Source organism: Ovis aries, chromosome 3 (genome assembly GCF_016772045.2).
Source record: "Ovis aries strain OAR_USU_Benz2616 breed Rambouillet chromosome 3, ARS-UI_Ramb_v3.0, whole genome shotgun sequence".
NCBI lineage: Eukaryota > Metazoa > Chordata > Mammalia > Artiodactyla > Bovidae > Ovis > Ovis aries.
The window spans coordinates 225,172,069-225,283,649 of NC_056056.1; the positions used below are offsets into that span (position 1 = coordinate 225,172,069).

The following is a 111,581-nucleotide window of genomic DNA, read 5'->3' on the forward strand; positions in this document are numbered from 1 at the left end:
AGGTGTCTTCATCCGTACACCAAGTCTCTCAAAAAGGACTGAAAGACAGGCCCTAGAAAATGAATCCAAGTATGAGACCTTGATGCCACAAAGAAACTAGCTTAGACTGTTCAGGGAGAATCCAACAACTTGAGAGAAAGTCCTACATTAGATGAACACGGCCTATGGAAAGAGGAGGGAGGAGCAGGAAGGAGGAGCACCCAACAGCTCTTGTATCACAAACGCTGAGTGCTCGCTGGAAGGACTGATGCTGATGCTGAAGCTGAAGCTCCAATACTTCGGCCACCTGATTCAAAGAGGCAACTCATTGGAAAAGACCCTGATGCTGGGAAAGATTGAGGGCAGGAGGAGAAGGGGACGACAGAGGATGAGATGGTTGGATGGCATCACTGACTCCATGGACATGAGTTTAAGCAAACTCCAGGAGACAGTGAAGGACAGGGAAGCCTGGTGTGCTGCAGTCCATGGGACCACAAAGAGTTGGACATGACTTAGCAACTGAGCAACAAGAAGAAAATTTTAGAATCAAAAGAAGAAAAGCCTAAAATTTCCAAAGTTTCCATGAGAAAAATGGAAATAGGACTTGTAGATTTCAAAACAGCCAGGAGAAAACTGAAGTGAAGAAAAATTGTGCCAACAAAAAGCAGAAAAGAGAAAAAAGATAAATACATGATAAATGAACACAAAATTGGACGACAGGAATGAATTCAAACACCTGAGTAATCAGAGACACGATGGAATTAAAATCATCTGTTAAAACACAGAGACTCTCTAATTAGAATGTTGACACACTTAAATACTACTTATGGGAAACACACCCCAAAAACATCACCAAGATTGAAAATAAAAAGGTGGAAAGCATGTATCATGCGACTTTTGTTCCTCAGAAGACCCATAAGGAGAATGAAGAACTGAAAACTAGAAGATATTTGCAACACAAACACCTTGCAACTGATTCGTATCCACAACAAAGAGCTGTCCAAATCCATTAGAGAAAGACAAGCCGAAAGAATGATGGGCACGTCTGCCATCAGTCTTCTTTCAGAGAAGAACGTGGAAGAAGCCAGTAACCTCACTGGCGATTTTGGAAATACAAACTAGAACCACACCGAATGAGCACAAACCCTGCTGGCCAGAGCTCCAGGTGGTACAATTATCTTGTAAACAATGTGGCATTCTTCAAAGAAACCGGGTGTGTGCAGCAGTTAGCCATTGCCGCATAACAAACCACCCCCAAACTGGGCAGCTTCAAACCACAGCGATCACTCCTTTCACTCAAGAATCTGCTACTTGGGAGAGATTCAGCGGCATGGCTGGTCTGCTCCTCACTGCACCCCAGGCGCCTCCTAGAACATCCAGCACCTGTGTGCCTGGCAAGCTGGTTCCTGCTGTGGACTGGCGGCCTGGTGGGGATGCCCTCAAGGGAGGGTGGCCAGGTTCCAAGAGAACCAGGTGGCCCCAGTATCACTTTTCAGACATGTAGCATCACTTGTCCACAAAGTGGAGCCGATTCGGCAGATAGAGGAACAATGACCCCCACTTCCTGTGAAAATCAGTCTCAGAGTCACATTTTAAGAGGAGCACACGGCAGGGAGAAGTGACTGGCATTTGGGAAAATGCAAGCTGCCAGGGTTCAGTCAACAGATACTCCTGGGACGTCCCATGCCTGGCTGCATGCCAGAGAAAGCTGCACTAACCCATCAGGAGACCTGGCAACATTTTCAAAGCAGCACTACTTTTAAGAGCAAAAATACTGCAAAGTGAAAGCATTAGTCGCTCAGTCGTGTCTGACTCCTTGCGACTCCATGGACTATAGCCCATCAGGCTTCTCTGTCCATGAAATCCTCCAGGCAAGAGTACTGGAGCAGGTTGCCATTCCCTTCTCCAGGGGATCTTCCCAACCCAGGGATCAAACCCAGGTCTCCTGCACTGCAGGCAGATTCTTCACAGTCAGAGCCACCAGGGAAGCCCAAAAAAATACCGGGGGGAGGAACGTGGACATGGACGTGTTCACGGACAGTAGGACAAATGGAGTGAGGTGTGCCCACACACGGACTGGCACACAGCGACTGGAAAGAAGGAGCTGCGCCACTCGGGTCCACGCGGCTGGATCTCAATCGTGTGATGCTGAATGGGAGAAATAGAACACAATGTCATCGTGATGATACAAAGTATGCTTCCATTTGCACTCAGCAGAGAGAGTCAGGAGGGTGTGCACGCGCGTGCACACATACGCACACACACACCTGTATCGTGTCTGATACCTATGGACAAATCTTGAGCTCACAATGATCGCTTTAGTTGTAGCACAACAGATCTCGTCTGTCCTTCCCCGTTTCTAGGTTTGTAACCCTCTCAACAGTGAGAAGGTTCTGAGTGTTTACCCTGCCGCTCCGGCGCCATCATCTGTTGGCTATACCAGCCAGAAACTTGGCTCGAGAAGCGCAACTGCCTCCCCCCACGCCCCATTGCTTGCTTGCTTAGTAACTCAGTTGTCCGACTCTTGGCGACCCTTTGGACTGTAGCCCGCCAGGTCCCTCCGTCCATGTGATTTTCCAGGCAAGAATACTGGAGTGGGTTGCCATGCCCTCCTCCAGGGAATCTTCCTGACCGAGGGATCCAAACTGGGTCTCCTGTGTCTCCTGCACTGCAGGCGCAGTCTTTGCTGCTGAGCCACCGTGAAAGCCCAAGCCGTCAGGGAAGCTCCCCATTAGACACGTCAAACTCAGCCCAGCTCTGGGTACATCCCTGACCCTCCTGCTCCAGAGTCCTCCTTCCCCACCCCACCCCATTCCATCTTTGCTGAAAGCTTGGGCCTAACAAAGGCAAGGAGACAGTATCGGTATTTGTAATGTTCTATCGACATTTTTTGGCAGAAGATTAAAATCCTTCTTGATCTGCCTCTAACCTTTCATTTAGTAGACTGTACTTTTGCAAACAAAACACTCTTTAAGTGATATTTTCTTACTTTGGAATTGAGGGAAAATCATTTTTACCCACAATTAAATTCCAAGAGAAATCTAGTTATTCACATAGGTTCAATAGAAATCAGCCCTCTTTTTTTTTTACCAGGATGTAATTAGACGAATGGAGAAGGGAATGGCAACCTACTCCAGTGTTCTTGCCTGGAGAATCCCGTGGATGGAGGAGCCTGGCAGCCTGCAGTCCGTGGGGTCGTGAAGAGCCGGACGTGACTAAGTGACCGACACTAATCAGACAAAAGGACTGTGCCGCCCTGGCCTGAGACAGGTGTCACATTTGAGAACACGTCTCCTGTGACTCAGGATGACCCGTCCACCTGTGGAACCAGGGTTGTAGCCTCAGCGATGAGCCAGGGCCCACAGGCCCACACCAGGGCCTGAACGATGGTGGGCCCAGTTCAGCTTCGGATGCAATTGGGCAGACGGGAACTATGCCCAACCCCTAGGTCCTTGTGAAAAGAGAAACTCACCCCCATGCACAGGTGTCACAGGCAAGAGAAACTGGAACCTCCGGCATGCTAGAGACGCAGCCCCACATTCCTGGTGAGGGCATCTCCAGCCAGAAGTGGATTTTCCGGCCGTGCTTGTTAGGTGGCCCGGTGCAGCGTAGTTGTGCCAGCCCAGCGGGGAGGCGCAGATGTGTTAATTACCACTTCTTTCAGCACCTGTGTAGGTGAGTCAGGTCCAGACACAAAAAGACCGGCTTTCTGTGAAGAACCACCTTTGGAGAATATGTATCCTCATAGCGGGAGACCACTTAAACATTTCCAAAACACGAATGCACTAGAGAATGGCGCTGGGTCCTTTCTGTGGGAGGCTGATTGTGTTCCAGCAGACCCACCAAGGTACTTTTTGATTCTCTAGGGCGTGTGTCTGTCTTACTTGCTGTTTACTACTGATTATGAATTTTAATAACTCAGAAAAGGTAGACTGCACAAAATGGATGGGTAGGTAATGAGATTCTTGTCTGACAGCATTGCAAATGAATTTTCCCAGGAGTGATAGAATTTATTTCCGCAGAAAATGTTGGTTGGAAGAGGTCGCAGTTTTACCGCCCTGCAGAACACTAGCCAGGCTTTAACCTAAATCAGCATGCTCGCTCAAGCCAGCATTTTTCCAGCCACTCTCTACACATCCTTCTCTCCCCCGGGTTCTGAACCAGCCTCGCCATGACACTGGTTTCCTCGTTAATGAGGAAACTAAATCTTGGACACATCCTCGCTTCAGAGCTGGGGAGTCGTATTCTCAACTTTTGAAAATCACGCTTGGGCAGCTCTGTATCTCTTTGCGTCCTCGGCGTCTCCTCTAAGAGACGTAATGGATTCCCCTAACCAAACACGCCTGACTCCTGGCTCCTGGCCTCCGTCCCCAAACTGCTCCACTGGTGTCTCCCCATCTGTTATGGGTTGAATTGTGTCCTCCCCACAGAGATAGGTTGGCACCTTCATGCTCAGTACGCGTGGACGCGACCTTGCTTGGAAATAGGGTCCCTGCCGGCGATCGAGGTCACTGGGGGCGGCCCTGAGCCCATGAGTGGTGTCCCCACAAGCAGAGGGAACCGTGGACGCAGACTCCAGGGAGAAGGCCACGAGATCACAGAGGCGGAGGCTGGAGGGACGTGGCTGCGCTCCCAGGAATGCCAGGAGTGACCCCCAGAGCCGGGAGAGGCAGGAAGCATGCTCCCGACGGGCTTCCGGTGGGGGGCGGCGCCCGACACCAGAGCTCAGACGCCCGGGCTGCAGGGCTCTGGGGTCAAAGCCTCACAGCCGCCGGGTCTGTGGCGCTTTGTCGGGGCGCGCAGCACGCGAGGTGAGTGGCTCTCCTCTCACGTCTGTTGCCCGAGCGGCTCTCCTACTGCTCACGTCTGTTGCTATTGTTCAGTTGCCAAGTTGTATCTGACTCTTTGTGACCCCGTGGACTGCAGCACGCCAGGCTTCTCTGAGCCGTCAGCGAATCCTGTGAGCTCCCCTCGGAGGCATCTGGAACCAGCCCGGTGTCTCTGCCCCTGCTACGACCCCAGTGCCAGGCTTTCGTCTCTCACCTGTGTCATCCAGGTGTCCTGACCAGTCTCTCCGCCACCCCTGGCATCGCTGTAGCTCTTCTCTGGACAGCAGCCCATGTGATACCATCACCCCTGTGCTCAGAACCTCCTGATGGCTCCACAGTCTCTCTCAGAATCAAAGCCAAAGTCCTCAACTCGACAACCAAAAAATAGCCAGATAAAAGAATCGACAAATGAACTGAATAAACACTTGCCCGGAGAAGGCCTGCAAATGGCCAACAAGCGCATGAGAAGATGCACACACCCCGGGCCGCCATGGAAGCGCAGCCCAGAGCCACGGGGAGGAGCGCAGCCCAGAGCCACGGGGAGGAGCGCCTCTGGGCGTGCAGTGGATGGGAGCCCGCCCTACAGCGCAGGGGCCGCGGGCTCCCTCCCCAGTCCGGGAAGATTCCACATGCCGCGGCAACTAAGGCCCACACAGCTCCTGAGCCCACGTGCCTCGATCCTGCGCTCACAGGAGCAGCCACCGGAGTGAGAAGCCCGTGCCCCACAGTGAGCAGTAGCCCCAACTCGCTGCAACTAGAGAAAGCCCATGCACAGCAACCAAGACCTAGCACAGCCAAAGCAAGAAATTCATTAATTTGAAAAAAACACAGTGAGATACCACCTCACACCCTCTAGAGTGCCTAGAATCAAAAAATTAGGGGACTCCCCTCACAGCCCAGTGGTCAGGACTCCAACCTTCCTGGGCTGGGGCCGGGGTTCAATCCTGATTCGGGAACTAGGATCCTGCAAGCCGTGTGTCGCAAAAAAAAAAAAAAAAAAAAGATAATAACAAGTATTGGTGAGGATGTGGAGAAGTTGGAACCCTCTTGCATGGCTGGTGGGAATGGAAAATGGTACAGCTGTTTTGGAAAACAGCTGGGCAGTGCCTCAGCAATTCCACCCCTAGGTATGTGCCCAAGAGAAAGGAAGACCCAGGCACACACAGAACGTGTCCCTGAACATTCACAGCAGTGTCGTTTGCAATAGCCAAGAGGTGAAGCAAACCAGATGTCCATCAGCTGATCCATGTCTGAGTGTGGTCTCTCCATGCATGCTGCTGCTGCTGGTCAGCCACTCAGTTGTGTCCGATGCTTCGTGACCCCACAGACGGCAGCACGCCAGGCCTCCCTGTCCTTCATCATCTCCTGGAGCTTGCTTAAACCCCACTGAGTCGGTGATGCCATCCAACCATCTCATCCTCTGTTGTCCCCTTCTCCCACCTTCAGTCTTTCCCAGCATCACGGTCTTTTCCATTGAGTCAGCTCTTCCCTTTAGGTGGCCAAAGTATTGGAGCTTCAGCTCCAGCATCAGTCCTTCCAATGAACATTCAGGACTGATTTTCTTTAGGATGCACTAGTTGGATCTCCTTGCAGTCCAAGGGACTCTCAAGAGTCTTCTCCAACACCACAGTTCAAAAGCATCAATTCTTTGGCACTCAGCCTTCTTTATGGTCCAACTCACATCCATACATGACCACTGGAAAAACCATAGCCTTGACTAGATGGACCTTTGTTGGCAAAGTAATGTCTCTGCTTTTTAATATGCTGTCTAGGTTGGTCATAACTTTCCCTCCAAGGAGTAAGCATCTTTTCATTTCATGGCTGCAGTCACCATCTGCAGTGATTTTGGAGCCCAAGAAAAAACAGTCTCTCACTGTTTCCATTATTTCCCCACCTATTTGCCATGAAATGATGGGACTGGATGCCATGCTCTTAGTTTTTTGAATGTGGAGTTTTAAGTTTTAAGTCAGTTTAATGACTCTCCTCTTTCGCCTTCATCAAGAGGCTCTTTAGTTCTTCTTCGCTTTCTGCCATAAGGAAGGTGTCATCTGCATATCTGAGGTTATTGATATTTCTCCTGGCACCTTGATTCCAGCTTGTGCTTCCTCCAGCCTGGCGTACATGGAGTATTAGCTTATAGTGCTCAGTTACTGAGTTGTGTCCAAGTCTTTGCCACCGCATGGACTGTACCATGCAAGGCTCCTCTGCTCATGGTAGTTTTTCAAGCAGGAAATACTTGAGTGGGTTGCCATTTCCTCCTCGAGGGGATCTTTCCAACCTGGGGATCAAACCCACATCTGCTGCACTGGCAGGCACGACCTGTACCACTGAGCTGACAGGGGAGCCCAGATGGGGCCCTTTTCAGCAGTAAAAAGGGATGAAGTGCTGAAGTGGGCCCCAGCAGGGATGGATCTTGAGTCGTGTTCTGCAGAGTGAAAGGGACAGAGCGTCCCAGATCACATGACCCCATTCACATGACATGTCCAGGCCAGGGGAGCCCGTGGAGACAGAGCAGATTAGCTGCCGCCGGGGCCGTGGTCAGGCCGGTGGGTGTGGGGTTTCTTACGGGAAAGACGTTTCTTCTGAAACTGCCTCTGGCAAGGGTTGCACAACCAGGCGCATAAGCTGAAACCACCGAGCTTGGCTTGGCCTGGCCACACCACGTGGCTTGCAGGACCTCACCTCCCCAGCCAGGGACGGAGCCCGGGCGCAGCAGGGACGGCACCAAGTCCCAGGCGCTGGGCCGCCAGGGAACGCCCTCGAATCGCACATTTCAAAGGAGCGAAGTGTAGGGCACGTGAATTATATTCCTATAAAGCTGTCTTCCCTGATGGCTCAGATGGTTAAGCATCCACTTACAATACGGGAGACCCAGGTTCAATCCCTGGGTCGCGAAGATCCTCTGGAGAAGGCAACGGCACCCTCACGCCAGTACTCATGCCTGGAGAATCCCACGGATGGAGGAGCCTGGTAGGCTACAGTCCACGGGGTCCCAAATAGTCGGACACAACTGAGCGACTCCACTTTCACTTTTTTTGCTTTCTTGCAAAGCCGTCTTAAAATACACTGAGTAATCACATAAATTAAAAAATTAAACATCCTAACACCAGAGAGTAGATGATTTAGACTCACCTCTTCCCGCTCCCCCAACTAAATACAATTTTTAAAATTGGGAAAAGGGCTGCGCTGGTGATTCACTGGTAAAGAACCTGCCTGTCAGTGCAGCAAACAGGTTCAATCCCGGATCCGGGAAGATCCCACATGCCACTGAGCGGCTAAGTCCACGCGCCATGACTCCAGAGCCTGGGAACCAACACTACCGAAGCCCCTGCGCCCAAGCCTGCGCTCTGCAAGCGAAGCCGCCGCAATGAGAAGCATGCACAGCACAGCGAGAGAGCGGCCCTGCTCGCCGCAACCAGAGAAAAGCCCAGCACAGCCAAAGTGAATAGACAGAAAGAGCACGTACTAAAAGAGAAAGAACCCACAGGAGAGGGAAACGATCAACAGATACCAATAGTGAAACGAATCAGGTGCTGAGAGAGACTGCAAAGCAGCTGCCGCAAAAACGCCTCTATAACCAATCACACACTATCCTGAAACAAGTAGAAAAATAGAAAATCTTCTTTCATAGAAACAAACTATTAAAAAGTCAAATGGAATCACAGAACTGAAAAATACACCAAAATTTAAAACTCACTGAATGGGCTCAATAACACAATGAGTTGTGTCATGACAGAAAGTCTATGAACTAGAGAATAGAATAGGAGAAATTACCCAGTCTCAGCAGCCAAAAGAAAACAGGCTGAAGGAAAACAAAAAATACAAGTGAAAACACAACCGAAAACCTCCTGAAAGCAGACAGAACTAATACACTGCCTATAAGGGAAGAGCAACCGGAATAACACTGGCTTTTATCAGAAACCACAGAGGCCAGAAGGAAGCGCCACATTTTTCAAATGCTGGAAGGAAAGGACTGTCAACCAGGAACTGCATATCTAGCGAAAAACGCTTCAGGATGAAGCGGGGCTTCCCTGGTGGCTCAGCGGTGAAGACTCTGCCTGCCAACGCTGGAGACGCTGGTTCAGTCTCCCCTGCCGGAGACCCCACTGGCCGAAGAGCAGCTAGGCCCACGGGCCACAGTCCTTGAGCCTGTGCACTCGAGTCTCATCCACAGCTGCTGAGTCGTGCGACAGCGAGAGCAGCCGCTGCAGTGAGAAGCCCGCACAGCGCGCTAGAGAGCAGCCCCTGCTCACAGCAACCAGAGCAAAGCCCACGGGCAACGGAGACCCAGAGGATAAACAACGTTAGCCAGAGCCTCAGCTGGGGAAGAGGAAGAAAATTTAAACAAAACAAAAAAAAAGAATGAAGGAGAGGGGCTTAGCTGGCTGTCCAGTGGTTAGGGCTTTGCACTTCACTGCCAAGGGCCTAGGTTTGATCCCTGGTCGGGGAGCTGGGACCCCCTTGCCACACAGCACAGCCAAAAAGAGAAGGGAGGGGAAACAGAGACACCCACAGACGAAGAAAACGGAAAGGACTTGTCACTAGCACAACTACCCCGAAAGAGTCGGTAAAGTTCTTCAAACAGAGATGATACCAGAAGGCTTAAACCCTCAGAAAGGTAAGAAAAATCACAGAATGGGAGAAACAGAGGGAAATGCAACATTCTCATCATGACCCTCTTATGTCACGCTGGGGGGCTGAAGCAGCACCTGTCACACTGTCCGATGTGGGGCTAAACGCACGTCTAAGAAAGACCTGGGCACTTCCGGTTTTGAAATGGGGATAGTGAAGGGACTGCAGACAGGCGATGGCCCCCCTCCAGGACTCTCGCCCGGAAGATCCCAGGGACAGAGGGGCCTGGGGGCTGCAGTCCATGGGGTCTCGAAGAGTCGGACACAGCTGAGCGGCTTCACTTTCACTTTTCACTTTCCTGCACTGGAGAAGGAAATGGCAGCCCACTCCAGAGTTCTTGCCTGGAGAACCCCAGGGACGGGGGAGCCTGGTGGGCTGCCGTCTGTGGGGTCGCGCAGAGTCGGACACGACTGAGCGACTGAACTGAACTGAATGCATTATCAAGCTATCGTTTATTATATATTAAAATCACATAAAATAGATTGCAGAGCAAAGAAAACGGCTAGAATCAAAGAGGACTGTCGCACAGTGCTAAAAGAATCAATGCAGTTGGAAGACGTGATGACTGTAAGTATTCACACACCAAACAGCAGAGTTAGAAACGTGCAAAGTGGGGCTCCCCTGCTGGTCTGGTGGTTAAGACTTCACTTCTAACGCAGGGGGTGTCGGTTCAATCCCTGGATGGACAACTAAGATACCATTTGCCGCATGGTGTGGCCAAAAAAAATACACATATATATATGTGTGTGTGTGTGTATTTGTGTGTGTGTGTGTGTAGCAAAATATAATAGAGCTGAAAGAAGAAATAGACAAATCTAAAAGTATAGCTCTTACTTAGGGACTTCCATTGTCCCCCATTGACTCCACTGTCAGCAAATGATGGGATGTCTACACAGAGTCAAGCAAGATTTAGAAGAAGGCAAAACCATCACCAAGCAACAGGACCTAAAGGGCATTTATAGAACTGCCCACCAAACAGCAGCAGAATAAACATCCTTTTCAAGCATCCATGGAACACTGACCAAGATAGACCACATCCTGGGTCATAGAACAAACGTCAAGAAATGTGAAAGGATTGAAATCCTATAGAATACGTTGTCCAATCATTCGTGCGCTCAGTCACTCAGCCGAGTCTGACTCTGCAACCCCATGGACTGTAGCCCACAGGCTCTTCTGTCCGTGAGATTTCCCAGGCAAGAACACTGGAGTGGGTTGCCATTCCCTTCTCCAGGGGATCTTCCCGGCCCAGGGACTGAACCTTTTGCATTGGCAGGGGACTCATTACCCCCGAGCAACCTGGAAAGCCCCTGTCCCGTCAGTAGAAGACCAAAGAGAACAAAGGCTAACCTCCTCCATGCATGAGTAAATTCTCCAGCGGACTGTCTTCTGATTTCATTGGTAGCATCAGCTCTTCCTGATTTCCATGGCAGACTCCCTTTGGACTTGAACTTTGACCCTCCAGCCTCTCTGATCAGATCTTGGACCCACCAAGCCTCTGCAATCTCATGAGCCAATTGCTTAAAATACACACACACGCACACACACACACACACATTATTGGTTGTTTCTCTGGAGAACCCTCATACAAAGCAGAAGGCAGAAAAGAAAGCTAAGTTAATAATATTAGGGGGAAAACAGGGGCCCCACTATGAGCCCCACACGCAGTAAAAGGATAATAAGCAAATATGAGCAACTCTGGACCTCCCCTGGTGGCTCAGTGCTGAAGAGTCCGCCTGCTATTGCAGCTGACCCGGGTTCAGTCCCCGGGTCGGGAAGGTCCCCCAGCGGAGGAGATGGCAGCCCACTCCAGTATTCTTGCCTGGAGAATCCCGTGGACAGAGGAGCCTGGTGGGCTCCCGTCCGTAGCATCGCAAAGAGTCCAAAGTGACTTAGAGGCTAAACAACAACATGAGCAACTCTACAGAGAAAATTTGACAGTTGAGATGAAATGAACTAATCTCTTAAAAAACACCAACTGCCACTATTCACTCAAAACAAAACAGATGACTTAAAGAGTCGTATAACTATTAGTGAAGTTGAATTCATAATTTAAAACTCAAACAACGAGGAAGCTAGAATTGTCTAATACCAAAACCAAAGACAGTATCCAAAAAGGGCACTACAGACCAAAGTCCTTCATGAATATAGACACAAAAACCCTCAACAAAGTATTAGTGAATAGAATTCAGCAATGTGTAAAAAAAAATTATACACCATGACCAAGTGGGATTTATTCCAAGGCTGCAAGGATGGTTCAACATCCAAAAGTAATGTGGTCCAACGTATTAGCAAGCTAGAGTAGAAAAATTACATGATATCAATCAATTCAGAAAAGGCAGTTTGACAAAATTCAACATGCATTGCAACATGATAAAAACTCTCAGAAAAGCAGTGATAGAGGGGAGTGATCTCAACTATAACTAACATATTTCGTGGTGAGAGACTGGATGCCTTCTCCTAAGATTGGGAAGAAGGGAAGCACGCTCCCCTCACCGCCTTAACTCAGTCCCAGGCAGGCTGGGAGCATCACGCGGGGCAGTAACCCGAGGAGGGGCGTCTCCGGTGCTGCCGGGGTTAGAGCCCGCTTGTCGATGCAGGGGACACGGGTCCAACCCCCGGTGCAAGAAGACCCCACACGCCTGGGGGCAACCAGTTCTTTAAAAATAAGATAAGAAAAGGGAAGAAATGCATTTAACTCCAAAATGAAGAAAGAAAACCACCTGCATTTTATTTGCAGATAACATGATTATCTAGTAGAGTATCCCAAGGAATCTATCCATAAAATTCCCAGAAATAATGAGTTCAGGCAGGTCTCAGAATACAATATAAGCAATTTTTTAAAAAATCAATTATATTTCTACATACTAGCAATGAACACAAAGACACTGGAATTAAAAACATAACACTACCTACAATGTTTCAGAATAAAGTTAAAATTCTGAAAATAACATAATGCTGATTTTAAAAATCACAGATCTAAATAAACAGAGAGCCATACCACTTTCATGCTTATAAGACTAAAAATAGTGAAAATGCCAATTCTCTCCAAATGGATATACAAGATAACACAAATCCTATCAAAATTCCAGCAAGGTTTTTTGTAGATACAGACAAGATTATCCTCAGATGTGTACAGAATGGCAAAGCACTATAATAGCCAAAACGATTTTGAAAAGCAGAATAAAGTGGAGGCACTCATCAACGCAACTCTGACACTCGCACGTCCTGTGCCTGTGGACAGCAGCCCCCCGGCTCCTCTGTCCATGGGGATTCTCCAGGCAAGGATACTGGAGGGGGTCGTCAGGCACTCTTCTAAGGGATCTTCCCGACGCAGGGATCGAACAGAGGTCTCCCACACTGCAGGCGGATTCTTTACAGTCTGAGCCACCAGGGAAGCCAAGAATACTGGAGTGGGTAGCCTATCCCTTCTCCAGGGGATCTTCCCAACTCCGGAACCGAACCCAGGTCTCCTTCAATTGCACGCAGACTCTTTCCCAGCTGAGCTACCAGGGAAGCTATGGTAATCAAGACTGTGGTACTGGCGGAGGGACAGACACACAGATCAACAGAACAAAAACCCAGAAACAGAAAACCCAGAAACAGACCCACACAACTGTGTCCAAGTGATTTTTGACGAACGTGTAAAAGCATTTTGATGAAGGAAAGACAGCCGGCGCTTTCAGCCAGTTGTGCTGGAGCGATTGGATGTGCATGGGTTTCCAGGCGGGGCAGTGGTAAAGAGTTCGCCTGGCAGAGCAGGAGCTGCAGGCTGTGGGTCCAGTCCCTGGGTCGGGAAGATCCCCTGGAGGAGGCAGGACAACCCACTCCAGTACTCTTGTGGGCAAATCCCATGGACAGAGGAGCCTGGCAGGCTACAGTCCATGGGGTCGCAAAAGAGAAGGACATGACTGAAGGACTAAACAAAGACAATTAGACACGCATGGGTCGGGGAGGGAAGTGGCGGGGAGGAAGAGGGGAAGGAAAGCCAAGGATTTCACAATTTACACAAAACTCAAAATGGATCATGAGCTGTAACGTAAAGCTAGAAACCATTTCGGAAAAATGCAGTAGTAGATCTTTGGGATCTAGGGCCGGGACAAAACTCTTAACTCGACACCAAAGGCAAAAGACGTAAGAGAAAATACGGGTAAAGCAGATCCCATTGAAATTTACCACTTGCTCTGTAGGAGGAAAAGCAAGCCCTCTGTCTGACAAAGGACTAGTGTACAGAATATACAAAAACCCTAAAAACTCAGCAGTAAAAAAATAAGTCATCCAGCTTTAAAAATCAGCAAGAGATATGAAGAGACATTTTAAGGAAAACATACACAGATGTCAATTAAGTACCAGTAGGGGCTTCCCTGGCGGCCTCCCAGTGGTTAGGAGTCCGAGCGTTCGCTGCAGCGGGCAAGGGTTCGATCCCTGGTCCGGGGACTGAGACCTCGCATCAGCCTCTAAAGCACAGTGAGATATCACCCCATCACAGCGACAGAGTGGAAAGTCATGGCCACAACTGGCGCCGGCAAGGATGTGGAGAGACGAGATCACTGATGCCTGCCAGCGAGAACGTGAAGAGGCAGGACCTGGCAGCTTCCTCAGAATCCAAACATGCAGGCCCACGTGACCCGGAAGGCACCCTCTGGTTATTTACCCCGGAGAACTGAAGACTGCTCTTCACACCAAACACATACACACACAAACATCCCTAGGATCTTTATTTGGAATAGACCCAAACAGGAATCAACACAGATGTCCTTCAACTGGAGATGGCTGAGCCAACCGTGGTCCAGCCACACCACAGGCTGATGCTAGAACAAACAGTGGCCCATCCACACCAGGGAACACTCCCGAGCAGCCTGAGGGATGGGCAGCAACACTCAGGCCAGGCGGATGAGTCTCCAGGGAAACAGCATGCCAACGCCATTTCAGTCCTGTCAGACTCTTTGCGACCCTATGGACTGTGTCCCACCAGGCTCCTCTGTCCGTGGAATTCCCCAGACAAGAATACAGGAGTGGGTTGCCATGCCCTCCTCCAGGGGATCTTCCAGACCCGGGGACTGAACCTGTGTCTCAACATCTCCTGCCTTGGCAGAGGGGTTCTTTATCACTAGAACCACTTCGGAAACCCCTTGCTGAGCAGAATAGCCAGTCCCAAAAGGTTCCCAACCTCTTGATTTCATCTTTCTTGTTGTTCAGTCACTAAGTCGTGTCCAGTTCTTTGCAACCCCATGGCCTGCAGCACGCCAGGCTTCCTTGTCCTTCACCATCTCCCGGCATTTGCTCAGACTCACGTCCATTGAGTCGGTGATGCCATCCAACCATCTCGTCCTCTGTCATCCCCTTCTCCTCCCATTTTCAATCTTTCCCAGCTTCAGGGTCTTTTCCAATCAGTCAGCTCTTCGCATCAGGTGGCCAAAGTATTGGAGCTTCAGCCTCAGCATTAGTCCTTCCAATGAATATTCAGGACTGATTTCCCTTAGGATGGACTGGTTGGAGCTCTTTACAGTCCAAAGGACTCTCAAGAGTCTTCAACACCACAGTTCAAAAGCATTAATTCTTTGGGGCTCAGCCTTCTTTTTGGTCCAACTCTCACATCCATACATGACTACTGGAAAAACCATGGCTTTGACTAGACGGAGCTTTGTTGGCAAAGTAATGTCTCTGTTTTTTAATATGCTGTCTAGGTTGGTCATAGCTTTCCTTCCAAGGAGCAAGCATCTTTTAATTTCATGGCTGCAGTCACCATCTGCAGTGATTTTGGAGCCCCCCAAAATAGAGTGTTTCACTGTTTCCATTGTTTCTCCATCTATTTGCCATGAAGTGATGGGACCAGGTGCCATGATCTTCGTTTTCTGAATGTTGAGTTTTAAGCCGCCTTTTTCACTCTCCTCTTTCACTTTGATCAAGAGGCTTTTAGTTCCTCTTCACTTTCTTCCATAACGGTGGTGTCATCTGCATATCTGAGGTTATTGATATTTCTCCCGGCAATCTTGATTCCAGCTTGTGTTTCTTCCAGCCCAGCGTTTCTCATGATGTATGGCACCGCACTCCAGTACTCTCGCCTGGAAAATCCCATGGACGGAGGAGCCTGGTGGGCTGCAGTCCATGGGGTCGCTACGAGTCAGACACGACTGAGCGACTTCACGTTCACTTTTCACTTTCACGCATTGGAGAAGGAAATGGCAACCCACTCCAGTGTTTGCCTGGAGAATCCCAGGGACAGGGGAGCCTGGTGGGCTGCCGTCTCTGGGGTCGCACAGAGTCGGACACAGCTGAAGCGACTTAGCAGCAGCAGCAGCAGCAGCAGCAGCACTCTGCATAGAAGTTAAATAAGCAGGGTGACAATATACAGCCTTGATGTACTCCTTTTCCAATTTGGAACCAGTCCATTGCTCCATATCTGGTTCTAACTCTTGCTTCTTGACCTGCATACAGGTTTCTCAGGAGGCAGGTAAGGTGGTCTGGTACTCCCATCTCTTGCAGAATTATCCACAGTTTGTGGTGATCCACACAGTGAAAGGCTTTAGTGTAGTCAATGAAGCAAAAGTAGATGTTCTGGAATTCTCTTGCTTTTTCGATGATCCAGCGGATGTTGGCACTTTGATCTAAGGAACACTAAAATGACAAGCTTTTGGAAGGGAGGACAGATCAGCAGTTGCCTTTCCGGGGTTTGGGGACAAGGTGGGGCAGTGTGGTTATAAAAGGACAAAATAACAATCCTTATTGGGACTCTTCAGCATCTTGTTGGAGATTTCTCAAACCAACCTGGCTGATAACACTGTGCAGAATTTACCACAGACACACACACACACAGATGCACACACACAGACACACACACACACACACACACAGACACACAGACACACACAGACACACACACACAGAGACACACACACACACAGACGCACACGTGCAAGTAAAGTAAAACTAGGGAAGCTGGAATGAGATCAGTGGCTGCACCAGCGCCGCTGTCCTGGTTGGGATCTTCTACTTTCTTTTCAGAAAATGTTGCTTACCACTGGGGGATCCTGGCTAAGGTGTCCAAGGGCGCCTCTGTATTATTTGTCAGAATTCCAGTGAACTTCTAGTTATCTCAGTAACATTTTCATTAAAAAAATTTTTAAAAAACCACCACTGCTAGGAATGTTTTCTGAAGAAGTGACCAAAAGGCAAACAGCACGAGAACCCCGTGCTCCTCAGGGAACTCTTGACGAGCGGGGTCAGGATGGCCGGCATCCGCCCACAAGGTGCTCCGCATTAACGTGACCCTGAGCAGCCATCATCCGCGTGGAAGAAGCTATTCTGTTAAGTGAAAACAGTAGATTTGAGAAAAGTACATACAGTAAAAAAATTTTAATTAACAGCCTTGTATGTAACACCGGGCCAGATATATGTCTAATTGTTTTCAAAGTTCTCCTTTAGAGGGGGTGTGGTCATACATAGCTCTCCACTTTTCTTTCCGTGTTGGCTGGACTGTTAATCGGGACGGCCCTCCTGTTAAGATCAGGCTTCTAGATGAAACACAGTTCGCGCAGTTACATTTTAAATCAGGTAAACAACACTTTTTAGATCTGCTAAATCTAGAAATCCTAGTTACCCACATAAACCCTGAGTTACCTCTACCTTGGAAAATAAACAGAGCCAGTCATCAGGGACCGGTGCCTGACGTCTGGGGCCGGCACCTGAGCCCACCTGAACCGTCAGCACAGTCAGGGCCTGCTCCCACCTGGGCATGCCCCCGGGCCCTCCGTCCCACACACTCCCACCAAGGACGCCTGCTGGGATCGCCGCAGCCTCTCCACGGGCCGTTCTGTGTCCGTCTCTCTTCCTTCCTGGCCCGTGTCCGCAGCCCCAGGGCCTTTGCCCCTGAGCACTCCGCGTGCCCGCCCCAGCCTGCCGTTGCTTTCTCCTGACTGCGGCACTTGCTGCTGCTTCCCTGCCCTCTCTCCCCAAAAATGGTGAGTCCAGTTCCGATCCCCTGCACTCCAGTCTCACCGGGGTCACCACCGCCTGCGAGGCACCCCACCTGCAGCTGCTCTCCAAGTGCTTCCTGAGTCCTGCCTCTCTCTCCCCTAAAGCCCTCGGGCGCCTCCTGTAGAGGCCAGGGTCCCCTCCCTGACTCGCCCGCACCCGAGTGGTCTTGCTAACACAGCCACCGCAGCCCTTCAAGCCCCCTCGTCTGCAGCCCAGGAAGTGGCCAAGCCCAGCGGCGAGCCCCAGGAGCCCCTGAGCCTCTGCGGCGCCCCCTCGCCCTCACCTTCTCAGGGGGCTGGGTGGTCCCACCCTTGGGTCCCCACCTGGGCAGGCCCCCACGGTCTTCTAAGCAGGATCGCGGGGTTTGGGGGGCACCTGGCAGATGCAGCTCCCCAACCACCCCCAGCTCGCGGTCCCCCTCTGCCCCATCCAGGGACGCTGGCACGCTGTCACTCCAGCCCCTCGCGATGCCAGCTCAGGGTGGGACGGGCCTCAGGGTCAGTGTTCCTGGCACAACCGCCCTATGCTCGGGCCTCTGGACCGCTGGCTTCTGGCCGCCGCTTCCCAGGCTGGCAGCACCACGACAGCAGCATGGCCTCCTGCGCAGAGTCAAGGGCCACCCGCGGTCCCTGTGAGGTCCCGGGGGCTCAGCGCAGGCCCTGGAAGCTCCTCAGCCCCAAAGGAGGACGGCCTCGCCTGGCCCTGGGCCCCCTCCACCCAGAGGAAAACCACGGGAAGCAGCCGACAGCAGGGCGCGAGTGACGATGAAAAACGCCAGGCGTGGAGAAGTGGAAGCCGCAGAGGCGCTTCCTTTGGGGCCCACTCCCGGCCTCACCCGCCCCGGGAGGCCTGGGGGCCTGCGTCGGGGTGGCACTGGGACTTGCCCCCTCCCCCTGGCCTCCTGGGGCGTGGAGCCTAGAGGAGGGCAGCCGCGGGGCTGTGGGAAGGCGGGCAGGCAGGCTCCGGGCTGTGGGCAGCGGGCTCAGGTCTGCGGCCTTGACGGGCCTCCCTCCCGCCAGCAGCCCAGACCCAAGGGGTCTCACTCTACCCCCACCCCTCTGCCACGCCCCTTTTCGTCCCCCCAAAACCCTGGGGACATCACCCCCAGCGGAACCGGTGGCCACAGCGCGCCGGGGAAACCCCCCACCCCAGGCTGCCCGTCGCCCCTTTGCCCTCCAGCGCCCCCACTCCTCCCAACCTGCAAGCGCGCCAGCTCCTGGGAGGCTGGGGCAGGCCCCCCAGGTGAGGAGCTGGGGTCAGTGTGCAGAGGGACTCCGGGGTCCAGTTCTGAAGAGCCATGTGGGGCCCCCAGGTGACCCGCTGATGCCTGCCGGGAGAGGGTGGTCCTCGGAGGGGTTCCCAAGCCCCTGCCCATCCGGGCCCAGAGCAAAACCTAAGACCTGGACAAACTCCCGAGCCCCTTCCTGTCCGGGCCGCTCTGTCCAGCAGCCCCGACCCACATCTAACATGGGGGGCCACCCGGAACTGCCTCCTGAGACCACCTCGAGGCTCCCAGACCTCGTGTGACCCCGCTCCACCCTGCCGGCTCCGTCCCCTCGGGGACACCGCCTCCAGCTGCGGTCTTCCTCCCCAGAGGAGCAAGGATGCTACCATCTGCCTGGGGTGGGGGTGGCGCTTCCAGGACAACGGGGACAACACGGTGGAGGTCTGGCAGGTGCTTGACACCCAAAGCTGCCTCCTATAGCCGGACGGATGGCTGCCCTTCCCCCTGGGCCCACCTGGGGTCTTCTCACCTGAACTGCTGGCAGTTTTCCCCTCCTGCACACACACACACACACACACACACACACACACACACAGCATTCCTGCTGTCCCAAAGGGAAGGCAAGGACCTGTGCTGAGGACAATGGCGGGGGCCGTTCTCAAGGTCCCAGAGCCACAAAGACCCACACTTCAGCAAGGGGGAGCCGGGGACTCTAGGACTCAGCCGGAGACAGGCGGGTGTCTGCCCCAAACCCCTATGCAGACGGGGCTCCATGGCACAGCCACCCTGTCACTTCAGGCCTGGCCATCAGGACCCTTGATGTGGTCACCACGGCAGGGTGCCCAGCGGCTTCCACACGTGACACCATCAACCTCACGTCCTGAGCTGGGCTTAGAATCTGGCGTGCGGTGAACCCCTTCCAAGGGCCACAGTGCAGCCCATGTGGACAGAGAGCCACGAGGGTGCTGCAGGTCAGTCAGTCCTCTGCCCTGGTAGCCTCAAAGCAGGTGGCTGGTCGCTCTTTACTCCATACATTGCCTAAACGTGGACTGCACACAGCACCCAGCATCAGGCAGGAGACAGAACCCTCCCTCTTTCCTGGGGCTTCAAGTCTATGCTCAGAACTCAGTTAAAACACAGGCGCTCGCGCTTCTGTTGCTTAAATTAAAACGAAAGTCCAGCATCTTGGGCTCACAGAAAGTGCTCATCCAGGGTTTGGTACTGCAGGAACATGAACGGCCTGCAGCTGCTGACAGGGTCACGAGGTGGCCCGACTCACTGAACGGTACGGTTTATGCCGGTGTGTCTCACGAGCGCGGTGCCCCATTTCAGGCCCGCGGTGCCCCGTTTGGGCATTTAAGTTATGTTATCAGTCCCTCAGTCGTGTCTCTCTGTGACCCCGTGGACTGTAGCACGGCAGGTTCTTCCGACCTCCGCTGTCTTGCAGAGTTTTCTCAGATTCATGTCCATGGGGTCAGTGAGATGTGGAACGAAAGCCGTTCAAACCCTTCCTGGAAGAGGTCAGAGCAGGCACACCCAGCCAGTCTGCGGTGTGAGAAGTGCACGCGGACGAAGGAGGGAGGTGGAACTGGTGAGGCCCTTGGGGAACGGTTGTCGCCACCTGCCAGGGGAAGCTTTTCTATCTGTTTCAGATCAGTGCCAGGCCGCAGTGGGGACGCAGTCAGCCCACCCACCAAGACGCAGGGAGCCAGTGCTCTTCTCAGCGCTGGGCACTGTCCATCACCACACAGGGAGAGGAGGCCCTGCTCCCCTGGAGCGCTCCTCCTGCCCCGAGAGGCTGACCACAAACAGGTCAATGTCAGAGAAGACTGAGGCTGGGAGATGGGGCGGGGGGGCTACTGCTCCGTAGGGAAAGGCCAGAAAGAGCCACGCCCCCTCTACAGATGGCATCTGGGCAAAGATCTGCAGAGGTAAAGGGTGAGACAGGCAGACCTGTCCGGAAGAGCATTCCAGTTCAGGAAGAGTCGGTGCTGAGGCCCTGAGGTGGGGCCCAGGAGGCCACTGTGTGGCTGGCGCGAAGTCAGCGAGCATGGACAGGGCAGGGCGGCAGGGGCTGGGCAGTGTGGGCACCACCACCAAGGTTTTAAGAACTCCAGCTTTGACCACGAGACAGGAACCCCCGTGAGACAGTCAGTGGAGGAATGACAACACGTGGGACCAGGTATGAGGCTGCCGTTCATCCAGGGCACAACGCTGGCGACTTTTTCAGCAAAGGGCCAGAGAGCAAATACTCCTAGCCTTGCCTGTCACGGGGTCTGTGCCACAGCTCCTCAACATGGCCTGCGTGGTGAACACAGCTGTAGGTGGCCGGTGAAGCAGAGGGTTCCCCTCTGTTCCAGGAAAACTCCAGTCAGGGCACTGACATTTGAATTTCACAGAATTTTCATGTCATGAAAGATTCTTTTGATTTTTCTTCCCAGCCATTGAAAACTGAAAAAACATTCTTAGCTTGGGGTCAAATAAAAACCGCTGGCGGCAGGATTTAGACCGCAGCCGTCGTTTGCCGTCCCCCCGCCAGCCGCCAGCTCTCCACCACCATTCTGGGCCAGACAGAATCCAGCAGCCGCTGGGGTAGGAGAACAAAAGGAACCCAATCTGCTGCCACGAACTTAAGATTTGGTGAGAAGCAAATTAAAAGAGATCGGGAGGCAGTCCTAAGTTCTCGCCCGCCTGTCTCCCTCCGTCGCAGAGGTCAGGCCCCTGGGGCTGGAGTGCGCTGAGGCCAGACCGGCAGGCAGAACTGGGGGCGGGGGTCACGGACATGCAGGCAGAGCTGGGGGCCGGGGTCGTGGAGGCCGCTGTAGGGAAAGGCACGGAGGGCTCGGGGCAGGCGGAGACACGGCCGACTCACCCCAATGAAGCGGACCAGTCATTGGTGAACGAAAGACACCCTAACCGTCACAGTGAGACTTAGGGAATGAACCCATGTCTCGTCCTCATACAAAGTGAGTTGTAGTCTAGAACAAGGTGACAAAAGCAGTTTGAGAATTTATTTGGTCAGTGAATTACCGTGAGTTAGGAAACTGAGTGTCCGAGACAGACACGGAGAGCGAGCTCGGCCCCGCGGCCCGCGGCCTCCCCGAGAGGAAGGGCCCCCCGGCGCCCACACGTTAAGCTTCGATCCCGGCGCACCCGCGCACGGCTGCACCTTATCGCCCGAGACTCCAGGGCCTAAAAGCGCCCAGCGCGCACGCAGAGCCCCCCGGAGCCCCTCGGCGGGACGGACGCCGTCCGGGTAAGGCCCATGCGCCTCCTCAGGCTCCGCGGCCGAGAGGCGCCGAGCACCTGCGCGCACCTGCAGGCGGAACCGGGCGCCCGTCGGGCCGCAGCCCGCGATGACGCGGCCCGCGTGCGCCCGCCCCGCCGCCGAGTTACCAGCAAGGCCCTGGCGGCCCGCCCCGCCGGCGCCCCCCGCCTCGCCAGCGACCCCCGCCCCGCCAGCGCCGGGTACCTCGCGGCCGCCCCGCTGGCCGCCCGGGGCCGGGGCCGGCGCGCGGAGACTGCGCCTGCGCCGCCGAAGCCCGGAGGTGGCTGCGCCTGCGCGGTCGGCCCGCGCAGGCCCGGGGACGGGACTGCGCCTGCGCGGTCGGCCCACGCCGGCCCTGGGGGCGGGGCGACGCCTTGCAGTCGGCCCAGACCCGCCCCATCAGCGGCGCCTCGGCACCTAGAGCCGCCCGTCCGGCCGGGCCCCGGGGAGAGGCGGGCATGCGGGCACTGCGCCTGCGCGCGCCGGCCCCGCCCCCGGCCCCGCCCCAGCCGCGCGGGGCCCTGGGAGGGGTGCAGCGTCCGGCGGCTGCGGCGGCGGCGCGGGAGGGGCCGGGGGCGGACAAAGCCGAGGTCGATGAATGGGGCGCGTCCGCCTGCGCGGCCGTGGGGTCGCCGCGGTGAGTGCGCGGCTCGCGTTCCGGGCCGGCCGTCCAGGCGCGCCGTCGGGGCCGGGGCCGGGGCCGGGGCCGGGGGCCCGGGGCCGGGACCGGGAGTCGGGGGCTGGAGGGCGAGGCCGGGGTCGGGCCGGGCGGGCGCGGGGTCGCCTGCGCAGGGCGGGGCGGGGGCGGCCTGCCGTCGCGGGGACCCCGCCCGGGCGGCGGACTCGGCCTCGGCGTCCGGACGCCGCTCCAGCTGCGCGCCCCGCGGCCGCCGGCCCGGCTGACAGCGGGGCACCCGGGGCGCCTCTTCCGGCCGCGCGGCCGGCGGAGTGAGCGCGAGGCGGTGGGAGCGGGCGCGGACGCCGGGCCGGCCGCGGGCGAGCACGGGGACAGGCGTGCCGGCCGGCGTGGGCTCTACGGCTGGCCACGCGGCGAGCCCCGAGCCGCAGTCGCCCTGGGGCGGGGGTCACCTGCCAGCAGACAGGTGCCCGGTGAGTGTCCGTCCCGAGGGCCTCTGCCCTCCGCCACCGCCACGGATCGCCTTACATGCTGTGCCTTTCAGGTGTCCCGCAAGCCCGGTACAGTATTTCATTTTCTGTGCGCTTCCAGGAAGGGACAGCCGGGGCCTCGTTTACACGTCTCAGCACACGAGACGCTCTTCATCTCTGCACGCTTCTGATGCTTCTTGGTTACTATGCGTGTTTCTGGGTATGACATTCAAGTGTAAGTAGTGAAAGCCCGAATCAAGCTGCAGAGCAGAATTTCGATCGTTTTTCCAGTTGCGGTTTTGTTTTTTTTTTTTGACCCAAGTAATGACGGAGTCATTTATCTTTTTTTCTGTGACCCACACCATCCTGCTTGCTTAAGAGAATTGCCAGCCCCCTAGACTCTCCTTGCATTTTGAGTGACTGTCCATAGACACACATATATTCACCTCTCTGCAAGCAAACCCCTGCCCAGCTGGGCCATCAGGAGAAGCTTCTGTGGGCATTCTCAAGTTTGTGAAAAAGGGAAGTTATTTGTTTTGAAGTTAACTCTGATCAGATCAAGTCCATAATTTTGAAAAAACGCATCTCAGACTTGCATGAGACCGGTTTGCTAAGGCATTCTTGTGATTTTTTATATTAACTTTTGATGTCTTCTCTACATCACGGTGTTAAAATTAGGAGAGGAGGAAGGATTTAGTTGGAGTTTTTCAAAAGCGCTCTGAACAAGCCAAATTGCAGTTATGACTTAATTTCCATGCAGAGTTATCTTGTGAGAGGAGACTCCTCTCACCAGCTCATACCCGGGGCCTGCCACGGGCTGTCTGTGCAGGGGTGCACGCTTCCTGTAATCCTTAAACAGATGGTATCTGCTTGTGGTGGTTTACATTTTCTCAGGAAAAGATGTGGCACAAGTTAAGAGATTCTGTGAGTCTTCAGGAAGTTAACCTCCTGTATTGGAAGAAAGCACAGACTCTGAGTCCACATCGCCACACACGTACTGTTAATTCCTGATGTTTTAGGGCATGAAAAGTCTGCCCTGCTTTTCCATGTCACCACACACAGAAGGAGGTTCGTGAATGGCTCATGCTGTGCCAGGAGTGCTCCTGAAGCGCTGGGAAGGGTTTGAAGGGAACCGTCAGGGCCGTGGATTGAACCCTGCGTCTGTGCAGAGGAGCCGAGGCAGCTGTGCTCAGGACGTGGTAAAGGGCGTGTGTGTTGTCTTTCAGATCCCTGCCCGGTGTGGAAGCTGGAGAGAGAGCAGACCTGGGCAGCGGCGCTGCGGGAGCACGAGGCGCTGTGACCGCGGTCAGTCTGTCCTTCCCGCCACTCTCATCTGCGTGTCTCTGCCCAGCCTCAGCTCCTTCCTCCCAGCTCTGCTCTGATTCCCTCCTTCACTGTGAGGAGTGCCGGCGAGGGCAGGGGCAGGGGCCCGGGCGCAGGCACACCGGGGGCGCCTGCCAGGGTTGGCTGGGGCCCCTCCGACTGTCCCTCAGCAGCGCGGGTTCCTCCTAAGCTGCTCTGCGCAAAGCATGAGAGGTGACCGTCGTTCTCCGGGTTACGGCTTGATGTCTAATATAAGCTGTAGGAGGCATCATCTCTGTTTACCGTTGGTGTCTTACTGAATTCAGCTGCACGGAGTCCCGCCCTGACCACCCCGCGGCCTCCCGTCAGTGTCCGGGTGGCAGCAGACTTCCTGTCGGGCAGCTTCCAGAGCCTCGTCCCCTTCCACTTCCCTGTCTTTCCCTCCCTTCTCCCTCAGGCTACGGCACTGCCTGATTTTAATCACTCTGGAGTATTTAGATCACTTCTAGCTGTCTGATGTGTGCTTTTGGCAGCTGGTATCCTGGAAGGCACCGTTAGGAGTGAAAGCAAGCCCCTTCTTCTCCTTCCTCCTGTTTCCGAGGTGGAGGGCCCCGGGAGGGCTGGAGGTGCCTGCCTCCGCGCGAGCTTTCTCGCCTCTCTCCTCTTGCCTGGCGCTGTCCTACCTGCTGGGGCAGCGGTGCACGGTTGTGGTGAGGATGGGCAGCGAAGGCGGAGTGAGCTCTCCAAGGAAGAGCACAAGCAGCCGTGGGCAAGGGTGATGGGCAGTGTGACAAGCGTGCTCTCGGAAGACCGCTTGGAGAGGAAAGGACCTTTGCGTCCCGCGCCGAGGGGCCTGGGGGAGGCGGAGCAGAGGCCCTGTGTGAGAAGCGGCAGTGAGCTGTGGAGCCTGGCCCCTGCTTTCGGGCCGTCTCCTGTCGTAAGGCCCGTCCCTGCCTTGCTCAGGTGTTCACCCTGCTTGGGTTCTGCTTTCCTTTGGGTGAAGGCCTTGCGGCAGCCGCCTGCCCCCACAGCGAGGTCTGCGCACCGCAGGAACCGGAGAGGCCGGGCCTGCGGCGGGGCGTCCTCTGCTGACCTGGCACTGCCCGCGGGGGCTCCTCAGTCTGTGCAGCCCTGCCCGACCCGCCCCAAGCCCGCAGGTCTAAACAGAGGGCCCGTCCTCACTCAGGGCCCGGTGACTGAGCCTGCCCCGCGGTTGGCCTGCTGGGAGGGAGCAGCCCAGGGCGCGTGCTGTTTGGAGCAGGAGCTTGGGTGCCACCCGGTCGCACGTGGACACTTGAACCACCTCCAGCGGCAGCTCGCCACGGCAGCCCGTCAGATCTGTGGCTGGTGGGACCGCCTGCTGCCCCAGAGAAGCCGCTGGCACTCGGTGGAGCACCCTCGAAGCCAGGGCAGAGCCAGCCCGGCAGCCCTGGTCCGAGACCCGGACGTCTCGGGGGGGACAGGGCCCACAGCCCTGCACGGAGCCGGGGTGCCCGCCGCGTCTCGAGGAGCTGGCCCCGGGCCTCTCAGTTCGGCCCCCGCAGGGCACTCTGGCCTCCGTCCAGCTCTCGGGCGCTGTGCGGCCAGTCCTGGGTGGTGGCTCTGCACTGGAGGCGGCTGCTCCCCGGGAAGATGTTAGCCGTGGCTCTGCACGCTCAGCAGATGCGGCTCACTCTCAGTGGGGACCAGATCTGCACTGGTAGCCTTGGTGGGAAGGCTGCCACGTCCGAGGACAAGGCCGCCCGGCCACGGGGTGGCGCTGGTGCCCGAGCTGTGCCCGGGAGCCCGGGGCTCGGGCTGCAGGCCGGTGTGCGTGTCCTGGAGGCTGGGTGGTAGGTTGGGAGCACGTCCAGGTGCCGCTGCTCCAGCCCTGAGCTGGAGCGCTGGTGCACGCCCCTTGTCCGTGCTTTCAGGCTCTGAGGGGGCCGAAGGGGGCCGCAGCAGGTCGCCGCTGAGCATCCTCTTCTCAGAAAAGGCAGTCCAGCGATTCGCACTCGGCACGTCAACACGCTGCCTGCGAGGGCCCAGGTTCAGTCCCTGGTCAAGGACCCAAGGTCCTGCGAGCTGCATGCCGCCCCCTCCCCCAGAGGGAGAAAGGAGAGGCAGAGGGCCGTGCTCGCCCCGGCAGCGTGGCCGCGGAGGGAGTGAATGGTAGTCCTCCTGGCGTTCAGCGGCTGAGCCGCAGTCCGGTTTCCTCACTCGGGACGTTGAGTTTTTAAAGAAACAAGGCCGGTTGTCTTGCAGAAATGTCCCTGTGTTCTGGGTCTGTTTGCCATTTGCTGCTTTGCCATTGACAGTTGACCCTCGAACAACACTGGGCAGTTGGGGGCCGCCCTCCGCGTGGTCGGCAGTCCGAAGACTGCCCGTGGGTGCCACCCGCCAGGGACCCGGCGTCTTCAGGTGGCGGTGCTGGGCCTCCTGTGCGCCGCCCTCAGACTGTCCTGTCGGGACGGGCCCCGCTCTGTCGGGCTGTGGCCCCTTCCCCTGCCTTTCACGTGTGTTTCCCTCACCCGTGACACTCAAGGAGGGCAGGACGCTGCGCCTTCTCCCCTCGTCACCCTTTTCCAAGGAGCAGTGGCTGCAGCATTCCCCCCCGTGGCAGGTATTTTCATTTCTCCTCTCGATTCCTGAGCATCAGTGCAGACTGGCAGATTTATCCGTTGCATTATAGTCCACTGAAGTCTTCCGTCTCTGTTGTACGTTCAGACAGTCGTGACCGACCCGTGGGAGCCCCGCAGAGCCAACTCCTGGCGGCACATCCTTCCTGCAGCCTCTCTCGTTCCCAGAGCTGCAGTTGCTCTTTCTGCAGAGCGCCGTGGCCCCCGTTGGTGCAGGAGGGTGTTTAGAAACCAGAACCCAGGGGCCAGCTGTGTGCAGTGTGCTTGGTGTCACTGCCGCTTTAAGCGCTGGTCTAGTGCACAGAGCTAGGAGATAACTGTGTAAAGCATCAAGAGTTCGTGCTGATGTTTTCAAGACAAATGTGAAATTATATAGTTCTACTTAATTTCTTTGCTTGTTTCTAATCATATCATTTCCGTATCCTGAAAATCTTGACTCTCAATGGCGTAGCGCAGTCGCATTGTTTTCTGTGTGCTAAAGTGCGCACGACCCAGGTGAAATGAGAATAGTGCGCTGCTGCTGCTGCTAGAGGAATCACTCGACAGAATTCAGGGTGTTCTTTTGTTTTTAGTACGTATTCTGCTTCAGGCACATAAAATCCTGCGCGTTAAAGTCCCTTGCTGAACATTCTTTGTTTGCAGTATGGTCGCTTATCTGACAGGCCTTTAGATTTCACGCTTGAAATGTTCTGTATTTTAATGTAGAGGTAATGACACCGCTCAGAAGTCAGCGTTATATAAAAGATGCAGTCAGCAAGCTCACTTGCATTCCTGTCTCCTCCACTCTTTACAGGCAACCATCTTTATTTCTGCTTTATCCTGCAAAATAAGCGTGCAAGTTGCTTCAGTCGTGTCCAACTCTCTGTGACCCCATGGACTGTAGCCCGCCAGGCTCCTCTGTCCCTGGGATTTCCCAGTCAAGAACAGTGGAGTGGGTAGCCATACTGTCCTCCAGGGGCTTTTCCCAATCCAGGGATCACACCTGCGTCTCTTACGTCTTATGTCTCCTGCGTTGGTTGGCAGGTTCTTTACACCAGTGCCACCTGAGAAGTGCCAAAATAAGCTCTTCAGACAGACATTAATGTTTGCAACTCACCTTGTTTTCCCTCCTGTCTTTTATCATAAAACGTAACAAGCGCCATTTACCCCACGTGTCTTGCTTTTTTTCCGTTGTTTGTGTATGTATTGGGGTTCCCGGGTGGCTCAGCTGGTAAAGAATCCACCCGCAATGCAGGAGACCTGGGTTTGATCCCTGGTTTGGGAAGATCCCTTGGAGAAGGGCATGGCAACCCATTCCAGTATCCTTGGCTAGAGAATCCCATGGACAGAGGAGCCCGGCTGGCTACAGTCCATAGGGTCGCAAGACTTGGACGAGACTGAAGCGACTGGGATGCACGTATGTATCAGGCCTTACTGGCGGTGTGTGAGTGGTTTTGCAGCCTGGCTGTGGAACTGCAGCGTCTGGCCTGGGACAAGTGTTGCTGTGTGTCTGATGAGGTAGTCTTCAGAGTCTGTCCCTGGACGTGGGGTTACTGGGTCCTTGGGTGAATGTGTCTTGGTCGGGGCTCCAGAGTCCTCACTGGGGTGCTGCCGAGCTTCGGGCCTTTCCTGCCCGGTTGGGTGAGATGGCTTGAAGTTTTTTCCTTTAATCTGCTGCGTCTGCAGCCTGAGGAATGGAGATGCTCGTCGTGTGTTTTTGGTGGTGTGGCAGGCGAGGGCCTGCACGGAAGCTGGTCTCTGTGTTAGGGAGCCGCTGAGGCTGTGGCCACTGCAGGGCGGGGACTAGGGCGTGCACACATGGGACCCTGTCTGACAGGCACTCCTGCATCCCAGCAGCCTGGAAGGCGCTTTCTTTAGTTCTCAAAATGAAGAATAACTGTATGTTCCCCAAGTCAGAACACACACCTGGAATTGAGACTCTCCCATACACGGTATTTGTTCTAGCCCGCGGAAAGATCCTCTGGTCAGCTGCCTCTACCTTCAGGCGCTTTGCTCTTGGAGCTGAAATGCATGCAGTTGGTCTCAGCAGGCCTGGGCGCTGGGTCCGTCCTCTGCACTCCTCCTCCCCACTGTCTGTGCTCAGTTCAGGGGGCTGTGCGCCCTGCTGAGCAGAGCCCCACACTGCTCACCACCAGGTTCAGAGTGACCCTCTGGCTGTCGGGGGGCAGCTGCACGGCCCCACGCAGGGAGGCCTGCCGCGTCTGTCTAGGAGGAGGCTGTTGCACGCGCTGCCCGTGATCACCCTGCTTGACCTCCGTGTTGATGATTTTCCTGTGGGCTAGTTCTTACTTGCTGGACATAGAGGCTGGACCACGGGACAGCTGGTTCTGGATGCCACCCAGGCACCGTGACCAGGGGGCCCTCACCTTTCAAGCCAGAGGAGCATCTCCAGAGCTCTGGGACAAGTGACCAAACCCAGGCTGCTCCTCACACCCTCGTAGAATTACCCCCTGTGCCTCAGGGAGATCGTCCTTCTGCAGTGTGAGAGCTAAACCCCGCGTCCTTTTTTGCCGTTCTGAATATTTGGTGCGAAAATAGTAGAAAAAGTAGTAGGAAGCTGCTCGAGCCAAAGGCAGCATTTTCCCTGAAACAGAAACATCAGGGCTTCCCTGGCGGTCCAGTGGTCGGGCTTTGCTTCCACTGCAGGGCCGTGAGTCCAGTCCCTGGTCAGGGAACCGAGATCCCATGTGGGCAAAAGGAAACAAAGTGGAGCCGTCCCACCTGCGACGTTGAGCTGGCGTGTAGAGAACTGGCCCAGCGGTAGAGGGAGATAAGCCGGAAGGCGGCGGGCTCCCCTGACAGCCCCATCCCGGGCGCGCGCTGGCGTGACCCCTGGCACAGGCCCTCGGGACTAGCCAGGGCAGTGGTGGCGGGCCCCCTCTGGCTAGGGCCGTGCCCGCTGGCGGCACTGCGGTCGCGTGAGTCTTCCCGGCTCTTGGTCTCCTTGGGGTGGGTGGTGGGATGGGGTTGTTCTCTGGGTAGACTGCTTCCGGCAGTTGTGTGGCCTCCTCAGGAGGCACCTCGTGTGTGGCCCCCCTCCTGGCGCATCCCCCAGGGGTGCACCCAGTCTGGGCGTTAATCAGCGCCCGAATGAGGTGGAGCCGTTCAGCTGAGTCCCTGCGTCTCTGCTCGCGAGCTGGATGTGGAGTGGGAGCCTTGCCCTGGCCCTCTGGTGCTGTAGCAGATGTCAGGAGCTGAGGGTGAGCTTCCCTGTCCCTTCTCAAAGTAGCGAATCATTTGCTTTCCTATCATCCTCCAGAGGTGACCGATTGAGGATTTTGTTGGGGATTATGCATTAATAGACTTAAACATTTGATGAGTTTTGATGTATAATGCTGACCCTTATTTATGTTCAGATCATCTCATTTTTGGACAGGGGGAGCCCTTGAGGTTGATGCCTGGATCCTTCCTGCACTGTCCTCGTCCGCTCGCAAAGGTCCTGGCTCCCTGGGTCCCCAGAGCGTCCTCGGCTCATTTTGTGGTCTTCCCGCCCCTGGACCTCGTGATCCTTGGGAACCTCGGCTCCTTTAGTGGGAGATGTGTTTGAGAGCTGTAGTCTGGAGGTCGCAGGGGTCGCTGCTCTCAGGACTTTGCACCGAGCAGAGCTGGGTGGGTGGCACTCCCAGGACTTCGGGACGAGTGTCTGGCCTTCCCGGTCTGCCTCTGCGAGGACGAGGGGGACCGGAGCCCGCCTCCCCATCTCTGCACGTGGCCCTGTCCTTGCTGAAGGCAGCCCGGTGTCTGGCCCAGGGACCCGCGTGTCGTCCAGCCCCCTCCCTCGGCTAACGGCGGACGCTACAGCTGCGCAGTGCCCACCTGCTCTCCCGGGACGCTCGCTCAGTGCGTCCTGCAGGGAGATGCGTGAGCACTCCCCTCTCCACGCGACTTCTCAGGAAGGCCTCAAGGAAAAATATCACCTGAATTCTGGCTTGTTGGTAACAGTTTCTCTGCGTCCTTGTACTTGAATGTCCGGTTGACTGGAGGTAAAAGGCTTGGCTCACGTGTTTGTTTCCTTGAATATGTTAAACATGTTAGTCTGTTGTCTTACAGCGTGAAACTTGCTGTCAGACTCGTGACAGGTCGCTTTCCCTTGCAGATGATGTGGTTTTTGCCTGTGGCCTTCTTACTCCGGTGGCTTTCCTGGGATATGCCTGTGTGCCCGCTGTGACGGGCGGACGGCCCCCGCCCTGCGGCTCGCTCCCCTGTCTCTGCAGTAGCTTCCCTTGTGTGCTGAGCTCCATGCCCGGCTGTGCCGGTCTCTGTTGCTGTGCAGGCCTTTCTCCTGTTGCTCTGAGCAGGCGCTGCTCTAGTGGCGTGCAGGCTTCTCGCCGCAGTGCCTTCTCTCGTCGCGGAGCACGTACTCTGGGGTTCGTGGACTCGGGAGTGGCAGTTCCTGGGCTCTAGACACCAGCTCCGGTGCACGGGCTTAGCTGCCCTGTGGCATGCGGAATCTTCCTGGATCGGGGATGAAGCCGGTGTCCCTGCAATGGCAGGAGAGTTCTTCACCATGTAGCCACCAGGGAAGCCCAGGATGCTCTTTCAGTACACCTTTTTATTTCAGAGTGTTCAGTAATCTCTTCTCTTGCCCTGTCCCCCTTTTTTGTGGAGAAACACCTTGGTTATACACACGTTGGATTTTCTTTACCTAAGTTTTAAATTGGTCAGCTTCTTCTGAGTCTTTTTTTAATCCGTTTCTTTCTTTTTCATTAAAACTTTGTCTTTCCTACATTCTCCTGTTGACCTTCCGCAGTCCTCTGCGGAGCTTATTTGCTCTTTTGTTGCTGGTAACTTAGTCTGTACTCTAAAGTGACATTTTACTTTCATCTGTAGTGGTTTCTTAGGATCTGTGACCTCATCTCAGTGTTTTTCTGTCTTATTTTATTTCGTTCTTTTGTATTATTTTCTTAACTTTGTTAGCTTCTTTTGAAATAAGTTACTCAGTTCCGCTTAATCTGTGCTCATGTTTTTCTAGTGTGCTTCCATTATCTCTAGAGATGTTTTCCGTCTCCATTACCTTTTCTCATATCCTTACGTAGGATTCAATCTTAACCCTTTTCTGTTCATTGTGTCAGTTCTCCCCCACAGACTTGGTGGTTGCAGACAGCATACATGTGGAGGCCAGCAGGCTGAGCTCGGAGCCTGGGCTTCAGCCATGGTGCTGCCAGGTTGCCCTCCTGGCGGCCTGGCAGAGGGTGGCTCCTCGCCCTTCACTACTAGAGGCCCCTGCGTCCCTGCGTGTGGGCCCGCCCTCCATCTTCAAAGCCAGCGACGATGCGCCTCTCGCCTTCCACGGTCATATTTTCCTGTCTCTCCTCTGCCTCTTTCAGTTTTGAAGACCCTTGTGACAGCACTGGGTCTCCCCAGATAGTCCAGGGTTCAGTTCAGTTCAGTCGCTCAGTCGTGTCCGGCTCTCTGCGACCCCATGGACCGCAGCACGCCAGGCCTCCCTGTCCATCACCAACGCCTGGAGCTTACTCAAACTCATGTCCATTGCGTCGGTGATGCCATCCAACCATCTCATCCTCTCCCCTTCTCCTCCTGCCCTCAATCTTTCCCAGCATCAGGGTCTTTTCAAATGAGTCAGCTATTCGTATCAGGTGGCCAAAGTATTGGAGCTTCAGCTTCAGCATCAGTCCTTCCAGTGAATATGCAGGACTGATCTCCTTCAGGATGGACTGGTTGGATCTCCTTGCAGTCCAAGGGACTCCCAAGAGTCTTCTCCGACACCACAGTTCAAAAGCATCAATTCTTCAGCTCTCAACTTTCTTCACAGTCCAACTCTCACATCCATACATGACTACTGGAAAAACCATAGCTTTGACTAGATGGACCTTTGTTGGCAAAGTAATGTCTCTGCTTTTGAATATACTATCTAGGTTGGTCATAACTTTTCTTCCAAGGAGTAAGTGTCTTCCAATTTCATGGCTGCAGTCACCATCTGCAGTGATTTTGGAGCCCCCCAAAATAAAGTCTGACACTGTTTCCATTGTTTCCCCATCTGTTTGGCATGAAGTGATGGGACCAGATGCCATGATGTTCGTTTTCTGAATGTTGAGTTTCAAGCCAGCTTTTCACTCTCTCTTTCACTTTCATCAAGAGGCTCTTTAGGTCTTTGCTTTCTGCCATAAGGGTGGTGTCATCTGCATATCTGAGGTTATTGATATTTCTCCTGGCAGTCTTAATTCCAGCTTGTGTTTCTTCCAGCCCAGCGTTTCTCATGATGTACTCTGCATAGAAGTTAAATAAGCAGGGTGACAATATACAGCCTTGATGTACTCTTTTCCCGATTTGGAACCAGTCTGTTGTTCCATGTCCAGTTCTAACTTGCTTCTTGACCTGCATACAGATTTCTCAACAGGCAGGTCAGGTAGTCTGGTATGCCTATCTCTTTCAGAATTTTCCACAGTTTATTGTGACCCACACAGTCAAAGGCTTTGGCATAGTCAATAAAGCAGAATGGATGTTTTTCTGGAACTCTCTTGCTTTTTTGATGACCCAATGGATACTGGAAATTTGATCTCTGGTTCCTCTGCCTTTTCTAAATCCCACTTGAACATCTGTAAGTTCACAGTTCACATATTGTTGAAGCCTGGCTTGGAGAATTTTGAACATTACTTTGCTAGCGTGTGAGATGAGTGCAGTTGTGCGGTAGTTTGAGCATTCTTTGGCAGTGCCTTTCTGTGGGATTGGAATGAAAACTGACGTTTTCCAGTCCCGTGGCCACTGCTGAGTTTTCCACATTTGCTGACATGTTGAGTGCAGCACTTTCACAGCATCATCTTTCAGGATTTGAAACCGCTCAGCTGGAATTCCATCACCTCCACTAGCTTTGTTCGTAGTGATGCTTCCTAAGTCCCATTGGCATCACATTCCAGGATGTCTGGCTCTGGGTGAGTGATCACACCATCGTGGTTGCCTGGGTCATGAAGCTCTTTTTTGTGCAGTTCTTCTGTGTATTCTTGCCATCTCTTCTGAATATCTTCTGCTTCTGTTAGGTCAATACCATTTCTGTCCTTAAGTGTGTCCATCTTTGCATGAAATGTCCCTTAGACATATTGGTATCTCTAATTTTCTTGAAGAGATCTCTAGTGTTTCCTTTATTTCCTTTATTGTTTTCCTTTATTTCTTTGCATTGATCTCTGAGGAAGTGTTTCTTCTTTTTTTTCTGAGGAAGTGTTTCTTATCTCTCCTTGCTATTTGGAACTCTGCGTTCAGATGGGTATATCTTTCCTTTTCTCCTTTGTGTTTAGCTCCCCTTCTTCTCACAGCTATTTGTAAGGCCTCCTCAGACAGCCATTTTGTCTTTTTTCATTTCTTTTCCATGGGGATGGTCTTCATCACTGCCTTCTGTACAGTGTCACAAACCCCTGTCCATAGTGCCCTTTGGTGTAGAAGGAGACACGTCACAGTGAACCTTCCATGAAAGACTGTCACGTGGCTTAAGTGAGACCGCACAGGCTGAGCAGGTGAAAGAGGGCCCGCAGGAAGCAGTCCAGGCCGTCACCCCAGGGTCTTGCCCCAGGAGTCTTCGGAGAGCCTCAGGGTCAACCGAGAATGGGACGTTTGCCTCGAAGGGAGATGAGCTGGTTCTTCACAGACCAGAGAGGAGCGGGCAAGGTCGTCCAGGACGGAGGCGAGCTCGAGGCAGCCGAGCTTGCCCTGCGGCCTTCCTAGGACAGCACCTTTCCGTGGAGGCCTGGAGACCTCTGTCGCACAGACGCCCGTGGCTTGCCCTTCTGCCTTGCGGGCGTCCTCGTCAGGAGCAGGAGCAGAGACGACACTAAACGCCTCTCTTCACCCGGTGGCCGTATGGTTTTCCTCGTTTTCTGTTGATTTTTTAATATTAAACCAAACGTCCTCCTGATACAGCCCACTTACTCATGGAATATTATCTTCAATGTAGCGCTGAATTTGATTTGTTACATTTTTAAGAGCTCGCTACATTTCTTAGGGTTCTTCCTGATCCTAGGGACATGACTTGGATTCTTTTCCTGTTACGCCTCTGCGGGTCTTGTTGTCAGGGCGGCTCTACCTTGTTAGAGCAGTTGGGGAGTATTTCGTCGTCTTCTTCCGGAAGAGAGTGTTTCACCAGTAATTTTTTTTTTTTCTCTTAAGTTTGGTGAAATTCACCCGTGGAACCATCTTGACCTGGAATTTTAAGAGAAGGGACTAGGCAGAGGGCTGTTCAGGCTTCAGTGTGAGGCAGACGTCGTGACTGCTACGCGACAGAGACCCTGTCTCTTCAGTGGCTCTCTGTCGTAAGCGTCTTTTCGGGATTTACCCGTTTCACCTGAGCTGCTGAATTTATCATCGTAAAGGTGCTCAGCTGTCTCCTTTTTGTGTCTGTAGGGTCTTTGGTGGTAATGCCCACTTCTGTTCTTGCTGTTGGTAGCTTCCGACTTTTCCATTTTTTTCTCTTATTAATCAGTGTAGAAGTTTGCCAATTTTTTTGATCTGTCCAAAAAACCGGCGTTTGGGTTCACTGATTTCCACCCCCTGCCACCTCTTCCCCACTCCCCTCCCAATTTAATTGATTTCAAATCTTTTCTTGTTTTCTTCACTTTATTTGCTTCGGGATTAAATTTGCTGTACTTTTCCTTGGGACGTTTTTCTTTACCCCTTGGCTTCGTACATATAGAAGTGTTACTTACTTAAAGATACTTTGGATCGTTCTAGATATCTTTCTGATGCTGATTTCTCGTTCAGTTCCCTTTCAGAGACCATTCTTTGACTCCAGGTCTTGTGAATTTATTGGGATTTGCTCACTGTCCAGAGAGCAGTCTGTCTTGACGAGCACTCTGGCCGCCTGTAAGCGACACACGTTCCGTTTGTTTGGACTGCTCCATAAATGTCATTGAGGCCGGGTTTGATGGTAATGTTTTCAAACCGTCTGCTGTCTTTACTGACTTTCTGTCCGCTTGTTCCGATAACTGTGAGTAGGGATGTGAGAGCCCGCCCCCACTCCAGGCCCACGGGGTCCGCTCCCTGTGCGTGGGAGGTCCCCGTGGCCCACTGTGCTCGCGCGCCCTGCCAGCGTGCCCAGGTTGGGCTCAGCACGCTGCAGCCTCCTGTCTTTTTGCTGTGAGCCTCTCTGTCTTCACGCGTAGCGTGTTTCTGTAGGCGGCGTGGAGTCAGCCTACCCGTTGCCCTAGTCTGCCAGTCCCTGCACTTCCTGCGCTGCCGCCGCACGGCCTGTGAGCAGAGGCGCTGTCCGTGTCCCCCCGGCTCTGTGCACAGAGTGCTTCACATCTGGCAGACCCCGCCGGCTGTTGTCCGGCACCAGCTCACTGTCCTTCCGTCCGCTCCAGACACCGCTGCCTGGAGTCGTGCTCAGAGCAACGGGGTCCAGGTGGCCCAGAGACCGCTCCCACTCACCGCAGCCCTGCTGTCACCTGGGTTTCTGACTGAGAGGCTTCAAAGCCGAGGTTCCCGCAATAAAGTGCCGAGGCGGCTGCCACAGCAAGGACGCACTTACTCACATTTACAGGTTTATGTGGAAAGGGGCTTCCTTCATAGCTCAGACGGTAAAGTGTCTGCCTGCGGTGCAGGAGACGAGGGTTCGATCCCTGGGTTGGGAAGATCCCTTGGGAAAGGAAATGGCAACCCACTCCAGTGTCCTTGCCTGGAGAATCCCATGGACAGAGGAGTCTGGCGGGCTACAGTCCATGGGCTCGCAAAGAGTCGGACACGACTGAGACTTTCACTATGTGAAAAGGGACACAGATGAACGGCCAGATGGGGACACACAGGCTCCTGAGTGCAGGGGCGTCTGTCCTCGTGGAGTTGGGGCGCATCACCCTCCGGACCCGTGGGTGTGTTCGCAAGCCTAGCCATTCCCCAAACCCCGAGCTGCTGGGATTCTGCTGGGGTTTCGTGATGTGGGCTTGAGGAGTGTCAGCTCAGTCTCCAGGCCATCCTGGGGGCCGGGGGCTGAAAGTCGGTTTCTAACCGTGGCATGGTCGCTCTGGTAATGAGCTTCCATCATCGCCTCACTAGAACACAAGGTGTTGCTTGTCACTCGGGAGCTTCCGAGAGGCTCAGGAGCCCTGTGTCAGGAACTGGGGGCACAGACCAGTACAGACGTGTGCCTCACACTCTCCCACCTTGAGCCGACTGCCGTACAGTGAAGCGCACTTACTTAAAGGGTAGGATGTGCTGAACGGACACACACACGCTTCCCTCGTGTTTATGCACGTAAGCAGCTGCCACACAGGCACCTTCACACCGTGAGTCTTCAACAGTTCCAAAGGTGTTCTTTCGTTGAAAAGCATGATCTTTTCAACAGATGGGACTTGAGCAATTAGATATTCACATACAAAACAATGAATTTGAGTCTTTCAAAGATCTAAACATAAAACAAACACAGGAGAAAATCTTTCTTAGATACAGCTCCCAAAGCATAATCCATAAAAAAATTAATTGCTGGGGACTTCCCTGATGGTCCGGGGGTTGAGAGCCTGCCTTGCAGCGCAGGGGACTCGGCTTTGGCCCCTGGTCTGGGCCCCACACCACAGCCGAGCGTGCACCGAGCGTGCACAGTGCCGGCGCGCGCTGCAGCCAAGACCCCACCGCCAGAGAAGTGTAAGTGAACAGATGCTTCACCAGTGGAGAGAAGCAAATGGCAAAGAAGCGCATAAAATGTTCAGTGTTGTCAGTCATTTAGGAGATGTCTGGTTGTTTACTTGCTGAGTCATGTCTGACTCTTTGCAACCCTATGGACTGTAACCCACCAGGCTCCTCTTTCCATGGGATTCTCCAGGCAAGAATACTGGAGAGGGTTGCCATGCCCTCCTCCAGGGGATCTTCCTGACCCAGGGATTGAACCAGGGGCTCCTGCATTTTCAAGCAGATTCTTTACCACTGAGCCAGCAGGGAAACCCACCTATTAATTAGAAGGGCTAAAATTGCAATGATGGACCTTCCCAAGTCTTGGTATGTTCTCTTTTTTTTATTAAATTACTTTGGCTGTGCTGGGCCTCACCTCAGCACGCGGGCTTTCTCTGTTTTGGCGAGTAGGGACGGCTCCTGTTGCAGTGAGTGGCTTCTCACTGCGGCGGCCTCTGTCGTTGCAGACCACAGGCTCTGGACCCGTGGGCCTCAGTGGTTGCCATGTGCAGGCTCAGGAGTTGTGGTGTGAGAACTTAGTTGCTCAGAGCCATGTGGGGTCTTCCTGGACCAGGGATCAAACCCATCCCCTGCATTGGCAGGCGGATTCTTTACCGCTGAGCCACCGTGGACGTCCCGTGGTGCTTTCTCTCTGTGGTCTCTTTCTGACGCTTGGGGCTCGTAGTAGCACGTGCATGTCACTCCCAGGTCCCTGGTTTACCCCTCTCCCCTGTCGCTCGCCTTTGGGGACCGTAAGTGTGTGTTCTGTGTCTGTGAGTCTGTTTTTGTTTCGTAAATGAGTTTGTCGTCTTTCTTTGGATTCTGCCTGTAATCGACGCCGCGTTTCTGTCTGGCTTCCTTCACCTGCTCTGTTCCTGTCCAGGCCCATCTGTGTTGCCACCGCAGCGTTATTCCATCGCTCAGTGGCCACGTAGTCCTGCACATGTCATGTCGCGCCTCCTTCACCCGCTCACCTGTTGACGGGGACTCAGGTTGCGTCCACGTGTTGGCCGTGGCTGCTGCGAGCACTGGGGTGCGTGTGTCCTTTCACATCGGTGCTTCCTCCAGATGTGTGCCCGGGGGTGGGACTGCAGAGTCGTGTGGCAGCTGTCAGTGGTCTTTTAAGGAGCCTCCATATTGCTCTCCATAGTGGCTGCGCCAGCTTACCTCCCGCCAGCAGTGGGGCCGGGCTCCCTCTCCCCACACCCGCCGCCATGGATCATTGGTAGGCTGTTGGATCATGGCCCTGTGACCAGCGTGAGGTCGTGTCATTTTCTATTTCTCTGATTACTAGTGATGTTGAGCATCTTTTCATGTGCCTTTTGGCCATCTGTATGTCTCCTTTGGGGAAATGTCTATTCAGAGGATATCTTCTTTCTTTTTTTTTTTTACCACCACCAGGATTTTATTCTTAAATAAATGCTCAGCCTCAAGCCTGGTTAGGCAGACATCAGAAGAAGGCAGATCGCAGGCCCCTCGTCCGTGGCAGCAGTGGGGATGGCCCAGAGAGGCAGAGACTCTGAGAAGGTAAGCAGGGTGCTCGGGGCAGGAGAGGCCACCAGAGAGGGTGTCTCGTCCTGTGGCCGGGTTGTAAGTCAAGGAGCAAGCTTTTCTGCTTCACTTGACCATTTTGGAATTTCTCTCACACATATAGAGGCCGACGTATCCATGACTCTGGATGTGAAAGGTGAGCGGGTCCTTTGTCTTACTTGGTTCCATATGTTGTAGATGACGCAGAAGGAGCACCATGCTATCAAGCCGCCAGCATTCCCCCGTCCGAGACCAGCAGGTCCACCCCATGTGCGCGCGCGTCTGCACAGCGATGCTTTTAGCGGGAGAGCTCCAGCAGCGGCATGAAGTGACATGCTCATGAGTTCGCCCGTCCGCTGCTCGGTGAGATTCATGATTAGCCATATTCATAAACATCCTCAGAGAGAGTTCTTCAGCCAGAACCGGATAGTTATGGTTAGTCATGGAGAGCCGCCGGGAGCCTCGTCCCCAAGGAGCAGGTGATTCGGAGAACACGAACTCGAAAATAGAGGAAGATGACTCCCAAACCCCTGATCACAGTGTGCAGAGAATGGACGTTGGAAGCCAGCTGGAGGACGGGAGGCAGGCGGGCCGCGGCCAGGAGCAGGCCGAGGGCGGCGGCGTGGGCTGCGCAGGCCAGCCCGCCGGGCGGCGCGCCTCCCCGGAGCCCGAGGACGACTACGGGGCGCTGCTGGCGCAGTACAGCAGCACGCTGTACAGCGTGGCCATGGAGGCCGTGACGCAGAGCCTGCTCGCCGGCCGCGGCCTGGGCTCCAGGAAGAAGTCCCCGGCCTGGAAGCACTTTTTCATCTCGCCGCGGGACAGCACCAAGGCCGTGTGCACCTACTGCATGAAGGAGTTCAGCCGCGGCAAGAACGAGAAGGACCTGAGCACCAGCTGCCTCATGCGGCACGTGCGCAGGGCGCACCCCAGCGCACTGGCGGCGGACCCCGCCTCGGCGCCGCGCCCCGTGCCCGCCGACGCCGGGGCAGCCGCCAAGGGCCTGGCTCCCCCCCAGGCCATGGAGGACGCCGGTTCCGCGGTTTCTTCCGAAGAGGCCGCCTCCGACGCACTGGCCTCGGAGAGGTACGGCCGGGAGGAGGGCCCGGCGGGGCCGCCCCCGCACGCGCGCGCCCTGCGCTGCAGCGAGCCTGCCGAGAGCGGGGCGGAGAAGAGCCTGTCCCTGCCGCGGAGCGGGTGCGGGTCCCGCCGGCGGTCGGCCGTCTGGAAGCACTTCTACCTGTCGCCCCTGGACAGCTCCAAGGCCGTGTGCGTCCACTGCATGAACGAGTTCAGCCGCGGCAAGAACGGGAAGGACCTGGGCACCAGCTGCCTCATCAGGCACATGTGGCGGGCGCACCGCGCCATCGTGCTGCGGGAGAGCGGCGGCCCCGCTGCGCCTTCCCCCGGCCCCGCGCCGCCCCTGGGGCCCGCCCGCCCGCCGCCAGACGCGGAGTCCGGCCCCCTGCCGGTGTCTCCGGGGAGGGCGCTCCAGGACCCCGCCTCCGCAGCCTCCTCTCCCGACCGGCCGGCGGAGGAGCCGCACGCGCTCTGGGGCCCCGGGGGCGCGGCGTCCCCCTCCTCCGACGCAGGCGAGGCCTCGTGGGGGTCATCTCCCGAGACGCAGCTGGGCGGCGCGCCGAGCCCTCGGCCGCGGGAGCCGGGCGCCGTGTTCCAGCAGAACAAGAAGGTGATGAAGAGGCTGAAGTCGGAGGTGTGGCACCACTTCTCGCTGGCGCCCGCGGACAGCCTCAAGGCCCTGTGCAGGCACTGCGGCTGCGCCATCAGCCGGGGCAAGCGGGGCGACGTGGGCACCAGCTGCCTCATGCGGCACCTCCACAGGCGCCACCCCGAGGTGGCCGGGGCCCAGAAGGGCTTCCTGGGGGCTGGCCTGGCCAGCTCACCCTATGCCACCCTGGCTTCCGCTGAAATGTCCTCCTCCCGGTTGACCAGCCTGCCGACCGTGGGCACCAAGAACCATCAAGCTGCGTTTCCCGTCAACAGCAAGAAGACCTCCAAGCTGTGGGACCACTTCTCTACCTGCTCCGCAGACCCCACGAAGGTCGCCTGCCTGCACTGCGGCCGGACCATCAGCCGGGGCAAGAAGCCCACGAACCTGGGCACCAGCTGTCTTCTGCGGCACCTGCAGCGCTTCCACGGGGGCGTGCTGAAGCCCGAGGGCGCCCGGGCTGCCCCACCCTCCCCTCCTGGCGCCCAGGCGCCCCTGGGCCCACCGTCGGCAGGCGCCGCTGCCTCTGACGACGGCAGTGAGAAGTTTTACGATTCTCACCCTGTTGCTAAGAAAATCACAAGTCTCATTGCTGAGATGATTGCCCTTGACCTCCAGCCGTACTCACTGGTGGACAATGTTGGCTTCAACAGGCTGCTGGCATACTTGAAACCTCAGTACTCCCTGCCCCCACCGGCCTACTTCTCCCGGACGGCCATCCCGGGCATGTACGAGGACGTGAAGCACGTCATCATGGCGCACCTGCAGGAGGCCGAGAGCGGCGTGGTCCACTTCACGTCGGGCATCTGGATGAGCAGCCAGACGCGGGAGTACCTGACCCTCACGGCCCACTGGGTCACCTTCGAGCCCGCGGCCCGGCCGCACTGTGAGGACCACCACTGCTCAGCGCTGCTGGACGTGTCGCAAGTGGACTGCGACTACAGCGGCAGCAGCATCCAGAAGCAGCTGGAGTGTTGGTGGGAGGCCTGGGTGACGTCCTCCGGCCTGCAGGTGGGCATCACCGTCACCGACAACCCCAGCATCGGGAAGACGCTGAACGAGGGGGCGCGCTCCAGCGTGCCCTGCTTCAGCCACACTGTCAACCTCATCGTCAGCGAGGCCATCAAGAGCCAGAGAATGGTCCAGAACCTGCTGAGCACCGCCCGGAAGATCTGCGAGCGGGTGCAGCGCTCGCCCCGTGCCAAGGCCAGGCTGGCGGAGCTGCAGCGGGAGTACGGGCTGCCGCCCCACCACCTGCTGCAGGACGTGCCGTCCAGGTGGGGCACGTCCTTCCACATGCTGGAGCGGCTGCTGGAGCAGAAGCGGGCGGTGAACGCGCTGTCCGTCGAGTGTGGCTTCCGGGAGCTGCTGAGCTGCGACCAGTGGGAGGTGATGCAGTCCGTGTGCCACGCCCTGAAGCCCTTCGCCGCCGCCAGCCGGGAGATGAGTGCGCACGTGTCCACGCTGAGCCAGGTCATCCCCATGATCCACATCCTCACCCGCAGGGTAGAGATGCTGTTCCAGGAGACCATGGGCATTGACACCATGCTCCGCGCCCTCAGGGAGGCCATGGTGAGCCGCCTGTCGGCCACGCTGCACGACCCCAGGTACGTGCGGGCCACCCTGCTGGACCCGCGCTACAAGGCCTCCCTGTTCTCCGAGGAGGAGGCTGAGCAGTGCAAGCAGGACTTGATCAGGGAGCTGGAGACGCTGGATCCTACCTCAGAGCCCGCGCCCGTCCCCAGCGGCTGCGAGCCGGGCTCCCCGCCCCGGGACTGCGCCGGCGAGGAGAGCCTCTGGGCGCTCATGGCCAAGCTGAAGAAGAGCGAGCGCGGAGGGCGGCCCAAGGTCCCCGAGGACATGGTGCTCGCCTACCTGGAGGAGGAGGTGCTGGAGCACAGCTGCAACCCGCTCGCCTACTGGAGCCTCAAGAGGGCCACCTGGCCCGGCCTCTCTGCCTTGGCCGTGCGCTTCCTGGGCTGCCCCCCAAGCATCGTCCCTTCTGAGCGGCTATTCAGCACACCCCCTGAGAACGGCAGCTTCGGCCAGTCTAGGCTTCTAATGGAGCATTTTGAGAAACTCATCTTTCTGAAAGTGAATCTTCCCTTAATATGCTTCCAGTACTGAAGAGCCCGCTGGAGCCACCCGGCGAGCACCGGCGTCTGCCCAGGCTGGCGCTCGCCGCAGCCGGCCCTGCAGCACGGCAGGCCGGGCGCTCAGGTCCACGGCCGCGGGAGGGGCCGCCCGGCCCTCGCTGTCACGGCCACACGTGCCTTAACCGGCCCTTGAGGTCAGGTGCCACGGTGTGTGTTTTCAGAAGTCCGCCAGAGGCAGCTTGCCTCGTCAACGATGAAACACGACGATTGGGTTTCCATTTGTAACTGTAAGGTTTTTTACAAGTTGGGGATCAGTAGTTTGTCTCAGTAGAAGGGCAGAGGAGAGGTGAGCTGTTTTATTCCATAGGCTTCTTATTCGATTATGTAAAAATCAGATCAGGTACTGTATTTTAGTTAAAAATTGCTTTAATTGCAACAGAACAGCCTTTGTGGCTGTCAAATAAAACCTGTAAATAGGAGGTGGAGTTGAAGCCATCTTGACCGAGCAGTTCCTGACGGTGGCTGTACAGGGCGTTGAGGGGGACAGAGTGCTCTGGGAGGCAGCTGTCGACCGCGACAGAGATGTGGCATCGGCGATAAGCCCGAGCTGACGCATGACGAAGGGGCGGTCGCGCAGGGTTTCCGCAGGGAGCGAGCTCCCATTTCAGGGTCTGCCCTGGTGCCACGCGGGCGGTTAGCTTGGACACACCCCCACGTTCACAGTGTGCATGGTGGGGCCTGCTCTGTGGCCAGTGCGTGGCGTGACACGTTTACAGCCTCCTGTTGATGAATCTCTGAGCCTCTGACTCAGTGGCTCTACATCATGAAGCTGTCTTGAAATTTGTGCACTGACCCCCAAATTGATCCAATTACGTACACAGTTCTTTTTAGAAGAGGTGGCTTATTAACAGGGAGGAAGATTGCTATGTTATGGTTGTAAGAATAGCCTTAGGCGTTTAGATTTTCTTTTATAAAATAGGGAAGATTCAGCCATCAGTGGGGTTTTTAGGATCCCAAGGACCTCAGAATGGATTATCAGTCATCAGGTTTTTTTTTTAACAATAATATGTCTTCAAAGTTTTTGTCTCAGCGTCTAGAAAAGAATTCATTTTATTTCAAACTGGTTAAATATTCTGGGTGAAACGAGTCACTGATTTGCCTATGACCTTTTAGAAAAGTTGTTGTTTTGTTAAAATACTGTACTATTATTAATCTGAATTTGCATTGACTATGTTTTTAGTGTATTTATAAATGGTGAACTCAGTTTCTGAAATTAAACTTTTTATTTGCAATTTTCTACTGCTGGAGGACCCTGGCTTTTTATTCTTAGGATAATAAAACAATCCTACTCTTAGGGGCCAGCATGTACAGAAACTACGCTCAACGCAGCCTTTAAATCTTCGTTAGCCGCGGACGGGACCTGGGGGAAGGGGAAGAGTAATTCTTAAGCAGCATTTCTAATAGCGGCAGTGATGTCCGAGAACCTTCCAGGGCATGTGTTCCGAGCAGGCACTGCGACCCCCATGCTGCTGGCAGGGAGAGCAGCCAGTGTGGAGGGCCCCAGAGTTGGGACTGGGGCTGCGTGCGGTACAGCGGGCCCACTCCCGGGCGTTTTCCTGAAGCAGAAACACTCATTTGAAAAGACAGATGCGCCCCCGTGTTCACAGCAGGGCCACCAGAGTGCCCACCCACAGAGGAGCAGGCGAAGAAGACACCTGTGTTTGTGCAGGGGAAGCTTAGCTGTGAAAAAAGAAGTCTTGTCTTCACACCAGCATGGATGGACCTGGAGGGCATCATGCTCAGTGAAATCAGTCAGAGGAAGACAAACGCTGCATCATCCCATGTTTATGTGGAACCTAAAAACAGTGGCCCGGGAACACTCACAGGTACAGAGAGTACGTGTAGTTTCCAGAAGGGAGAGGGTGAGGGCCGAGTGAAGGAGGTGCGGGAGGTGCAGAGAACAGGCCTCCACGCCGTGAGTCTGGGCCGCGACGCGGAGGGCACCTCAGCAGCGGCGCCGTGGGGGCGTGTGGTGGCACAGGGCACCTTGGCCTCGTGCCATCGTGAGTCACTGCGGTGTTTGCCTGTACCGTACGTCAGCTGTACTTCCGTTAGGAAGACTCGAAATGAGAGAGGATCTGGGAAGACGGTGGAGTAGGAAGACCCAGGAGTGCGTGTCCCTCCCAGACCGCAAGCGCCAGCAGGATCTGACTCGTGGGGGCTCTGGAGAACACGGGAGGCTGAGACTTCAGGGCACGACTGGGCTCGGGGTGGAGGAGATGGGGCACAGAGCACAGACGCAGCTGCGACGCAGCAGCTGTGCATGCCTCCCGGAGCAGCTCGCACAGCTGGCAGCAGCAGGCGCAGGGGAGGGGTCCTGTCCTCCAGATGCTGAGGCCCTGTGTGTGCTCTGACCACAGGTCACTGCGGCTGGTCTCCCAGGGGCGGGGGGGGGAGGGCAGCTGCCACTGTTGCTATGCTCCCCCTCCATTGCTGCAACTCGCCACCCCCTCTGAAGTGACTCCTAGAGATTCCACATATTACATAATTGCATAAGTGGGAAGAGTCTGAACGTGACTGTGCTCCGAGGAAAGGCTCAGGAAAGACTTAAGAATCCGTTAAGTTTACACCTCAAACTGATTCTTGGCACAGACTGCCTACAATAATCAAAAGCAAAAGCACAAACCTGGGGGAAGAGAAGAGTCTGATTTCTGGAGTTACCAGATTGTTATATTAAAATGTCCAGTGCACAACATAAAAATCACAAGGCATACAAAAAAAAAATATGGTCCTCTCAAAGGGAAAAAGTGATACAACAGAGTCTGTCCCTGAAAAAGACCTGATGGTGAATATGCTAGACAAAGACTTCCAAACAGCAGCCTTAGAAATACCCGAAAACTAGAAAGTCACGGAGGAAGTCAGTAACGTGAACAAAAATGCAGATATCGGGACTTCACCTGGCGGCCCAGTAGCTAAGGCTCCACGGTCTCAATGCTGGGGGCCTGGGTTTAATCCCTGGTCAGGGGACTAGATCCCACGTGCCACAACCAAAGTTTGCACACAGATTTGGTAACCTCAATAAAACGGACCGATTTCTTGAAAGACACAATCTGCCAAGAGTCACGCAAGAAATAGACTATCTGAACAGGCCTATAGCAATTAAATTGAATCAAGAATTAATAATCTTCCCAAACAGAAACCTCCAGGCCCAGATGAGTTCACTGCTGAATTGTATCAAACATTTAAGGAGGAATTATGTGAGTTCTCTACAGTCTCTTTCAGAGGATAGAAGCAGAGGGTTAGTGCCTAACACTTCCTATGAGGCCAGGATTACCGCAATACCAAAACCAGACAAAAACATTGCAAGAAAGGAAAACTGCAGGCCCACATGCCTTAAAGAAACTCTCCTGGAAGGTAATAGGAGAAAACCCCTAGAGGACCCTGGGTGTGGTGATGACTTTTTAGATACGACTTGAAAGCCTTGATCCATGGATGAAATCACTGGTTAGACTGCTAAAATTAAAAACTTCTGTTGACAGTGTCAAGAGAATGAAAACAAGCCATAGACTGGGAGAAAACACTTGTGAAAGACATATCTGAAAAAAAGACTTCCCATTCAAAACACACGAAGAACTGAAAACAATAAGAAAACGAGGACCCTGACTGACAAGCGGACCTAGAGACCTCAACAGACCCCTCAGCAAAGATGCACAGGTGCCAACCCGACACGGAGAGCTGACTCGCCGGAAAAGACCCTGGTGCTGGGAAAGGCTGAAGGCAGGAGGAGAGGGGACGACAGAGGGCAAGATGGCTGGATGGCGTCAGCGACTCGATGGACCTGAGTTCGGGTGAGCGCCGGGACTTGGTGGTGGACAGGGAGGCCTGGCGCGCTGCGGTCCACGGGGGCGCCAAGAGGCAGACGCAACTGAGCGACTGGACTGAACTGAACTCCGTGAAGACATTCAGCGCCACTCAGGACAGGGAATCTTCCAGTGGATCTTCCTGACCCAAGGACTGAACCCAGGTCTCCTGCATTTCAGGCAGGTTCTTTACCGTCTGAGCCACCAGGAAGCCCCAGAAATAACAGAAAAGCAGGACTAAGCGCTCTGCCTCCAGCAAATGGAGAGCAAGCGCACTGCACAGCGCTGGCCTCTGCGCCTGACAGAAGCCTGAAGACCCGAGCTCACAGCACAGCACGCTAGAAGGCAGAGCTGCACGAGGTGATTCCAGCTTTAAAATTGTTTAAAAAAAACCCTGTACTTAACATCAGGTGGGAGTCTGCACTTTGTGAAAGATGCTAACTGTAAGGAGACCACGGCGCATCCTAAAGCTTCTCTCACTGTAACAACAGAAAAGGAGCTCTGAAGCTGCAGCTGCGCCGGGAGGCCTGAACATCAGGCACTGCTTGCAAAATACCCGTTTTTATTTTAAAAAGCAGCTTTTATGCAGGTGCAGGCTTGCCAGGAAACTAAGACGGACTGGAATAGGTGAATTTAACTCAGATGACCATTATATCTACTACTGCGGGCAGGAATCCCTCAGAAGAAATGGAGTAGCCATCATGGTCACCAAAAAAGTCTGAAATGCAGTACTTGGATGCAATCTCAAAAACGACAGAATGATCTCTGTTTCTAAGGCAGACCATTCAATATCACAGTAATCCAAGTCTATGCCCCAACCAGTAATGCTGAAGAAGCTGAACAGATCTATGAAGACCTACAAAACCTTCTAGAACTAACACCCAAAAAAGATGTCCTTTTCATTACAGGGGACTGGAATGCAATAGTAGGAAGTCAAGAGATACCTGGAATAACAGGCAAGTTTGGCCTTGGAGTACAGAATGAAGCAGGGCAAAGGCTAATAGAGTTTTGCCAAGAGAACACACTGGTCATAGCAAACACCCTCTTCCAACAACACAAGAGAAGACACTATACATGGACATCACCAGATGGTCAACACCAAAATCAGATTGATTATATTCTTTGCAGCCAACGATGGAGAAGTGCTATAATGTGAGCAAAAACCAGACCGGGAGCTGACTGTGGCTCAGATCATGAACTCCTTACTGCCAAAGTCAGACTTGAATTGAAGAAAGTGGGGAAAGCCAATAGACCATTCAGGTATGACCCAAATCAAATCCCTTACAATTATACAGTGGAAGTGACAGATTCAAGGGATTAGATCTGATAGACAGAGTGCCTGAAGAACTACGGAAGGAGGTTCAGGACACTGTACAGGAGGCAGTGATCAAGACCATCCCCAAGAAAAAGAAATGCAAAAAGGAAAAATGGCTGTCTGAGGAGGCCTTACAAATAGCTGAGAAAAGAAGAGAAACTAAAGGCAAAGGAGAAAAGGAAAGATATACCAATTTGAATGCAGAGTTCCAAAAGAATAGCAAGGAGAGAAAAGAAAGAGAAATTCCTCAGTGATCAATGCAAAGAAATAGAGAAAAACAATAGAATGGGAAAGACTAGACATCGATTGCTTCAAGAAAATTAGTGATACCAAGAGAACATTTCATGCAAAGACAGGCTCAATAAAAGACAGAAATGGTAGGGACCTAACAGAAGCACAAGATACTAAGAAGAGGTGGCAAGAACACACAGAAGAACTGTACAAAAAAGATCTTCACGACCCAAATAATGGTGTGATCACTCACCTAGAGCCAGACATCCTGGAATGAGAAGTCAAGTGGGCCTTAGAAAGCATCACTACGAACAAAGCTAGTGGAGGTGGTGGAATTCCAGTTGAGCTATTTCAAACCCTGAAAGATGATGCTGTGAAAGTGCTGCACTCAATATGCCAGCAAATTTGGAAAACTCAGCAGTGGCCACAGGACTGGAAAAGGTCAGTTTTCATTCCAATTCCAAAGAAAGGCAATGCCAAAGAGTGTTCAAACTACCACACAATTGCACTCATCTCACACGCTAGCAAAGTAATGCTCAAAATTCTCCAAGCCAGGCTTCAGCAATACATGAACTGTGCACTTCCAGATGTTCAAGCTGGATTTACAAAAGGCAGAGGAACCAGAGATCAAATTGCCAAAATCTGTTGGATCACAGAAAAAGCAAGAGAGTTCCAGAAAAACATCTGCTTTCTTGACTATGCCAAAACCTTTGACTGTGTGGATCACCACAAACTGTAGAGAATTCTGAAAGAGATGGGAATACCAGACCACCTCACCTGTCTCTTGAGAAATCTGTATGCAGGTCAGGAAGCAACAGTTAGAACTGGACATGGAACAACAGACTGGTTCCAAATAGGAAAAGGAGTATGTCAAGGCTGTATATTGTCACCCTGCTTATTTAACTTCTATGCAGAGTACATCATGAGAAACGCTGGACTGGAAGACACACAAGCTGGAATCAAGATTGCCAGGAGAAATATCAATAACCTCAGATATGCAGATGACACCACCCTTAAGGTAGAAAGTGAAGGACTAACGAGCCTCTTGATGAAAGTTAAAGAGGAGAGTGAAGAAGTTGACTTAAAACTCAACATTCAGTGAACTAAGATCATGGCATCCAGTTCCATCACTTCATGCCTAATAGATGGGGAAACAATGGAAACAGTGACAGGCTTTATTTTCTTGGGCTCCAAAATCACTGAAGATGGTGACTGCAGTCATGAAATTAAAAGACGCTTGCTCCTTGGAAGAAAAGCTATGACTAACCTAGACAGCATATTCAAAAGCAGAGACGTTGGCAATATGTTGCCAACAAAGGTCCGTCTAGTCAAGGCTATGGTTTCTCCTGTGGTCATGTATGGATGTGAGAGCTGGACTATAAAGAAAGCTGAGGGCCAAAGAACTGATGCTTTTGAACTGTGGTGTTGGAGAAGACTTGAGAGTCCCTTGGATTGCAAGGAGATCCAACCAGTCCATCCTAAAGGAGATCAGTCCTGGCTGTTCATTGGAAGGACTGATGTTGAAGCTGAAGGTCCAATACTTTGGCCACCTGATGCGGAGAGCTGACTCATTTGAAAAGACCCTGATGCTGGGAAAGGTTGGGAGCTGAGAGGAGAAGGGGATGACAGAGGGTGAGATGGTTGGATGGCATCACCGACTCGATGGACAGGAGTTTGAGCAGGAGATGAAGGATGTGGAAGTCTGGCATGCTGCAGTCCATGGGTTAGCAAAGAGTCGGACACAACTGAGTGGCTGAACTGAGGCTTGCCATAAGAAAGGGGTGCTTACAGATGCTAACATCATTCAAGAAAAGGCAAAGTCACTACATGGCAACTTGAACGGAAGGTGGAAGATGTAAAGATGGAGAACTGAATGCCAGCAAAGGGCGGTTTGATGATTTCAGATGGAGATTTGGCTTCAGAAACGTCAGGATAACAGGAGAGGTGGCTTCCACTGATAGAAGCCAGCAAACGAGGCCCAGATGCCATCGAGTCGCTGCACAGAAGAGCCGTCTGCCTGAGCAGGGCTTAATGCAGGCACAGTACTGCACTGCGTCCTGGGGGAAATGCCACAAAGGACATTCACGAGTAAGGAGAAGCAGGCAGCAGGGTTTAAGGCGGGAACGAATGGGCTGCTTCTCGTTTGTACAGATGCGGTCAGGACTGTGACAAGACGGCCCGCGAGCCTGGAAGGGAGAAGAGGCCCAGCAGGCACCTGCCTCTAGTTGGACATCAGGAGGCCTGCACGGCCAGGCCATGCCTTCTGGATTGGTTCCATCGACGCCTCATCCCAGAGTTCAGGAAGCTCGTTGTCAGTTCCCAGGAGTTCAACACCGAAGCACAGACAAGGTCTGCTTCCCCAGACACGGTGGCTCTGTTCAGCCTCTAGGTCAGGGGTCATGAGGACCTCTGAGGCTCCACACACGACACTACGGGAAGGATCGTCAGCGCTACCGAAGAGACACCGATAGAACATCGTGAGAGGTGGGAGGCTCACCCCATTGACAATGCTATTCTAAAAAAAAAGTCCTGCTGGAGAAAACTGTCCCGATGCTGTGCCTGACTCCCAGGGTTTACGACAGAGCCAGTCAAGGAAGTCACGAGGTTGTGGGTCTGGCAACATGACCTGGGGGGCGAACGGTTCTGAGAGAAGGTCTTCAGGGAACGCCAGGGCTGAGACTCCCCTGCCGGTGCAGCAGCTAGGCCTCCATGCTTCCACTGCAGGAGGGCAGCTCAGCTCCCTGGCCAGAGAACTGAGATCCCATATGCCACGAGGCGTGGCCCCAAAATTAAAAAAGTCCAGGGCTGACAGACACCACAGCAGAGGCACCGACAGAAGAGGAACTGGTGGAGATGAGAACTCCTGAGCCACGGCCAGACGGTGCAGAAGACGCGGCGCCAAGGAGCAAGCTGACGTCAGGGCAGTGGGCAGAAGGGCTCTGATTCCTCAAGACAGCTTCCAAATTCTCTACGCGCGACACGGGCAAGCGGGGAAGGACTGGGGCGGTGTGGGAGCACGTTTAGGGAAGACAGAGAAGCCCGGCGGGCATTACGAGGTGTTTCCATGAAGACCCCTCCCCACCCCCTCCTCGGCCACCTGAGACAGCAAGACTGTCCCCCCACCCTAGCCTGTTCAGCGTGGGGACAGGGAGGGACTTTAGGACGACCCACCTCCAGTGATGAACAGGAACGGACAGACTGCTCGTCTGTTACGAAAAACATAACAGCTGTACACTGTGCCCAGGGCTCGTATGGAAGTGGACAGTGTGTCCTCAGAGAGAGGTAAGGTGAGCGATACCAGCTGTAAAACTAATACCACATCGGTCTAGTTTCTAACTTTGCTTTCCAAGAACTGTGTGCAACTCTCCCTGAGTGGAGACAGCGTCACGGTCTGTCACTGTGGGCTTTCTTGTTTAATGCAAGTGTCCCCAGTACTGTCATGAGCATGACTGAAATACACACGCCAGAAGAGACAGGACAGTCCACCCGTCAGTGTGCAGGCTGGGCTACCTCGAAGTGCTGATGCTACTAAGCGACTCTAAAGCGAGTGTATTGCTGCTTCTTGACTATCGATCCTCAGATAATTGTGCCTGTACGCAACTGTGAATCTTTTCCACATTTTCGTTTTCTTAAGCTTTTTAAATTAATCATCTTGGCTGTGCTGGGTCTTCGTTGCACACAGACCTTATCTAGTTGCAGAGTGCAGGCTTCTAACTATGGCGGCTTCTCCTGTTGCAGAGCGTGGCCCTGCAGCTCGGGCTTAGCTGCTCCAGGGTGCGTGGATCTTCTCGCATCGGGGGCTGAGGGCGTGTCCCCTGGGTTGGCAGTCCCTGTCCTTTCCTCTGTCTGGTGTTTGTAATATGTGGAACACCCACAGCTCTGTACAGTGTAGGTCCTGACAGGTGATCCATCCTAGGGGCAGGTGGCAGAAACTTGTGATACTGAGACAGCACCGTACAGAGCTTTTCTTCGTGACTTTGTTCTCTTTTGGGGGGCTGCACCTCAAGGCTTATAGATCTCAGTTCAAGCAGTGAGCCCTGGCCTCCTGCAGTGGAAGTGTGGAGTCTTACCCTCCAGACTGCCAAGGAAATCCCTATAGTTTTCTTTTCTGTAGCCTTACATAATTGGAAAAGTATATAACCTGCAAAAATGTCCTCAACTGTTCATGTTATCAGCAAGGCCTTCAGTCAACAGTAGCTGTTGGGAACTAAGCTTTGGGGGAGTCGCAACCTGACTGGGGGCGGGGGTTGGCGACCCTGCCCCTGCGTTGCTTGAAGGTCGAGTGTACGTTGACGCCCACAGAGATGCAGTGGGGCTGGTGGTATCAGCCTGGCACGTGACTCTTCACACCTGTGCGCGTCCACATGTACACACGTGTCCACGCACAGCGTGCCTGATACCCCCCCATCGGAAGAGAGGCCTAGAAACACAGGCACACTGACAGCAGCGAGCACTTTGCAGCTGCATCTTGGTCTCTAAAACCAGCCCAGTCACAAGGAGGCTGGGCCCTCAAAACGGCTGCCTCCAGGGCGGGGACAGAGGAAGCAGCCACGCAACAGGTTCCTGACGGGGCACGCGGCCGGGACAGCACAGCTGACCGGATCCCGGGCCAGGCTGCAGCCGGACACCAAGGCAGCCAACGGGGCTGTTTACAGCCCAGCCAGGCCCGGGGGCATCCACGCGCGGGGGACACACGCAGGGAACTGGGAGCTTAACTTGTGGGTGTGGAGGCACCACAGACCAGCTGCAGCAGCCCCAGGGGGTGCTGCTCTGGGTGGGTGGGGAGGGGCCTCCCTGTCGGCGGGTGCGCAGTCTGTCAGCTTCAGTCATAGAGCACTCCCTGAAGGTGGGAAGCCCTCGGCACTTCCTGGGGCACCGAGGCGCTTGGGGTGGAGGTTAGGCTGTCGGGGACCCACTCTGGAGTGCCCAGAGATTCCGTGTCTCTCTGCACAGGCGTAGCGTGTGTGTGGGTGTGCAGTGTGCACACACGTGAAAGCACACACGGTTCTCCACATCCTCACCAGGGCCTGGTAGGGCCGGACACACGCTGGGAACTTGGTGGACACAGCTCAGGAAGCGGGAAGAGCCAAGCTCACTTAAAGCCAGTGACAACTGTCTCCCAGCTGTCAGAGAATCAGTGATAAGACAACATACAATGTCACTCATTCTTTCTGAACACGTTTATCTCCTACGATCTCTTCTGCAATGGAGACAGCGTGCCCGTGAGCACAGGGAAGGCCCCGCCCTGCAGGGCTGGGCACAGTGGGGCTGCGCCCAGCACACACTGGCCTTCTGGTTTCCACCACCCAGGGGCCCTGCCAGGCGCCAAGAGGCCACCGCCTGCTGCCCTGGAGCAGCTCCTCAGGCCGAAGCCCGTGGCCTGGATGGCGGGCAGTGTCAGTACCCACAGTGCCCTCATGGCCGCGGGGATCCAGGTGCGGCCGGGGATAGGCAGCTGCTGTCCTGTCGGTTCTCGGCTCGCCTGGCAGAAGCTGGCAGGCACCCGCGTCCCTGGGGGCCTACTCCTCCCTCAGGGAGGCCCACGGAGCCGCTCCAGAAGCACAAGCTTGGTCTGCAGGTTCACATGGAACGGAGGCAGTCTGCTCAGGTTCACACTCAGCCCGGTGGTGCCCGGGACATGGGCCAAGACACGGTGCGTGTCTTGGTAGAGCGCCAGGGGCCCGGGAGCGGCCTCCATGAGCAGGTGCGTGTAGGCCAGCATGCGCTCCGAGCCTGGCTCCAGGTCTTCCGTCTTCTCGTACCTGCGGAGGAGAGCACGCCACGCCCTGCAGGCCCACGCTGGTCCCTGGCACCCCGTGCCCCCGGGAGCCTGCGCCACAGGGAAAACGTACCTCCAGGCACTGTTGACCTCCAGGAAGCGGGACACGCCTGTCTGGGCAGCGGCCACGTCGATGTGTAGAGCAACATCTGTGGAGAGCAGGCCGGCCCCGTCAGCGCCGGGGGCCCGCCTCTGGCAAGGCCACCCAGGCCCGGAGCGGCACACCCACCTGCGCGGGCGGGCACCAGCTGGTGCAGCCTCTGCATCGCCACGCCGCCGGGGTAGTTGAAGTGGGACACATACAGGCCCGTGGCCGAGTACGCGGCGTTCACCACGAGGTGCCCCAGCACCAGGAGGCACCCCACTCTATGCAGCCAGGACTTCCTGTAACTGTTCAGCCTGGGAGGGAGCAGAGCCAGGGACGGTCGTGAAGAGCACATCCACCCGCTGCCACGCCCCCACACGAGCCATCACCACGCAGCGGATGCGACAGACTCTGAAACCCCAGCAGGCGCCAAGGCCAAACCTGCGTTAGCCCTTCAAGTGTCCCGAGTCACCCCTCAGGTCAGAGCCTGGCTTCAGGCACGTCCCGGGCTGCCTGGTGCCTGGTGCTGGGCAGAGCAAGGACAGGCGCCCGCTGCCTCTACAGGCCGGCCACAGGCCCTGCAGACGGGCTGGACCCCGCACTAGACCCCGGCCAGATGCCCTCCCCTTTGCAACCCAGTTCATGGCCCCGGGCGAGCCCACGAGGCAGCCAGCAGCACTTACACGCGGGCACAGCCCCTGGCAGCCACAACGTTGAGCAGTGGGAAGGTGTAGATGATGAAGCGCAGCTCCTTGTGCGGCAGCAGCGAGTACAGGGCCATGAAGCCCAGCGCGGGCAGCAGCAGCGCCAGGGCCCGCCTGTCTGCCGCCCCCAGTGGCACGAAGAGCAGGCTGCAGCCCAGGCCACGCGGGAGCGCCGAGTAGAAGTACCAGAGCAGTGGCGAGGTCTGGGCGGGCGTTAAGGAGGCTGCAGGCACCCCCGCGGCAGCCCGCCGTCCCCCGCCAGCGTGATGGCGCCCCGCCCACAGCACCCAGGAGCCCCACAGCTCCGGCCACAGCGTGACCCCTCACACGGGGACAGTGACCCCTCACACGGGGACGGTGACCCCACACACAGGCTGCCACAGCTGCGGACGGACAGCGGAACTGCCCAGAACCGTCCCTCCATCTTTCACTATGAAAACAGCCTGTCCCAGGGTGGGGGGCACACTGGGGACCCACAGCATTCTCTTTGGGGATGTCTTTTAAAGAGCCCAGAGTGAAACATTAAATCAGAAGATTGCAAGGACAGAGAATCCGGGGCTGAGACACTGAGTGGTGTCTCCTCGGGGCACAGACTCAGGACCAGGGAGACCCGCCCTGCAGAGGAGGAAGTGCTGGTGCTGGCGCCATGGCAGCCGTCACGCTCCCCGAGGCGCAGGTGCAGCGGACAGCAGCTTCTCGCTCTGCCTCGAAGGAAGGATACGCCCCAGTTGGAACTCTTGTTGAGGACGGTGTTATACCAGAGCACCTTCCCTTCTGGCCACACGAGGTAGCGCCAGAAATAGGAGTCCACAGCCACCGTCAGTCCTGAAGAAGGAAGAGCAGCTCAGGGGAGCACAGGCTGCCCTGGACACTGTCACAGGTGGAGGTCCCCGAGATGAGCCCCGACAGCAGAGCAGCCAGGAGCCACAGCAGCGCCCTCGGAGGAGCCGAGGCGTCGGGCCCTCCCCCAAAGCAGCCCCCACACACAGCTGCCCCCGCGTCTGCACGGCCTGGCCGAGGCCCAGGAGAAGGCGGCCCTGATGCGGGTCCTGTGGAGGGGGTCTGGTGGGGGACGCTTGGGCAGCAGAGCCAGAGGACCCGCACTGGGGCTCTGGGGCCCCGTGGGAGGTGCAGGTGATTCTATTTAATGAGGAACAGAGATGAGAAAGCCCCCAACAAAGAGGGCGCAGCCCCCACCGGCCCAGCCCCTGCGACCCACTCACCCAAGCAGAGGATCCCGGCCGGCACAGCACAGCGCAGGGCCCGGGTCAGGGAGAGTTTCCGCCAGCAGAGCGGCAGCAGCAGTGCTAGGCCCAGGAGCAGGCTTAGCTCGGCCCTGAAGACCAGGATGACGAAGGCCGAGAGCCAGATGAAGCGCGTCCACCTCTGCTGCAGCCAGGCCGCCAGGGCCAGCAGCACTGCGGGAGGGTGGGCGCAGCGTCACTCTCTGCTCGAGGGGCACAGGAGCCCCGAGACCGCCCGCCCGGGCCCCATCCGCACTGCCCCCACCTCCTGCAGAGCCTCGCCCACCCGGCCCCTCTGGGGTCCCTGCCCGCTCCCAGCCCCATGGACCAGCTCCTCCTCCGGGGGCTGCTCTTGGGGAGGCCTCGCCCCACCAGCTCCCCTGAGGCCAAGCCGGAGCCCTGCACAGGGACAGAGCTCGCTCGCTTCCTGGCCTCCCTGTCCTGCATTTCTGAGACACCTGGTGGGCGGCAGCTCTCGACAGACACTCGGATGGACCCCCACTGACACCAGCCCGGGAGACCGGGCAGGACAGGCCGGCAGCAACGTACCCACGGGCAGCGCCAGCACGTTGGGGAGCGTCCGTGTGCAGTAGAACATCAGGTGGAACTGCGAGGCCGTCACCCAGCAGAACAGGGCGGCCACCGTGGCCCCAAACTGCCGCCTCACTTCTCTTTGTAACGTCCAGAGTCCGAGAATCACGCCGAGTCCCACGACGGCCCTGACTGAGCAGAGACGGTGCGTGGGCCCAGGGGATCCCGTACTAAAAATGGGCCGGTGTATACAGCACGACGGCACTCAGCTGCAGAGAAGAAACCCTGCCGTGTGCAGCAGCGGATACGCCCAGAGGTCACCATACTAGAGGTCGAGTGCAAAGGAGGAGAAGGGCGAGCGCCCCGCGGCGTCACTCGTGTGTGGAATCTAATGGACACGGACGCACTACACACGGAACACTCACGCAGGAGGCCGCACACTGCTGGCTGCCAAAGGGGAAGCGGGGAGGGGCAGCTCAGGAGTCTGCGGCCCACAGACACACACGGCTGTGCACGGCAGACCGCAACAAAGACGCGCTGCACCGCGCAGGGAACTACGCTCAGCATCGTGTGACAACCTGTGACGGCCAGAATCGGGAAGAGGAAGATATGTATTTAAAACTGAACTGCCTCACAGCACGTCTGGTGTGAAGACAGTACTGAGAGTCAGTTCTACTTCAATTAAAAGCCTGACACACAAAATGAAATGAAATGCGTTCCGTCTAAAGCGACGGCGCGTGCTTTCCCTGAAGCTAGCATCAGGCAAGCTTGTTCACTTTCTGTTTCACTTGCCAGTAACTAGATTCTTTTGAGCATGGTGGGCCACCTTTGAGTCCTGTGACACTTTTTATTTAACAGTAAACACTTCTTAAACTCAAACAAATGGGCTGGGCGTGGGAAGCAGGCGGCCTGGACGCTGGCACCCCGACCCTGGAGCTGTTCTGTGCCTGGCGGCCCCGGGCAGGGCTGGGACACTCGGAAGCTGGGCTGGGCAGGGCAGACGCGCGCAGGCGACAGCTGGCACCACAGAGGCCCTGTCACCGGCCAGCACTTCCAGGGCTACACTTACTGAGCACCTGACGCTCAGACGTGGCCCCAGCCACCCGGCCGAGGCTGCCTGGCCCCCCCACGCAAGTGGACGGCCGACCTCCGCTTCCTCGGCCCCCCTTTCCCGAGCCACAGCCGCCTGGTCCCAGGAGCTCTCCGACCACACGTGCCCACCAGCATGAGCCGTGCTGCGGCTGCTCAGGGGCGGGGCCTGGCCCCCGCTGTCACCACCTGGGGAGGTGGGCGCTGCCCCCACTGAACTGCCTGCCAAGTGACCAAGACGGCCGGGACTCCAGGTGGCGGCCACTCCCGCCGAGGGCCCCTTGACTGGGTGGCCGCGGCTGTCTGACGCCGCCACCGCTCTTCACCACCGCCTCCCCCACCGGAGGAGCCCTTACCTACAAGCTGAGAGTAGAACTTCGATGTCTCCAACAGCGAGAGCGCGTAGACCGCGGGGCTGGAGAGCGCGGCGATCAGCAGTGGCCCGAGGAACGTCCTGGGGACCACGCCGGGGAACTCAAGGTGGTCAAACTGCAGGGAGAGGGCGGGTCAGCCAGGCCCGGGCCAGGCCCCCACACCACTCAGGCGAGCTCACCTTGTCCACATCCAGCCGGTGGTAGAGCAGGTCGTGCACAGCCTGCAGGTTGAAGCTCTCCTCCACCTTGGTGTAGGGGCAGGCGGCCAGGTGGACCGCGGCCACGGCCATCAGCAGCCCCAGGAGCTGGCGCTGCCCGCCCAGGCCCGACGGCCTTCTCCCAGCCATTCTGCGCACCCGCCTCACGGACCTTCATCCACCGTGAGCACCGCAGCTCTTGAGTGTGTTCAAAGAATGGAGACACAGATTCCCAAGCTCGAAAACTCTGCTGGAGTCAACACCTGGGAGACGTGTGTGAAGGGTAACAGCACCCCTCTGAAGTAACCTGGAAACACATCAACACAGGACACTGAAAGAAAAATCACCCTTAAGAAACGTCCACGTTGTAACCAGCCACCTTCTTTAAGCTGTCTGTGAATGCTCTTCCAGGAGAAAGGGCCCGAGTTGCAGAGCCAGAGCTGAGTGCACCGGCAGCTGGGCCCCGGGTCAGCCCGGCCCGGACACAGCAGGACCGAGAGGCGAAGATCTGGCTGGAGAGTCAAGAACACGCCGGGCTCGGCCCCCAGGGCAGTAGCTGGGGCAGACAGGCTGGGGCTGTGAAGCAGGAGGGTGGGGGGCACACCCAGAGCACAGCAGAGCAGCAGCCATTAGTTGGGGGGGGGGCAGCGAAGACCTGCGTCCCCAGGACTGTGTGACGGGCCGTGGACTCTGCATCCTGAACTTCGCCCGGGAGCCCCTCTGAGCCCCAGGAAGCACCACGCTGGTTGTAAGCACAAACCGGTGGACGGCAGAAAGCAAGCCTGTTCCTGGGCAGGGGGGCGGGGGGCGCAGACGGATGCCTGCACTGCAGGTGCCCACACACCAGGACTGGGGGGTACCCCGAGGAACAAAGATTCCAAGAAGACCACGGAGCGTCTGGGCAGCTCCTACTCGCAGGAGACCTACAACTTTCAACTCGGCGAGGGAGGAAAGACAGCAAATTCTTCCTGTTTGTGGCTTGTCTTAAAACACATTTGCTGTTCTTTGATCAAAACCAAAAGAGCAAGAAGCAAAAGAAGAGAACCACAGTGCCATTTGTTAAAAGTACTTTTTGGTTAGAGGGAGATGTATTAAGCCTCTGCTCTAAGTCAGCAAGTGGGGAATCCATGACTTAATAAAATCTGGAGGAGGAAGAGGGATCCTGTTCGATACGGCGGTGGCGGCGAGGTGGGGGAAGTAAGGGAGTCAGAGGGCTTTAATAATTCAGAATCACCAAATAACGCAGTTCCGAGAGAAGTAACAGAACTTGGTTCCCTCACCGAACTGTAAGGGCGGGACTTTCCTGTTTTCCCAGCACTGCGACCTCAGCAAGGAGGCCTGGCCATCAGGACTCGCAGCCGCATTGCCACCTGGTGCTCAGCAGGTGCTCAGCAGGCTTGAGAAACAAATGCACAACAGTTCCTAAGCGTGGATGTTATCAGCTTACATTTTCGTTCAGTTCAGTTCAGTCAGTCGTGTCCGACTCTTTGCCACCTCATGAACTGCAGCACGCCAGGCCTCCCCGTCCATCACCAACTTCCAGAGCTTACTCAAACTCACATCCATCAAGTCAGTGAGACCATCCAATCATCTCATCCTCTGTCATCCCCTTCTCCTCCCATCATCAATCTTTCCCAGCATCAGGGTCTTTTCCAGTGAGTCAGTTCTTCATACCAGGTGGCCAAAGTATTGGAGTTTCAGCTTCAGCATCAGTTCTTCCAATGAATATTCAGGACTGATTGATCTCCTTTAGGATGGACTGGTTGGATCTCCTTGCAGTCCAAGCGACTCTAAGACTCTTCTCTAATACCACAGTTCAAAAGCATCAATTGTTTGGCACTCAGCTTTCTTTATAATCCAACTCTCACATCCATACATGACTACTGGAAAAACCATAGCTTTGACTAGATGGACCTTTGTTGGCAATGTAACGTCTCTGCTTTTGAATATGCTATCTAGGTTGGTCATGGCTTTTCTTCCAAGGAGTAAATATCTTTTAATTTCATGGCTGCAGTCACCATATGCAGTGATTTTGGAGCCCCCCAAAAATAAAGACTGACACTGTTTCCACTGTTTCCCCATCTATCTGCCATGAAGTGATAGGACCGGATGCCATGATCTTACTTTTATGACTGTTGAGTCCTAAACCAGTTTTTTCACTCTCCTCTTTCACTTTCATCAAGAGGCTCTTTAGTTACTGTTTGCTGTCTGCCATAAGGGTGGTATCATCTGCCTATCTGAGGTTACTGATGTTCCTCCCAGCAATCTTGATTCCGGCTTGTGCTTTATCCAGTCCAGCGTTTCTCATGATGTGCTCTGCATATAAGTTAAATAAGCAGGGTGACAATATACAGCCTTGACATATTCCTTTCCCAATTTGGAACCAGTCTGTTGTTCCATGTCCTGTTCTAACTGTTGCTTCTTGACCTGCATACAGATTTCTCAGGAGGCAGGTCAGGTGGTCTGGTATTCCCATGTCTTTAAGAATTTTCCATAGTTTGTGGTGATCCACACAGTCAAAGGTTTTGGCATAGTCAATAAAGCAGAAGTGGATATTTTTCTGGAATTCTTGCTTTTTCTATGATCCAACACCCAGTTGTGGATGTCACTGGTGATGGAAGTAAAGTCCAACGCTGTAAAGAACAATACTGCACAGGAACCTGGAACATTAGGTCCATGAATCAAGGTAAATTGAAAGTGGTCAAACAGGAGATGGCAAGACTGAACGCCATTTTAGGAATCAGTGAACTGACTCCTGGAACTGGAAATGGGTGGATTTAACTTACATGACCATTGTATCTACTACTGTGGGCAAGAATCTCTTAAAAGAAGTGGAGTAGCCCTCATAGTCAACAAGAGAGTTCTAAATGTAGTACTTGGGTGCAGTCTCAAAAAACGACAGAATGATCTCTGTTCACTTCCACAGCAAACATTTTCATTACAGACACATTAATGCTTTGATTTCCAATGATGCCGAGCAGACCACAGAACACTCACATGCTGCTCTCTGTTCCTCTGAGGTTAAAACACTGTCAAGAACTAGGAAGCATGTATAAAGCGGAGTGCTGGAAGCAGCTGCACATGTAACGCTTGGCAGGCCTGGGGCTCACAGCCGTTCCAGGCTCATCTCTGCAGACCCCACTCCACGCCCCTGCCCACAGCGCGCTCCCGAGCGAAAACCTAGACTCTGACATCTCAGGGGGCTTCCCTGCTGGCTCAGATGGTAGAGAATCATCCTGCTATGCAGGAGACCTGCGTTCGATCCCTGCATTGGGAAGATCCCTAGAGAAGGAAATGGCAACCCACTGCAGTTTCCTTACCTGGAGAATCCCATGGACAGAGGAGCCTGGTGGGCTACAGTTCATGGGGTCACAGGAGCTGTGGGGTGAAAGCTACATTACCAAGCCTGCTCCAGGCCCTAGGGGCTTCTCCCCCAGACGAGGGTACTCTCTGCTGATGGCCGAGAGCAAAGCAGCTTATTCTGGAAGACACTAGCAGCGCCCTGCATGCCCACCCGGGACCAGGAGGAGACACACAGGGCAGGGCAAGTACACAAACCACAGTAAGCCCCCTGGGACCGAGACCGTGAGCAATCGCCCCTGTACTCGTCCACACCTGCCTGCAGCCGTTCCGACGACTATCGTTTCCAGGACGGTGGCCCCTCAGATTAGGAAGCGACCTGCAGAGGCCCTCCTGTCCCCGTCTATTCCTCGGTCTCGACTGAAACCGGTCAAATCAGATGTCCACGTTACTAATTCACGGCTGGAAACACAAAGGAACTGGCAAGAGATCAGGCCAGGGAAAACTATCTTTTGTACTTCTTCTTTCTGGCAGTTCTGTCCTAAAGAGACCAGGTAATGCCCACGTTCCTTCTCCTGACTTAAACCCCGGGTTTCGGCGCCAAGGGCCTAGGGCACGGGGGGCGGGGAATGCAGACTGCTGGGTCCCCAGACACACTCCTCAGGCCCCAGGTGACGCGGCTGGCCCCAGCTGAGGAGCCTGGCGGTCGTCCCGCGTGCACGCGCACGCTGAGGCCCAAGGAGCCCCGCGACGGCGCCAGCCCGAGGTCCCCTCAGCCCGCCCCGAGAGCCCCAGCCACGCGCGCTGACCTCGCCAGCCCACCGCGCGGTCCCTCGAAGCGCTCGCGCCTGGGCTGCCCGCGGCCGGAAGGCGGGTGGCGGAAACCAAGAGCTTCGGCGAAGCCCTTGCCCGAACCTAACATGGCCGCTGAGGCTACGCTGCCGTCGCGGACGCCGTCGCTGCCCGGAGTAAAGATGGCCGCTCCGGGCGGCGCGCGGGAGAGGCGGACGCAAGGGGCGGGCCCGGGCCCCCACGCCCCCCAAGCCCAGCCTCCCGGCGGGACGCTGACCCGGGGCCTTCCTATTGGTAGCCGCTCGTGGCGAGCCCGGATTGGGCCGCACGGGGGCGGGGCGGACCTAGAAGGCCAATCGCCGCGCGAGGGCTGGCGTGGGGCGGGGCTCCAGCCGGCTCCGCCGAGTATCCCCGGGAACGGCCGGCGCTTCGGAGCCGGTAGGCGGCCGGAGGCCGGAGTGCTCGGCCGGTTCCCGGTGGACTTCGGCCCGCGTCCGCGCTGCCGCGACCCCGCGGCGCCGTCCGCCTCGGCCCGCCATGCGCCCGCCGGCCCTGGCCGTGCTGGGGCTGCTGCTGCTGCTGCTGCCGACCGGCGAGGCCACCAAGAAGCCGACGCCCTGCAAGCGCTGCCGGGAGCTGGTGGACAAGTTCAACCAGGTGGGCCGGTCACTCCGCGGGGACGGCGGCGGGAGACGGGGTCGCCCTGCCATGGCCCAGAATTACCCCACCGTGGGCCTGCGATCACCTTGCCGTGGACTGGGTCACCCCATCATGGACTGGGTCACCCCCCATGGACTGGGTCACTCTATCATGGATTGGGTCACCCCACCGTGGACTGGGTCACCCCACCATGGACTGGTTCACCCCCATGGACTAGGTCACCCCCCCATGGACTGGGTCACCCCCCGTGGACTGGGTCACTCCACCATGGACTGGCTCACCCCCCCGTGGACTGGGTCGCCCCACCATGGACTGGTTCACCCCCATGGACTAGGTCACCCCCCATGGACTGGGTCACCCCCCGTGGACTGGGTCACTCCACCGTGGACTGGCTCACCCCCCGTGGACTGGGTCACCCCACCGTGGACTGGCTCACCCCCCGTGGACTGGCTTACCACCCATGGACTGGCTCACCCTCCATGGACTGGGTCACCCCCCGTGGACTGGGTCACTCCACCGTGGACTGGCTCACCCCCCCGTGGACTGGGTCACCCCACCATGGACTGGTTCACCCCTCCATGGACAGATGTGAAGCAGCAGGGCTGACCCTGTGTGGCCCTCTCCCCACAGGGAATGGTGGACACAGCAAAGAAGAACTTTGGTGGTGGGAACACGGCTTGGGAGGAGAAGACGCTGTCCAAGTATGAATTCAGGTGGGCACCCTGCTCTGACTGGCCCAGCGCCCGCCTTTGGGGCCTGACGTGTCCCTGGGAGCGTCTGCAGACACAGAGGGTCCCTTGGGCACAGTCACCTGTCCTTGCCTGGGGCTGGCATGTGGGCCTCTGGCCCCTGGCTGTCCCCTTGCCCTCCAAGGGGCAGACACGGGTCTTTTCAAAACGCAGGTGGGGCTGGCCCCACCCCCACCCAGAGCTCTGGCCCATTGCCGGGCTTCCCTGGGTGGACCCCACGCTTGATGTTCTCCCTGAGGATGAACAGGCCTCCCTCACCACCGCACCCTCTGCGTTTAGCTGTCTGCCTGGCAGTGATGCCCCCCGGCCCCAGCTGGGTGTTTGTCGCAGGTCTGTCCTCACTGAACACCAGCGTGGCTGCTCCCCAGCAGCAGGGGGCCTCCAGGCCTCCCTGGAGCATGGACGCTGACCCCTGAGGTGCCGCGCGCCCCCCTCTCACAGTGCCGCTGGCCCTGTGTTTCAGTGAAGTCCGCCTGCTGGAGATCGTGGAGGGCCTGTGTGAGGCCAGCGACTTCGAGTGCAACCAGCTGCTGGAGGAGCAGGAGGAGCTGCTGGAGGCCTGGTGGCTGCGGCTGTGAGTGCTCGGGGCCCGGCGCCCACCACGCCTGGGGGTCAAAACGCACTGGAGACAGTAGGGCTTCCACACACCTGATTTCTCCCTCACCCACATTCCCGTCCTGTTCCATCGAAGTGCAGCGATCCCGACGGGGGAGTTAGCTGGGAGAGTCTGCTGGCCACAGGCCCTCGTTTCCCGGGTCCCCCGATGCTCAGAAGTGCCTTACATTCAACTGTGGTTTTGTTTTGAGGAAATCCGCCACGTGAGATTCAGTGGATGCTGTTTACATCCTCAGGAAGAAGAACCATCCTGACTTATTTGAATGGTTCTGTGTGCAGACACTGAAAGTTTGCTGTCCTCCGGGGACTTACGGGCCGGACTGCCTGGGTGTGTCTTTCATTGGGGACCCTCGAGTGTCCACATTGTTCCTGTTGCAGCTCCAGGGGCGGCGGCTCCCACGGGCCTGGGTGCTGCCCCCTCCCAGCTGCAGGGACCTTCTCCCCCAGTCTGGTCCCGGGTGTGCTTCCAGCTCACCTGTGGGTTCGTCGTAACCCACTGCCTGGTGCTGCCTGCTAAGTGCGAGGAGGCCTACTGCCAGCAGAGCGCTGTGCAAGAGGCCGGGGCGTCCAGCCTTCAGGGTTCCGTCCAGGCATCACTGACACGTTCAGGTCGATCCCCTGGGCGGAGGGCATCATCTTGGCGCCCAGACCCTGCCCCAGCCCGCCCGCAGTCCTGCTGGCGCGTGGCTGCAGCGAGGAGTCCTCACTGTCCCCTCCTCGGCCCCGTGTCCCCGGTGAGGCCGGGGCCTGTGTGTCCCGGGGAAGGGCACGGGGGGCAGCGGGACTTGGGGCTGAGTGGGTGGACGGCGGGGCTCCCCGGGGCCCCCCTGCTCCCAGACGCCCTCTGAGCAGCTCGTGTTCACAGCGTGCCAGGGCGGGTCTGAGCGGCCCTGCAGCGGGAGCGGCCACTGCAGCGGAGACGGCACCCGGGAGGGCGACGGGTCGTGCCAGTGCCACCTGGGCTACCAGGGGCCGCTGTGCACCGACTGCATGGACGGCTACTTCCGCGCGCCGACGGGCGGGACGCACAGCATCTGCTCAGGTACCGGCAGCACCCACAGGCCAGGAGCAGGGACCGCACCGGCAGAGCTGGGGGCTGGGGACAGTCCCGCTTCCTGCCCCTGAACAAGCCATGGAGGGAAGCGTGCGGTGGTGACCCCCGACAGCCTCCTGGACGGGCAGCACGGCACCGTCAGCTCCATGACATCCACGCTGGGCCTGGGCGCTGTGTCCTCCGGAGGCTTGCGCGGCCCTGCTGCGCCGGCGGGAAGCTCGGCGCCGGCGGGAGCGGGCTGGTTGTGCCTGCGGCGTGCGGGGCCGGGTCCATCAGCGCACCTCCGGGGGCTGGTGGTGTGGCTGAGAATGGGACAGCAGAGGCCGTGCAGTGTGGCCCCAGATCCCTGTGAGGAAGGCTCGCCACCTCCGTTACCCTGGTGTGGGAAGGGCGGCCCCCCCGCCAGGCTCTCTGAAGGCTCCCTGGCCGTTGTCCCCGGGCTCCTCCGTGAGTTCCGAGATGTGCCCGTGGGGTCACAGATGGAGCCTTCTCAGCTGGGATGAAACGCCAACTCTTCCAGATGGGGAGGCCCACACCCCACTCATGAGGCTGCGTCAGCCCAGGGCGGTGTTCTCCGACGTGTAAATCCAGGGAGCGGGCCATGGGAGACCTGTGTTCCTCCTTGGCTGTCCCTGCCTCAGGGGAGGACTGTGGCAGGCGCCGGCAGTCAGGTCTGGGGGCCATGCCGCGCCCTCAGGCCTGCCCACAGTGAGGCCAGCCACCCCGGTTTCTACCTGAGACCTCCCCAAGCCCAGCAGGACCGCGCATGTTGGCAGGCGGCATGCGCACCCAGCCGGGTCTGGCTGCAGGCTTAGGAGCAGCCCCTCTGAGCCGTCATCTGCTGAGAATTTCATCGCCACCGGGCGCGGGAGTCCCCACGTGCTGTCTCTTCTCGTCAAGTGCAGCGTTGTGATTTAGTGAACGTATTTTCCTGCTGCTGAATCAGTCTTGCCGTTTGGGGATTTACGCTTGTTTTCACCCTAACAAATGTCAGTTCCTAAGCCCCAAAACAACCTTTGCAATGAGTTTGCTCCTGAGATGCGCCTGCCTCTGCCTTGCAGCCTGTGACGAGGCGTGTAAGACGTGCGTGGGCCCCACCAACAGAGACTGCGACCAGTGTGAAGTGGGCTGGGTGCGCCAGGACGACGCCTGCGTGGGTGAGGCTGGTGGGCGGCCCTCCACTCCGCGCCCCCCACCCTGAACCTCCCGCCCTCCGTGGGCTCTGCCAGCCCAGCCACCCCCAGGACATGCCATGCCCTGCCTGCTGCGGACGTGCTGGGGAGACTGACGTCCCTGGTCGTGATTAAGGGGTCACAGGTGGAGGCTGGCTTTGCAGGTGGCTGCTTTTGCCTGCGGGCGGGATGCCTCGCGGGAACCCTCTGCGGCCTAGACCCCGGGCTGGGTGGGTGGCCGCAGCCTTGCTGTCTGTGGCCTCAGGGGTCCTATTGGCTCAGGAGAGGAGCCTGACCCAGGCCCAGTCGCGTTCCCTTGGGTCCTGTGGGGCTGGCAAGGCGACACTGTGGGGAGGTGACAGCCTCTGAGTGCAGTGACGGCGCAGTCCCGTGCTCGGAAGGCCCCTGATCAGGGCGCCTGGCCTCCCGCCGCCCGCCCTCAGGCCTCGCTTGGACTGTAGCCCCGCCCACAGAGTCTCAGGGCCTGGGGTGGCGTGCTGCGCTGCCCAGCTGCCCCTGGGGGTCCTGTGCTGCTCAGGGCTGCTCCTTGGGGGCGTGGGGGGGCGGTCCCTGGGCTGCCCGGCTGCTCCTGGGTGTCCCTGTGCTGCCCGGCTGCTCCTGGGGGGTCCTGTGCTGCCCAGGGCTGCTCCTTGGGGGCATGGGGGTCCCTGCGCTGCCCGGCTGCTCCTGGGGGATCCCTGCGCTGCCCGGCTGCTCCTGGGGGGTCCTGTGCTGCCCAGGGCTGCTCCTTGGGGGCGTGGGCGTCCCTGCACTGCCTGGCTGCTCCTGGGGGGTCCCTGGGCTGCCCGGCTGCTCCTGGGTGTCCCTGCGCTGCCTGGCTGCTCCTGGGGGGTCCCTGGGCTGCCCGGCTGCTCCTGGGTGTCCCTGCGCTGCCTGGCTGCTCCTGGGGGGTCCTGTGCTGCCCAGGGCTGCTCCTTGGGGGCATGGGGGTCCCTGCGCTGCCCGGCTGCTCCTGGGGCGTCCCTGCGCTGCCCGGCTGCTCCTGGGTGTCCCTGCGCTGCCTGGCTGCTCCTGGGGGGTCCCTGGGCCGCCCGGCTGCTCCTGGGTGTCCCTGCGCTGCCCGGCTGCTCCTGGGGGTCCAGCCCCGGGTTTGGTTTCAGCCTCACAGCTGGTGGGCCTCCTGCCTCAGGTCCCAGACTGAGTGGGGCGTGGTGCCCTCCACGGCCCTGAGGAGGGACTCGTGCTCAGCCACCGCGCTGTGCCCACTGCACACAGAGGCCCCGGATGATGGTCGTCCACATGTCCCCAGGCAAGGGGCCCTTGGCCACCGGGCTCGGGTCAGGGCCTCCCCTCAGCCATGCTGTTGTTTCCAGACGTGGATGAGTGTGCAGCGGAGCCGCCGCCCTGCGAGGACACGCAGTACTGTGAGAACATCAACGGCTCCTTCGTGTGTGAGGGTGAGCGCCGCCCACTGCCCTGGCCTCCCCTGCCCCGGTCTGTCCTGCTCCCGTCCGTCCCCCCGCCCGCCCTGGCCTCCCGTCCGGCCAGCTCCCCAGGCGTCTGTCGTTTGTCTGTGTGACCCCTGCACGCGCCGCCCGCTTAAAAAGCTTAAGCTAGCAACAGAAGCACTGGCCGTTTCCCGACCATCAGGAAACTCAGGTGCAAGGAGACAGCAGTGCCCGCTGGCAGGAGGGCCCTGGGGTCAGTGCAGTGCTGATCTGACACGGTGCCTTGTCCCCTGTTCGATTTTGCCTCAACAACACTGTGCCCGTGTTTGTCCGTCGCGTTTCTCTGCATCGTGTCGTTAGGAGCGTGCTGACGTCTGGTCTTCAGCAGCCCACATGGTTGAATATTTCAGCCGTGCATGTTCTCCAGTTACAGACTCAGAGAGCCCTTTAGGTAGAGCTTTGCACGCTGCTCCTCACTTTCCCTGCATCAGTCTCCGAGTTGGGCCACCTGCCCCAGAGGTGGTGCCCCTTCCTCACCCAGCAGCAGGCCGTGTGGCTCACACCTCCCGCAGCATCCTGTTTCCATGTTCCACGGACACACAGCTCCGTGTTCCACAGACACACAGCTCTGTGCTCCACAGACGCGCAACATGCCCCAGCAGCATCACAGGAACACAGGCTGTCTGCCGGGGCAGCACGGGGGGCCATCCCTCGAAGGGTGGGGACACCGGCTCTTCTGGCCACAAGCCCTCCCCAGCCCCGCGCGTGGCTCTTGCAGGACGAGGCTCACTCCCCTCCCCTCGTTGCAGAATGTGACCCCACCTGTGTGGGGTGCACCGGGAAGGGCCCCGCCCAGTGTAGAGAGTGCATCACCGGCTACAGCCAGGAGAGCGGCCAGTGTGAAGGTCAGCGGGCGCGTCTGCTCCGCCGGGGGGCCTTCCCGGGGGCCGTGCTCCAGTGTGGACGGGGCCCTGGGGAGGCACGCAGCTCCTGCCCTCATTCCTCTGCCTGTCCCCTCTCCAAACAACCGCCCGGGTCTCCTGCTGAGCCCCTCCCTCCTTTCTCTAATGCACCTACCATCTCCGCCTCTGTGCACAAGTGAATCCCCCCTCCAGCCCCCGTGAACCCCTCGACCCCTGCTGGGCCTGTCTGCCCAGTGAGGTCGCCCGTGCAGTGGAGTGTTCTCATTCAGACATCGATGAGTGCTCGCTGGCAGAGAAGCCCTGCCCGAGGGACAATGAGAACTGCTACAACACGCCCGGAAGCTTCGTCTGTGTGTGCCCCGACGGCTTCGAGGAGGCGGAGGGCACCTGTGTGCAGAGCAGGCCGGCGGGGGCTGGTGAGTGACGCCCGGCCGCCTCTGCTCGGGGCTCCCGCAGAGACGAGCTCACAGAGGGTGGCGGGGGGCACCACAGCCCTGGTGGCTTCAACCCCAGAGCCCTGCAGGTGGGACGTCTGAGCTCCAGTGTTGGGGACTGCCTCCCCCAAAGCCCGTCGGAAGCATGCTTCCCGCCTCTCCCGGCTCTGGGGGTCACTCCTGGCGTTCCTGGGCGCGCAGCCGCGTCCCTCCAGCCTCCGCCTCTGTGATCTCGTGGCCTTCTCCCTGGAGTCTGCGTCCACGGTTCCCTCTGCTTGTGGGGACACCACTCGTGGGCTCAGGGCCGCCCCCAGTGACCTCGATCGCCGGCAGGGACACTGTTTCCAAGCAAGGTCACGTCCACACGTGTCCCATGGGGGGGTGCAGTTCTTCCAAGACGGTCCCAGACGCATCCTGGGGAGTGTGGGACGTCCACAGGTCGGTGGCTGGGCCTCCAGGAGGAGCTGAGGCCCCGGAAGGATCATGGGGGGCCCAGTGGGCAGCAGAGAGCGAGGCCCAGAGAGGCTGTGGCCGCCCCGCTCAGCCCCGTGTGCCAGGGCTCACGATGCAGGCTCTTGTCTCGTCCAGACTAACAGCGGCCGCCTGTCCCGGGGCCCCCGCCCCACTCTGGGGAGACAACCCAGCTGGGCAGGCCCCCCAGGGCTGTGGGCAAGCCGCCCACTCACCATCACGGCTCCAGCGGGGCCCTCGTGCCAGGATTTTACCTAACCACCTTTGTTTCCTTACAGAAGCCACAGAGGCAAGTCCGACACAGCCCCCCTCCCGGGAAGATTTATGACCAGCACGGAGTTGGCCACGCCGCCCCTAACTTATTCAGACTGTCGTCCCGACGGGCCCAGTGCTGGCCGCTGGCTCCAGGGGGCCCCTTCCTGGAATGGACGGTGCTCACTGGACCCTTCAAAAGCTGCGTTTCTTGGCTGTTCTTAAACAGATTTGTATATTTTGATACCGTTCTTTATAATAAAATTGGCCCCTGAAGGTAATTAGGCAGAGGACAGGTGTGGGTTTGTCTCGGTGAAAACGTGGATGCTTTCGAGTGGAGCTTGCCCAGTCCTGGAGCCCCGGGCCTGCAGGGCCCCCCAGTGGTCCCTGTTGCTCACCCCCAAAGGCTTGCAAGCACGAGCGGAACTTTGACAAGGGGGTTCAGGGCCCCCCGTGGGCCCTAGAGTGAGTGTCATTAGGGACCCTGTGGGAAGAAGTCAGAGAAGAACCCCCAGGGCCAGGTCCTCAGTAGGAAGGAGGCACCCTGCACCCCCAGGCCCTCAGCGCCCCCGCCCCCGGCCTCACTCCCGCCTGTGTCATCCTGGCCCTGAGGACGGTCCCCGTGCCCCTGGCTGCCCCTGGGCACTCAGCCCCAGCTGGGCACTGGCCTGGGCGCTAGAGGAGCCTGTGGCAGGACTCTACCCCAGGGGTGCCTTGCTAGAGGGGCCCACAGCACCAAGGCTGCAGGCTCACGGGGCCCTGCAGCTGGCTCCACCAGCTCCCCCAGCTCCTGTGGGGCAGAGCCTCCAGTCCCAGGCCCGGGGCAGGTTCCCCGAGTCCTTGAGGTGAGCAGGAGTCCAGTGGGCTGGGCGAGGCCAGCGCCAGCCCCACAGTGGGGGCCACACTGGGGGCCACATGGTCCTCTTAGAGACGGACACGTGGTGCAGGCCAAGGGGCTGAGTACGAGAGTGGGGTGATGACTGTGGGGTGACGACCGGGCGGGCAGGCAGCATAGGGTGGGGTGGAGAGGGGGGGATGGAGCCTGCATTGTGGGGGTCCAGGAGGGCCCCACGAGGGGACGAGCCAAGCCTGAGAGCTGGGCGGGGTCCCTGGGCACTGAGAGAGGTGCTGGCGGGTTGGTGGGGGGAGGCCCTGGCCTGGAGCGCTGCGGCGGCGGGGTGGAAGAGGGGGAGGGCACTTCGGGGAGGAGGCGATCCAAAGGCTCCCCGAGGGAAGAGAACCAGCTGTGGGCTGGCAGGTCTGCAGGGTGGATAGTCCCTGCGCTGTGCAAGGCCCAGGCCTGGGTGCCAAAGCCTTCCTCCGGGGCTGCATGAGCCGAGCAGGGAGCTGCCCTGCACCCAGCTGGAGGCCGACGCTTCCTGTCCTCACTGTGGGGGATGGCGTGCACAGCCCCGGCAGCCCGACACCCCCAGCCACGGCAGGGTCAGCTGGGCGGCTGCCTCGCCCCCTCCCACAGGGGGAACCAGCTGATATCCTGAGGGGACTGGTCCCCCAGCAGTGGGAGGTGGGCCCTGGCTGGGGGACCCCACAGCTTTGGACTCAAAAGCTGTACCCTAGTCTGAGCCGCGCAGCTGGCTCCCCTGTGACCACTGCCCTGGCCGGTGGAGCATGGGGGTCCTCTCTCCATCCCCTCCCTGCCTTCCTGCAATGCCACAGACACCCTCCCCAGACCCCCCCAGACCACCTCCCGGATGCTAATGGGCCCGGGTAGCCTGGGGATGGATGAGGCCAGCTTGGCGCCTCCCTGCTGGCAGCAGCTGTGGCCACAGCTGGAGGGACCCATCAGTCCTCACCTCTCTGCTCTGGGACCCCCAGTCAGGCCCCCAGCCCTTCACTGCGGCTGCCCCACTAGGGCAGAGCACGCCAGGCGGACCTGGCTCCTCCGTCGTGCCCAGCGTGGTCCTAGCCCAAGGCCTCCACGTTGCTGTCTCTCCTGCTGGGAACATGGGGGTCTGCTCTCCCATCCGCTGGGGTCTCTGCTCAGGCTGGGGGTCCAGGGGCCCTGTGCCTCCCTGCCCTGTCAGCACCTCACTGGAGCTTGGTCACCCCGGGGCCCGGGCCCCCTGAGGGCGGCCGCAGCCCCTTCCTGAAGCCCCACACTCCCCAGGGGGTGTCTCTGCACTCAGCAGGGCTTCTTGCCCCCACCCGACCCCCCAGGCTGAGGTCTGGAGTCAAAGGTTAATACCCCTGTCTCAGTTTTTCCATCTGTAAATGGGAGGACGTCCCAGCCACGGGCACTGGGCCAGGAAAGGTGGGGGTCTCCCGCCTGGCCAGTGGTCCGGGGTCAACAGGCGACCGAGGAGGGAGGGTGGACGCTCCCCGAGCAGGGCCTCCCCCACCAGGCCGGGAGCTCAGGGTGCCCAGGCTGCCCGCACGCAAGCTGTGAGGACATCGGCTCTGGGGGGCCCGGTCCTGTGCCTGGGGCCAAGGGGTGGCTGTGGCCAGCAGGAGGCGCTGCGGGACCACCTCCAGACCTGTCGGGGGGGGGGGGCCGCCGGGGGGGGATCACCCTGGGCGGAGTCTGGGGACAGGCTGTCCTCACCCTGAGGCCTCGGGGGTCCCGAGAGCCCCGGGCGCGGCCATCAGGGTGACCCATCCAGTGAGGGACCGTGCCTCCTACCGCCTGGTACTGCCCCAGGATGAGCTGACAGGGCAGGGAGCCACAGCGCCCCAGGACCCCCTCAGAGACCCCTCCTCCTCCTCCTCCTCAGGGTCACAGGGTGCAGCGCCCCCTCCCTGCCTCTGAGCCAGACCACCTGCCCTCCGTCCAGTCAGGCGCAAGGACCTAGGGGCACGTTCGCTCGCCCACCGGGCCCTGCAGGAGGTTGGGAGCCTGGAGGGAGCCATGATCAGGCTCCGTGGGCCGGAGTTCAGACCCCGGGGCTGCACCCACCACCCTCTGGGCCTTAGCCCAGGCAAGTCCCTGGGGTCCCCTCGCCACACGCAGTCCTGGGGCTGCCTCCCTCCCAGCCGGCCTTCAGCAGGTCAGCACGCACCCCATGGGCAGATGCTTCTGGAAGCATGCAGCCACGGTCCCGGCTGCCCGCCCTGGCTTTGCTGCAAAGTGGGTCCTTCTATCTGATGGGTCTGCACGGGGGCGGCACGGGCAGTGTTTGGGGACTCTTCTCACAGGGGTGAGGGGGCTCCCGGCTCGAGTGGGTAGAGACCAGCGATGCTGCTCGACACGCCCGGCGGTCTAGGACGCCCCACATGTTAGCCCCGGGTGAACTGTGGCCGGTGCCCCTCTCCCCAGCAGAGCCACAGCCTGCAGATGGCCCCCTCCTGCCCTCAAGTTCCCCCGGAGGACCTCCCCTTCCCCCACCCCACCTCCCCACAGGGGCCCCTAAATGCAGGGCAGAGACACCACGCCCTCCCGCTCCGTGCCCTGTCCAGCTGGGGGCCGACTGGCTCTGGGTCCTGAGCGAGGGAGTGAAAGTCACTCAGTCGTGTCCGACTCTTGATGACCCCATGGACTGTAGCCCACCAGCCTCCTCTGTGCATGGAATTCTCCAGGCCAGAATACAGGAGTGGGTAGCCTTTCCCTTCTCCAGGGGATCTTCCCAACCCAGGGATCCAACCCAGGTCTCCCGCCTTGTGGGTGGATTCTTTTCCAGGGGAGCCACAGAGGAAGCCCCCGGGTCCTGAAGCAGAGTCGCAGCCAGCCGTGCGGCTCAGCGCCCGCAGGCCCAGGCCCGTGTGTCCCCCTTCCTTTGTGGTGGCGCTCTCCTTGCTTCGGGGGGCCCGAGCCTGCATCTGCACAGGGCCCGTCTCTGCCTAGAGTACACGCGTCCTGCAAAGGCCCCGGTGCGCTCCACACTCTGGTCACCTGGCCTGGTCAGCACAGGGCTGCTGATGTGGTGGGGTGGCTGGTCCAGGTGCCTGTGGGCTACAGAGGCCCGGTACCCTGAGGGGCCGCGTGTTTGCTCCCGGTGACCTACACTGGTTCTGACCACCCTTCCCATGGGGCTGCAGGAGAGCTTGCCCCGCCCCTGGCCACTGCACACCTGCGGCCTTGGACGCAGGCTTGAGCGAATTGAGCAAAAACACCACGTCTGGCCAAGGCGGGCCTTTTGTGGCGGTCCACACCCTGGGATCCATCCATGCCTCTTCCGTCTTCAGATTGGCAACATAAGTAGAGAGCTGGTCGGACCAGCACCCTGAATTTTCTGGGCTTCAGGTGCTCCACCAAACACCCCTGTGTGTTGCCTCTGACTTGCAACCTTGGGTGGGGGCACTTGCAGAGGCTTCCCCTGGACTTGTCCGTAATGGTGGCCAAGGCAGTGATCTCCCTGGCCACTAGGTCTGCCGGCTGCCTGTCTGTTCTCGGCCTGGGATATGCCTACAGGGTCCACGTGCAGACCCTGGCTGAGAGCCCGCTTGTCTCTGGGCTTCCGTGAGCCCCCCACTCAACAGAGGAGCCAGGAGGATGCTCTGGGCCTCCGGGACCTGCTGCGACTGTGGCCAGCGGTCCTCAGATGCCACACTCAGCTGGGGGTCCCGGGGAGGTCCCTGGGGACCTGCCTGCTGTTAGGTAGGTCCTGGGTCTGAAGCCTCAGGTGTGGGAACCAGGCGAGGGGTCATGGCCTTTCACAGGGCCCCGGTCACTCATCCTTGGTTTCTCCTGCTGGACCGCCAGACCAGTCCCGGGAACACTGAGTTCTGTTAACCACAACCTCAGGTGACTCAGGCCCTTGGCCCGGCTCCAGCCCTGGCACTCCTGAGAGCTGCACCCACCTGCCCCACAGCCAGGCGCCCTCACCCCCTCGCCACTGGTCCTGGGACGGCCTCTCCACCAGCGGGGTGGTGGGAGCCCCAGCAGGCCTGCCCCTGCTCCATGCCCACGTTGGCCCCCAGCCTTTCAGCCCTGGCCACACACCAGCTCTGCCAGCCTCTTCCTGGCCCCCAGCGCTATGACCACGTGCCTACTGGGGGTGCACTCTGGGCCTGGGGAAAGGCCCTGCTCTCTGGGGGCTCCCCTCGCCCCTCTGGGACCTGCTGCTGGGCCCTGAGGCTCTGCTGGGGGCCAGCATGTCCCTTCCAGGTGATGTCACCACTTGGACCCAGGAGGGAGGTGGGCAGGTCCTCACATCTTCAAGGGGTGCCCGGTGGAGGCGTGGCCAGGGGTGGGGGCCTTGCGGGTCACCGAGGGCCCACTCCCTCGGGCAGTGCCTGGCTGGGGGCTCTGCCCTCCTGGGAGTTGGCCCCTCCCCCGCCACCGTCTTTTTCCAGAGCGCCAGCCCAAGACACCCCCGCCCTGCACTCTAGACGGTCGGACCGCGCAGCTATGCAGCCCTTCCAGGGCACCAGCGACCTCGGAGACCAGACGGCGCCCCGCGGCGGCAGGGGCGGGGAGGGGCGTCTAGCTCCGCCCTTCTAGCACCGCCCCTCCGGCCTGGCCCCGCCCCTCCGAGTTGGTTCCCAGGAGCCGCGGGTCCTCAGCTGACCCCCAGGGAGGGTGTCAGATGGCTCTTGAGAGGTGTCCAAGCTGCGGCGAGGGCGCTGGGCCCTGAACCCTCTGGACTCTGCCTGGGGAAGGAGCATGGCGGTGGCCGGGTGACCTCTGGCCGAGGTCAGGGCTCCAGGGGCCCAGGGCCAGGTCCAAGCAGCCTGGTGCTGGCCGTTCGTTCCCACCCCGGAGCGCCAGGCCCCGAACCCTGGCGCCAGCCCGGATCTTGCGCGCCCGTTCTCCCCTGTGGGGGTTCACGGTGGAAGGGGGCGCCCCTCCCCGACCCTGCGGGCCCTGGGAGGTGCTCTGGCCCAGGGCTGCCCTCTGTGGGCGACCCTCCCTCACCGTCCCCCGCTGGGGGCGCTGCCTCGGGGCCTCCTCAGCCACCACTGGGCTCACAAACCTGCCTCCCCAGACCGGGCCCCGGGGTCCTGCCAGGCGCTCCTGGCCTCTGCTTTTCAGCCCCACCCGTGGGGGCCCAGCTGTGCAGACAGACAGGCCTGGGAGGGGCTGGGGCTCCGGGCCACCACGTGGGACAGGATGGCTGTGAAGTGGGATGATCCTGGTCAGGACGTGGTGGTGCCGTCCCCCTCAGCATGTCCACCGCCGCCTGACAGGCCCTGAGGAGGGGCACCCGGGCAGCGCGGGGGTGGGCAGAGGTGGCACAGAAGGCCTCGGCTTGGGGGCAGTTGCTGGGTTCTGGGGGTGGGCGGGACCAGCTTTGGGCCTCGTGTGGGTCAGCCTGGCGTTCGGGCCACAAGCCCCCCTCCCAGCCCAGGGTCCTAAAAAGCCTTCCCTGTGGCTGGGATCATCGCGGATGCCAGGCCGGCTGGCTCCGCACCACCAGAGGGTCAGCCTGGCCTGACTGGACGCCCCTCTCTTCAGAGACCCCTCCTCCCAGCTGTGCGCAGAAAAGCCGTTCCAGGTTTCCAAGTGACATCATCGGGGCTGGCCCGGGCCACTCGCACTGGCCACGCTCCGTCCAGCCTGGCCATCCTGGCAGCTGAGCCACAGAACGGCGTCAGCAGCAGAATCTTTCTGCACCCACATCCCTACGGCCCGGGGGCTTCGGGGGTCTGCTCCAAGGCAGGGCTCCGCCAAGGGAGGCCCTGCGTCCAGGCCTGTCCCCTGAAATGAACGCGGGACGGCGGGAAAAGTTGTCTGACCCCTTGCCCCATTCTCCCCTGAAAGCCCAGGGGACTCCCAGCCGGGGCCACCGCAGCGCCCCCCAGGCCGCAGGCTCCCTGGACCCAGTCCGCCGTCCTTGCCCTCCGAGGGCCGGCCAGTGGGCCGCAGTGTCTGGGCCCGTGGCGGGGGCGCGTGGGAGCCCCTGGGCAGCCCGGCCCCTCGGGGGACCCCGCGGCTAAGTGCTAGCTCCCCGCCGCGCCCCCCCACCCTCGCCCAGCCCCGCCGCCTGGGAGGGGTGACCGCGGCGCCCAGAGTTCCCCCTCGCGGAGCAAGAGGGCCGGCGGTGCGGGGAAGGGCTGGGTCCGCCCGGGAGGGGGCGGCGGTGCCGGGAAGGGGCGGTGCCGGAAGCGTCCGCCACGCTGCCCCCGGGAGGGGCGGCCGGGAAGGCGCGCGTCCCGCCCGCCCCCTCGCCTCCTCTCCCCTTCCTCCCCCTCCTCTCCCCGTTCTTCCTCCCCTCCCCCCGCTCCCCCTCCCCCCGCGCCCCCTCCTCCCCTCCCCCCTCCTCCCGTTCCTCCCCGACCCCGCGGCTCCCCCCTTCCCGGAGCGCCGGGCGGCGGCGGTGCCGCCGGGTTTCGGGGCGGCGCGTGCGCGCTGGGCCGCGACCTTCTCGGAACGCGCTGGTGCCAGGTGGCCGCGGGCGGGGCGCTCGCGCTGCTCTTGACGTCACGGGGGTTCCCGCAGGAAACCCCTCCCGCGCGGGGAGGGCGGGGCGGGAGACGCCAGGTCGGGGGGCGGCAGAGCCCGGGTACGCCGGGCGCTGAGATCTGCACCCCGGGTCCTGCGTGTCCTCCGCGCCGGGGTCCGCACAGCTCTCCTTCCGCGCGGGGAGCAGCGGCCCCGACGGGCCGCCGTGGAACCTGTGACCGGGCTCAGGGAGCCCCCACCCCGGGGGGGCTGGAGAGCGGGGGGGGCCCCCACTTCACCCTGCGCCCTCCGTGAGCTCAGGTCCGACTCGTTCCCGGAGCTGAGGCTCCCTCTGTGGTTTCAGACAACATCCCTGGAGCGTGACCCTCGGTCCCAGGGAGCCGGGGGTGAGCGTCCCCCGGTCCGCGTACTCTCCCTCCTGCAGGCAGAGTCACCCCGCAGGGTCGGCTGGGGCCCTGTCACACCCTTTCCCAGCCTCGGACTAGAAGTGAGGTGATGCCAGAGCACACAGCCCCCCCCCCCCAGCCCATCTCTGCCCTCTCCTTGCTGCCCCCTGACCCCGAGTGCGAGGGCCGATCTGAGCCCCCCTCCTCCATCTGGGGTCCCTCCCATCTCACAGCTGCCCGCCCCCCACCATCGGCCCGGCTCTCCTTAGGGTGAAGGCTGGGAGAGGGGCGGGGACACCAGCCTGGGACCCCCACCGCTGCCGCAGGTGAGCTGCCCGGGGCTCAGCTGTGGCGGGGAGAACAGTGGCCCTTGTTCCGCCGGCGGGGTGGGGGCTGGGGTACCAGCCCCGGGTGTCTCGGGCAGAGAGTGGCACCCTCCCCCATCCCACGGAGGCATATTGTCCATTCACCCTCCACCCTCACTATTAATAGCTCCTCTCCGCAGTGGAGCTACTATAAATAACCCCCAGCCCCTCACACAAGGCCCTTCAGGCGCCTGCCTCCCTGCACACAATCGCCCACACACGCCTGCACACTGGCCCCTCAGCCGCCCGCCGGGCGCTGAGCCCACTCCTGCCTGGCTCCGGGGCCGCTCGTGCCCCAGCTAAGGCCAGGGCGCTGTTTGCATGCCCACCTCCCCTCAGGCCACCGAGCCAAGGAGCCTGGAGCTGTGTCCTGGTCCTCTCCTGGGGATCTGGCCTGGCCTCCCTTCTGGGGGAGGTGGGCACACCCAGTCTGCCCCTTTGGCCGCGCTCAGGTGCTGGGGCATCTCAGAGGCCCTCTCTGACCCGCGTCTGGGGGTGCAGGCACCATGGTGTCCACCCAGTTGAATGCCCCAGGAGGCACCCCGAGTCAGCCCGAGGCCAACGCTGCTCCCTCTGAGACCAGCCTGTGGGGGCTTCGTCCTGCCCCCTGCACCCAGGGCCCTGCCCACCCCAGCCCCTGCCCCCGACTCTGGCTCTCGTGGACCCCAGGCTGGCCTGCCTTCCCGCCTGTCCCAGGAGACGGGCACCACTGAATGCCTGGCCCCTGCTTGTCCACGGGGACGCATCAGAGGCGGTCAAGCGATGGCCCCAGCTCACAGAGTGGCGGGATGGCCCTGGCTGGGACAGTCTCCGTAACAGGACCCTGTGGCTGGTCGTGCTCGGGGACGGGGTTGAGGGGCTTGGAACCCGCTGTTACTGTGCCAAGAGGAGAGAGAAAACAACTCTGTTTACGGAAAAGGCACGTCCGCTGATGCTGGCCAGCGGCCTCCCGGAGACAGAGGCCCTTTGTTGGGAAAACAGGAAGCGAGGATTTCCAGGACCTGTCGGGCCACCCGCCGGCCACCCGCCCAGCTTCCGCCAATTCTCAGCAGCTTCTGCCTGTCGCCAGCTGCCCGTCTGTCCGTCTCCTTGTCTGTGTGTCCCTCTGAGCGGGAGGCCCAGGATTCCAGTTTTAAGGCAAAGCCACTGTCATCTCAGCCCCACAGTCAGGGCGGTCTCCTGGGGGCTGCCCCTCCGGCACGGTGTCCCCAGGTCACGTGGAGATGGACACCCAGGTACTGCCTTCCTGTAGAGCCCAGCCAGGCCCCACCCGGAGACCCCCGACATCAGGAGACACGTGGGGTGGGGGCTCTGTTAGGTCACGACCAGCAGGGGCATCCGTGAGGGCAGCCTCAGACCTAAGACCCAGGGGCACAGAGAAGGACATTGCCAGCCATGTGTGGGGAAGAAGGGTGGGGGCAGAGGGGGCGGCCAAGGCAGCCTCAGGTCCCCTCCTGCCCAGGAGCCCTGTAGGGCCTCAGGGTCAGCAGTCACCAAGCTGCTGCTCCCTGGCCACATGGTTCAGCCAGTGGACCCTCCACGGCATGGGCAGGCGTGCACACGTGTGGCCCGCCCTCACGCCAGCACACCCCCACATGTTCTTGCATGTACACCTGTACCGCCACAGGAAGGGCCCCGTCACCAGCACCCCTGCGCCCGGCCCTCCCCACTTCCGACTCACATCTGCTGGGGGCGGGGGCGCAGCTGGCTCCCCCTGGGCGCTGGCCCGAGCCGGCCTGTGCGAGCCGCCCTGCCCAGCACGGCTGGGACGTGCCACTGGGTGCCTGGTGCTGGGCAGCAGTGGCGACTGCTCCCCGCCCCCCAGCCCGCACGGAAGCGGCCCACCCCGGCCCAGGGCCAGTCTGCCTGCTCCGGCCGTGACCTCCATCCTGTTGGGCGGGTGGGTGTCCAGGGACGTCAGGGAGGAGGGACGTCGCGTGCACGGCGGCTCCGTGAGCCCTGGGGTCCAGCCTTCGGGCAGGTGCCTGATAGCCCTTGTGCCATCTGCTGCCTACCTCAGCCTACCCGCCTGCGTTCCTGGGGTGGGCAAGAGGCGATGCCAGCCAAAGGGGGAATGCCCCGGACTAGAGGGCTCCCCCAAGCTGGTCTCTGTTCAGGCCCGGTGGTCAACCCTTGCCCACCCACGTCCTAATACAGCCCTGTCCTCAGGCGGCTGGTAGGACAGTGTTTGGACCCCCACCCAAGCCACCTAGAGTTTCTCTTGTTCTTTCTTTGTTCAGCCATCAAAAGAGGGAGGTGCTGAGCTGGGTCATGCCAGGCCTGGACTGGATGGGACGGGCTGAGGCCTGAGGAGTGACCTTCCTGGGCTAACAGGCGGCCGATGCCCGGGACGTCCCTGGCCCCGTGCCCGAGTCTGTCGCCCCTGGAGGGGCTGCCCTGAAGCTTGTGGGGGTCGCAGCCAGGCAAGGGGTGCCCTGACAGCCCGGTCCCCCAACTGGCCCTCAGCCCAGCGCTCCCCACGAGTCGGGGCTGAAGACAGCAGGGTGTCCAGGGACCAAGGGCCCCTCCTGGAGGACTTCTGCCCCTCGTTGGCCGCAGGCGCCTGCAGCGCGGCCCGATTTAGAGGCTGGGATGGCAACAGCAGGGCGCCGGAAGGGGCAGGTCTGGGAGGACTTGGCTTCTCCCCTGTGGGGTGGGGGCCAGGGTGGCTCTGTGCAGAGGGTGGGGAGCTGGCCGAGGCTCATGGGGTCCTTCTCCTGTGTGCTGTGGGCCTGGGCCCCATGGTTTGGGTCAGAGGGCCAGGTTCCAGGTGGAGGCTTCAGTTCGGAGTGACCCTAGTGCCGTGGATCCCGGCCTCTGCATGCTTCTGTGGCTGTGTCCTCCATGGGCAAGCTGAGCCCCCCCGCAAGGGGTGATGCCTTGCCAGCTCATGCCAGGCGGGGAAGAGTGGGCACCAGGCTCCTGGCTTGAGGTGATGGCTCCAGAGGTGGCTCGGCTGTCAGCCCGAGTCAGGGAATCTATGTGTCCATCTGTCCACACGTCCGTTATATCCACGTTTCCCTCCCTGCATCTGTCCAGCCACTGTGCTTCTGTTCAATGGCAAGCAAACGAGTAAAGCCCCCTGGCAGCCGTGTCCCATGCACCCTGACCATGGTCCTGAAGCGGGCGCTCAGGAAGAGCTGCTCGCTGACCGCTGATCCAGCGAGTAAGGGAGGCAAGGGTCTGCTGTCCGGCCCCCACCGGCTCCCGCTGCCCCGTGTCTGAGCCCAGCTCCCTCCTGACGGCAGAAGCGCGTGCGAGGGAGAAATCACCCCGGCACCCCGCCCGGGGCCTCCAGTGACCGCAGACCAAGGGCACGCAGACCTCCAAGGACCGATGCGGGTGGCCACTGGGCTCGAGTCTGCGCAGGGGGCCTTGAGCGGTCTCCAGGTTGTGAGCATCCGCCCTTAGAGTCACTCTCAGGTACTTGCCCTGAAGCCCCCAGGGTCTAGTGAGTGGATGCGGGGCCTGAGGCTGGACAAGCCGTGGCCCCCAAGCCCTCCAGGGCCCCCTGCCTCCAGCCCTGCCCCGCCCCATGAGGAGGACCCCAGGGTGGGTCGGAAGGAAGAGGATCTTGCTCTGGGATACGTGGGCCGGTGACTCCTCCCTGACCGAGCTTTTGTCCCTGAGGTGGCCGCACCGCGGCAGGGTGAAAGCTGAGGCCTGCCGCTCCTCCAGGGTGGCCACTGGCTCACCCTCCGGCTCTTAACGGCTCAGCCGTGGTTCTTCATGTGCGCCCTGGAGAGACGGGACTTCCCTGGGCACCGGGATCTTTGCCCCACGGAGCCCAGGGCTGCAGTGACAAGCACAGATGCCCGGGCCGGGGGGGTGGGCACTGGGAGTGACCGCTTCTGCTCCTCTCCAGGCCCCCAGCCCCGAGCCCTGAGCCTGGCACAGCACCACCCAGGCCCCACTGGGGGTGGGGGCCGTGCTGTGACCCTCCCGCCACTGGGACAGTGCGATGTTCTCAGGGTTCCCAAGCCCCAGACCTTGCTGCGTAAAGGCAGGAGTTGGCGTGGCCCCTGAGCGGGACGAGTACATGCTCTTGGCCCGCCCTGTGGGACGGCTGTGTGCAGCCCCTTTTCTCCATGGGGACAGACACCAGCACTTTCAAACCATGGCCACGCGCGCTTCCCCAAGCCCGCCGGGCTCCCTGCTTCCGGGCTCCCGCCCAGCGGCTCTGCTCAGGACGCTGGCCCAGCCCGTGCCATCCAGTCGCGGCAGGGAGTCCAGGGGCAGCGGGCGCTGCAGGGCCAGCCTGGCAACTGACCGGGGCCCCGCGGGGTGAGGGGCCTGGCCTCAGCCAGCTGTCCTCCCCAGAGCGCGGCGGGCACGAAGCTCCCACCCGGGGTCCCCCTGCACTGGCCCCTGCAGGACAGGTGTCCATGCCAGCTGCACACACAGGGACTGGAGGAACGGCCAGGGTGGTTGGCAGGTCTCCTGCCCTAACGAGGACCCCAGGGACCCTCTCTAACGGCCGCGACGCACCTCGGGTCTCCACGACCCTGTGTCCTCCCCCGGGGCCCCTCGCTGGAAGCCTGCGGGGCCAGGCTGCCCCCCTGCCCCCGAAATTGAGACGCTCGGCCGCAGGCTGGGAGCTGCCGGTGGCAAGAGGTCCCCAGGCGGGCCCTGGATCACCGCGCGGGGTGGGGGCCAGGGAGGGTCATCCAAGCGAGATGGGACAGTGGCAAGGGCTCGGGGGTGATGAGCGCTGGGCAGGCTCTGGGCCTCGGCCCACCTCGTGCGGCCCACCTCCCGTCCAGCGCGCAGCCGAACCTGGCAGCCACCCGTGGCGGGACCCAAGTGCGTAAAGCTGAGGGAGCCCCTCCAGCCAGGACCTGGACCAGCCACACCAACGCCATCCTGGCCAAGATGTCCCGTGAGACGGCGTCCCTGCTTGGTGCCTCTACACAGGGGAAGTGGCCACACCTGGATTCCAGGCCCACAGGAGCCAGGAGACAGCAACCCTGGGCAGTCTTAGGCCGTTGGGGTTTGGGGTCACTTGCGATGACCGCAGGGTGTGGAAGGAGGAACCGGCTGTAGGTGCGATGGAGCAGAGGCCAGGGCGTCCGGGCGAGAGGGCAGTGCCCACCCGGCGCACGGGGGGCAGGTCTCGAGAAGCTGCTCTGATGAGGGAAGCCACACAGGCCTCTGTGGACCCTGTAGGGGCAACGGTGGCAGAAGGGGAGCCTGGGAGGGGCCGGACGGCGAGGAGAGGTCAGGGTTTGCGGGCTGGGACCTGGGCCGGCAGGGGCCGGCAGCGGGGAGGGTGTGTCTCCAGCCACGTCCTGCTCCCTGAGTCTGGGAGAAGACGGGGGTGGTCGGTGGGGGTTGGGGATCCCAGCTGGGTGAGCTGGACAGTGAGGACGGCCAGACGGCATCCATGCTGAAGAGCCGGGGCTCCCGGGTCCAGGGTTGGACTCTGCGCTTCCACTGCCTGGGGCACACGTTCAGCCTCTGGTCAGGGAACTGAGACGCTGCAGGCTGCACAGTGCAGCCAGAACACACACGCATTCACACTCACACACACTCACACATGCACTAACGCACGCACACACGCACTCACACACGCACTCACACACATGTACACACACACTCACATGTACGCACACATGCACACACATGCACTCACACACCCACTCACAATGCACTCACATACACACACCCACACTCACACGCACTCACACCCACCCACATATGCACTCACACACCCACTCACACACATGCACTCACACATACGAGCACACACATGCACACACTCACATTCACACACACATACACATGCACTCACACTCGCACTCACACACACACTCACACACCCACTCACACACACACATATGCTCTCACACACACACAGTTACACATATGCACTCACACACATATACGCTCTCACACACACAGTCTTACACACATTCACACATATGCATTCAAACACACACGCTCTCACACACACTCTTACAGTCACACATACGCACTCACACATGCACTCATACACATACGCTCTCACACACACACACTCACACAGTCACACATACGCACTCACACATAGACACACACCCACACGCACTCACACACACCCACTCACACATGCACACACACACACAGTCACACATACGCACTCACACACACACACCCACACGCACTCACACACACCCACTCACACATGCACACACACACACACAGTCACACATACGCACTCACACACAGACACCCACACGCACTCACACATACCCACTCACACATGCACACACACACACACTTACACACAGTCACACATACGCACTCACACACACACATGCACTCACATATACGCTCTCACACACATTCACACACACAGTCACACATATGCACTCACACACACGCACTCACACACCCACTCACACATGCACTCACATACACACACCCACACTCACACGCACTCACACCCACCCACATATGCACTCACACACCCACTCACACACATGTACTTACACACACATACGCGCACACACACTCAGTCACACATATGCAGTCACACTCACACGCACTCCCACACATATACGCTCTCACACACACACACTCTTACAGTCACCCATATGCACTCACACTCACGCACTCACACACCCACACACGCACTCGCACACACACCCACACACGCATGCACTCACACACACACACATGCACACACACACACACACATGCACTCTCACACAGACACGTACTCACACACACGTACTCACACCCACTCACACCCACTCACACCCACTCACACACATGCACACACCCACTCACACACATGCACTCACACACACGCACTCACACACACGTACTCACACACATTCACACACACATGCACTCACACACACGCACTCACACACACACTCTCACACACGCACATACACACATGCACTCACACACGCACTCGCACTCACACACAGATACACACACACACTCACACACACATGCACTCACATACACACGCACTCTCACACGCACTCACCCACTCACACACACACTCACTCACACACACACATGCACTCACACTCACACACACCCCACCCACCAGGATGGCCGTCACCAAAACAGCCAGGCAGATGCCAAGGATTGGCAGGAGGTGGTAGCAGGGCGCCCTGCACACGGCTCACGGGGACCTAAAAAGGGGCATGCAGGCTAAGTCCCTTCAGTCGTGTCCAACTCTGCGACCCCATGGACCACAGCCCCCCAGGCTCCTCTGTCCATGGGATCCTCCAAGCAAGAATACTGCAGTGGGTTGCCATTTCCTCTTCCAGCGGATCTTCCTGACCCAGGGACTGAACCCGGGTCTCTTGCGTCTCCTGCACTGGCAGGCGGGTTCCTTACCACAGCACCACCTGGGAAGCCCACAGAATGATGCGGTTCCCTGTGATGGGCCTGTCGACCCACAGGACCCAGGGTTCCACTCTTGGGTCTGTAATGCCTACGAGAGCTGAGAGCAGCGTCTCCCACAGACACCCGCACTCACAGCAGACAGAGGTAGGGCGCGCGTGTCAGTTATCAGGTGCACGGGGAAAGGAAATGTGGTCTCCACATGGTGGGATATTAACCCGCCTTCAAGAGGAAAGTGACCCTGACACATGGGGTCAGACGCTGCAGTGTGAATGGACCTTAAGGACGTTATGCTGAGTGAAGTCAGCATGTCAGCAGGGCAGGTCCTGTGTAGTCCCACTTACACGAGGTCCCTGGAGGAGCCGGGTTCAGAGACAGAAGGGACAGGGGTGAGCGCCAGGGCTGGGGGCGGGGGTGGGGAGTCAGCGCGTGATGGGGACAGTTTTCCTTCAGGAAGGTGAGAAAGTTCTGGAGGTGGTGGGGGGAGATGGTTTCCCAACAAGGGGACTGCTTGACACCCCAAAGCGGCACGCTCAGCGGTCACATAGCACGAGTTCTGTTGTGGACACTTTACCACAAGAAAAATAAAAACAAGTTCTGTTGGTGTGAACTTAGGTAGGAGCAAAACACACACGCCCCCACGAGTTATGGACCACACCGAGGCTGCTGCTGCCGCCGCTGCGTCACTTCAGTCCTGTCCGAATCTGTGCGACCCCACAGACGGCAGCCCCCCAGGATCCCCCGCCCCTGGGGTTCTCCAGGCAAGAACACTGGAGCGGGCTGCCATTTCCTTCTCCAGTGCGTGAAAGTGAAAAGTGAAAGTGAAGTCGCTCAGTCGTGTCTGACTCTGAGCGATCCCATGGACTGCAGCCCACCAGGCTCCTCCGTCCATGGGATTCTCCAGGCAAAAGTACTGGAGTGGGGTGCCATTGTTACTGCCCTTCTATTTGCCTTAAACTCACTCTGCACAATATAAAGGGTAACTTTCATGACACCGACTCTTAAATTTAGCGTTTCTTTCTCTTTTTTTAAAATGCTGGCTGCACTGGGTCTTCGCAGCGGCTCCGGCTTCTCTAGCTGTGGCCTGCAGGCTTCACTCCCCCACAGCATGTAGGAACTTAGTTCCCCATCCAGGGAGCCATCCTTTGTCCCTACACTGGAAGGCAAACTCTTAACCACTGGATCACCATGGAAGCCCCCAAATTTAATGCTTTTTTATTTAGAACATTAAATCAACAACAACAACAAAAAAAGACCATGACAAGTCCATGCTCTTTCTGCATGGATGTTGCATTTAACAATTAAAGTATTTTTTTTAAAGACATTTCCTGGGCTTATCTCCCCTCCACCTTCTGAGGCCTCCAGCCCCAGGCTTGGGAAAGCAAAGGTGCCCTGGGACCACCAGGGTGGCCCGACGGTCTCTGGCTGGTGCTCTGTGTTCCTAACAGGCCACTGAACCCCAGGGAAGGTGCAGAGCCGCACCGCGGGAAGAGTCCCTCCCGGCCACCCAAACTGAGACTCGCTCCGTGAGGGAGGCAGTGGGGGGAGGTGTTCAGGCTTCAGTGAGAGATGTAAACTGTCTCCTTAACGCTGGGCTGGAGGGCTCCCCTCCTCTAATTCAAGACCAGACCTTCTTTTCTTTCTTGATTTTTTTACCGTCTGTGAGATGCCTGTAGCATAGGAGACTAGACCCTGGGGCAAGCCCCCACCCCTCCCGGCCTCCTCCCCCTGCAGGTCCTCCAGCCCCATCTGACCATGCCCCTAGTGGCCAGGCCCCGCCCATGTCCAGTCTCACCCAGGGGGACCTCTGCCTGCCCCTCGGCACCCCCACCAGCTCCTCCCCGCTCGGGTCTCCCGGGTCCTGCCAGCCCCCTGCCCATGCTCTCCCCTCTGCCCACCTCTCCTCACCCAACCTGGCCAGGCCTGGCCGCCTTCAGCCATCCCAGACGCTAGAGACATCTGCTCAGAGTCCCCCGCCCCCAGGGACCGGCCGCCACAGGGAACACAGCCACCCCTGGGGATGGAGCCACCCCTGGGGACACAGCTACCACTGGGGACAGGGCGTGGGGGACGTCATCCTAATAGATGAGGCCAGAGGGGCTGGGCCTGGCCGTGTGGCTCGCAGGCCACACACACACACACACACACAGAGACACACACACACACACACACACACACACACACACGCTCGAGCGGCACAGGAGCAGGAGCCCTCCAAGGAGCCAGTTCGTCCTGCAAACGCCCTCCCCAGCAGCCTCCCCAAGGGCGCTAGGGACCTGCGGCCTGTCTAGGGCGGGGCCTTAGATCTAGGCTCCCTGGGTCCTGCAGCCCCCGCCCCTGCATGGGGGTGGGGGTGCAGCTAGGGCCTGGCAGAGAGGGGCCTCAGCTGCAGACCCAGGCAGGCCTGAGGTTTGACCTCTCTACAGCCTCCGCGCCCAGTGCAGCCGCTGCGGCCGCTCCTTTGGATGCCCTGGCTGCCAGGCCCCTCCTAGCCTCCTGGAACTCTCCTGGGTGGGAAGGCCGGGCTTCAGTGTTCTCAGCTGCCCCGGGAGGGGAGGGGCGCTCAGCTCTGTGCCCCACCTCCTCCCCCCAACAGGGCGGGGATACAGCCCACCGGCCCCGCAGCCGAGCCTGCTGGGCTGTCGCCCCGCCCCCCCAGGCCCGCCCCTCTAGGGCTCAGACTTGGGGCCCAGGATGGCCCTCAGGCCCGCGGCCAGGATGGCCAGGCCCAGGGGCACGAGCTGAGCGACAGAAGCCACGGCCACCCCCGCCCCCAACAGAGGGGCCGGCGGGCCTGGGGGAGTGGGCTCCAATGGGGGAGGGGCTCCAATGGGGGAGGGGCTCCAATGGGGGAGTGGGCTCCTATGGGGGAGTGGGCTCCAATGGAGTGGAGTGGGGGAGTGGGCCGCGTTGGAGCCGCTGGGGCCCGGCGGGCCGCTCTTCTGTCCAGGACGCAGCGAGGCCGGAACAGACTGGCACTGTGTCCCAGAGCAGCACCCCCCCCCCCCCCCCACCCCCCGCCGACCTGCGCCCCCACGGCGCTCTCCTGCCGTCCCCGGAAGGCCTCCGGGCCCTGGACTCCCCAGCCTCACAGATCAGGGGTTCTGGCACTGTGCCCCCTCCTGCCTTCTGCCCCCAGGTTTCGAGGGGTGGGAGACTCTCCCCACCAGCCACCCCAGGCCCGGGAGAGGGTCCTGAGAGCAGAGTCCCTTGGCAGCAGGGGCTGGCTTCCTGCTGGGGCACCCAGAGGCGGGAACTGTGGCAGGAGGGCTGGATTGGGTCCACATCGCAGAGGTAGGTGCAGGCCCCGGGCACTGCCGCTGGGCTGGGGCCGGAGCCCTCTGCTGCCCAGCGTCCCCGTGGCCCAGAGAACAAAGCCTCTGATGGGGTCATAACTGCCGGGGTGTCCGGCGGCTGGACATGTCGGTGGGGAGGGCACTTGGGCTACAGATCATGAAGGACACGGACCCCCGGTCAGGGCACAGGGTCCACCCAGGCCCTTCCAGGTGCCAGGTCAGCACCCATGGGGGCCCATCGGGGCTGGACACAGGGGACCGATGTGTCCTCCCCGGGGCGTGCAGAGCACTCTCCTGGCTCCTGGAAGGAGCTGGAACCTCGGGGCAGGAAGTCAGAAGGAGGGAGCACCAGGGGCAGGATGACCCATGGCTCCAGCGACTGGGAGGAGGGGGTGTCCCCACCAGCACGGGACGTGGGGCGCGGAGTGGGGCGGGGCAAGTGATGGGCAGTCAAGAGCTGAAGGGCAGAGGGGCTGAGTCCACAGGCTGGAAGGGCCCTGGGAGGTGGCAGAAGTTAGGGGTTCTCTTCCCAACCCCTGCCCCCACCCCCTCAGAGGCCCCTCTGCACCCAGCCCAGCAAGGGCCTCAGGCCGGCAGGACCGCCCAGCTCACAGGTGGGGAAACTGAGTCTGGGGCAGAAGTACAGGGTCTGGACAGGCCTGGCCGACACAGAGAGCGGGCCCGGTGGAACTGGTCTGACCAGGTGTGTGTGCGCGTACAGGTGTGTGTGTGGACTGGAAGCCGACCAGGAAGCAGGTGGAACAAAGGCTCCAGCCTGCGTCACGGGCAGCAGCTCGGGGCCCCGGCCAACGGCCTCGCCTCAAGGCCCGGCTCCAGTTGGGGGCCGGCACGCCGCCGTCCACTCTTCCCGAGTGGGAGCCGGAGAGACAGCGGGCGGGAGGCCAGGGGTGGCCCGGGCCTGGCTGTAGGCGGTGGCCTCCCCGCCTCTGCCCAAGGGCAGCCTGGCCAGCACTCTCAGGGCCCCTGACCACTCAAGGGGAGAGCCGGGCTCCACACGCCCAACCTCACCAAGAGGCCCGGGGCCCGGGCAGGCAGCCAGGTCCCCTCAGGGGTCCCCGGTGTCCTGGTAGGTGGGCCTTTGGGAGGCAGACCCTCCACCGAGGTCCCACGGCTGCTGCTCAGCCCAGCCCACCATCCCGCCCGCGCTGTGGGCACCTTTCTGAGGGCGCTGCTCTGGCCTCCCCGACTCCAAAACTCTCCCCCTGGCTACAGCCATCTCTCCGCCCCATCCCACACCTCCTCGACCCCAAAAGTTCTTCCGCAGGGACAGCTAAGGGCCGGCAGCTCCCGCCACTCACTGAGCTTCCCTGCCACCCCCAGTCCTGTCCTGGTGACCCCCAGCCTGGGTTCTCCTGCCTGCAAGCTGGACAGCACCACGCAGCCTCAGCAGGCACCTGTACCCGAGGACCGGGAGGAGGAGGGCCTGTGTGGGCAGGTCCTGGGCAGGAGCAGCCCCCTGTCCTGCCCTGCTGCCCCACAGGACGGGCCTCGGCCTCAGGAGGGCAGTGCGGAAACAGGACCTGGGAGCTGGACCAACAGCACCCCCTCCGCGCCCAGAGCCGGTTCCTGCAGCTGCCCCTGAGGTTGGGTCAGCGCAGCCCAGCAGGACCAGGCGTGGGGCTTGGGGCCGCGCAGGGACTGCTGTGAGTTAACATCAGAGGTGCAGGGCGGCTGGCAGGGGGTCCCTGCCGCCAGGCGTGGGCTCCAGGCACCACCACCTGCCACGCACACGGGCACCTCCCCGCACCCTCCCAGGGGCCACCGCTGCTGAGACAACCACGGGAGCCACAGAAGGCTCTGGGTGTGAGTGGCATGTGCTCAGGAGCAGACTCCAAACAAACACCGCCTCTGAAGGCCCGAGGCTGGGCTGGGCTGGGCTGGGCTGGGCTGAGGAGCAGACTCCAAACACTGCCTCCGAAGGCCCGGGGCTGGACTGGGCACTTAGGAGCAGACTCCAAACAAACACCGCCTCCGAAGGCCCAGGGCTGGGCTGGGCGCCAGGAGCAGACTCCAAACACCGCCTCCGAAGGCCCAGGGCTGGGCTGGGCGCCAGGATGGATCCCAGGGTCAGGGCAGCGGTGGGAGCCCCGGGTCAGCTTGTTCTCCTGCCCCGTGTGGCAGCCTCAGCCCTGGGTCCCCAGGCAGCTGACTCGCCTGCCTGGGAGGGGCCCTGGGCCTGGTCGAAACCCCGTACTGGCGCGTCTCAGAAACCGCGAGTCAGCGGCTCCCTGCTGCCAGGCCCGCCACTGGGAACGCCCAGATGAGGGTGGCGGGCAGAGGGCTGGGATGGGCATCATTTGGGTCCCCGTGGGGCCCCAGCTGGGAGGCAGCAGGGAGCCAGGCTGCCATAGGTTCAGGAAGGGCAAAGGCGGAGGCCTTGGCCCTGCTGGGGTGGGGGTCCCCGCCCACGTGCCTGCGAGCAGGCTGTCATATCTGACTCTCTGTGACCCCACGGACTGTAGCCTGCCAGGCTCTTGCCTGGGATTCTCCAGGCAAGAATACTAGAGTGGGTTGCCATTTCCTTCTCCAGAGGATCTTCTGGGCCCAGAGATTGAAACTTTGACTTTAAGACTGAGCCACGTGGGAAGCCGAGGGCGCCTGCAGCCCCCTCAAATGTCAACCAGCAGTGCTGGGGAGTGACCGAAGGGCCTGCTTCACTGACAGGACGGACTCCGCAGGGAACCTCCAGGTTCACGGCGCCCACCCCCGGGGGCCGCCTGCCCTGACCCCTATGCGGAGCCAGTCAGACTGTGAGAGGCCAGGCCCCTGAGAGGAGTGGGGGGTGCTGGCGCAGAGGCCTCCGTGGGCCTGCTGGACATCCTGGCCACCACACCCCCAACCCAACCCAGGCAGGCCCAGCAGGCAGGACACCAAGTCTGCTGCCTGGGGTCAGGCCTGGGGCGGGAGCCAGCTGGCCCTGAGCAGCGGCAAGTGAGGGGCTGCTGGCCTGGGACGGGGGTTTCCTGGGGGTGGGGAGCCTGGCCAGAGAGCAAGTGGAGAATTCCTCCCATTCCTGTCGTTTCCCTGGGATGACTCAGCAGCTGTCCACGGGCAGGGTCTGCTCCCCAGCCCCAGGGATGTGTCCCCCCTGGGTCCCCCGGCCACTCACCCCCAGCCGCGCCCACCTTCCAGCTGCCCAGGCACCTATGCTCTGGGCTTGGCCTCCTGCCCGCCTGACCCCTTGCAGACCGTCACAGGGAGCAGGCCCTGGTCCCTGGGGCGGGGCACTCCTACCGGCCATGGGCCCTACCCCGGTGCCCCCATGGGGTGAGTGTGGGGCAGGGGGTTGGGACGGCCGCCGTGGGCTTTTAGGGCTCCCCTCTGGACAGGGGGTCCCGCGTGACCACCCCTGGCCACATGCCATGCAACACCCTGGTCTCCTCCCTCTGGAGCGGGTGGGACGGCTTCCCTGTGCCCCCCGGGGAGGAAGGGCCGGTGGTGCCTGGCTGGGCTGGCACGGGGCTGAGGAGGAGTGGGAAGGAGGTCCCAGAAGAGCACATGGACGGGGAGGGCCGTTGGGTGTCTGCACACCACCCCCCGGGGCTGCACCGGCCAGCCACTGTGTGTGCACACGTGGGCATATTGCTGCCTGGGCCTTGAGCCTGGCTGACCAGCCACTGGGGCAACCCCCCGGGCCCTGAACACCCCAGCACTGGAAGCCGGTGGGACTGTGGGGCATTTAGGGATGAGCCGGGCAGGAGTTGGAGGTGCCCCCTTCAGAGAGGCCCACTCAGCTCCTGCGCCCCACCCCCACTGTCACTTCCTGGGAATCGAGGACGGGCCCTGAGGCTGGAAACCAGCCCAGTCACTTCTGCTGAACCGGATGCTCTGCCCAGGCCGCCTCAGGCCCCGGGAGCAGGGTGCCAGGGAACCGCGGGTGGAGACAGAGACAGCTCCGACTCGGGCTCCGGGGTCCCTCGGGCTCGCCCAGTCGGTGCTGAGTCTAAATTTGGGGGGCCGACCCAGAGCTCCAGCAGCCCTGGAGCTCCTGTTGCAGCTCTTGCCCCCTTCCCTCCCAGCCCCCAGGACTACGCGGTCAGCCAGGAAAGGCCGCCGGCCCGGCTCAGGGTCGCCAGACTCTCCCCATCATCCCCCACAGGCCTGGGCAACAACCCCTGGACACCGTGGCTCCTGGTGGGCTGCGCTCTGATCTGAAGGCCCTGGGCCCTTCGGTGCCCTGTGCAGGCTGGCACTGGGCTGCCTCTGGGAGCCTGACTGGGTCCCTCCAGCCGGAGCTGCAGTGGGGAGAGTCTGGAAGGCCCCATGGGCCCCCCAGGGCCTGTCTGGCAGGCCTGTCCCCTGCTCTGGCCTGGCTCCATGCTCGGCCTGTGGCCACCAGTGTTCAGCGGCTGCCCACAGGCCTGGGTCTGCTCCAGCGGGTGAGGAAGAAGGCCAGCTGCCACTCGGGTCAGGGAGCCTGGGCCCCAGAGCAGGGTGCCGAGCCCCACCAAGGCAGCCCGCAGCAGTGCAGCCTTCTTTCTCCACCGGCAGAAGGTGGACCACGCTCTGTCTTCCTTGGAACCAACGACCCCCCACCGCCACGCCCAGGTGTGGAGGGCTCTTCCCTAGCTCTCTTATTCCCGAACCCTTAAAGGAGAGGACCACAAGGACTGGGGCGCCAGGCTTTTGGGCTCTGAGCTGTGTGGCTGTGGCCTTGGGGCTGGTAGGGAGGGGCCGGATCGAGCCTGACCTGAAACTGTCATCCCTCCTGCTCTGCTTTCCAAGCCTGATCCATTCTTGGGCAGGGCTCCCGCCTTGGTGGTGACAGCCTCCTATCTTCCTGGCGTGGCCAGCTGCCGCCCAGGGGCTCATCCTTCTCTCCGACAGCCCCCAGACACCACTCTCTCTGTGGCGCGGCGTCAGCGTGGAATGGAGGGGTGCGTGCATGTGCTGAGCCTGAGCGGTTACACAGCAAATACTCACTGAGCACTTGTCTCCAAGGCGGTCGCTGCGTCTTGACCCCGCGTTTGCTGTGAGCAGGCCCTCCCGGGTCCTTGCTCTGGACAGTCGGAAGGTCCACTTGAGCGGGCAGTTTTCTGTGGCCTGAGTGTGGCCTGACCACTCATCCCGGCACTGAATGAAACTCCCCCAAGACGAGGTCATTCCTGCCGCTGGCCCTGGGCCCCAAGGTCTCCACGGGCCCCTGGCCAGCTCCCAGCAGCACAGCTCTAACCCCGCCTGGCTGCGTGCCCCTCCCCCATCCTGGTTCGGCCCTCCAGACTCAGCCGCGCTCTGCCTGCTCCTTCAGGAAGCCCCCAACACGGGCCCCGGGTGGCCCCTGGAGCCGCATGCAAGCCAGAGGCACTCACAGGCCGGCTGGCCTAGCCTCCTGCTCCGTGGGGGTCCCCCTCTAAGGCTTCTTCTGTGTCCCTTCGTCGTCCATGCTAGGGGCCGAGCAGGACCCAACCCACCCAGCACCACCCACAAAGGCCGCCCAAGGCTCCCTGGCCGGGTCTCAGAGGCTGTGTCTGCTGCTGGGTTGGGGCACGGGGCTCCTGCAGAGGGCGGCCCCACTGCCCCCAGCCCCCTGTCCCGTGCCTGGGCCTTTGGGGTAAGCAGGCTCCTCTGCCCCAGTCCCACCCAAGCTGGGCTCCTTGACCTTGAGGGTCTCGTCACAGAGGTGGTAGAGCTGCCACTCTGCGGGGCCCTGCCCCAGGCCTCCCCATCCAGGAGCCCCCAGACTCTGTGAAATCTGGGCCTGGGCGCAGGACAAGTCTTAGGCATCCACCGCGCAGCCGGGAAGCACGTCAGAGTGGTTCCTCCTCCTGGCCTACTCAGGGGTGGCCAGAGGCCCCTCAGAAGGGGACCCCCAGGCAGGGTGAGCGGGGTGAGGCCCCAGCAAAGTGGCCAGAGAGCTGGTCCAGGGCCAAGGCTGTGCCCACTGCCTGGGGCGGCCTGGCCCCGGAGCCTGGCGGAGGGCCGAGGTGAGGACACCACCCCTCCGGCCCGGGCGGCCCCCGAGGTCTGGGCACTGCCCCTGTCACCGCCAGCCCCAGGCTGGGGAGGGGCGCTCTAGCCCAGCGGGGTTCGGGGTCAGGCCCACCTGGACTCCAGCCTCTCCCCAGGTTGGGCATCCCACAGCACTGCCGATTTTTCGAGGTCCCCTTTGCCAAGACCCAGGTGACCACTGCCAGGTGCCTTGAGGTGGCATGCACAAGGGTGGCGGGAGGTGGGGTACCGAGAGGAGCTGGCAGCTCTTGAACTTGGCCTGGGGTCAGGTCTGGCAGGGGGCTCCCGGGCAGGGTGACCCGGGTTCCCACAGGCCGCCAGCCACAGCCCCCGCTGACTCTGGCCCCAGCACGGCTGGCCCCGTCGCCTCTGGGGCACACTGAGAAACGCTGGCTCTGCTGGTTCCGCTCCCCGGTGGGTGAGAGGCCAGGACGGGGGCAGAGGGGGCAGAGGGGGCAGAGGGAAGGTCTGTCCTGCTTCAGCCCGGCTGCAGACACAGGGACGCCTGTGCCACGAGGCGTGCAGCCCAAGCCGGTCGTGGAGCTCTCGGGGACCGGCCTGGGGTTGCCCAGACGGCGCTGGGGTGAAGCTGGGCGCTATCAAGCCAGGCCCTGCGGGCTGCAGAGGGCTCCAAGACGGGGGTGGAGGCGGGACAGGGCTCAGGGGGCAAGTCACCAGGCTCCCCTGCCAGCCGGGCGGTCCTGGAGGATGGGAGGCGGGACACTGACGTGCGGGTGCCGGGAAGACCTGGTGGCTGAGGGGCACGGACAGGGGTCAGGGGCAGGGAGGAGGTCCTCCAGGCACCAGCGGGGTGGAGAGGCATGGAGAGTCCAGGGCAGGGCTGAGCAACCCCACAGGATGGCCAGGGTGAGCTGGAGGGGCCAGGTGAGGAGGCCCTGGCTGCTGGCACGGGGACTGAGTGGGGCGAGGGGGACAAGGGCCCAGACCCAGAGCCTGTGCTGGCCCGCTGCTCCCTGCTGTGACTCCAGACTGTAAGCGTGCGTAAGCGTGTGATGGTGTGTGTGCGTGTCCATGTGTGAGTACCCGTGTGTATGAATGTCCGTGAGTGTGCATAAGCGTCCACGTGTATGTGTCCTTGAGTGTCCATGTGCGTGAGTGTATGTGTGTGCGTGAGTGTATATGAGTGAGTGTCCTTGAGTGTCCATGTGCACGAGTGCATGCGAATGTGTGCGTGAGTGTGCATGAGTGTCTGTATGAATGTGTGTGTGCGTGGCCATGTGAGTACCCACGTGTATGAATGCCCGTGAGTGTGCATGGTGTCCGTGAGTGTGCATGAGTGCTCGTGGTATGTCTGTATGAATGTCTGTGCGTGTGCATAAGCGTCCACGTGTATGAGTGTTCTTGAGTGTGTATGAGTGTCCGTGAAGGCGCATGTTCATGGTGTGTGTGAATGCCCTTGAGTACACGAGTGTCCCTATGCATGAGTATGTGAGTGTGAATGTGTCCGTGAGCGTCCGTGAGTGTCCGTGACTGTCCGTGAGTGTCCGTGAGTGTCGAGTGCCCGTGAGTGTGTATGAATGTGTGCGTGACTGTCTGTGAGTGTCTATGAGTGTCCGTGAGTGTGTATGTGTGTGGATGGGAGACAAGGTGGAGACAGAGGCTACCTGCCCTCCAGCCTCCTCTTCCTCCCTGATCCAGGGAGGACAGTCCAGCTCTGGTCACCATGGCAACAGCCGCCCCTCCTGCCCCCAGGGCAGGGTGACCTTGTGGGGCTGTGCAGGGCCAGGAAGGGTTGTTTCCAGGGTGGGGCGGGGCTGCAGCCCCCGGGGCAGATCCAAATTGCTCCCCACACTTAGGAAACACCTGCCTAGAGAAGACACGGGAAGCCTGAAGAGGCACCCGGCCCCCCTGCGAGGCGGCCCCTCTCTGCAGAACGGCCCGCTGGACGCGGGGGGCTCGCAGCACGCTGGCCTGAGCTGCAGGCATGCCCGGGGTGGCGGGGGGCCGAGGGACCAGGCCCGGCTTCTGCCCAGCCTCTGCCGTCAGCGAGGTGGCCTGGTGCCTCAGCCGAGCCCCCCTCCAGGAGCTCCTCCCACAGCCGCAGGAGTGGCCCCAGCTCTGCTGCCCGTAAAGTTGCTGACCTGGGCCAGGCCCGCCTGTGGGGCCCAGGGTTATTTTTAAGGCCCACCGGATGGGCCTTCCAGGAACCAGGAAAAAACAGGCAGGGCTTGACATCCTACCCTGAGGGGATGTGGCTGGAAGAGGGGTGTGGATCAGACCTGCAGTGAAGAGCTGGCCTGGGGTAACTGACCAAGGGCAGTGCCTGGGGCAGAAGGGTGAGGGGCCCTTGGCACTCAGACCTGGCTTTACCTTTCTGTGTAAGAAGGGCAGAGGCCTCACATCTGGGAAAATCCCTCAGAGCCTCCACGTGCCAAGCTGAGAAATAGGGTGGGCCATGCCTGCCAGGAGGATAGAGACAGAGGAGGTGGGCAGGACCCAGGCAAGGTCCTGCCCACTGGGCGGGGTCATCTCAGGCCTACTCCTGGGGACAGACAGGACCTGAAAGAGGGCCCCTGCAGGACAGCCCCTGGCAGAGAGGGGGTCTGGCTCCGTTCTGACCCTCAGGGATTCACAGTGCACGCAGGACACACACACCACAGCACGTCTACAGCACACAAGAGCCTGGAAGAGACGAAGGCTCCGAGTAAGCCTCCCTCTCAGGAAAGAGGCCGCCTCCTGCCCCCTCCTCCACTCCCAGACCAGGCGGGAGACCCCGCCCCACTCCCAGAGGCCCCAGGGGCTTCCAGAGGTGGCTCAGCCCGCCTCAGGGCTGGGGCAAGAGACACACACATCGCCCCTTTCTGAAGGAGAGTGAACCCTGCTCTGAGTCTGAGGAGACTCAAGGTCTTCAGATCAAGACTCCGGAGCTGGTGGGGGCAGGGGTAGCCCTCCTACCAGGTTGCCGGCCTCCCAAGCCTGACTCCCCAGGTCAGGACACCCAAGGCACTCACATGGGGGGCTGGAGGCCCACGGGGAGGCCACGGGGGGCTTTGGCCCCTGTTGACAGGGTTGGAGTTACCCTCAGAGTTACATCTTGATACCGAGACCCAGGACGCGCTACAGCACTCCTTCCCTCCCCAGCCCAGGGCAGGCCATGGGTCCAGGGACCTGCAGCAGCCTGACCCCAGGAGGAAGACCCTGTGGACCACGCACTGGTCCCCGAAAAAAACCCACAGGAAGATGGGAGTCTCTGGATTCCGCTGCAGAGGTGGGCACCCTGCCTCGGATTTGACCCTGTGAGTGGCCCTTACCAGCCTGGTGGCAACGAAGCGGTGTGACCTGGGGCAGGCTGGGCATGCTGAGGGAGCCAGCAGGCTGGCAAGGGCCTCTGAGGCACATGCTTGGAGGGCACGCCTGAAGGCAACCTCTGGGGGGCCCAGGGATGGGGCTGCAATGATGTGACCCCAGCCTGGCCTCCAGGGGCCACGCCGAGTACCTGCAGTGCCAGAAGGACCGGCACCTCGACCTCTTGGCTCCCCCAATCCTCAGTCCTCTCTGGATGGCTGTGGGAAGCAGCGGGCGTCCTAGGCTCAGCCAGGGGGGCTGCTCACACCTGAGCTGCTCAGGCCGGTGGTGACCTTGGGCTGAGGACAGCAACCCGTGGGGCCGGATGGGTCTGTGCTGTACCGAAGGCGGAGAACGGGCTCAGGTCCAGACCACGGCCGTGAAGACCTGGGCTGATGCCAGCCCTGACACAGGCGGTCAAGGCGGCCGCCCTGCTAAGGTGGACAGCAACTGGGCCTGGTGGGCAGCCAGGTGGGTGGAGCGCAGGGGAGGGCCCTGCAGGCACGGGGACAGCAGGGCAAAGGTCCCCGGGGGCAGGCACGGTCAGGAAGGCCCTCGGGCTGCAGGTGTGAGGTCAGGCCGAGTGGGGACTGTAGCCCGGGGTGGGCAGGACAGAGCCTCACCCCAGGCGGGGGTTTCGAGTCCAGGGGCGCGGCCGCCGGGCGGCGCTCCTCGGGGGCGCGGACTGCCCAGGGGGCACGAGCACAGCCCTGGGCACCGGAAGCGGACTCCCGACTCCTGCGGCTCCTCGCAGCCCAGCCGCTACATTCCCTGCGGGTGCCCCGGGCCGGTCTCGCCGGTGACCTTCCCAGCGCGGCCTGAGGAGGGGCTCTGGCCGCGCCCCGCCCGGGCGTCGCCATTGGCTAGGCCCCTTGCCCTTCGCAAAGGCAGGCTCCCATTGGCTCCCGCGGCCCCGCCCTGGCGTCGCCATTGGCTAGGCCCCGTGCCCTTTGCAAACGCGGGCTCCCATTGGCTCCCGCGGCCCCGCCCCGAGCGCGGGAGCTGCGCGGGCGTGGGCACCCGTGTGCGCGCGGAGGAGTGACGCGCGCGCGCCGCGCCCCGCCGCGCCGTGCGCCTCCGCGGCCTCGCTCCCGCCAGCTAGTCCCAGCCGGTTCGCCGCGCCCTTGGTCTGCCCCGCCCACCCCGGAAGGCTCGCCGCCGCCCGGGCGGAGGGGGGCGGGGCCAGGTTTGGCCCGCCCCCGCGGAGGGATATGCGCGGCCGCGGCCCAAAACCCCGGGGCGCGGCGGCCGGCGCGTGTGAGAGGCTCGGCCTGCGTCGCGTCCGCGCGGTCCCCGCGGGGCTTTGCCGGGCACTGTGCCGCGCGGGCGGCCTCGCCCGAGCTCGGAGACCGGCGCGCCCTACCGCTCTCCGGGTCGGGGCTCCGCGCGGTCCCGGGAGGCCGCCCTCCCGCGTCCGCCGCCGCGCGGGGAGCCGGGCCGGGCGAGAGGCGGCGCGGAGACCTGGAGCCGAGGTCCGCGCCCGGCCGCCGGCCGCGATGCTGCTCTCCAAGTTCGGCTCCCTGGCACACCTGTGCGGGCCGGGCGGCGTGGACCACCTCCCGGTGAAGATCCTGCAGCCAGGTATGCGGCGGCGGGGTCTGGAGCGCACTAGGGTCGGCGGGCCGGGGGCCTGGGGCTCACTAGAGTCGGGGGGGCCGGGGTCTGGGGCACACTCGGGTCCGGAGGAGACCGGGGGCTGGGTTCCCCAGCCACCCCAACCCTGCTTGTGGGTTCCCCACAGCCAAGGCGGAAAAGGAGAGCTTCGAGAAGGTGTATCAGGTGGGCGCCGTGCTGGGCAGCGGCGGCTTCGGCACGGTCTACGCTGGCAACCGTATCGCTGACGGGCTCCCGGTGAGTCTGGCCGCCGGGCACCCGGGATTCTCAACCCGCGCGCGTCGTTGCGTCCTCGCGGGCCTGACCACTGGTTCCCTCTCCCCAGGTGGCCGTGAAGCACGTGGTCAAGGAGCGGGTGACCGAGTGGGGCAGCATCGTAAGCGCAGGCGGGGGCGCCGGGCGGAGCGGGGGGCGCCGGGCGAAACGAGGGGCACGGGAACCAGGTGGAGCGCGCTGACCGCCGTGTCCCCTAGGCCGGCGCGGTCGTGCCGCTGGAGGTGGTGCTGCTCCGCAAGGTGGGCGCGGCCGGCGGCGCGCGCGGGGTCATCCGCTTGCTGGACTGGTTCGAGCGGCCCGACGGCTTCCTACTGGTGCTGGAGCGGCCCGAGCCGGCGCAGGACCTGTTTGACTTCATCACGGAGCGCGGCGCCCTCGACGAGGCCCTGGCGCGCCGCTTCTTCGCGCAGGTGCTGGCTGCCGTGCGCCACTGCCACAGCTGCGGGGTCGTGCACCGCGACATAAAGGACGAGAACCTGCTGGTGGACCTGCGCTCGGGCGAGCTCAAGCTCATCGACTTCGGCTCGGGCGCTCTGCTCCGCGACACGGTCTACACCGACTTCGACGGTGAGCGCCCTCTCCTCGGGGAGGGCCGAGGGGCTGGCGACTGTTGGGGCCGCGCGCCGCGCCGGCTCGCTCTCGAGCGCGGCCAGAGTGGGCTCTCGGGCCGTTGTGTCCGGTGGGTGGGGGCGCGGGGTGGGCTCTGGACTCCCTTGGCCCGGCTGGGAGCCCGGCGCCGCCGTGAGGCTTGTCTCCGTGCGCGCGCGCGCGAAGCGTGGGGGCGCAGCGCAGAAATGCCCGCATTGCGGAGCCGGGGAAGCCGGGGCTCCCCGCCCCTCCCGTATCCTCACCTCACATCTGTTTGTTGTGAAACCCGAGCCCGAGCTCACGTGACCCGCCGCCCGCGCCGGGCCAGCTGCGGGGGCGGGGCGCCCGGGAGGCCCCGCCCGCCGGGGTTTTTCCAGGGCGAGAAGGGGCAGGATGTCGTGGCTGCCCAGTCCTCTGGCTCCGCCTCGGAGAGGGTCAGCTGCGGAGAGGATCCGGAGTGCGGGCGCTGCGTTCGTGTGCCTTGCCGGCCGCCGCTCCGGGGCGGGCGTGCTAAGTCCCGTGTGACCTCCAGGCACCCGCGTATACAGCCCCCCGGAGTGGATCCGCTACCACCGCTACCACGGGCGCTCGGCCACCGTGTGGTCCCTGGGTGTGCTGCTCTACGACATGGTGTGCGGGGACATTCCTTTCGAGCAGGATGAGGAGATTCTCCGGGGCCGCCTCTTCTTCCGAAGGAGGGTCTCCCCAGGTGTGTGTGGGGGCTGGGCCGGCTTCAGGGGTGGGGGGGCGCGGCGGGCCTCGTGCTTATTCTCTTCTCCTCCTCAGAGTGCCAGCAGCTCATTCAGTGGTGTCTGTCTCTGCGGCCCTCGGAGCGGCCCTCGCTGGACCAGATTTCTGCCCACCCCTGGATGCTGGGGGCCGAGGGGGGCACCCCAGAGAGCTGTGACCTGCGGCTCTGCGCCCTGGATACCGACGACGGGGCCAGCACCACCTCCAGCAGTGAGAGCTTGTGAGCAGGGCCTGCGCCTGGCGGCGGGGGCCGGAGGGACCCCCTGCCCTGACCAGGCTGTCTGCTCCTTTGCGAAAGCAGTGATCTCTGACCCCTGGTGACCTTTGCCTTTGGCACCAACCCGTTTCCTTTGCTTTGAGTGCCTTTTCCAACGCTGCTCTCACGGGACTTGGTTTTCTCAAGCTCTGTCTGTCCAAAGACACTCCGGACCAAGCCAGGTCCTGCCTGCCCACCGCCGGCGCTTGCCGAGACCGTCCCTCTCCTGTGCCACTCGGGAGCGGGCCCTGACCGCCCGGCACCTCCGCGTCTGATGTGGGGGACCAGGAGCACTCCCGAGTCCTGTGGCCTCATCTCACCTGGGCACAGGGCCCCTGGTGACCCCCCCCCCCCCAACGTCTCGGTGTTCGCCTGGGCGCGACTGCACAAGGAATGCAGCGTTCAGGCCTTGCCGCCCGCCCACCCGATGCGCGTGTGCGTGCAGGTGTCTTATTTATGGGGTGACCCCGAGGAGGGCTATTTATTGTTTAATTTATTTGTCAAGGTTTCTCCCTCCCAGCAGCCCTACCTCTTTAAGGCCTGTGGGCAGAGGAGGGGGGTGGCTGTGCGTGTGGACCCCAGGCCCCAGTCCTTCCTGTGTCTGTCAGAAGGTGGGCTGGTACAGTGGCTAATTTAAGGGGTGTGGGTGACCCTGCCACCTCGAAGCCCTGCGCCAAGGGGGTGGGTTTTAAATTATTGACATTGTACAGTCTGCTTGTTGGCTCTGGAGGTTGGGGGTGGGGGGCAGAGTCTCAAGCCTTTAATTTATTTCAGCAGCTGTGTGTTTGTGATCCCGGTGTGTGTAGGCACTGTGGATAGGGGCTTCTTTCAGTTCAAAAGTGAGATGTCAGGAAATCATATTTTTTATACAGGTATTTCAATTAAATTGTTTTGTATTATACGGACGTCTTGTGTTTTCTGGGCTACTCTGGGGTGAAGGGAAGAGGTTTGGGGAGAAGGGGCCTCTGCACCCCGCGTAACACTCTTCACTTTTTTTCTGGGGAAGATGGCAGGGTGGGGGGCTCAGGTGCTTCCCTCCCAGCGTTGGCCTCCCTGCCACCCTCTTCTCTGACCCCCTGCGCCCTGGGGAGGGGGTAACATGGTGTGCCCTCAGGGCCCCTGAGAGAGGAGCTGAATCTGGGTGGCGGGAGGGTCATTGCCAGCCCTCATTTGGAGCCTTGTCTGGCAGTGGCCCCAAGAGGCTGGAAGGGGCTCTGAAGGATGGGTAAAAGTTTGCCAGGAGACGGAGACTTTCAAGTGCAGAGAATGCAGGTGGCTGTGGTTGGGTCTTGGCCTGAGGTCCAGGGTGAGGTGGTGGGTGGGAGCTGTGGCCAAGTCCAGGTGGAAATGCGTGCATGAGAGTGTGGGGCCAGGCGGCCCGTGGAGGGTCTGTCATTCCCTGTAGTGAGTGGGGCACCAGGGGGCCAGTAAGGAAGCTGTCCAGACAGTCCAGTGGGGCCAGGCACACGGCCAAGAGCCCAGAGCGCAGACCCAGGAGTGCAGTTCACGTGCCTGCTGGAAGGCCCTGGGAACAGACCTGGGCCAGAAGCGTTCTGGGGTCAAAGGTTAGAGCAGATGTGAGAGGCTGTAGAAAGTGAAGCTGGAAAACCCTTCTGATGGGCAGGGATGGGGGCTCCTGGCTGGGCCATTTAGGGACTCAGTGGCTCTTCGTGGCCTGCCTGGGGCCGGGGGTCTCCCCAGGGTCTGCTCCTGAGGCCAGGCATCCTGGGGGGCCACCCAATGTGGGTGGATGCCCTGGAGACTGCCCACATCCTCCCAGGCCCCTCCCAGGAACAGGACACTCAGGGTGGAGGACAGGCACCCCCTCTCTGGTGACAGTGACCCCATGTCACCATGCTCCTGGTCCCCACTTGCAGCGGAGGGTGTTGGGCTGGTCTTGGGCACTGCCCCCCCCCCCCCGCCATTTACACCCCATGCTCCATCAGTCCATCCACTGGGCACGGGGACCAGTCCAGCCATGGGGAGTGGGAGGCACCCCCCCATCTAGTCGCCAGGTACTGCAGCCAGCTGAGAAGGCAAGGAGGCTCCCAGAATCAGGGGCCCACTTGCCAGGCCAGCCTGTGCCCCTGGCGTGTGCAGGCACCCTGCAGGGGTGGGGTTTGTCCTGCTGGTCAGAACTAGGCCTGTCCATCGGGCCTGGGACAGGGGACAGGGAGAAGGGGCTCCTCTGACCCAGGGCCTCTGGGGACCAGAATGAGGCTGTTCCTGCGGGCAGGAACCCCAGCCCGCCTTGAGGCTGCTGGCACCTTGGGTGTTGTGCACAGCTGCCAGCTCGGGGGCTTCTCCCTGCGGCCCTGCTCTAGAGGCTGCCCTGTCCAGGGGCTCTGCTCCCCCAGGCTGGTCCCCCATCTCCATGCTTTAACATCTCGGCCAGTTTAGTACTGAGCCTCCCTTAGAAACAGCTCACAGCTCACCCTCGGGGGCTTCCCTTGGGAAGCGTGGAAGCCTGGCCTGCCGTGCCCCCCCACCCTAGTGGGCGCTGGCTCAGCTTCTGAGAGAGAGTCTGGATGGCAGGTCGAAACCTACCCGCCGCAGCTGGCCGGGCGTCACTAAGTTTCTTTCCTCTGCCACGGCCCCTGAAACGAAACCTTGGCTTGGCTTTGGTGCCCCAGCTGCTCAGAAAAGGGAAGTGGTCCCAGGCAGGCCCTCTGGGTGTCCAGACCCTGGCCAGTGGAACCCCCATGCTGCAGAAAGCGCAGAAGGAAACTTGAAGGGAGAGGCTGGGCAGCCCCCGAAGCGGTACGGAGGCTAGACAGGCAGCAGCGAGAGGGCCGCCCACCCGCCTGCGTGACCCTCGCGAGCACTGCAGCTGGGAGGGGACGGCCCCACACAGGTGTGCTCACCAGCCCCGGGGGTTGCTGAGGGGGCAGTGCTGGAGTACAGGCCGCCTGGGGTCCCGCTGACCCACGGCTGTGGCTGGGGGTGCAGAGGCCAAGCCGATGACATGCCGGCCTGGGGTGTTTCTTGGGTCTGCCCCTTCACAGAGGTCTCTGTGAGGCGGCGGGGTGGAGGGGCTCTGCCCGGGCTTCTGGCTCGTGACTTCCAGGCTGGCCAGCTTTCCAGGCAGCCTTGGCAAAACCGAGCTTGGATTACACAACAGACACCCCACCTCCTGCCCCAGCCCCCAAGGGTTCCTGGCAGTCAGGCCTGTTGGGTGGGCGGGGCAGGCAGAGCGTGCCCCTCCTCCACTGGTCACGGCCCTCCCCCTGGCTCGGCCCCAGCAAGGAGGCCCTTTCCTGGGAGACAGACCCCCGCTGCTGGCCCAGGTACAGGGAGATGGGTGGGGGTCTGAGCTCTGATGAATAAGGGCTTTAGGGGTCAGGTCACCTACAGGCAGCCCTGAATGCACCAGGGAGGTGCCTGAGGGTGGGACCCCATCTCCCACACGGAGCTCAGGGACCCACCCCACCCAGGGGCTCCCCGCCACGGAGCTCAGGGACCCACCCTACGTGGGACCTCACCCCCCCACACTGAGCTCAGGAAGGTGGGCTGGCTCTGACCTGGCTTTTGGCCCCTCCTGCCGGGAGGCTGCTTGCCCTGATCTGAGGCGCAGGCCTCTGGTGGGCAGGGAGCTCTGATGGCACTGGGCCTCCACACCTGCCGGGAGGACAGACACCCAGTCCGGGGCCTTCCTGTGTCCCCGCACAGCCAGCCCCCAGGAGCCTGAGCCCGCTCCTTGGCAGGAGGGCGAGGAGGGCCGTCTGCCCTGCACCCTGTGGCCCCGGACCCCACCCGAGCCTGGGCTGTGGGGCAGGGGCAGGGCCCTGAAGCTGGGGAGCCGGGCGCTGGTGTCAGGGTGGCGGCTCCTCTGTGGGCCGCAGGTGCCCTGGGTCCTGGGGCCCGTGACCGGGAGGGCCGGGAGGCTCCATCCCTGTGCCAGGCCTGGCAGGGGCTCCTGACACCCGGGGAAGCCCACTCCTCCCTCACCCCGTGGGCGGGGCCTGGAGAAGCCTGGACTGGGGCGCCTGTCTCGGCATGGCCTATCTGAGGGGAGGGTGTGGGGTGGAGTCCACAGCCCGCCCCGGAGCCTCCCTCAGAGTTGCCCCAAGCCTCACTATCGATGGCTCCTGCTCACCCCAGGCCCCCCACTCCCCAGCCTGGAGCCAGCCCAAAGGGTCCTTTCCCTCCGGGGGGAACCAGACTCCCCCGAGCCCGGGGCCGATGACCCAGACCGGTGGGCATGGTGGATTCAGGCTGTGACCGAGACGAGGCAGTGGGGTTCTCGGGGTCAGTGTTAGCCCTTCTGCTGAGAGTGGGCCTGAGAGATGTCAGCCCTGGCAGCTCTGCAGAAAGCCGAGAGGTGGGGGAGCCTGTGGGCTGGGGGACGGCAGACCCGGGGGGCAGCCAAGCCTCCACCAGCAACACACCCCTGGGGCCACTGCTCATATGTGGCCTGGATTCCCCAACAACCAGCTCCTCCTGGGTGGGCTGGGTGGCCGGGACGGCTGAGGGGGAGGTGGGGTCTCAGGGAGAGGCTGAGTGGGGAGGGGGTGTCTCAGGGGAGGGGCTGAGGCGGGAGGTGGGGCCTCGGGGAGGGGCTGAGGGGGTAGGTGGGGAGGGGCTGAGGGGGAGGTGGGGTCTTGGGTAAGGGCTGAGCGGGGAGGTGGGGTCTCAGGGAAGGGCTGAGTGGGGAGGTGGGGAGGGGCTGAGTGGGGAGGGGGTGTCTCAGGGAGGGGCTGAGAGGGGAGGTGGGGTCGCGGGCCTTCCTCCTAGAGCTCCTCCAGCCTCAGCTCTCCCCACTGAGAGGTCAGGCGTGTTGGCCGCTGAGACTCCCTGGCGAGGCCGGCCCAGCACCCTTCCCAGCAGGCCCCCCCTCTCCAAGGACCAGAGGAGGCGCCCCGGACCCCAGGCGGCCCTGGAGCAGGGAAGGGGCTGCTGTGGGGTCCCTGTGCAAGTCGGCCGGCAGCCCCCCGTTTCCCCTCCAGGAAGCTCCCAGGGGACGACCCTGGGAACAGCAGGCTGTGTGTACCTGGGGGTGTCAGGGTGTGTGGATCTGTGTGGCCTGAGTGTGTCTGGCTGCTGGTGTGCATGCGTTGTGGCCTGAGTGTGTCTGGCTGCTGTGTGCATGCGTTGTGGCCGAGCAGGGCTGCTGTGTGTGCACCTAGGACTCGCGCTGCGCCCGGCTGCCTGTGACTCGCCCTCCGTCCCGACACCCCCACAGCCCGAGGGGGAGCCTCAGTGACTCAGCACCTGTGGGGCGGGGGGGCTGGGAGGTCGGAAGCCGGTGAAGGGAGGCAGAGGGTAGCGGCATGGCACTCCCGCCCCAGGCCCTCCCACCCGCCGGCTGCCGGCTGCCTCGGTGGCCGGGTGGCCACACACGTGCACCCACGTGAGAGCGCGCGTGCGTGCTGGCTTGGCTCGTGCGCAGGAACCGCCTTCAGCCCCAGAGGGGGTCCAGGAGCCACGGGGGCAGCAGGGTCTTGGGAAGAGGGGCTTCGCCGAGATCTGAGGGAGAGGCATCGAGGACCCCTGGGAGGTTGGGGAGCCGCCCCGAGGTGGGGTCCCTTGGCAGGGTGGGCGAGCCCGGTGGACTCTGGGGCCAGAGTTGGGGGGGGGGGGCTCCGGGTCTTCCTGAAGGACTGAGAGGGGAGGTGGCTGGGTCCCTGATGGAGCAGGAAGCAGAAGGCCGGTCATACCCAAGGAGGACCCTCCCAGGTGCCTGGGTGCCCCCCTGCCCCGCACAGCAAGGCCCCTCGGTCCAGAGCAGCCCTCAGCCGAGTGCCTGGGGGGTCCATCCCATCCCGGCAAGACTGTCCTGAGCCTGGGGCGGGGGCGCTGGAGTGCCTGGGAACTCGGAGCAGGCTCCGCGGGACTCCCCGCACAGGCCGCTCGGTCCCATACTTGTCATGCGTGGTCGGCTGCACCGTCTGCCGGGCGCCTGACCCGCATGCCTGGCTGCGGCCGGTGGCCACTGGCACTAACGGCCAGATGAGCTGGGGGCCAGGAGACGGGCGTGCGCAGGCTCTGGGGGGTGGCAGGGGAGGCGGCCAGCCTGGGGCTGCGGCCACAGCCCTGCTGTGGCAGTGCCTCCAAGACCCGGGCCCAGAGGTCTGCTGACTGCAGCCAGAAGCCCGGGTCCCTGCCAGGGGTGGCCCTGCTGGGCTTCCCGGCCCTGCTGGGCAGGAAGGAGCTGCGGTGGGCGGGCCCGAGGGCCGAAGGTCTGTGGGTGCCGGAAGCAGGGCCTGTTTACTCGGTGTGCATGGCCGGGAGGGTGGGCGGGGGGCCGCTCTGCAGGCCCTTCCCTGGGGACACTGGGGCTCCAAGAGGAGGAGTCCCAGCCCAGTGGGGGGCGGGGAGTGTCTCAGGGAGGGGCAGGGCGGGGGACTCGTGGGGCTGGCCCAGCCCCTTGGCGACATGTCAGTCTCCGCCCAGACAGCCCACGCTGCCTGCCCTCGGGTGTCCCTACTGGGGTCCTCCGGGCGGTGCCTGCCTCCTGACGCCCCCTCTCTCAGGCGTGCCCATCCAGGCCCACCCTGGCCCCGTGCCGACTCCAGGCCTTTGCCTGCGCGGCCACCAGGCTCTCCTGGCTAACCAGGCGACCAGCCGTCTCACTGGAGCCACCTCCACCTAGGAGCCCACTCCCCTAGACAGCACCCCAGCCTCCCCTCAGTCCTCCACCTCCTGAGGGCCTGCAACCTCCAACTCGTGGGGGCGAAGGGATGGGGAGTCCTCCACCAGGGGCCCCAGAGGCAGGTCCACGTCAGCCATTTCCTTTCGCTGTCTGCATTTTTAATAATAAGTCAAATCCCTCATGTTAAAAATAGTCTGAGCCACTTTAAACATTTCTCATAGAGTTAAACGGAAATCTAATAAAATCTGTGAAAAGTATTTTTAAAACAGCTTTATCGAGGTATAATTTACATACCATGAAGTCCACCCACTTTCAATGACTGCAATGAGCCGCCCACAATTCAGTGATTTTAGTAAAATTTCCGTGCAGCCACCACCCCCCAGTCCAAGTTTAGCAGGTTTGACGACCTCCTGTCCTCGTAAGCAGTCACTCGTCCCCCACCCCAGCCCCCGGCAACCACGCTCCTGCTTTCTGTCCTCACAGACTTGCCTTTTCTGGGCATTCCACATAAACAGAATCTACACCTTGTAGTGCTTGCTGTCTGCCTGCTTTTCCCAAGCACACGCATTTTGAAGTTCATCCATGATGTAATGGGCCCATAGTTCATTCCCGTAACGAGGTTCCACGGTGACGGTGCTGTCGTTCAGTGTGTCTGCCTCTGTGACCCCAGGGGCCGCAGCACGCCAGGCCTCCCTGTCCATCACCAACTCCCAGAGCTTGCTCAGACTCACGTCCATCGAGTCAGCGATGCCATCCAGCCATCTCATCCTCTGTCGTCCCCTCCTCCCTCCTTCAATCTTCCCCAGCACCAGGGTCTTCTCCAAGAGTCAGCTCTTCGCATCAGGTGGCCAAAGTATTGGAGCTTCAGCATCAGTCCTTCCAATGAGTATTCAGGACTGTTGTCCTTTAGGATGGGCTGGTTGGATCTCCTTGATGTCCAAGGGACTTTCTAGAGCCTTCTCCCGCACCACAGTGTGACAGCATCAATTCTGCGGCGCCCGGTCTTCATGGTCCGCTCTCGCATCTATACACGGCTACTGGAAAAATTCCATTGTAGCCAGCCGTTTTGCGCACCCATGCACCAGCTGATCGGTATTTGGGCTGTTCCCCCCACGTTCGCTCTTACGGATAAGCTTGGTATGCACACGCTTGCGCGTGTCTCCATGCGCACATCCGTTGTCATTTCTCTTAGGGAGATAATTCGGAATGGGACTGCTGGGTCATCTATGTGTGACTTTTGGAGAAATCGGCTCCACATTTTGTGTCCACACCAACAACATATGAGGTTTCCAATGTTCCCATGACCTTGTCAACACTTGTTATCATCTTTCATTTTGATTACCGTCCCAGTGGGTGTGACACTGTTTTGCATTTGGTTTCAATCTGAATTTTCCTAAGAACTAATGATGTTGAGCATCTTCTCAGTTTTGATTAGACATTTCACCAAGGAAGAAACCCAGCTCCACTCCTCCTTCTTTGGTGAAATGTCCAATCAAACACCTGGCCTGTTTTTCACTCGGGCTGCTTTTCTTACTGTTCTTTAAAATGTTATATATGTTTGTGAAATGAGTGAAAGTCACTGAGTCGTGTCCAACTCTTTTTGACCCCATGGACTATACAGTCCACGGAATTTTTCCGGCCAGAATATTGGAGTGGGTAGCCTTTCCCTTCGGGGGATCTTCCCAACCCAGGGAGGAGCCCAGGTCGCCAGCATTGTAGGCAGATTCTTTACCAGCTGAGCCATAGGGAAGCCCATGTATGTCTGTAAATTGTGGTAAAATAAACAGAACCGTGTTAAGTGTATGATTGTCTTATTTTGAGCTGTGAGTGTCCTTTATATAAATATACAGAACAATCTTCAGTGTGTGTGTCTTGTCCTGAGTGCTCTTTCACACATACATATGCCTTGTGGACACTTACCCCGTTTTCACTGTCTTACTGCTGGAGTTTGAAACACAAAACGCTTGCTTTTGACCAAGCCCAGTCTATTTTCCCCTGGGTTCTGTCTTAAGCGCTATACCGGACACTGTGCATAACTCAGGGTCACAGAGCTTTTCTCCGACATTTTAAAGGCTTCACAGCTTTAGCTCTTTCATTTCGGTTCATGGCCCGCTTCAAGTTAATTTTTGGGTGTGGCGTGAGGTGAGGGTCCAAACTCCTCTGTCAGCGTGTGGCTATCCGCTTGTCGTGGCACCGTTTATTGCAAAACTGTCGTTTCCCCACTGAAAGCTGTGGAACCTTTGCCACAGATCATTGGATCGTGAATCTGTGGGCCTCCTTCTGGACGTGCGGTCCTGTTCCACTGACCCGTGTGTCAGTCCTGTTACCCCAAACGTGCTGTCCTTACTGCTGTGGCTTCCTTGTACGTTTTACAATTGGAAACTGTAAACGTTCCAACCTTGTTCCTTTAAAAACTGTGTTGGCTGTTTTGTGTCCTTTACATTTCCACACACGTCTATGGTCAGATTGTTAATTTCTGGCCCCCTTAAATCTGCTAACCTTCTGATAGGGATTGGATGTGTGTGTGCGCGGCCGCGGCTGGCTCTTCTGTGACCCCAGGGACTGGAGCCCACCAGTGCATGCCTCTGTCCATGGGATTTCCCAGGCAGGAACACTGGAGTGGGTTGTCATGCCCTCCTCCAGGGGATCTTCCCAACCCAGGGATCGAACCCAAGTCTCCTGCATTGGCAGACAGATTCTTTACCACTAGCGCCACCTGAGAAGCCCAGGGATTGCATTCAATCTGTTAATCCATTTGGGGAGTATTGGTATCTTATCAATACTGAGTCTTCCCCCACAAACTCTGGGAGACAGTGAAGGACAGGGAAGGCTGGCGTGCTGCAGTTCGTGAGGCTGCAAAGACTCAGACACGACTTTGCGACGGAACCACCCCCATGAACACTGAATGTGTCCCTGCTTATCTAGACCTTTTCAACCTCTCTTAGAAATGCTATGAGATTTACATGTACAAGTCTTGCCTCCTTTTGTTAAACTTACTCCTATCCATTTCATTTTTTTTCGATGCTATTGTCAATGAAATTGTCTTCTCAATTTCCTCTTTGGCTTGTTCGTTGCTAATCCATGGAAATGCGGTTGGATTTTGTATGTTGATTTTGGGGGCTGGAACCTTGCTGAACTCAGTCATTAGCAGCTTTCTTCCTCTATGACCTCTTGCCATTTGGCCCCAAATGCGTCACAAATGCAGAAATGGATGGTTTCTGGTGGAGGAAAAGGGAACCTTCAGGTAAGTGGAAAGTACCAGGAAAATAATGGAGAGGAAGACATGTAGGGAAATGACACCAGAAGCTTTAAAGTCTTGAACTCCTGCTCTTGCCACTAGCCTGCGTGTGCGTGGATCGGACCCTAATTAATGTGCAAAATGACTGGAAAACTGATCTGAGCAG

The 111,581-nt window shown here is 59.9% G+C and overlaps 4 protein-coding genes and 1 long non-coding RNA gene across 16 annotated transcripts; 3 read left to right on the forward strand and 2 right to left on the reverse strand.

Annotated features, from left to right (window-relative positions):
• Positions 1–14,138: 14,138 nt before the first annotated feature.
• On the reverse strand, positions 14,139–17,350 carry LOC132659645 (uncharacterized). Its single transcript, XR_009600308.1, has 2 exons — positions 16,457–17,350; positions 14,139–16,055 (listed from the first exon to the last, which is right to left on the reverse strand). It is a non-coding gene; the product is annotated as an uncharacterized LOC132659645 (long non-coding RNA).
• A 5,064-nt stretch (positions 17,351–22,414) lies between these two features.
• Positions 22,415–44,193, forward strand: ZBED4 (zinc finger BED-type containing 4). 4 transcript variants are annotated; one of them, XM_042247901.1, is made up of 5 exons: positions 22,415–22,544; positions 23,136–23,249; positions 24,241–24,319; positions 38,941–39,066; positions 39,268–44,193. In XM_042247901.1, exon 5 carries the CDS (start codon positions 39,512–39,514, stop codon positions 42,923–42,925), a length of 3,414 nt encoding a protein of 1,137 aa, XP_042103835.1. In that variant the 5' UTR covers positions 22,415–22,544; positions 23,136–23,249; positions 24,241–24,319; positions 38,941–39,066; positions 39,268–39,511; the 3' UTR covers positions 42,926–44,193. The 4 variants fall into 4 exon arrangements, with proteins under 4 accessions (XP_042103835.1, XP_027824033.2, XP_042103836.1 ...); XM_027968232.2 differs by lacking the exon at positions 23,136–23,249; XM_060414301.1 differs by lacking the exons at positions 22,415–22,544; positions 23,136–23,249 and adding an exon at positions 22,943–23,104.
• Positions 44,194–53,465: 9,272 nt separating this feature from the next.
• Positions 53,466–62,473, reverse strand: ALG12 (ALG12 alpha-1,6-mannosyltransferase). 9 transcript variants are annotated; one of them, XM_060414304.1, is made up of 12 exons: positions 62,413–62,473; positions 61,923–62,023; positions 61,624–61,681; positions 58,286–58,634; positions 58,089–58,221; positions 56,662–56,835; positions 56,092–56,286; positions 55,590–55,693; positions 54,848–55,071; positions 54,309–54,478; positions 54,153–54,228; positions 53,466–54,062 (listed from the first exon to the last, which is right to left on the reverse strand). In XM_060414304.1, the coding sequence occupies exons 4-12, from the start codon at positions 58,451–58,453 to the stop codon at positions 53,831–53,833; spliced, it is 1,476 nt and encodes a 491-aa protein (XP_060270287.1). In that variant the 5' UTR covers positions 58,454–58,634; positions 61,624–61,681; positions 61,923–62,023; positions 62,413–62,473; the 3' UTR covers positions 53,466–53,830. The 9 variants fall into 9 exon arrangements, with proteins under 9 accessions (XP_060270287.1, XP_042103837.1, XP_027824036.2 ...); XM_042247903.1 differs by having other exon boundaries at positions 58,286–58,610; positions 61,919–62,023; XM_027968235.2 differs by having other exon boundaries at positions 58,286–58,610; positions 61,919–62,065.
• Positions 62,474–62,821: 348 nt separating this feature from the next.
• Positions 62,822–70,415, forward strand: CRELD2 (cysteine rich with EGF like domains 2). Its single transcript, XM_027968240.2, has 10 exons — positions 62,822–63,052; positions 63,686–63,768; positions 64,268–64,378; positions 64,656–64,747; positions 65,285–65,461; positions 66,535–66,630; positions 67,980–68,063; positions 68,864–68,959; positions 69,247–69,393; positions 70,161–70,415. The coding sequence occupies exons 1-10, from the start codon at positions 62,933–62,935 to the stop codon at positions 70,208–70,210; spliced, it is 1,056 nt and encodes a 351-aa protein (XP_027824041.1). The 5' UTR covers positions 62,822–62,932; the 3' UTR covers positions 70,211–70,415.
• Positions 70,416–99,356: 28,941 nt separating this feature from the next.
• Positions 99,357–102,486, forward strand: PIM3 (Pim-3 proto-oncogene, serine/threonine kinase). Its single transcript, XM_027968241.3, has 6 exons — positions 99,357–99,682; positions 99,843–99,952; positions 100,041–100,091; positions 100,189–100,558; positions 101,112–101,288; positions 101,366–102,486. The coding sequence occupies exons 1-6, from the start codon at positions 99,598–99,600 to the stop codon at positions 101,551–101,553; spliced, it is 981 nt and encodes a 326-aa protein (XP_027824042.1). The 5' UTR covers positions 99,357–99,597; the 3' UTR covers positions 101,554–102,486.
• The last annotated feature ends 9,095 nt before the right edge of the window (positions 102,487–111,581 follow it).

What these genes read in the sequence shown, in the direction of transcription:
- ZBED4 (XM_042247901.1), top strand. Translation starts at nt 39,512, where the DNA reads ATGGAGAGCCGCCGGGAGCCTCGTCCCCAAGGAGCAGGTGATTCGGAG.
- ALG12 (XM_027968239.2), bottom strand. Translation starts at nt 58,453, where the DNA reads ATGGCTGGGAGAAGGCCGTCGGGCCTGGGCGGGCAGCGCCAGCTCCTG. An exon ending in GTTCTACTCTCAGCTTGTAG is followed by an intron (nt 56,836 to 58,088) that starts GTAAGGGCTCCT and finishes GTCTCTGCTCAG; the next exon opens with TCAGGGCCGTCGTGGGACTC. An exon ending in GAGGTCAACAGTGCCTGGAG is followed by an intron (nt 54,063 to 54,152) that starts GTACGTTTTCCC and finishes TCTCCTCCGCAG; the next exon opens with GTACGAGAAGACGGAAGACC.
- CRELD2 (XM_027968240.2), top strand. Translation starts at nt 62,933, where the DNA reads ATGCGCCCGCCGGCCCTGGCCGTGCTGGGGCTGCTGCTGCTGCTGCTG. An exon ending in TGGTGGACAAGTTCAACCAG is followed by an intron (nt 63,053 to 63,685) that starts GTGGGCCGGTCA and finishes CTCTCCCCACAG; the next exon opens with GGAATGGTGGACACAGCAAA. An exon ending in CTGTCCAAGTATGAATTCAG is followed by an intron (nt 63,769 to 64,267) that starts GTGGGCACCCTG and finishes CCTGTGTTTCAG; the next exon opens with TGAAGTCCGCCTGCTGGAGA.
- PIM3 (XM_027968241.3), top strand. Translation starts at nt 99,598, where the DNA reads ATGCTGCTCTCCAAGTTCGGCTCCCTGGCACACCTGTGCGGGCCGGGC. An exon ending in TGACCGAGTGGGGCAGCATC is followed by an intron (nt 100,092 to 100,188) that starts GTAAGCGCAGGC and finishes CGTGTCCCCTAG; the next exon opens with GCCGGCGCGGTCGTGCCGCT. An exon ending in CCGAAGGAGGGTCTCCCCAG is followed by an intron (nt 101,289 to 101,365) that starts GTGTGTGTGGGG and finishes TCTCCTCCTCAG; the next exon opens with AGTGCCAGCAGCTCATTCAG.